General features: G+C 43.3%; 1 protein-coding gene and 3 pseudogenes across 1 annotated transcript; 3 read left to right on the top strand and 1 right to left on the bottom strand.

The window, feature by feature from the left end:
• The first annotated feature begins 18,430 nt into the window (after positions 1-18,430).
• Positions 18,431-26,558, top strand: LOC119925394 (annotated as a pseudogene).
• Positions 26,559-35,977: 9,419 nt separating this feature from the next.
• LOC119925393 (olfactory receptor 10A7-like) lies at positions 35,978-36,748 on the top strand. The gene has a single exon (XM_038743460.1). The coding sequence runs from the start codon at positions 35,978-35,980 to the stop codon at positions 36,746-36,748; it is 771 nt and encodes a 256-aa protein (XP_038599388.1).
• A 13,813-nt stretch (positions 36,749-50,561) lies between these two features.
• On the bottom strand, positions 50,562-68,430 carry LOC119925392 (annotated as a pseudogene).
• A 3,973-nt stretch (positions 68,431-72,403) lies between these two features.
• On the top strand, positions 72,404-135,594 carry LOC119925391 (annotated as a pseudogene).
• Positions 135,595-144,179: the final 8,585 nt, after the last annotated feature.

The following is a 144,179-nucleotide window of genomic DNA, read 5'->3' as shown; positions in this document are numbered from 1 at the left end:
TGTTTTGTTTTGTTCTCTGTTTCCCCCTTCTAGTCTGTGAGCCCACTGTTGGGTAGGGACCATCTTTATATGTTGCCAACTTGTACTTCCCAAGCGCTTAGTACAGTGCTCTGCACACAGTAAGCGCTCAATAAATATGATTGATTGAATGAATGAATGAATGAATAAAAGTTCAGCCGAACACATTTTACACTTTATCTCCAGTGTGTACAATTAAAAATTCAATGATTTCACAGTATCTTTTAAGGGTAAAATATACAAGCATCACCTTTCCATATTATCTCATTGCTTCCTTTGTTGTAAGCAATGGCCAATGGCCTTTCAAGGGTCACTCCAAAACTTCAAAGAGGCCTTATCATGCAGAACCTGAGTCCATCAAATCAACCAGGGCAAAGCAATCGTTCTTCAAGAGTGTCACCTATAGCTCAGGGATGAATTCATTCAGGAATTGGAACAACTGGGCAGAGAGAGAGAGAGTGAGAGAGAGACAGACAGACAGACAGACAGACAGACAGATATCGGGGACAGAAAGCCTGAGTTTATTCTGCGAGGTGACCTGAATTATTTGATTATTTTAGGCACAGCAAATTGAACCCCTATTTTTGGGAAGAATATGATTATTTAATGATGTTAGAGCTTCCCTAATGGGAGGAATATATTTATGTGTTACTTGCATGTGGCAAAAACCCAGGAGTTATTAAGTTATGGTTTGTTCGCATGTGGTGAGGCGGCTAGCTCCCACCCACTTGGGAGGAATCCACTTATGTTTTACCCACACGTGGTGAGGTGGCTAGCTCCCACCAATGTGTATTTCCCACTCAGAAGGAATCCACTTATGTGTTCCATACCAGTGGTGAAATGGCTAGCTCCCACCCACGAGCACTTCCCACTTGGGAGGAATCCACTTATGCATTAAAAACCTATGGGGAAGCGCCTGGCTTCCAGCCCCACGAGTATTCAGCGGGACAGGAAACTCACCCATCCCATGGCTCCTCACTTGGTACAGGCAGAGCAGGCATCTCACACTCTGGGCAGAAGAGATCTGCAGCTGGCTGTTGCAAGTCTCGATCCACTGCACAAAAGGTCAGAGGACACAGGGATTTATCACCTGCACTCCTAAGCCATTCCATCTTCTAACCTCAGTTTATCCAATCTCCACCCTTCCCCCTTCCTCCATAACTAATGTGATTTGCACGGGGGCAAGGGACGCCTTCTGTATTCTTAGTTTGGGCTGTCAGTCTAGCAGTTTTAGTTGCAGGTGTATCCCACCCTCGCTTCTGAGTTCTGCCTGCTGGCTCGGGCAGTGACAAGATAGCATTTGACCTTGTGATGGTGGGTACCCCGGGGTCACCTTGGGAAAAAGAGGCAGGTAAATTTTTCAATAAAGTGTTCACCATGTATTGTTAAATACAGCATGTATTGTTAAATACAGAAAGGACACTCAGCTAGGAAATGGCAGATCTGGCTTCTAATCCTGGATCTCTCACTTTCCCTTTTTCCCCTTTCACATTGTTAAAAGGAACATGCTACTTCTTTAGCTCTTTTGAATCTCACAGTGATGTTGGGAAGGTTGAGGCAATACTAGTAAGCTCCTCTAGACTGTAAACACATTGTGAGCAGGTGACATGCCTACCTAATCTCTTCTACTGTACTCTTCCAAGTGCTAAGTACAGTTTTCTGCACACAGTAAGCACTCAGTAAGTGTGATTGATTAACAGCAGTGTTTGGTGAATGACATCTTTGTGAAATGCCCTGTTCTTTATAAGCACTGTATGTGGAATTATAAAGCAAGGATAAAATGTGGTTCTTGCTTTCCAGGAGCTTTCTAACTATTAAAGCAGATAGATCCAGTATAAAAGTATGGGCAGCTTACAAAACTAGATAAGATGAGCAAGGTATTTAAAATATACAACGAACAGAAATGCAAGAAAGTATAACCAAATCTGAAGGTAGATGAATGAAGAGCATGTATCCTTCCTACACCATAAATCCATAAACTTGACACGGTCCTCAAATCATCTCATACCCCACCCACATAGTCACCTGTCACCAAATCCTGTCAGTACTCCCTTCACAGTATTACTAAAATCCTCCTTTTCCTCTCCACCCAAACTGCTACCGTGCTGATCCAAGCATTTATCCTATGCCGCCTGGACTACTGCATCTGCTTCCTTGCTCACGTCCCATCTTCCAGTCTTTCACCACTCCAATCCATATTTCACTTTGCTGCATGAATTATTTATTAGCAACCATGTTCAGTTCATGTCTCCCTACTTCTGAAGAACCTCCAGTGGCTGCCTATTCACCTCTGCATCAAACAGAAATTCCTCACCATTGGCTTTAAAACACTCAATCAGCCACCCTCATCCTACCTCACCTCAATAAGCTCCTATACCACCCAGCCTGCACACTCCACTCTTCTAATGCCAGTTGACTCACTGTGCCCCATTCTCATCTCTCTCGCTACTGACCCCTTTCCCGCATCCTCCACCTAGTCTGAAACTCCCTCCCCCTGCATACGTGCCAGACCATTACTCTCCCATCCTTCATAGCATCTCCTCCAAGAGGCCTTCCCTGATTAAGCCCTCTTTTCCCCAGGTAGCTCTCCCTTCTTTATCATCAGTTCACTTGGATCTGTGACCTTTGGATATTTTATATTCCCTTCCCCCTGCCCCAATCCCACAGCACAAGTTATTTATTCATTCATATTCATATTTCTTTATCGTCATACCATTTATTCAGGTCTGTTGTCCCTTCTAGACTGTAAGCTCTTTGTGGGCAGAAAATGTGTTTGTTAATTCTGTTATACTGTGCTCTCCCAAGTGCTTAATACAGTGCTCTTCACATGAGCTCAATTAATCGGAGTGATGGATTAAATGTACAGCAAAGTGTTTTACCAGTATGAGGTGAATCAGTGCCAACAGTTAAAATAAAATATACCTAGCATAGGTGTTCAGTATGTCGACATGTCTGCTGGGTGACCTTGGGCAAGTCTCTTAGCTTCTTGTTACTCAGGTTCCTTATGTGCAAAATGGTGATGAAATATCTGTTTTCTCCTTCCTTAGACTACAAGCCCCATAAGGGATAGGGACTGCATACCATCCACATATATTTACTGAGCATTTACTGTGTGCAGAGCACTGTACTAAGCGCTTGGGAAGTACAAGTCGGCAACATATAGAGTCGTTAAATGTCATCCCTGCCCACGAGGAGTTTTCAGTTTGCAGGGAGTGCATAGGTTGGTATATAGCAATCATTCAATCATATGTATTGAGTGCTTACCACTTGCAGAGAACTGTACTAATCACTTGGGACAGTACAACACAACAGGGTTAGCAGACACGTCACAATGATCAATATCATGTTGAATTCATTCAATAAAATGTCATTTTCCCCCTCAGGTATCAGTGGGTTTAACAAAAAGACCTATAAGTATCATAAGCAGTGTTTTCCTTAACTGCTTCCTAAGGGACTTCATCCTTAACATAAAATTAGAAGTGGAAAATGGACCAAAGGTAAAGAGCAAAAAGAACTAAAAAAAAACCCTGCATTTCAGTCAGAGTTTAAATATTGTAGAAATGGAGCCGGATGCTAAGTGCATTCTTTTTTTTCCCATTCCAAATAATAAATTGGACTTCATAAAAATGGATGGGCCATCTTTGACATTCCATTGACAGATCTGAAGCAATGCATTCTTTATGAAATACCACTGCATCACTAACAAAGTCATCCCAACAGCCAAGCTTGTGCCACTTAATTTGTTTCCATGGAGTGATATTATAATTCTGACACACTGAAAAATCACCCCACGGAGCCTCGTACCGCATTTGCTGCAGAGTGCATCTTTGATATAGCATTTGTTATTGCGGCTCTTGGGGTGTCTTCTGAAGAGTAATATTCTAAATGAAACTGGGTGTATTATCCCAGTAATGTAGAATGAACTTTTGCATCCAATTTTCAGTTTATGTCAAATCAGTTAGCCGGCTATTCACTGCATGTGTTCCATTAGAGAGGAAGGGCAGGTTATGACAGAAAACTCAGGAAAAAGCTTAATCCTCTACTTTTGGGGTTTGGGGGTTTGGAGATTATTTTCCAAGTTTTCTCGCCGACAGAATTATAGACCCGGTATTTTCATTGCATGTCATGGTTTTATTAGCACACAGCACAATCACTAGCTGTTATAGTGGATTACTAAGTCTTATAAAAATGTTATTAGAATTATTCCTGGGCTGAGCAACATAGCTTCCTCACATCCTGACTTGAAATTTAGCTTTCATCCACAGGGGATAAAGAGAGAATGTATATTGATGCACCGTGAATCACCGGTTAAATATGACGTCCGATTAGGTTGTAAGGATGGAATAACAATTTGTATTGAACACAAACATTTTTCATAATTATGTTGCCTGCAGGGGTTATCACCTGCCCTAATTTGATCTGATTAAGGTAGAATGCAACTGTCCTCATTTCACACAGAGTGGAGAGATGCCAGGTTTCACCCTGGAGAGGAAGAGGACCAGAATATATGCGAGGTTTTACTAATCAGGCAAAAACCCCTCACTCTCGGCTTCAAGGCTCTCCATCACCTCGCCCCCTCCTACCTCACCTCCCTTCTTTCCTTCTACAGCCCAGCCCGCACCCTCCGCTACTCTGCCGCTAACCTCCTCACTGTGCCTCATTCTTGCCTGTCCAGCCATCGACCCCCGGCCAACATCCTCCCCCTGGCCTGGAATGCCCTCCCTCCCCACATCCATGTCTACCTGTAGATATGTATACCTGTATATATGTATATATGTTTGTACATATTTGTTACTCTATTTATTTATTTATTTATTTATTTATTTATTTATTTTACTTGTACATATCCCTTTTATACTGTGAGCCCACTGTTGGGTAGGGACTGTCTCTATGTGTTGCCAATTTGTATTTCCCAAGCGCTTAGTACAGTGCTCTGCACATAGTAAGCGCTCAATAAATACGATTGATGATGATGATGATGATGATATCTATTCTATATATTTTATTTTGTTAGTATGTTTGGTTTTGTTCTCTGTCTCCCCCTTTTAGACTGTGAGCCCACTGTTGGGTAGGGACTGTCTCTATATGTTGCCAACTTGGACTTCCCAAGCGCTTAGTACAGTGCTCTGCACATAGTAAGCGCTCAATAAATACAATTGATGATGATGATGATGATGATGAGTAGATAGAGCATGGGTTTAGGAGTCAGAAGGTCATGGGTTCCAATCCCAGCTCTGCCACATCTCGGCTGTGTGACCTTAGGCAAGTCACTTCACTTCTGTGAAACTTAGTTACCTCATCTGTACAATGGGGATTGAAACTGTGAGCCCCTCAAAGGACAAGGGACTACGTCTAACCTGATTTGCTTGTTTCCACCCCAGTGCTTAGTATAGCACCTGAAACGTAGTAGCACTTAACAAATGTCATAATAATAATAATTATTATTATAACTGAGGGAAGAGCTCATGCAGGGGTTGGAATTTGAAGGGTTTAAAGAAGTGGTAGAATCTGGTTTGAGACTTAAAATGTTGCTTGATAGGCAAATAAAGTGGAAAGCGTTGGGACACTGAACAAGTTTTCTTGAGTGAAAAGAGTAACAGGAGGAAAGCAGTTGGCAGAGAGCTATAAAGTGGTTTAGGAAACCCGAAGGTGAATGGAAGGTGAATGCTTTACTAACACCCACAAATTTTCCAGGAAAGAAGCATGGTAGAGCCCAGGCGTGGGAGTCAGAAGGTCATGGGTTCTCATCCCAGCTCCCGCACTTATCTGCTGTGTGATCTTGGGCAAATCACTTCACTTCTGAGTACCTCAGTTACCTCATCTTTAAAATGTGGATTGAGACCGTGAGCCCCACGTGGGACAGGGACTACGTCCAAGCCCATTTACTGGGTCCACCCCAGGTCTTAGTATAGTGCCTGGTACATAGTAAGCACTTAATCAATACCATTATTATTATTATTACTATTACTCAAAAGACTTAATTTCATATTAATGGTGTGTCCCTGCAAACTTCCAGGAAATGGGGTGCCATCATTCAGTGTGTTGAAGAGAAGTGACTTGCTGTTTTGTATATCATCATCAATCGTATTTATTGAGCGCTTACTATGTGCAGAGCACTGTACTAAGCGCTTGGGAAGTACAAATTGGAAACATATAGAGACAGTCCCTACCCAACAGTGGGCTCACAGTCTAAAAGAGGGAGACAGAGAACAAAACCAAACATACTAACAAAATGAAATAAATAGAATAGATATGTACAAGTAAAATAAATAAATAAATAAATAAATAGAGTAATAAATACGTACAAATATATATACATCTATACAGGTGCTGTGGGGAAGGGAAGGAGGTAAGATGGGGGGATGGAGGGGGGATGAGGGGGAGAGGAAGGAAGGGGCTCAGTCTGGGAAGGCCTCCTGGAGGAGGTGAGCTCTCAGCAGGCCTTGAAGGGAGGAAGAGAGCTAGCTTGGTGGATGGGCAGAGGGAGGGCATTCCAGGCCCGGGGGATGACCTGGGCCAGGGGTCGATGGCAGGACAGGTGAGAACGAGGTACGGTGAGGAGATTAGCGGTGGAGGAGCGGAGGGTGTGGGCTGGGCTGTAGAAGGAGAGAAGGGCGGTGAGGTAGGAGGGGGCGAGGTGATGGAGAGCCTTGAAGCCCAGGGTGAGGAGTTTCTGCCTGATGCGCAGATTGATTGGTAGCCACTGGAGATTTCTGAGGAGGGGAGTAATATGCCCAGAGCGTTTCTGGACAAAGATAATCCGGGCAGCAGCATGAAGTATGGATTGAAGTGGAGAGAGACACGAGGATGGGAGATCAGAGAGAAGGCTGATGCAGTAGTCCAGACGGGATAGGATGAGAGCTTGAATGAGCAGGGTAGCGGTTGAGATGGAGAGGAAAGGGCGGATCTTGGCAATGTTGCGGAGCTGAGACCGGCAGGTTTTGGTGACGGCTTGGATGTGAGGGATGAATGAGAGAGCGGGGTCGAGGATGACACCAAGGTTGCGGGCTTGTGAGACGGGAAGGATGATAGTGCCGTCAACAGAGATGGGAAAGTCAGGGATAGGACAAGGTTTGGGGGGGGAAAACAAGGAGCTCAGTCTTCGACATGTTGAGCTTTAGGTGGCGGGCAGACATCCAGATGGAGATGTCCTGAAGGCAAGAGGAGATGCGAGCCTGGAGAGAAGGGGAGAGAGCAGGGGCAGAGATGTAGATCTGGGTGTCATCAGCGTAGAGATGATAGTTGAAGCCGTGGGAGCGAATGAGGTCACCAAGGGAGTGCGTGTAGATTGAGAACAGAAGGGGACCAAGCACTGAACCTTGGGGACCCCCACAGTAAGAGGATGGGAAGGGGAGAAGGAGCCTGCAAAAGAGACTAAGAAAGAACGACCGGAAAGATAAGAGGAGAACCAGGAGAGGACAGAGTCTGTGAAGCCAAGGTCAGATAGTGTGTTGAGGAGAAGGGGGTGGTCCACAGTGTCAAAGGCAGCTGAGAGGTCGAGGAGGATTAGGACAGAGTATGAGCCGTTGGATTTGGCAAGCAGGAGGTCATTGGTGACCTTTGAGAGGGCAGTTTCCATGGAACATAAGGGACGGAAGCCAGACCGGAGGGGGTCGAGGAGAGAGTTGGTGTTGAGGAATTCTAGGCAGCGCATGTAGACAACTCGTTCAAGGAGTTTGGAAAGGAATGGTAGGAGGGATATGGGGCGATAACTAGAAGGTGAGGTGGGGTCAAGAGAGGGTTTTTTTAGGATGGGAGAGACATGGGCATGTTTGAAGGCAGAGGGGAAGGAACCAGTGAGATTGAGAGGTTGAAGATGGAAGTTAAGGAGGGGAAAAGGGATGGCGCGAGAGATTTCATGAGATGAGAGGGAATGGGGTCAGAAGTACAGGTGGCCAGAGTAGCACTTGAGAGGAGGGAGGTGAGCTCCTCTGAGGATACTGCTGGGAAGGATGGGAGAGTAGCAGAGAGTGTTGAGAGCCGGGGGGTTGGAGAAGGGGGAGGAGACTTTGGGGAGGTCGGACCTGATGGATTTAATTTTGTTAATGAAGTAGGAGGCCAGATCATTGGGGATGAAGGAAGGAGGAGGGGGAGGAACCGGGGGCCTGAGAACGGAGTTGAATGTACGGAAGAGCTGGGGGGGGTGGTGATGGGCATGGGTGTCAATAAGGGAGGAGAAATAGTTTTGTCTGGCAGAAGAGAGGGCTGAGTTAAGGCAGGAAAGGATAAACTTGAAGTGAACGAGGTTGGCATGGTGTTTAGACTTTCGCCAGCAGCGTTCGGCAGCTCGAGCATAACAGCGAAGGAGGCGGACAGTGGTAGTGATCCAGGGCTGTGGGTTAGTGGTGCGAGAGCGGCGAAGAGAAAGGGGAGCGAGTGAGTCTTGCTGAGTAGAAAGGGTAGAGTTGAGAGCAGTAATCTGATCATCAAGACTGGGTAGAGAGGAGAGGGCGGCGAGGTGCGGTGTGAGGCGCTCTGAAAGATGGGTGGGGTCCAGAGAGCGGAGATCTCTGTGAGGGAGGAATACGGATTTACAGGGGAAAGGAGTGTGAGTGAGGAGGCAGGTGAGAAGATTATGATCAGAGAGAGGGATTTCAGAGTTTGTGAAGGTGGACACAGTGCAGCGGTAGGAGATGATGAGGTCGAGGGTATGACCAAGTTGGTGAGTGGGTGAGGTGGGGTGGAGGAAGAGGTTGGCAGCGTCAAGGAGAGATAGAAGGCAGGCGGCAGAGGAATCGTTAGGGATATCCATGTGGATATTGAAGTCTCCGAGGATCAGAGTGGGCATGGAGAAGGAGAGAAGGAAGGTGAGGAAGGGGTCAAAGTCGTTAAAGAAGTTGGAAGTGGGGCCGGGAGGGCAGTAGATGACGGCTACAAGAATCTGGAGGGGGTGGTAGAGGCGAATAATGTGGGCTTCAAAGGAAGGGAAGGAAAGGGAAGGGGGAGGAGGGATAGTGCGAAAGCGACATTGGGGGGCTAGAAGGAAACCAACACCTCCTCCTTTTCCGGTGAGTCTGGGGGAGTGGGAGAAGAAGAGGCCTGCACTGCAGAGAGCAGCAGAAGAGACCGTGTCGTCCGGAGACAGCCATGTTTCAGTTAGGGCGAGGAGGAGTAGAGAGCTGGAAAGGAAAAGGTCCAGGATGAAAGGGATCTTACTTAAAACGGAGCGGGGGTTCCAGAGGCCACACTTGGCAGCAGCTGTCGAGGGAGGGAAGGGAGGGCAAGGGTGCGAGGGGTGGGGAGGGTTTGGATTGGGATGAGTTTGCGGGGACTGGGCGGGGAGAGTGGGAAGGGAGGTGGCGATGGGAAAGGAGAACTGGGATGGGGTGGGGGCGGGGAGAAGGGGAGGGAGGGGGCCGGGAGGGAGGAGCGGAGGACTGGCGCTGGTACAGAGGAATCCTTGGTAGGGGGTGAGGGGGAGTGGTCTTGGTGGGGGAGAGGGAGGGAAAAAGCTGGGTGGGAGAGGGGAAGGGGAAGGTGAGGAATGGGAATGGCAGTTGGGAGCAAGGGAATTGAAAGTTCATGCTGAGTTCAGCAGGGTGAGTGACAGTACAGCGGGAGGTCAACAATTGATATGCAGAAGCAATAAAACAATAGCAATGATATAAGTAGGCGATGGCATCACAGGGTGTAGTTAAACAATCAATATGCTATGGCAATAATAAAATTGGCAGATAATGATGTCACAGAGAGCAGATACAAACTATTAAGTGCTGGAGTAGGGTAGGCCTGTTAAGGGGGGTCGGGGAGCAGAGATACCTGAGGAGAGGAGCGAGCAGTAAATTGTATGGGAGGGCTAAGGAGGTGCCAATGAGGATGTCGTTAATGTAACATGGTGTTAAAAAGGGCTTTTTACCGGGGGGAGAGTCAGTCAGGACCGGGCCGGGAAGGGGGGGGATGTGGGGCACTTTAAGGAGGGCCTCCTAAGTTGGGGTGGTGGAAGCAGGGGGGCGTCCGTGGGGACGCTGTGATGGCGGGCAGGCGGGACTCTCGGGAACGGAGTCCCGGGCGTCTGTGGCGGGCATCTCTGGCGCTCTGAGGAGAGGAGCCTTCCGGGAGCAGCGGGGGCCACGCGGTGTGATGGCGGGCGGGCGGGCGGGCCTCTCCGTAACGGAGTCCCGGGCGTCTATGGGGGCGCTCTGAGGAGAGGATCACTCCAAGAGCAGCAGGGCCGTGCGGTGTGATGGCGGGCGGGCCTCTCGGGAACGGAGTCCCGGGTGTCTATGGTGGCGCGCTCTGAGGAGAGGAACCTTCCGGGAACAGCAAGGCCACGCCGTGTGATGGCGGGCGGGCCTCTCGGGAACGGAGTCCCGGGCGTCTATGGCGGCGCTCTGAGGAGAGGTATATCTGACTGGACTCGGGATAGGAGGTCAATAGGGAACTAAGAATAAAGTTTTTTAAATGATCCAGTGACTGGCTGTTAAGGGCTCTTTCTGGGGCAAAGGAATGACGAGAAAGGAGTAGATGTGAGGAAGTATTCTTCCCAAATCTCTCTTATGGCCAGTAAAATGAATTATTTCTCATGCTAAGTGAACAGAATTTTTTCTGATACTTTTGGACCTCTTCCATTTCGGTGGCTCAGATAACACTACCCAGATCTTTTAGTTTACCTAAGTGCTGCCCACTGACCATAGGGACTAGTGGAAATTGGTCTAATACTTCAAATACCTGAAAACAGGCAAACTGCTCCTAGAAAACAGAACTGGTTGTCACATACCCCAAAGTTACCATGGAATGGAGCCTTAGGGTAGATTTGGGCTTTTGTTTTTCTTCCCTTTCATTTTACTAAATCTATTCAAAAATGAAATCCTACATTGAAAAAACAAAATGAAATATAGAAAACAGTAAACTTTTGTTAAGGAAAGAGTAAGATTCTAGGAAATTTAGGTGTTTTCTTGGTTCCCTGATTCCCTAACTATTCCTCTTCTACCACCCCTGTGTTACTTTTGACAGCATCTGTCCTTCTTGTCACTTCCAAAAGAAGAAAGGAAGAGTATGGAAGGATTTCCAAGTTTCTGAGAAGGAGAAGAGTAATATTTTTTTTCCATTTGGAACCCATTTCATAGAGATAAAATCATAGCTGTACTTTCCTAAGGATGGAACATGAGAGAGAAAAGGTGATAATTCAGTTCAATTCATTTCAATTGTATTTATTGAGTGCTTACTGTGGTTAAAGCCCTGTACTAAGCACTTGAGAGAGTACAACAACATACAAAGTCCCTGCCCACAATAAGCTCACGGTCTAGAGGGGGAGATAGATAATATTATACATAAGTATATGAATAAATAAATGTCAGATATATACATTTGTGCTGGAGAGATGGGAAGGAGGATTCATTCATCCATTCAATCGTATTTATTGAGCACTTACTGTGTGCGAGCACTATACTAAGCGCTTGGGAAGTACATGTCGGCAACATATAGAGATGGTCCTTTCTCAACAATGGGCTCACAATCTAGAAGGGGGAGACAGACAACAAAACAGAGCATGTAAGAAGCGGTGATGTAGAAAGAAGTGGGAGAAGCGCAAAGGAGAATTTAGTCAGGGGAAGGCTTCTTGGAGGAGATGTGCCTTCAGTAAGGGATAAGGAAGAGGGGGTAGATTTGTAACAGTGTGGTCAGGAAGGCTGGGAGAGAAAAGGGGCAATGAAACAGGGAATCAATATGGGGATTTCCCATGTTGCTAAGAAGCACTTTTTTGTGGTGAAAAACTTTAACTCTGTCATTGTTAGAGACATGAGCAATCAGCCTATGTGCATGTGCGTATGCGTTTGAATATAGGTGGGTTTATGTGTGTGATGTAGATGGGTGTGTGTGTCGGGGGTGGTGAGGTGAGGAGTTGAGGAGCTTTCTATGTGGCAGTTATACACGTAGTCATGTGTGCTTTGTTTACTACAAACAAGTGGTGATTATTAAATTAAATTAAATTAAATTATTCAATTAATGAGGGTGATAGGATGTAGTGTGGTGGGGAAAACGTGGGTTCAATAATGATTAACATTAGTAACAAGTGTTGATAAAATGAAACACGTTCTGATCATTCCTTTGCAGAATTTTTATTATTGGCTAACTTCACCACTTCCACAGTTCCCTGAACTTGCTTCTAGCCAAAGAGAATCTACACACCATACATTCCAAAAGCACCACCTTTATCAAGGACCAAATTACCCACGTTCATGCTGAGAATTGTTCGGAGGGAAGACTTGGACTCTGCAAGCGTTGCTACTGATTTTTTTTTTCCTGAACAGAGAAAAAACATTTCGGCCCCATCTGTACTTACACTGATGGCCATAAAAAACAAAAACAAAAACCCATGTGAATGAGGGAAGGTAATTAGTCACTTGTAACTGAATTCATTCTTTTGGATTTCTCCAATTTCCCTGAATTTCAGGTCTCCCTGTTTATAATTTTCCTTGTACTATACCTAATAGCCTTGATAGGAAAACCATATTAGTGTTGGTCTCCATGGTGGACTCCATCCTTCAAACCCCCATGTACTTTTCCTCAGGAGTCTGTCCCTTATGGATATTGGTTACACCACTGTTGTCATCCCTAAAATTCTCAACAATTTTCTGTCCAAAGATAAAAGTATTTCCTTCGGTGGCTGTGCAGCCCAGATGTAATTTGCCCTTTTTTCAGGCCCTCGGAGTTTTGGATTCTAACAATGATTGCTTATGGCAGACAGACCGCCATCTGTGACCTCTTCCACTTTTCACTCATTATGAACCAGAGACTGTGTCTGCAGCTGGCCCTAGCTTTCTGGCTATCAGGGATTCCCATGGCAACAGTACAGACTACAATCATGTTTACATTGCCCTTATGTGGGCCTAATGTAATTAACCATTTCTTCTGTGATAGCCCTCCTCTCTTAGACCTGGTGTTCACAGACACATTCGCAATTGAGGTATAAAGTGTTACTGCAACTGTGATCATCTTAATAGTCCACTTTGCAGTGATCGTTGTATCTTACAACCATATCCGTATCACCATCCTGAAGATGTCCTCAGCCAAAGGCTGTCACAAAGCCTTCTCCACCTGCTTATCCCACCTCATTGTGGTCTCGATGTTCTTTGGGGCTGCGGGTTTGACCTATTTCTGAGTCAATTCCTCCTTCTCTCCTGAGAGCAAGAAGCTGTTTTCTCTCTCCTACTCAGTCTTCACTCCCCTGATCTAGAGTCTGAGGAATCAAGAGGTGAAAGGTGCCCTGAAGAGAATTCTAGGTTAAAAAATATTTTCCCAGGATCTGGGAGGCTCTGATTTGGGAAAGTGACTTTTTTGTTGAGGTATCAAGAAATCAATGGCTCTGCTTAGGCACCGTTATTAGTTGCAATCCCATCTTTATTATTCGCTGAGGACTCACTGTGTACAGGGAATATTTTGGACTCTTGGAAAGACTTGTTCTCAGAATTGAAATGGCCAACAACAGCAGTTCAAACCTAGACGGTAAAGACTGGTAAGAGATGAGTCACTGAGACTTGGAAACCCATAAGGACAAAGTTTTGATCATTAAAGAATTAATATGTCTTAATGTTCTATGGATTTATTTTAAAAGTGTGGATAGGGGATCAGAAAAGTATGCTGCAAGAGTTCCTGCGAGTTGAAGGTTAGGTTGATTATTCATCCACCAGATAAGTTCTTATGCTCTTGATCTGCTCCTCTTACCCAAACCACTTTGCTCTTCTTTTTAGGAAGAGTTCCTCATTTACAATTAAACAGACACCGACATGTCTTAAATACCAATTATAGGGCCTGATTTGTAAAGCAAAATCATGAGTGATGTGCCATCTAATAATTGTCAACACTCAACATAACCAAAAGCCTGTACTTGTCTCATTCCCAAAGGAAGGAAAAATCTAACCCTTTAAATAGTAACACCTAGAAATCAGGTTTTTATTCAGTTCCTTTTACCAAAATTTTTAAAATGGTATTTTTTAAGTGCTTACTATGAGCTGGGCACCATACTAAGCACTGGAGTGCATACAGGCTAAACAAGTTGCACACAGTACCTGTTCTACATGGGGTTAACAGTCTTAATTGCCATTTCACTGATGAGGAAAATGAGGCACAGAGAAATGAAATGCCGAACACAGATCTGTCTGACTCTCAGGCTCCTGAGCCCTAGGTCACATTGTTTCTCAATCCAGTTTATTAGACCAGGTTGTTCCTATCATGTTTTGTGTGAGGTTATCAAATGGTAAATTGAAATGTGGCTGCTCGGTGGAGAGATCTCAGTGCCTTCAGGCAGGTTTCTTTCCTGGGCTATGCATGGATGATGGTCCGCACAGGTTTGTGTCCAATTGGCAGAGAGATCTCAGTATTCTTGGGCAGATCTCTGTCCCAAACTATGCTCAATGGTCCATTCCAATTTGTGGCCTCCTGGTGGAGAAATCTCAGTGTCCTCAGGCAGGTAAAAGCCCTGGGTGATGTTCAAATGGTCAGCATTAGTTTGTGTCCTTCCATTATAGAGAACTCATCATCATTTGGCTGTTCTCTGTCCTGGGAGATATTAGGTGATCCATGCAGTTTTGAGATTTCTCTAAGGAGGAGCTACTAAGGATTTACTAAGAAAATCCATTACAAGGTAGCCCTGAAGCCTGGTATTCTAGGCCGAAAAATGTTAGTTGATATTTAACATCCACTAAAATTAAAACTAATTACTAAAAAAGTGAAACATCCAGAAGCAACTTATGTATAATGGAACATAACACTGACAATTGGTCAGTTAGCAAAATATTAAAAAGTAGGCTTAAAGGGAAGGGCACCAAAGTGAGACTAGAGACCAAAGATTCAGAGAACTTATAAATTTAAGAAAGAAGCCACAAGCTATTTGTTCTAGAGACTGAAAACAGACTTGGCTGATTAACAAGCAAAAAATTGTTTGGAAAATGAGTGACATTTATAGCAAGTCAATCTTGGACTGCCTTGAACCTGACTGCCTTATATTTTTTCCAGCACTTAATACAGTACTTCACACACAGGAAGTGCTTAACCGATACCATAAAAAATCAGAAAATACCTTTATAACCAAATAATTTTAATAGGGGACAAAATATCTAGTGAATACTCAATAATTCAAGGTGAACTGGGTGTAGCAGGTTTTCAAATCAACTGCAACATGTCCAACCCCTTTAACTTTAATCCCATGTTACAACCTCAGAAATCTTATGTAGTAACTCCCCATTCTCCATTGCTGGGCTGCCTCTCTTCAGTGTCGAATTGTCAGTTATTTTGAACTACCTGTGCCACTATTTAATCTAAAGTACACTAATCTTTACTTTAATGAAACCTGAAAGTATTATGGGAGAAGCACGATCCATGTTTGAGTCTGTTCAATTTTGGTAGACACCAGTAATTGATGTTGGCATTAAGGATTACAACTAGTTAATGTAACCATAATCATAGTATTCCATATTTAGATATACTAACGTCTTCATCTCTCAGAATTCAACCTGATGGGAAGGATTTGTGAGATTCTCAAACAGAATGTTAGGAATTACTTTCACTGGCCTAGAGAGGAGTTTTCTTTGGTTCAGGTGAACAGAAAACACTAATTTCAGGGCTGGTGTGGAGCACTGTTTAACTTTTGTCTCTTGATAGAAATGATTTTCTCATGCCTAGAGAATCAACACTCTCTATTAGGAAAGCACACTGAAATTTTTGTGATGATAAATAGCTATGGAGCTTACTCCTGCAGGCACTGTAATCTGAGTATTACTGTTGATTTCTCTATCTGTTTTTTTTCTGTAAAATTTGAATACCATAAAACAATCAGTGGTTTCTGCTGTGCAAGTATTGTGTGCAGAACACTGTACTAAACATTTGGGGAAGTACAATTCAATAAAATTGAGAGACATGATCCCTTCCACAAGGCTTTTAAAATCTACAGAAAAGTCAGTCTGTCCTCAATTAACTGAAGAAGAATTCATTACTGAGCAAACAGCTAATATACAATATAATAATCAGAAATAAATCTTCCACCATCCCGAACAAATTCTCAGCAGGTTTTTATTTTTCACCCGGTCACCAAATTGAAGATAAAGATGAATATAACGTTTAACAAAATCCCACCAAAGATTCAGATTGATAATCTATATGGCATTTCTAATGTGAATGCAATGAAGAATTCCAAGAGTTATATACCTGGCTTAAATTCAGGCAAAAATGTAGATGAAGTTTTCCTTTCAGATAAGCAGAATCTAGAGGAAAGGCTTTTGAAAAATCAAAATCCCTAAAAGTTCAGTCAAACACAGTTTACACTCTATCCCCAGTGTGCACAGTTAAAAATTCAGTGATTTCAAAATACTTTTTAAGTGTAAAAAATACAAGCACCTCATGGGCATGACATCCTAAAAGAGCTGTCCATATTATTCCATTGCTTCCTTTGTTGTAAGCAATGGGCTGGGGATCATGTCTCAGAGGTCACCCCAATACTTCATAAGGCCTTATCAGCCAGAACATGAGCCTATCTAATCAACCAGGAAAGAACAATCCACCTTCAAGAGGCAGGTAAATTTCTCAATAAAGCGTTTATCACGTGTTAGTACATAGTGCATGTTAGTACATGTTTTGTTTTGTTGTCTGTCTCCCCCTTCTAGACTGTGAGCCCGTTGTTGGGTAGGCACCGTCTTTATATGTTGCTGACCTGTACTTCCGAAGCACTCTGCACACAGTAACCGATCAATAAATATGATTGAATGAATGAATGAATAGTGCAGAAGGAACAACCATCTAGGAAATGGCAGATTTGGCTTCTAATCCTAGATCTCTCATTTCCCCTTTTTCCTCTCTCCCATTTAAAAGAGGAACACACTTCTACTTAAGCTCTTTTGAATCTCACAGTGATGTTGGGAGGATGGGTGGGACAATATTAGTAAGCTCCTCTAGACTGTAAGCATCTTGTGTGTAGGTGACATGCCTACCAAATCTGTTATGTTGTACTCCCCCAAGTGCTTAGTGCAATACGACTGATTAATTAGCAGCAGTGCTTGGTGAATACTATCTTTGTGCAATGCACTGTTGTAAGCACTGTATGTGGAATAAAGAGACAAGGATAAAATGTGGCTCTTGCCTTCCAGGATCTTTCAAACTAGTGAGGAAGATAAGTACAGAATAAAAGCATGAACATCTTATAATGCTAGATAAGGTGAGCCAGGTGTTTAAAATAACATTTTAAACTAACTACTGTTCAAGAAGAATGCAACCAAATATGAAGGTAGTTGAGTGAACAGTGTGGAAAAGGGTACTGTAGGAAGAGCTCATGCAGGGGTTGGAATCTGAAGAGCTTGAAGAAGTGTCAGAAATCTGGTTTGGGGAAAAATGTTGCTCATGGGAAAATAAAATGGAAAACATTGGGACAGTGAAGTGGTTTTCTTGAGTTTAGTGGAGAGAATGACTTAGAAGGGAGGCAGTTGGCAGAGAGCTGTGAAGTCCACAGTCAAAAGATTTAATTTGATATTAATGGTAATGTCCCTGCAGGCTTCCAAGAAATGGAGTGCCACCATCCAATGTGTTAAAGATAAATGTCTTGCTGCTCTTAGATTGTAACATTGGATTAGGGACAGAGAGACAGTAGGGAACCAAGAATAAAGTTATTAAAATGATATAGTCACTGGGTGATATGGGCTCTCTCTGGGGCAAAGGAATGATGAGAAAGGGGTATATATGCATGAATATTTCTTCCAAATCTATTTGATGGTCCATAAATCTACTTTATGGTCTATTGTGTGGCCACAGGAAGGCTGGGGAAAGAGGAGGGGCCAGGGAACAGGGAACCAATTTGGGGATCTTCTGTGTTACTAAAACACACATTGTTTTGTTTTGTTTGTTTTTCTTGTGAAACTTTCACCCTGTCATTGTTAGGTACATGACTACCCATCCTGTGTGCATGTGTAAAAATGAGTTTGTGTGTGCTGTTGTGTGATGGGGATATAAAGATATTTCTTTGTGTGAGTCATGTATCGGGTTGCTTTGTTCCCTGCAGGGTAGCTGTGATTATTTAATCCTCTGGCATGCTTTGTCCTGTCCTATGAAGTTGATAGGATATTATGTGGTGGGAAAAATGAGGGTTCAATAAAGATAAAAATTATTAGCAAGTGATGAAAAAATGAAACACTTTCTTATCATTCCTTTGCAGAATTTGTAGTATTGGCTAACTTCACCACTTCTCCAATCTCCTGAACCTGCTCCTAACCAAAGAGAACTTATTCCACAGTCACCTGTTTGATCCAGTACTAAACAAGGTACCTAACCCCATGGTGACAAATGCTTGTAGGCAAGACCTGGACTCTGAAAACATTGCTACTGATTTTCTTTCCTGAAAGATAAGACGCACTTGGGGCCCATATATTTCTGTACTTACGCTTTAAAAAAAAAACGAACACGAATGAAGGAAGGCAATCAGTCAAATGTGACTGAATTCATTCTTTTGGGTTTCTCAAATCTTCATTTCAGGTCTACCTGTTTATGATTTTCCTTGTGATATACCTAATAGCCTTGATAGGAAACTTGCTCTTAGTGCTGGTTTCCTCAGTGGACTCTGCCCTTCAAACACCCATGTACTTTTTCCTCAGGAGTCTGTCCCTAATGGATATAGGCTACACTACTGTCATCATCCCCAAAATGATCATCAATTTCTTGTCCAAGAATCAAAGTATTTCCTTTGGTGGCTGTGCAGCCCAGATGTATTTCTACTTCTTTTCTGGACCCTCAGAATGTTGGATCCTGACAACGATGGCTTATGACAGACATGCAGCCATCTGTGACCCATTCTGCTATTCTCTCATTATGAACCAGAAGCCCTGTTTCCAGCTGGGCCTGGCTTTCTGGCTATCAGGGATTCCCGTGGCAACAGTAAAGACTACAATGCTGTTGCCGACTTGTACTTCCCAAGCGCTTAGTACAATGCTTTGCACACAGTAAGGGCTCAATAAATACGATTGAATAAATGAATGCATGATGTTTACATTGCCCTTCTGTGGGCCTAATCTAATTGACCATTTTTTCTGTGATAGCCCTCCTCTCTTAGAACTAGTGTGCACAGACACCTTCGCATTTGAGGTGTATGGTGTCACAGCGACCATTACTTTTCTGATGTTCCCCTTTGGAGTGATCATTGTATCTTATGTCTACATCCTCGTCACCATCCTGAAGATGTCCTCTGACAAGGGCCATCGCAAAGCCTTCTCCAACTGCTCATCCCACCTCATTGTGGTCTCGCTGTTCTTTGGGGCTGCGCGTTTGACCTATTTCCGAGTCAAATCCTCCTACACTCCTGAGAGCAAGAAGCTCCTTTCTAATAATAATAATAATAGTATTTGTTAAGCGCTTACTATGTGCAAAGCACTGTTCTAAGCTCTGGGGAGGTTACAAGATGATCAGGTTGTCCCACGGGGGGGGGGCTCACAGTCTTAGTCCCCATTTTACAGATGAGGTAACCGAGGCACAGAGAAGTGAAGTGACTTGCTCAAAGTCACACAGCTGACAGTTGGCGGAGCTGAGATCTGAACCTATGACCCGTGACTCCAAAGCCTGTGCTCTTTCCACTGAGCCATGCTGCTTCTTCTTTCTCTCTCCTATACAGTCTTCACTCCCATGCTAAATTCCCTGATTTACAGTCTGAAGAATGAAGAGGTGAAAGGTGCCCTGAAGAGAATTCTGGGTAAAAAAGATATTTTCCCAGGGTTTGGGAAGCTCTGATTTTTAAAGGTGACTTTTTTTGTTAAGGTATCTAAGAGTCACTGGCTTTGCTTATTCACCTAGCATATTACCATCTTCATTATTTGCTAAGGGCTTGAAACAATAATGATAATAATAATAATAATAATATTTTTAAGCACTTACCATGTAGGCATTGTTCTAAGCACAGGGGTGGTTCAAGGTAACCAGGTTGTCGCACGTGGGACTTAAGGTCTTAATACCCATTTTAAAGATGAGGGAACAGAGGCATAGAGAAGTTAAGTGACCTGCCCAACGTCACACAGCTGACAAGTGGCAGATCCGGGATTAGAACCCACAACCTCTGACTCAGAAGCCCGTGCTCTTTCCACTGAGCCATGCTGCTTTTCTAAGATCCCATGGAAGAGTAAATCTGTTCTCAGAGTTATGATGGCCAACACCTGCACAAACTCAGAAGGTAGAAGGCTAGCAAGAGATGAAAGGCTGAGACAAGGACACCTGCAAAATTGGGTATTTTCTCAATCAATTAATAGTATGTATTGAGGGCTAATGCACACAGAACATGAGACCAAAATTTTGGGCATTTAAAAATTAATGAAATGTCTCAATGTTCTATTAATTTATTTAAAAAATATGGACAAAGAATCAGAAAAGTATGCTTTAGGAGTTCCTGGGATCTGAAGATTGGGTTGATTATTCATCCATCAGACAAGTTGGAGAAGCAGCGTGGCTCAGTGGAAAGAGCACGGGCTTTAGAGTCAGAGGTCAGGGGTTCAAATCCCAGCTCTGCCAACAGTCAGCTGTGTGGCTTTGGGCAAGTCACTTAATGTCTCTGGGCCTCAGTTCCCTCATCTGTGAAATGGGGATGAAGACTGTGAGCCCCATGTGGGCAACCTGATCACCTTGTAACCTCCTCAGCGCTTAGAACAGTGCTTTGCACGTAGTAAGCGCTTAATAAATGCTATTATTATTATTATTATTATTATTATTATTATTATTATTATTATTAAGTTCCTCTGCTCTTGATCCACCCCTGCTACTGGCACCCCTACCATCATTTGCATTTTAACAGATGCTGTCATGTCCTAAAATCCAATGACCAGGCCTGATTTTTGAAGCAAAGCTGTAAGTGAAGTGATATCTAATAATTTTCAGCACTCAACAAAGCTCAAAGCAGGTACTCGTCTCGTTCCAAAAGAAAAAAAATGAATCCGTTTGAATAGAAACACCTAGAGATTAACTGTTTATTCAGTTCCTTTTATCAATCATTTTTAAATGGCATTTGTTAAGTGTTTATTATGAGCTAGGCTTCATACTAAGCACTGAGGCACACACAGGCTATTCAAATTGGACACAGTCCCTGTTCCACATGAGGCTAACAGTCTTAAACCCCATTTCACAGACATGGTAACTGAAGCACAGAGAAGGGAAAGTTACTTTCCCAAGGTCACACTGCAGACAATTGGCAGAGCTAGGATTAGAACCCAGATCCTTCTGACTTCCAGGCCCGAGGGCTATTAACTAGGTCACACTGCCTTTCAAATCACTTTATTAGATAAGGTTATGCTTATCATGTTTTGATTGAGGTTATCAAATGGTACATTGAAATGTGGCTGCTTGGCAGAGAGATCTCAGCATTCTTAGGCAGGTCTCTGTCCTGGGCAATGGTTATTGGTCCGTACCCATCTGTAGCCTCTCAGTGGAGAGAACTCAGCATCATTGGGCTGTTCTCTGTCCTGAAAGATATCAGATGATATGCGCCAGTTTGAGGCTGCTTGGAGGAGCGTTACTAAGGAGTCACTAAAAAAATCCATGAGTTAAAAGGTAGCTCCGAAGCCTGGTATTCCAAGCTGAAAAGATTTTAATTGATATTACCATCCACTCAAATTAAAACTAATTATTAAAAAAGTGAAACAACCAAAAGCCACTTATGTAAAAAGGAACCTAACCCTGACATATGGTCAGTTAATAAAATATTAAAAAGTAAGCCTAAAGGGGAAGTCACCAAAGAGAGAGAAGAGAAAGCATGAATATAAGAAAGAAGACACAAGTTAGTTGTTCAGGAGACTGAAACAGACTTTGCCGGGGACCAGGTACAAAATTGTTTGGAAAATGAGTGACATTGCCAGAAAATCAAGCTTAGACTTTGTCCATCCTGACTGTTTTGAATATTCCCAAGGACTTAGTACAGTACTTGGCAAACAGAAAGTGCTTACCAAATATTTTTTTAAAAAATCATCATCATCATCAATCGTATTTATTGAGTGCTTACTCTGTGCAGAGCACTGTACTAAGCGCTTGGGAAGGACAAATTGGCAACATATAGAGACAGTCCCTACCCAACAGTGGGCTCACAGTCTAAAGGGGGGGGGGGCAGAGAACAAAACCAAACATACTAACAAAATAAAATAAATGGAATAGATATGTACAAGTAAAATAAATAAATAAATAAATAGGATAATAAATATGTACAAACATATATACATATATGCAGGTGCTGTGGGGAAGGGAAGGAGGTAAGATGGGGGGATGGAGAGGGGGACGAGGGGGAGAGGAAGGAAGGGGCTCAGTCTGGGAAGGCCTCCTGGAGGAGGTGAGCTCTCAGTAGGGCCTTGAAGGGAGGAAGAGAGCTAGCTTGGTGGATGGGCAGAGGGAGGGCATTCCAGGCCCGGGGGATGACGTGGGCCGGGGGTCGATGGCGGGACAGGCGAGAACGAGGTACGGTGAGGAGATTAGCGGCAGAGGAGCAGAGGGTGCGGCCTGGGCTGTAGAAGGAGAGAAGGGAGGTGAGGTAGGAGGGGACGAGGTGATGGACAGCTTTGAAGCCCAGGGTGAGGAGTTTCTGCCTGATGCACAGATTGATTGGTAGCCACTGGAGATTTTTGAAGAGGGGAGTAATATGCCCAGAGCATTTCTGGACAAAGATAATTCAGGCAGCTGCATGAAGTATGGATTGAAGTGGAGAGAGACACGAGGATGGGAGATCAGAGAGAAGGCTGATGCAGTAGTATGGACGGGATAGGATGAGAGCTTGAATGAGCAGGGTAGCAGTATTGATGGAGAGGAAAGGGCGGATCTTGGCAATGTTGCAGAGCTGAGACCGGCAGGTTTTGGTGACGGCTTGGATGTGAGGGGTGAATGAGAGAGCGGAGTCGAGGATGACACCAAGGTTGCGGGCTTGTGAGACAGGAAGGATGGTAGTGCCGTCAACAGAGATGGGAAAGTCAGGGAGAGGGCAAGGTTTGGGAGGGAAGACAAGGAGTTCACTCTTCGACATGTTGAGCTTTAGGTGGCGGGCAGACATCCTAATGGAGATGTCCTGAAGGCAGGAGGAGATGCGAGCCTGGAGAGAGGGGGAGAGAGCGGGGCAGAGATGTAGATCTGGGTGTCATCAGCATAGAGATGATATTTGAAGCCGTGGGAGCAAATGAGGTCACCAAGGGAGTGCGTGTAGATTGAGAACAGAAGGGGACCAAGCACTGAACCCTGGGGAACCCCCACAGTAAGAGGATGGGAGGGGGAGAAGGAGCCTGCAAAAGAGACTGAGAAAGAATGACTGGAGAGATAAGAGGAGAACCAGGAGAGAATGGAGTCTGTGAAGCCAAGGTCAGATAGCATGTTGAGGAGAAGGGGTGGTCCACAGTGTCAAAGGCAGCTGAGAGGTCGATGAGGATTAGGACAGAATCAGAAAGTATCCTTGTAATTGAATAATCTTAATAGGGGACAAAATATCTAGTGAATGACCAATTATTCAAGGTGGATTCAGTGTAGCAGGTTTTCAAATTATCAACTGCAACATGCACCTTCCCGTCAACTTAGGCCCTTGTTGCAACCTGAGAAATCTGAAGCAGTACCTCCCCATACTCAATTGCTGAGTTGCCTAAACTCAGTTTGGTATTGTCAATTATTTTTAACTACCTGTGCTACTGCTCAATCTAGAGCAGACTAATTTTCACTTCTTTGATTAAACCTGAGAGTATTTGGGAAAAGCACCATCCACATTTGAATCTGTTCCATTTTGGTTGACACCATTGATTGATGTTGCCATTAAGGATTACGACTAATCAGTGTAATCATTCATTCAATCAATCATATTGAGTAATTACTGTGTGCAGAGCACTGTACTAAGCACTTGGAAACTACAGTTCAGCAGTAGATACAATCCCTGCCCACATCAGGCTTACAGTCTAGCAAGGGGGAGACAGACATCAAAACAAGTAAACAGGCATCAATATAAATTAATAGAATTATAGATATGTATATATATATATATATATATATATATACACATCAAAACAAGTCATGATCAGTATACTATGTTTAAAGATACAGGCATCGTCATTTTTCAGAATTCAACACTAAAAGAGAATAAAGAAGGAATTACCTTCACTGGCCTAGAGGGGAGAATTTTCTTTGATTCAGGTGAACAGAAAACAACGATTTCAGGGCTGGATGTGAGGTATTGTTTAACTATTATTCCTTAATAGGAATAATTAATTATGATTAATAATAGTACTTGTTAAGCACTTACTATGTGCCAAGTACTGTTTTAAGCACTGGGGTACAAACAAGGTGGGACACAGTCCCTGTGCCATATTGTACTCACACTTTTAGTCCCCACTTTTTACAGATGAGATAACTGAGGCTAAGGGAAATTAAGTAACTTGCCCATAAGTAACCTGCCCAAGGTCACACAGCTGACACATGATGGAGTCAGATTAGAATTCATTATCTTCTGACTCCCAGACATGTTACTCTACCCATTACTCCATGCTGCTTCTCATGCTTGCTTGCTGTTTTTACTTGAGAACCAAAACTGTTCATTATAAAAGCACACTGAAACCTTTGTGATTATAAATGTTTAGCTACAGAACTCACTCCTGCAAACATTGTAATTCGAGTACTAATGTTGATTTCTGTATTTTTCCTGTAAAAATTTGAATACCAAAATCAATCAATGGTTTTTCTTGAACAGCTCCTATGTGCAGAGCACTGTACTAAACATTTGGGAAAGTACAATTCAATAGAATTGGTAGATAATCCCTGCCCACAAGGATCTTGCAAGCTGCACGAAAGTCAGTCTGTCTTTAATCAATTAAAGTTAAATACTGAATGATCAGCTAATATTGAATATAATAATCAGAAATAGATCTTCCACCATCCCAATCTAATTTTCAGCATTTTTTTCCCACCGAGTCACCAAATATTTGAAAAGAAGAAATTAAGAACATCATAAGAACCCCCACCAAGGATTCAGTTTTGTAATCTATATGTTATTTCTAATGTGGATACAATGAAGAATTCCAACATTTATCTACCTAGCTTAAATTCAGGCAAAATTTAGATGACATTTTCCCTTTAGATAAGCAGATTTTGGAGACAAGGCTTTTGAAAAATCAAACCCCCTATAAACTCAGACAAACACATTTAACACCTTATCCCCAATGTGCACAATTAAAAATTTAATGATTTTGCAATATCCTCAAAGTGTAAAATATAAGAATTATCTCATTGGCATGACATCCTATTGAAGCTTTCCATATTTCTATAAAGAAAGATAAACAAAAGAATAATGAGCTATCCCATTGCTTCCTATGTTGTAAGCAATGGCCTGGGGACCACTTCTCAGGGGTCACCCCAAAACTTCAAAAAGAACTTATCACCCAGAACCGGAGCATTTCAAATCAACCAGGAATATAAAAACATCATAAGAACCCCCACCAAGGATTTAGTTTTATAATTTACAGGGTATGTCTAACAGGAATACAATGAGAAATTCTAAGAGTTGCCTACCTGTCAAATTCAGGCAGCAAGTTAGATGATGTTTTCCTTTTAGGTGAGCAGACTTTGAAGGCAAGTCTTTTGAAAAATCCAAATCCCAAAAAGTTCAGGCAAGCACATTTCACGCATAACTCCCAATGTGCACAATTAAAAATTCAATGATTTTACATTTTTAAATTGTAAAAAATTAAAGTATCCCATGGGCATGATGTACCCTAATGAAGCTTTGCATATTTCTATTAAGAAAGGTAAGCAAAAGAATAATTAGTTATCCCATTGCTCCTTTCATTATAAGCAATGACCTGGGGACCACCTCTCAGGGGTCACCCCAAAATTTCAAAGAGGTCTTATCATCCAGAGCCTGAGTCTTTCAAATCAACCAGGAAAGAACAATCCTCCTTCAAAAGTCAGGCAAATTTCTCAATAAAGCATTCGCTATTTATTATTAAATAGTGTAGTAAGGACAGCTGGCTAGGTAACAGCAGATTTGACTTCTAATCTTGGATATCTCACTTCCCATTTTTTCCCTTTCCTGTTTATGAAAGGAGCATAACTACTTCTTTAGCTCTTTTATCTCACAGGCATGCTGGAAGGATGGATGAGACAATATTAGTACACTCCTCTAGACTTTAAGCACTTTGTGGGCAGGGGAAAGCCTGCAAAATCTATTATGCTGTGCTCTTCCACGTGCTCAGTAGAGTTCTCTGCACACAGTAAGCACTCAGTAAATACAAATGATTGATTAGCAGCAGTGTTTGGTGAACACCATCTTGCACAATGCACTGTTGTATTCACTCATTCATTTAGATCATTCAATCATAGTTATTGAGTTCTTTCTATGTGCAGAGCACTGTACTAAACACTTGGAAAGTACAATTCAGAAATACAAGAAAATACAGTTGTATGTACGGTATGTGGAATTATCTAGGAAAGATAAAATGTGGTTCTTGTTTTCCAGGGGCTTTCAAACTAGTGAGGAATGTGTAGGTCCAGTAGAGAAGCATGAACCTCTTACAACACTAGATAAGAGGAGCCAGGTGTTTAAAATAACCATAAACAACCTACAGATATGCATGAGATTATAACCAAATCTGAAGGTAATTGAATGGAAAATGTAGGAAGGTCTATTGTGGGAAGAGCCCATGTAGTTGTTGGATTTGAAGAGCTTGAAGAAGTGGCAGAAGTCCGGTTTGGGAAAAAAAATGTTACTTGATGGGCAAGGAAAGTGGGGTGGAACAGTGAACAGGTTTTCTTCAGTTGGGTGGAGGGAATAACTTAGGATGACATCATTTGGCAGAGAGCCGTGAAGTTCACACTCAAAAGACTTCATCTGATATTAGTGGTCATAAGTGACTCTGCAAATTTCCAAGGAATGGAGTGCCACCATCCAATATGTTGAGGAGAAGTGACTTGCTGTTCGGTGTAATATATAAAAACAGCTAAACTTTTCAAAGAAACAGAAATGGTTGTCAAACAATACACAGTTTTGGAATGGAGTCTCAAGATAGACTTGGGCTTTTGTTTTCTTCTTCCCTTTCCTTTTACTCAAGCTATTCAAAAATGAAACCTGAAATTGAAATAACAAAACAAAATATCAGAGACAATGATATATCTTTGTTAGGGAAAGAGTAAAACTCTAGGAAGTTAAAATGGTTTTCTTGGTTCCCTGCTTTTCGTTCATTCAGTCATATTTATTGAGTGCTTACTGTATGCATAGCACTCTATTAAGTGCTTGGAAAGTACAATTCGGCAACAGATAGAGACAATCCCTACCCAACAACGGGCTCACAGTCTAGAAGGGGGAGACAGACAACAAAGCAAAACAAGTAGACAGACATCACTAGCATCAAAATGGTCAGTTAGAGATGGGAAGTTCGGCCTCTACTTTGGATTTTTCAAACACAAAGGACCAGTGCAAACACTAAGTCTGGCTCCTTTCCTTAATGGTCTGGAGAGAAATGAGAGGGGACAGAGAATGAAATGACAATGGAATACTGAATGGGAGGAAAGTTTCATTCCGATCAGTCTCGGCCAGCGCTGAAGCATGAGAGACATGGTCCTGGTCGGCTTAATCTTCCTCCTGATGGGAGGTGAACTCTCTAAGTTGCTCATCTTCTGAAAAGGTTTGGCTGTGTAGGGAGTAAGAGTCGTCGTCAGCCTGGCTGCCTCTTCGACTAATGACCCTATAGATGCCAGAGTCCAGGATGCTGAAACTTTTGTGCAATGGAATGGAGCTCCTTCTGCTGCTGCAGGCAGAACTTAGAGGTTCCAGCTTGGAAATTGTTTCATCCAGTTGAGCGATGAGATCGCCTTGGGTGGAGGTGTTGAGTTGGGATTTCAAGTGCTTCAGCTTGTCAACGGGTAAAGTTTTCCATACTCTGCTGGGAAGAATAAAGTTCTGGAAGAGCCAGAAGACTTGAGCGGCCAGGTCCCAGAAGCCTCTCCTGAGCAGGTGTTCCAAGCACCGCTCCACAGGCAGCAACGACAATTGTGACATTTTCCCAGTTGTGTGCAGGCAGAAGCACTTATTTCTGTGGATGGCAACGTCTTGAATATCTTCAACTTCACTCCACAGCAGAACGTGGACACTCTGAGGCACGAAGATGTAAATACCCATATTGGACCAGGTCATCACACAATGCTCACTCAATTACTAACCAAAACCTACTATAGTGTCCCCAGATTAAACAGCATCTACCCAAACCCAGAAGGAAGGAGTGAAGCTCTGCACTGAGCGGTAGAACTCTCAGGTTTGGGTTCAACTACTTTTCTCTTCCCAGGATCAAGCCAAGGTTAATGGTGGATGTTGAAAGAAAGAGCCTCTTTCTTTGGGCGAATGTGGAGGGGCTGGCACACAGGTGATCTCACCTCTCCTTCACAGCATTCTGGCAAGCACTACCGGGTCAGGAGAACAACTGAGATCCAGACAGGTAATTGCATGTCTTATTCAAGGTTACACTGCAAGTGAAAAGCATGTTTGGGCCTCTGACAGTAGGTGGGGAAAGGAGGCCTCAGTCCTTAATGGGGTACTGGAACAATTCCTCCTCTCCCACCCCTGTAATTCTTTTGATAGCATCTATCTTTCAAGTCACTTGAAAAAAGAAGAAAGGAAGAGTACAGAAGGATTTCCAGGTTTCTGAGAAGGAGAAGACCAATACTTTTCTTTTTGGAATCTGTTTCACAGGGCTAAAATCATAGCTCTATTTTCCTAAGGATGGAACTTGAAAGACAAAAGGTGACAAGGAAGAGGGGGTGGATTTGTTACTATATGGTCACAGGAAGGTTGGAGGAAGAGGAGGAGCAGAGAAACAGGAAATCAATTTGGGGATCTTCCATGTTGCTAAGTTGCTAAGAAGCATATTGTGTGTTTATGTGTGTGTGTGTGTGTGTGTGTGTGTGTGTTTGTGAGAGAGAGAGATAGAGATAGATTGATAAAGAGAGAGGGAGAGAGAGAGAGAGAGAGAGAGAGAGAGAGAGAGAGAGAGAGAGAGAACCCGTAACCCTGCCATTGTTAGGCACATGAGCACCAGGCATAGTGCATGTTTGTAAGTGTGTTTGTATACAGGTAGATTGCTGTGTGTGATGTAGGGGTGTGTGTGTGTGTGTGTGTGTGTGTGTGTGAGAGAGAGAGAGAGAAAGAGAGAGGGAGATGGGAAGTTGAGAAGATTTCTGTGTGGGAGTCATGCATTGGGGTGTTTTGTTCCTCGCAGACAAGTTGTGATTAATTATTTAATTAAACTAAATTCCATTGTTTCAAAAATGAAGGTGATAGGATGTAGTACGGTGGGGAAAAACTGTGGATTTAATAATGATAAACAGTAGTAGTAAGTGTTGATAAAATGAAACACTTTCGACTTATTCCTTTGCAGAATTTGTATTATTGGCTACCATCACTTCCCCAGTGTCCTGAACTTGCTTCTACCCAAAGAGAACCTAGGTATCATATATTCCACAATCACTACCTTGATCAGTCAAGGACCATACAAACTACCCAAGTTCATCCTGAGAAATGTCTGTAGGGAAGACCTGAACTCTGAAAGCGTTGGTACTGATTTTTTTTTTCCTGAATAGAGAAAACACATTTTGGGCCCAGTTATTTCTGTACTTATATTTCCAGTAAAAGTACCATGCGAATGAAGGAAGGCAATCAGTCACATGTGACTGAATTCATTCTTTTGGGTTTTTCTAGCCTCCCTGAATTTCAGGTCTTTCTGTTTATGATTTTCCTTGTGATATACCCAATAGCCATTATCGGAAACTCCTCTTAGTGTTGGTCTCCACTGTGGACCCTGCCCTTTAAACTCCTATGTACTTTTTCCTCAGGAGTCTGTCCACTGTGAATATTGGTTGCACCACTGTCATCGTCCCCAAAATGCTCACCAATTTCCTAAGAATGAAACTATTTCCTTTGGTGACTGTGCAGCCCAGTTGTATTTCTCCTTCTTTTTTTGGCCCTCAGCTTGTTGGATCCTGATAACGATGGCATATGACAGACAGGCTGCTATCTGTGACCCGCTCTGCTATTCACTCACTATGAACCGTAGGAGCTGTCTGCATTTGGCCCTGGCTTCCTGGCTATCAGGGATTCCCGTGGCAACAGTACAGACTGCAATGATGTTTACAGTGCCCTTCTGTGGACCTAATGTAATTAACCATTTCTTCTGTGATAGCCCTCCTCTCTGATACCTGGTGTGCATGGGCACCTTTGCAATTGAGGTATACAGTGTAACTGGGACAGCGATCATCCTGATACTCCCATTTGGAGTGATCATTGATTCCTACATCCGCATTCTCATCACCATCTCGTCACCCTCCCCTGAGGGCCGGCTCAAAGCGTTCTCCACCTGTTCATCCAACCTCATTGTTGTCTCAGGGCTGTGGGTTCAACTTCATTCCGAGTCAAATCTACCTACTCTCCTGAGAGCAAGAAGTTGCTTTCTCTTTCCTATTCAGTCTTCACACCCATGCTAAATCACTTGATCTTCAAGCTGAGGAATCAAGAGGTGAAAGGTGCCCTGAAGAAACTTATGTTTAAAAGTCTTAAATCCCAAAGAAGTGAAGTGTCTTTCCCCAGGTCTTACTGCAGACTGTTGGCAGAGCTGGGATTAGAACCCAGATACTCTGACTCCCAGTCAGATACTTTGACTCCCAGACCCCTGGACTATCCAATAAGTCAGATTACTTCTCACTTCAGTTTCTTGGACCAGGTTGTTCTTTTCATGTTTTGAGTGGGATTATCAAATGGTAGAGTGAAATGTGGCTGCTCAGCAGAGATATCTCAATGTCCTCAGACAGATCTCTTTCCTGGGCAATGGATGATGGCCCACAGAGTTTTGTGGTCACTGGGCAGAAAGATCTCAGTATTCTTGGACAGATCTCTGTCCCAAACAATGGTCAATGGTCTACTCCAATTTGTGGCCTCCTGGAGGAGAAATCTCAGTGTCCTTGGGAAGATATCAGTCCCGGGTGATGTTCAATGGTCTGCATTAGTATGTGGCCTCCCAGTAGAGGGAACCCATCATCTTTGGGCTGGTCTCTGTCCTGGGAGATGATAGGTGAACCACACAGGTTTGAGATTTCTCTAATGAAGAGTTACTAAGGATTTACTAAGAAAATCCATGAGTTACAAGGTAGCCCTGAAGTCTGGTATTACAGGCTGAAAAGATTTTAATTGATCTTTAGCATCCACTCAAATTAAAACTAATTACTGAAGAAATAATGGAACCTAACATTGACAATTGGTCAGTTAGCAAAATACTTAAAAGTAGGCCTAAAGGGAAGGGCACCAAAGTGAGACTAGAGACCAAAGATTCAGAGAGATTGCGAATTTGAGAAAGAAGCAACAAGCTATTTGTTCTGGAGACTAAAAACAGACTTTAGTGGTGACCAGGTAAATAATTGTGTGGAAAATGAGTGACATTGCCAGGACATTAAGCGTAGATTTTGTCCAACCTGACTGTCTTGTTTTCCCCAGCACTTAGTACAGAACCTGTCAAACAAGAAGTGCTTAACAAATACTATAAAAAAAATCAGAAAGTAACTTCATAACCTAATAATCTTAATAGAGGACACAATATCAAGTGAATGCTCAATTTTTCGAGGTGGATCGGGTGTTGCGGGTTTTTAAATTATCATCAGCTCCAACATGTACATTCCCTTCAACTTTAATCTCATGAAGCAACCTCAGAAATCTAAAGCAATAACTCCCCATTCCCTATTTCTGAGAGGCATCCCCTCAGTTTTGATTGTCAATTACTTTGGATTACCTATGCCACTACTCAATTTCGAGTAGATTATTTTTCACTTCTTTGATTAAACCTCAAAGTATTATGGGAGAAGCGCCTTCCATGTTTGAGTTTGTTCAGTTTTGACTGACACAACTGATTGATGTTAACATTAAAAATTAAAACTAGTCAGTGTAATTGAGATCACAACAATCCATTTTTAGATATACAAACATCTTCATTTCTCAAAATTCAATCTGATGGTTGGGATTCATGAGACTCTAAATGAGAATAAAGAAGGAATTATTTCCCTTGTCTAGAGGGGAGAATTTTCTTTGGTTCAGATGAACAAAAACCACTGATTTCAGGGCTGGGCGTGGGGCATTGTTTAACTTTTTTCCACTGATAGGTATAATTTATTAAAAATAATAATTATTGTTATAATGGTACTTGTTAAGTGCTTACTATGTGCCAAGCACTGTTCTAAGCATTGGGATAGATACAAGGTTGGACACGGTCCCCGTCCCATATTAGGCTCACACTCTTCTAGACTGTGAGCCCACTGTTGGGTAGGGACCATCTCTATATGTTGCCAACTTGTACTTCCCAAGCGCTTAGTACACTGCTCTGCACAAAGTAAGCACTTTAATAAATACGATTGAATGAATGAATGAATTCCCATTTTTTACAGATGTGGTGGAGTCAGAATTAGAACCCACGACCTTCTGACTCCTAGGACAATGATCCACTACACCATACTGCTTCTCATGCATGCTTGCTGTTTTGCCTTGAGAAGAAACACTGTATATTAGGAAAGCACACTGAAACCTTTGTGATGATAAATGTTTAGATACGGAGCTCACTCCTGCAGGTGTTGTAATCTGATTACTGTTGATTTCTGTTACTGTTGATTTCTATATCTGCTTTTCTTTGAAAAACTGAAAACCAAAATCAATCAGTGGTTTTAGTTGAACAGGTACTGTGTGCAGAGCATTGTACTAAGCACTAAAGAAGATACCATTCAATAGAATTGGAAGGCAATTCCTGCCTAGAAGGATTGTACAATCTAAAGGAAATTCTATCCTTAATCAACTGAAGAAATATTCAGTACTGAAGAAATATTAAATATGATCAGAAATAAATCTTGCTTAGTGCATAACAGATTCTGAGCAGTTTTTTTCTTACCTATTCTCCAAACCTGTGAAGATGAGACGAATATGTCATAAAAAAAATCCCAGCAAAGATTCAGTTTCATAATCTATATGATATTTCTAATGTGAATACCATGAAGAATTCCAGGTTATCTACCTAGCTTAAATTCAGACAAAATTTAGAAGACATCTTCTGTTTAGATAAACAGAATTTGGAGGCAAGGCTTTTGAAATATCAAAATCCCTACAAACTCCAGAAAACACATTTTACACCTTATCCCCAATGTGCACAATTAAAAATTCAGTGATTTCACAATATCTATAAGTGTAAAAAAATACAAGCATCTCATGGGCATGACGTATCCTTCTGAAAGTTTCCATATTTCTATAAAGATAAACAAAAGAATAATGAGCTATCCCTCTGCTTCCTTTGTTTTAAGCACCGGCCTGGGGACCACCTCTCAGGGGTCACCCCAAAACTTCAAAGAGGCCTTATCATCCAGAACATCAGCCTTTCAAATCAACCAGGGCAGAGCAATCCTCCTTCAAGAGGCAGGTTAATTTCTCAATAAAGCATTCACCACATTATCAAATAGTGTAGAAAGGACACCCGGCTAGAAAATGGCAGATTTGATGATGATGATGATGGCATTAGGTAAGTGCTTACTATGTGCAAAGCACTGTTCTAAGCTCTGGGGAGGATACAAAGTGATCAAGTTGTCCCACGTGGAGCTCACAGTCTTAATCCCCATTTCACAGATGAGGGAACTGAGGCACAGAGAAGTTGTGACCTGCCCAAGGTCACATAGCTGACAAGTGGCAGAGCCAGGATTAAAACCCATGACCTCTGACTCCCAAGCCTGTGCTCTTTCCACTGAGCCATGGTGCTGTTGGCTTCTAATCCTGGATCTCTCCCTTCCTCTTAAATACTTCTCCTTCTCCCTTGTCCTTATAAACCACTCATAAAAGGAACATACTACTTTTTTACTTCTTTTGACTCTCACAGGGATGTTTGGAGGATGGAATAAACCATACTAGTAAAGTCCTCTAGACTGTAAGCACTTTGTGAGCAGGGGAAATACCTGCCAAATCTGTTATATTGTACACTCCCAAGTGCTTAGTACAGTTCTCTGCACACAGTAAGAACTCACTAAATACAATTGCTTGATTAGTAGCAGTGTTTGATGAATGTCATCTTTGTCACTGCACTGTTATAGGCACTGAATGTAGCATTATAAAGGAAAGAGAAAATGTGATTCTTGCTTTCTAGGAGCTTTCAAATTAGTGAAGGAGATAGGTCCAGTAGAAAGGCATGAACCTCTTATAACACTAGATAAGATGAGCCAGCTGTTTAAAGTAACCATATCAACTAAAAGAAATGAAAAAGAGTACAACCAAATCTGAAAGTAGTTGAGTGAGACAGTGTGGGAAGGGGTATTGTGGGAAGGGGTATTGAGGGAAGAGTTCATGTAGTGGCTAGATTTGTTGAGTTGAATAAGTGACAGATATCTGGTTTGGGGAAAAATGTTACTTGGTGGGCAAGTAATGTGCAAAGGGTTGGAACAGTGAACAGGTTTTCATGAGTTGGTTGGAGGATTATGTCAGTTGTCAGAGAGCCATGAAATCCACACTCAAAAGATTTAATTTGATACTAGTGGTGATAAGTGACCCTGCAGATTTCCAAGGAATGGAGTGTCACCATCCAATGTGTTCAACAGAAGTGACTTGCTATTGGTTTTAATATATAAAAATGGCTAAATTTCTCCTAGAAACCAAAATGGTTGTCACACACTGCACAGCTTTGGAGTGGAATCTCAAGATAGATTAAGGATTTTGTTGTCTTCTTTCCTTTCATTTTCCTAAAGCTATTAAAAAAGAAATCCTATACTGATAAACAAAATATGAGACAACAATAAACCTTTGTTAGGGAAACAGTAAGACTTTAGGAAGTTCAGATGGTTTTCTTGGTTCCCTGCCTTTCGAACTATTCCCTTTCTCCCTGCCCCATGATCAATTTGATAGCATCTGTCCTTCTTGTCATTTTCAAAAGGAGGAAGGACAAGTATGGAAGGATTTTCACGTTTCTGAGAAGGGGTAGACCAATATTTTTCTTTTCGGGACCCTTTTCACAGAGCTAAAATCATAGCTCTACTTTCCTAAGGATAGGACTTGAGATAGAAAAGGTGATAAGGATGAGGGAGTGGAGTTTGCCACAGTGTAGTGCCAGGAAGGGTGGGGGAAGATGAGGGGCAGAGAAACAGCAAATCTATTTGGGGATCTTCCATGCTGCTAAGAAGCACACTTATTTGTGTGTCTCTGTGTGTATGAAAATCCTTAACCCTGTCATAGTTAAGCACATGAGCACCCAGCTAATGTGCATGTGAGTAACTGTGTACATGTATAGGTGGGTTTCTGTGTGTGATGTAGGTGTGTGTGTGTTTGTGTGTTTGTGTGTGTGTGCGTGCGTGTGTGTTATGGGGAGTTGAGGAGATTTTTATGTGAGAGTCGTGCATTGGGGTGCTTTGTTCCCTGCAGAGAAGCTGTGATTATTTAATTACTCAATTAAATTAAATTTTATTATTTCATTAATGAAGATGATAGGATATCGTGTGTTAGGAAAAAGGTGGGTTCAATAATGAGAAACATTAGTAGCAAGTGAAGGTAAAGTGAAACACTATTTCATTATTCCTTTGCAGAATTTGTATTAATGGCTATCTTCACCACTTCTCCAGTTTCCTGAACTTGCTTCTACCCAAAAAGAACCAAGACACCATATACTCTACCGTCACCTCCTTGATCCAAGGCTAAACAAGCTACCCAAGTTCATGCTGACAATTGTTTGTAGGGAAGACCTGGAGTCTGAAAACGTTGCTACTGATTGTTTTTTCCTGAACAGAGAAGACAAATTTTGGGCCCATATATTTCTGTACTTACATCGTCCTTAAAAAACCATGTGAATAAAAGAAGGCAATCAGTCAGATGTGATTGAGTTCATTTTTTCGGGTTTCTCCAGTCTCCATGAATTTCAGGTCATCCTGTTTATGATTTTCCTTGTGATATACCTAATAGCCATGATCAGAAACTCCCTTAGTGTTCGTCTCCACTGTGGACCCTGTCCATCAAACCCCCATGAAATTTTTCCTCAAGAGTCTGTCCCTTATAGATATTGGCTATACTACCGTCATCATCTCCAAAATTCTCACCTATTTCTTGTTCAAGAATCAAAGCATTTCCTTTCGTGGCTGTGCAGCCCAGATGAATTTCTTCTTCTTTTTTGGGCCTTCAGAGTGTTGGATCCTGACAACGATGGCTTATGACAGACAGGCCACAGTCTGTGATCCGTTCCACTATTCACTCATTACAAACCGGAGGTTCTGTCTGCAGCTGGCCCTGGTTTCCTGGCTAGCCAGGTTTCCCGTGGCAACAGTGCAGACATTGCCCTTCTGTGGACCTAATGTAATTAACCATTTCTTCTGTGATATCCCTCCTCTCTTAGAGCTGGTGTGTACAGACATCTTTGCATTTGAGGTGTATGATGTAATAGCAACTGTTATCGTCCTGATGCTCCCCTTTGGAGTGACCACTGCCTCTTACATCCGCATCCTCATCAACATCCTGAAGATGTCCTCCACTGAGGGCCATTGCAAAGCCTTCTCCACTTGCTCATCCCACGTCATTGTGGTCTTGCTGTTCTTTGGGGCTGCAAGTTTGACCAATTTCAGAGACAAATTTTCCTACTCTCCCAAGACCAATAAGCAGCTTTCTCTCTTCTATTCAGTCTTCACTCCCATGCCAAATCCCCTGATCCATAGTCTGAGGAATCAGGAGGTGAAAGGTGCCCTGAAGAGAGTTCTAGGTAAAAAGATAGTTTCCCAGGATCTCAGAGGCTCTGATTTGTGAATTTGACTTTTTTATTGAAGTATAAAGTCAATGCTTAGTCAACTTTACCTGGCACATTCCCATCTTAATTATTTGCTGAGGGCTCACTGTGTGCACAGGATATCCTGGGCTCTTGGAAAGACCATGTTAGAGTGTCAAAGGCACTCTTTGGCACTATATATATATGCATGTACAAACATATATGTATACACACACGAAGGGACTAATTTTTGAAAAAGTGCCCTAAATGGTGACATCTAATAATTGTGTGCACCCAACATAGCTCAAATTACTATCGTTCGAAAGAAAAAAAATCAAGCTCCTTGAATAGTAACACCTAGAGCTCTACTATTTATCCAGTTCCTTTCATCAGACACTTTTCTTTTTCATTGGTATTTGTCAAGCACTTACTATGAGCTGGGCACTGTACTAAGCAGTGGGGAGATACAAGCTAATCAAGTTGGACCTAATCCATTTTCTACATGGAGCTCAGAGTCTTAATCCCCACTTTACAGATGAGGTAACTGAGACATAAAGAAGTGAAGTGACTTTCTCAAGGCCCCACAGCAGACAAGTGGTGGACCTGCAATTAGAACCCAGGTCCTTCTGACTCCTAATAATAATAATAATAATAATAATAATAATAATAATAATGGTATTTATTAAGCGCTTACTATGTGCAAAACACTGTTCTAAGCGCTGGGGAGATTACAAGGTGATCAGGTTGTCCCACAGGGGGCTAACAGTCTTTCCTCATTTTACAGATGAGGGAACTGTGGCCCAGAGAAGTTAAGTGACTTGCCCAAAGTCACACCACTGACAAGTGGCGGAGCTGGGATTTGATGCCATTGCCAATGCCATTGCCATTCCCAATGCCATTGTCTATCCATTTAGCACGCTGCTTCTCAGGTTTGTTGGTCCAGGTGATATCTTCTTTTGGGTGGGGTTATTATTTGATATATTGAAATAGAATTGAAGATAAACTTGACCCTTTAAAAAGTGTTCCATGAAAAAGAGAATGAAATTCAAGAGGGATTAACAGAAAGTAACACATATAAGGACAGAGCCTGGACAGCTAATCAAGTCTCACATGATTTCTTATGTGCTGTGGTCACCTCCTGTTTTTTCAGGGTGCGTATCAGTGGGTTGAACATAGGAGTAGAGGGAGAGAAGTTTGCCACGTGACATCTCCTGAGTGGCTTGATTTGGCCAGAGAATACATGAGGAGAGCAGATACAAAGAACAAGGTGATGACAATGAGGAGGGAAGCGCAGATAGATCAGGCTTTGTGCTTTCCTGCCTAAGGACAGTTTATGGAAAGGGAGATGATTTTGACAGAGGACATGAGTATCAACAGGGAAGGAACCATCACAATCAGCATAGTCACATTATATGTCAGAAGCTTATTGGGGAAGGTTTCTAGAGGAGCAGTGTGACAGAGACAAGAACATGGGCTCAGAGTCAGACGTTGTTTATTTCTAATCCTGGCTCTGCCCCAGTGCTTGCTACCTTTTATTTACGCCAGTGCTTGACACATAGTAAGCACTTAACAATTACCATTATTATTATTATTATTATCATTATTATTAAGCCCGGCTCTGCCACTTTGCTGCGTGACCTTGGGCAAGTCACTTCACTTCTCTGGGCCTCAGTTAAATCATCTGTAAAATGGCGATTGAGATTGTGAGCCCCACGTGGGACAGGGACTGTGTACAACCCCATATGCTTGCATCCACCCCAGCGCTTCATACAGTACCTGGCACATAGTAAGCATTTCCCGAATATCAATGCCAGCTACAGAACGAGATGCAAGTCACAGAAAACATGGTCAATTTTATTCAAATCACAATGGGTTGTGTGAAGACTCAATAAATTTGCCCTATCTAGATTGGAAGGTAACTTCCAAGTAACAGCTACTAGCTGGACACACAGTTTGTAGCTCATGATAAGTGGGTTACTCGAGGGGTTACATATGGCCACAAAACAAGAGCAGCTCTATGACCAAGAGGATAGAGTTTAGACTTGGGAGTCTGAAGGACCTGGGTTCTAATCCCAGCTCTGCTATTTGTGTGCTGTGTGACCTTGAGCAGGTCACTTCATTTGTCTGTTGTCTGTTTCCTCATCTGTAAAATGGGGATTAAGGCTGCGAGCCCTGTATTGGACTTGGATTGTGTTTAACCTGATTTTGTGTCTAAACTTATTCACTTGTAACTACCACTAAGCTGAGTAGAGTGCTTGGCACATAGTAGCTGCTTAAAAAACACCATAAAAAATCATACACCATCATTCCCAGGACGACACATTCTGTAACACCAAGAAAAGTAAGCGTTAATAGCAGAGTAGCTCAAACAGGGAAAGAAATCATTCTGTCCTCTGTCTAGAGGTTCAGCAGAACTCTGGGAAGAGTAACTGTTGATAACAGATATCCAGGAAGGACAGCTTCCCATGGAAAAAGGAGTTGGGTATGGGGAGGGAATGTTTGATTGGCTTTAGTTATTATACCTGTAAAGGCATTTCCCATTGTAATAATAATGTAAATGACCAGGAAAGACCCGAAGAGAAGCCCCTGAATTTTCTACATGTTGGAAAATTCCATGATAATTAATCCCATCACTTTGGAATGATATTTTCCATCAAGATATCTTAGAGTATTTTATCTGTAAAAACAAACACTCCATAATTTTTACTCAGGATGAGAATAATTGAATGGAGGGTCAGTGAAAACAGAAATATTCTCAATACTTTATTATTACCCCTTAGTGTGTTTCATACACTTCTAATTGTGAGTGGAGATATCTGTTGTCATTAAATTTATTAATAAATGTCATGTAACTTACGTATTCTGTAAAACATCTTGGTTCATTGGAACTTTTTCCATATCCCTGGACCACTCATTCACCCCAACTTCCCCAGGATTTATTCAAGTCATTCTGGAATATTTGATATTTATACACAAAATCTATATCAGTATTTACCCGCATGTACCCAGGAACATGGACAGGGAACGTGTCTGCTAATTCTGTTTTGTTGTTTTCCCCCAAGCACTTATCACAGTGCTCTGCACACAGTAGTGCTCAATAAATACCATTGATTGGTGTTAATGTGACTCAGTAGATACCAAGTCTAGGATTAGTGTCTGAATCATATAAATGTCTAGCTTTAGAGAAGGAGCGTGGACCAGTGGAGAGAGCCCAGGCTTGGGAGTCAGAGGTCATGAGTTCTAATCCCGGATCCACCACTTGTCTGCTGTGTGACATTTGAGAAAGTAACTTAATTTCTCTGTGCCTCCGTTACCTCATCTGAAAAATGGGGGTAAAGACTGGGAGCCCCACGTGGGACAACCTGATTCTTTGTATCTACCCCAGCACTTAGAACAGTGCTTGTCACGTAGTAAGCACTTAACAAATACCAACATTATTATTATTATCTCTCCCTCTTGCCTATATTCATTCATTCAGTCATATTTATTGAGCACTTAAAGTGTTCAGAGCACTGTACTAAGCAGTTGGAAAGCACAATACAGCAATAAAGAGAGATGATCCCTGACCATTACTGGCTCACAGTCTAGGTGGAGGGAGACGGACATCAGCAGACTGTAAGCTTGTTATGGGCAGGGAATGTGCCTATCAACTCTGTAGTATTGCATTTGACTATTTGTTTATTACAGTGTTCTGCACATAGTCAGTGTTCAATAATTACCATTGATGATAATGATAACGACAACGATAATTTGGTCTGCCTCAAGTGCTGGCTTATGCTTTGCCATATAGTAAATGATTCCCATAGTTATCCTCAGAGGTTGCCTGATATAATTCCATGAAAACTTCCCCACTGAAGCCATACATAAAGCAGTGCAATTGTTGTGTTGAAGGGGATGATGATGATGAACTTAAAGGACAGTATTCACTGGGAAGCAGCATGGTAAAGTGGATAGAGAATGGGCCTGAGAGTCAGAAGGTCATGGGTTCTAATCCCGGCTCTCCCACTTGTCTATTGTGTGACCTTGGGCAAATCAGTTCACTTCTTTGGGCTGCAGGTATCTCATCTGTAATGTAGGGATTAAGCCCAAGAGCCCCATGTGGGATCGGGACTGTGTCTAACCTGATTTCCTTGTATTCACCCTAACACATAGTACAGTGGCTGGCACATAGCAAGCACTTAACAAATACCACAATTATTATTATTATATTGTCCAAATCACTTAGACTGTAAGCTCTTTATGGGCAGTGAGCATGTCTACAAACGCTGTAATATTGTACTCTCTCAAGTGCTTAGTCCAGTGCTCTGCACACAGTATACATTCATTATATACACTGTATGATTTGTAGGTTAACATTAGACTTGGGCATATGTTTCTACTATTGGTCTAGACTCATGGCTCTTCAAAAGTGAATTTCAGAATGTGGAGGTTTCCTTACCTCTATCACTATATGCTTCGGATTATACCTTCTGCCTTAAGCCAATTCTCTAAGGATAACTAAATTACCATTTTCCCCAGAAGTACCCTTTTTCTGGGACAACCCAGTGTAAGGATGTGTGATTTCCTTTTTTTTCCCAACCACCATGGAGACACAGATCACTTACCTTGCTTGTTGTCATCCTCCTACCTGGATCTGAGTCTTGGTTACTTAGCAAATACTATGAAAAACACTAAGCTCTGAGTGAAGTGGTAGCATTTTCTGGGCAGATATTTCAGACATAGAGATTTCAATAGTCACCAAAACAATTCCCATTATCTCCTTCTCTCTGGCTCTGATTCCCTTTCTTACTTTTTTCTCCCCATTCCCTAACTTTGGATCACTGGCCTGGTACTGCAACTCCTATGGCAGATATACACTACTGTTACAAGACTCTAGAAGCATTAGTTCTACCTGAGAGTTTCAACTCCTGCAACTAGTCACTTGGTTCCTAAAGTATTTGTGTGTGTATATTGAAGTCCCTTCTTCAGAAGGCATAAATCTTTTAATTTTTAAAATGATCTGATTCCTATTTGTTTCTTGCTTTAAGAGTGCTTCCCAGTAATCTACTTCATTTCTTCCAATGCTGAAAGTCCAGTGAAATAAAGTGGGTCTCTAATGGCAATCGTAGTATTTGCATCTTTGAGATCGCCAAGATGCATTTGGACTCCAAAGAGGTTCACTGGCCTTTAAATAGAAAAGTACTTTTCTTTTCTGCTCTGTGGGGACTGCTATTCTCCCTTGGTATTTGTTTAATGAACTCCCTCAAAAAGACAGTCTAGAATACACATTCAAAACCTTCATTCTTTGGAGACTTTCTCTCCATGGACTGTGCTGTATCATTTCCAAAGTCTCCCCTCTTCCAGGAACTCTGAGGGATGATTTCTCTTAGGTTAGGTATGCTTATCCAGAGTTACTCTATGAGTTCTTCCACCCATCAAGCATACCTGGAATAGCCTTCCACTACTCAAGATATGCTTATGATGCAGAGACAGTCTTTACAGGACACAGGCTAAGAAATACTAAAGCCAAAGGGAGACAGAGGTGATAAAGAGCCATCCCATTTATGCACCTTCTGGCCACTGGAGATCAATCAATCAATCATACTTATTGAGCGCTTACTGTGTGCAGAGCACTGTAGTAAGCACTTGGGAAGTCCAAGTTGGCAACATATAGAGGCAGTCCCTACCCAACAGTAGGCTCATAGACTAGAAGAAATAAATAGAATAACAATGCAGGTCCAGCCTCTGAGTGGGGCTCAAATCCGTGACCTTTGGGCCTTCGGGGTGGGCGGCCAAGTGCACTAATGGACAGAGCCACCGGGGTGGCGGGGATGAAGCTCACCATCATGGTAAACACTGGGTTTAGTCAGGGCCACTGCCCCAAACTGCCACCTTGTCCAAGCATGAAGCCAGACCTGGACAGATATCAGAAACCACTTCCATTTTCCCTCTTGTGATCCCAAGTTCAAGACTCCTATACCCTCCCTTCATCCCAGCTCCCCTCTGAAGACACCAAAGGGCTTTCTTTTAAAATGTAAGGCAGGAAAGGGATGTTGGGAATACTCTCCCCATAGCTTCCTTCCTTCCTCAACCCAATCAACACAGTCTCCCACTCTTTTGACTCTGGCTCATCCCATCCCAGAGTTCACTCCTTACTGTCCCTCAGCGGCTTCAGCCTTGAACAGTTCCAACCACAGTGCAAAGACAACCTCAGAACGTAGTGGGAATTTCCCTGCCCTGACAGCCTCAAGTTGGAAATGTGGGCTGCAGTATAGTGGAAACAAGCAGAGAGGTCAAGGGAGAGATCTGGAGAGTTTTATGTACATTTTTAATGATATTTGTGATGTGCTTACTATGAGCCAGGCGTTGAATTAAGTGCTGGAGTGGATACATACCACTCAGGTTGGACACAGTCCATGTCCCATATAGGGTTCATTTTACAGATGAGGTAACTGAGGATCAGAGAAGTTAAGTGACTTGCCCAAGGTCACACAGCAGTCAAGTAGTGAAGCTAAGATTAGAACCCAGGTTCTTCAGACTCTCAGGCTCCCTCCGTTAGGGCACACTGCTTATATCAAATAGTTTGTAGAGAAATGGGTGACCATTAGAGATTTTGAGGAGTCCAGTAGTGCTTTCTGAATGACATTCTGGTAAGGTGGTCTGATCCCTCCCAAGATGCAGAATAGACTGGAAAGGAGAGAAGCTGAAGCAAGGAGACCATTTAAGAGACTGATGAAGCACTCCAGCCAGGAGGCGACCAGGGTTAGAGAATGACCATAAAATCAGAGATGAAGAAGTGGATCCAGGACATATTGTGAATTAAAAACTACCAGGATTTTGAGACAGGCTGAACTTGGGAGGTGAAAGAGTTGAGTCAAAAATTGATAGTGATATTTATTAAGTATTTCATGCTAAAATACTTCACCATACCAAATGTTGAGTTGCATATAAAATCAACAGTTCCACATACAAGTCCCATCCCACATCGGTTTTGACTCTAAGTGGGGAAGAACAAACATATAGAAGGGAAGAATAAGTTATAAACAATGGGAGCATTAAAAAATGAAAATTGACACAATAAAAGCTTTACATAACAGTGTTTGGAATAGGCAGTGCTTGGATGTTTTACTGCTTCAGGCCAAAATCCTGGGTTATGAATGGTTTGGCTTCTCCAATATTCTGGATATTCTAAAGGCAGTTTCTGGACAGGCTCTGCTCCTCCTATCAATCAACTGTACTTACTGAGCCCCTACCATTTGCAGATCACTGTACTAAGGGCTTAAGAGTGTACAATACAGCAGACTTGGTAGATGCATTCCTGTCCCAGAATGTGCTCACAATCCAGGGGGGAGACAGATTTATATTTATTAATATGAGGAAATAAATTACAGATATTTACATAACCATCTTGGTGTACCTCAGTCTCATCTATCTAACTGCCAACCTCTCACCCACATAATAATGATGGCATTTATTATGTTCTTATTATGTGCAAAGCACTGTTCTAAGCGCTGGGGAGGTTACAAGGTTATCAGGTTGTCCCACGGAGGGCTCACAGTCTTAATCCCCATTTTACAGATGAGGTAACTGAGGCCCCCTCCTACCTCACCTCCCTTCTCTCCTTCTACAGCCCAGTCTGCGCCCTCCACTCCTCTGCCACTAATCTCCTCACTGTGCCTCATTCTCGCCTGTCCCGCCATCGACCCCCAGCCCAAGTCATCCCCCTGGCCTGGAATGCACTCCAGAAATGCACATTTTTATTTTTGGTGCCATTTTGTGGGTCCATTCTGCTGAAGGAAAGGCACTGAGCCTTCTCCACCTTGTGGCTCCACATGATAGCTACCATTATATTTTATGGGACGGTTTCCAGCATGTATCTGAGGTGGCCTTCGAAGCAGTCTCTAGAGGAGTCAAAAATCACTGCTGTCTTTTATTCCTTTGTGAGTCCGATGTTGAACCCCTTGATCTCAGTCTGAGGAACAAGGATGTAATGGATTCCCTGAAGAAAGTAATCAGGAGAAAACTGCTTAATTAGATGGCAGGCTCCATATCCACCATTTTCTAATAATCCAGGAATGAAAGAGCAAAACAAAAAAACTTGTTTACCCTTTCCAGCCTGACCTTTCTCTTGTCTCATTTTCTCTTAAAAATAACAGGGAATGGTCCTTTTTTGACATCTCAATGTCCCTCTTCTGAATGCTGTGTTCCTGAGGATAGGGGAAAGGAAATGATGTTATCCATAGATCATAAATAATCTTACCCATAGACTATATCAAATTCTTTCATCCAGTTTTAAATGTCATTCTAATTCATGTAAATCATATTATTGAGCTAGGTGTATTTTCATTGATTCAGGCCAGCAAAAGTTCTCTAACAGTCCAATAGGTTTCCTGAGCAAGCCCCAACTTCAGCAAACATCTTTTAAAAGGGGCCAGAGACATTATCTGCTGCAGTGAAGATGCATTTTATATAACTGTTGAAGGAAAACGGGCCAAGCAAGAGATCCCTGTCATGAGTGTGACCCCTGACACACTTCTTTAGACTATCTTTTGGTAAAATAGCATGACCCCCTGGACCTACATCTTGAGAATAACTCAATTTAACATTAACTCAACTCCTAATCTACTTCCTAAACTAACTCTCTTTTCAAACATGATCCCCTTCCTTCTGCTTATTGCATCCTGCCAAGGTGGAGGGATCGCCAGCTTAGTGAATAGAGAAGAAAGGAAAACTGGAGAAGAAAGTAAAATTCACTGTCATCCCAAATTGCCAAAACAGAGCAAATTATTTGGTTAATAATACAGTCGGGCATACCCGGAAGAAGCTCGATATCACAGTCAACACGAATAGTATAAGAGGAGGGGAAAACGAGACCCATGTCACTGCCTGTCAACCTATGAATCAAGCAAAAACTCCTTACTCTCGGCTTCAAGGCTCTCCATCACCTTGCCCCCTCCTACCTCATCTCCCTTCTCTCCTTCTACAGCCCAGCCTGCACCCTCCACTCCTCTGCCGCTAACCTCCTCACTGTGCCTTGTTCTCACCTGTCCCTCTGTTGACCTCCGGCCCACGTCCTTCCCCTGGCATAGAATGCCCTCCCTCCACACATCTGCCAAGCTAGATCACTTCCTCCCTTCAAAGCCCTGTTGAGAGCTCACCTCCTCCAGGAGACCTTACCAGACTGAGCCCCCTTTTTCCTCTCCTCCTTCCCATCCTGCCCACCCTATCTTCTTGCCCTCCCCCAGCACTTGTATATATTTGTACAGATTTATTACTCCATTTTACTTGTACATATTTACTATTCTATTTATTGTGTTAATGATGTGCATATAGCTTTAATTCTATTTGAGAAGTAGCATGACAGTGAATAGAGCATGGGCTTTGGAGTCAGAGGTCATGGGCTCAAATCCCGGCTCTGCCACTTGTCAGCTGTGTGACTTAGGCAAGTCACATAACTTCTCTGTGCCTTAGTTACCTCATCTGTTAAATGGGGATTAATACTGTGAGCCCCATGGTGGACAACCTGATCACCTTGTAACCTCCCCAGCGCTTAGAACAATGCTTTGCACATAGTAAGCGCTTAATAAATGCCATTATTATTATTATTACTATTTGTTCTGACGATTTTGACACCTCTCTACATGTTTTGTTGTTTGTCTCCCCCTATTAGACTGTGAGCCCCTTGTTGGGTAGGGACTGTCTCTATATGTTGCCGACTTGTACTTCCCAAGCACTTAGTACAGTGCTCTGCACACAGTAAGCACTCAATAAATACAATTTAATGAATGAATGCTCGCTGTCATCCGAAGGAGAGGCAGGGACAGCATGAGTCCAGGGGACTTCTTAAACCAGGGACACCCATGCCAGTTTGTCTCGTTATGGACTGGAGCACCAAATTAGACTGATCATCTCGTGGTAGAAGAACTCTACACCTGGATTGGGAGGGGATAATTGTTTGTTGCTATATAGCTGAGTCTTGGATTTCCTGTTGATTGCATGCTGTATATTAAAATATTTAGTTTCTAACTGTTAGAGTGATCATTCCCTTAGTGACCCCAACACATGAACCTTGTAATATAATCCTAGGTACCAAATTGGCCACTGGAAACCTGACAATAATATTGGTTGATTTTATGGTGCTCCCATTGAACTAGGCCTGTGAATTTTTGGTGTGGCATTTGACATAGTGAAAACCTTTGTTTGCAGAATCCACTCACTAACACAAACAATTTTCAGACCTAGACAGTCTGGCCATTTAAGAGGAAGACCTCTCTAGAAGAATAATGCTATGGAATAATACTAATTGTAGTATATGTTAAATGCTTACTACGTGCCAAGCATTGTGCTAATCACTGAGATAGATACAACACAGTCAGATCAGACACAGTGCCTGTCCCACATGGGGATCACAGTCTAGGTAGGAAGGAGAACAGCTATTTCATCCCCAATTTGCAGATAATGAAACTGAGGCACAGAAAACTTAAGTAACTTGCCCAAGTTCAAATGGCAAGCAAATGGAAGGGGCTGGGATTACAATTTAGGTCAGCTGGCTTGCAGGCCCATTCTCTTTCCAGGAAATATTAGTGACCAGATATTTCTAGAGCACCCCTAGAAAACACGAAACTGTATCGGTTGCATGAGAACGGTGACTGGATGGGTAGAGGACCAAGACTGCAGGCTGCACAGGGTTGGCTTCAAGGAAGTGGAGATAGAAAGAGAGTCAATCAGTCAGTCAGTTTTATTCATTGAGCACTTACCGTATGAAGAGCACTGTACTAAGCACTTGTTAGAGTACAATAGAACAATATAAGAGACACATTCCCTGCCCACAGTGAGCTTACAGTCTAAAAGGGATCTTACAGAGGGAGTTGGGGAATGGAGAGAGGGAAAAAGGGAGAGGTCAAGGAGGAAAGGCCAAGGAAAGAGGAATGAAAAGAGGGAGGGACAGACTCTCCTGCTCAACCACCATTACTGCCCTCTGCTGCCCTCTGCTGTGGGCCATCATCTGCCCACCCTGGCCACCACAGCCAAAGCCGCAACTTTACAACAACCAAATATCCATCTGGCTAGACATATTTCCTTACAAGAATGATATAGACCACAATAATAGATGGGTAGTCATTCTAAGGGAAAGTTGCCATAGAGTATTTCTTTTGAAGTGATTGGTTTTTATTGTTTAATGTCAGGGTCTTCAATAAGTAAATTGTACTTAGACCTTCTGGCAGTAATCCACTTAACTTCAGTATTATTCCCATCTGCTGCATGCTCATTTTTTTTTTTGCCATCCTTAGTATCCGTTCTGCTGAGGAGCAACAAGAAGCCTTCCCTAGCTGTGGCTTCCATCTGACCCTGGGTTATCAAGTTTCCTGGGATCCTTTTCTGAATCTCTGTTAGAACTGTTCAACCTTTTTGGGTCCAATAGGGCAGGGATTGCGGATCCCACTTTGGCATTTTCAATCTTATACACACTCATAGGTGAACACCATCCATAGTGTCTTCAAATACAATTGATAGATCTTCTTCAAATACAAAGGGCATTTATATAGAGTTGGAGTAAAAGAGTCTGATTAAGGGAAACATTTTTGAAGTTTTCTGTGACTTTCTGTGTCTCAAATATGATTAACTGATCATCCTGAATCTCTCAGATGGAAGACATCATGGGCTCAGTGAAAGAGCAGGGGACTTGGACATCTCTGAGATCTTGAGCTAGTCACAACCACTCCGGATCTCAGTTCCAACATCTGTAAAATGGGGATAAGATGCTTGGTTTCCTAACCTTTTAGACCGTGAGCCGTCCATAGGAAAGGGACTATGTTCATTCTGGTGATCTTCTGTGGTGTATAAAGGCACGAACTCCGGCTAGGGTAAGCACGAAATCGTTTATTGGGTTAAGCAGCAAGACTTTTATATCTTTCAGTCACATTCTGTATTTTTCCATGTTTCTGTGTTTATAGCTAACACAGCATTTCTGTAACCTTCAAGGCCAGTAACAAGTAACACCCGTCTATGCTAGGCCGTAGGTCCGATAACAAGTAGCTCTTGCCTGTACAAGTCTATGATAACAGAGACCAGCCTTTTGGCCACAGGTCTCCTCTTAGTTCCTTGTTTACTTGGCCCTGCTGTTCCCCACATCTCTCCCTCCTTTGTTTATGACTATACCATTAATGAGCAACACAAGGGAAATATAAAGGTAAGACTGTTATGTAGTGCATCTGAAGAAGAGAAACAATTCCCATACCATACATTGATCAGGTTAATACAGTAAGTGTGGTTGCAGTGGCTTATGGCAGCCGCTTGTGCCATCGCAAAGATGTAGGGATGTGAACTGCAAATCATAACTGTGTAGTGTTAGCAGTATGATTAGACAAGGTAAGATCCCATAAGGTACGATTAATAAACGCGAAGCCTAAACACCAAATTCTCATAAGCAATGGGGAGGAGGTGTTGTTGATGGGCATATAAAACTGTAAAAGAGGGCCCAGCCAACCCACCGCCATGCCAGGATACACTGTGATTATGGATGCTGAACCCAACAGAGTGGTTGCTCGCCAGGTTCCACAGAACCCCATGAGGGCCCCAGTCCAAAATAGATCCTTTGGTGTCGTTGACGCTAACAGGATCAGGACCGAGCCCGCATCATGGCTGCCAGTTTATCCGTGTGTTGTTTGCGAGTGGGTCCTCCATACAACAGGGCAAGTTGGGGGTATATATCCCCACTTCTGTCAGGTTGTGGAGAGACGATGCTCCAGACACACCCGGGATGCTTATTAAAGTGTAATTCTTTGTTCCACGTTTGTCCCTCACTATCAGGTGTTGCTGAGGTGATACCGGAATACAGCTGATGTCGCTGTCATTATTAGTTGTCAGACAAAGGGGTGGAAGGTCAGTTACAAACTCAGTATTGTTGAGAGCAAAAAATCTAGTATTGTTAGGCCCTCCGTCTATCGCCGGGGGCATCCATACCCCACCTATCCATTCAGTGTCATTATTCCCGATAGGTGGTGTAGGATCCCACCAGGTTATAGGTTTGAAGACGGGTGGATCAAGAATATGTGCCCAGTAAAGACCATTCCCCGTGACAGGCAGGCAAAGACTTTCCATCAGGCTCCAGATCATAAACATTCTGACCATGTTGAGCCCCATATCAGGGGGCATCGCCTGAGTCTTCGCCATCATGGTGGCCCTCCGCAGATTGTGGTATCCTTGTCTTGAAGGGCTTGACACAACGCGCTGGCAGCCAGTAGGGGCCGGAGGGCAGAGAAACACAGGCATACCCACGGCCCCAGGTGATTAGAGGTACAGGTCCTTGCCAGTGTTCCGACCCAAGAGGTCTATAGCACACATGGGGCCATTCGGGCCACATAGTTTCCCGTCCAAAGTGGCGCTGCCCTGGCGTAAGGTACAAGTCAGACAAGGTTAAAATATTTAAAACGTATGTAGCCTTGTATAACCGTTCCTGGGGAGTCATTCCCATGGGATTCCCCCTCTTTTGTTTAAACAACAAAGCTTTAAGCGTGTGGTGCATCCGTTACACAATGGCTTGCCTGGTAGGGGAATAAGGGATACCAGTGATATGGTGCACCCCCCAATCTTGGAGAAAGAGTTGTACCCTACGAGAGACATAGGCGGGACCATTATCAGTTCTAACAGTAACTGGGACCCCCATGACAGCGGAAGAGTGCAACCAATGTCGAACCACTTCACGAGCCTTTTCACCTGCATGGGTGGTGGCCATAACAAGATGCGAGAAGGAATCAAAAGTAACATGAACATAGCGCAGAACCAAATTCGGCCACATGAGTGACATCGGATTGTCAATTGATACAATAACAACCGCTGAGCCACCTCCGAATCAATCTGATGCTGTATGGCAGTTTAGAGCCTATCCAGAAAAGTAACATAAGGCTCCTGAGCACCCTGACGGATGGCAGCAAAAGAGGTCTCCTGCCGACCTGCATCAGGGACTTGTTTTAACGCTTTCATGGGTAAGGAGGCAGCCTGGGTAAAGGCCACCCGATTTAATTGAAGCTGTGCTTGGGGTTTGGCAAACTGCCCTTGCCCTACTAACTCATCCACCCCAAAATTAATATTGTTAGCAATATTATCCATAACTTGCAGGGTAACAGCTTCCCGATACTCAGAGTCCCACACAGAGTACTGTGCCATGCTAAGTAACAAACGCAGCAAGGTTCGCCAATCATGGGGTGTCATCACATACGATTCAGATACAGCCACCACGAGATTCATTGTGTAGAACGACTGTAACCCATAATTGCGAACACTTTTCCATAACTCCTTAATCAACTCATAAGGGAGAGTCATACTGAGCCAGCTGCCCAGTACGACACACCACCGGCATCGCTTGCAGTAGCTGCACGTCCCCTCGGCGCAATGCCTCCTGCCAGCAGCCCGAAAGGGCTCCGGCATAGGCAGGCTGTGCTGCAGCAGGCACACCATATACATATGGCGGCACAGCAGACAAAGGGGGAGCAAGGCGGGGAGGGTGAGCGATCGACGAACGGGATACCTCCTGCAGGCGCTGGGTCTGCAAAAGGTCCTTTGTTGTGGGTGCAGCAGCAGCCGTCATTGTAAGAGGGGCCAAAGGCGGGTATAAATCAGATCCCTCCTTCGGGTCTGCAGTCCCAGAGTCAGAAGGATCGCCAGAGTCATTATGATCCTGGTCCCGATACAAGTCCTCGGGATCCGGAACAGCAGCGTACAACGGCTCCAATTCTTCTGTTGGTGATAAAACTTCAAAGGACAGGGGGTCCTCCTGATCACTCCCTACCCCCAAGTCGCGCGCCACCAGCGCCCCCTGCAACACCCTTTCAGCGGGATGCAGCACCCGCAGTGCTGTAAAAACAGTTCTCCATGTAATCAATACCCCTTTGGGTAGGGGCTGGGACAAGCTTTCATGAGTCTGTAGCTCCTGGCCCACCTTTTGCCATAAGGTAAGATCATAATAACCACCTTCAGGGAACCATGTATAATGATCCCGAATCCATACTAATAACTGGACCAACTGCACAGATGGCACCTTGAACCCCTGCTCCTTCAAAATACGCTGTAATATTTAGAGCTGTAATTTTTGCTCTCTCGTGGCTGATTGCCCCATGCTGTCAATACTTCTGTGGCTGCTCACCTGTCTGTCCTGCGAACGGTGATGTCCTAACGTCTCCGGCTGGAGCTTTTATGAACTCACATCCTCCGTCCAGCCGCGGGTACACCACCAGATTGTAAGTTCAGATTTCGAGTCCCGATTCGGGCGCCATTTGTGGTGTATGATGGCACGGACTCCAGCTAGGGTAAGCACGAAATCGTTTATTGGGTTAAGCAGCAAGACTTTTATATCTTTCAGTCACATTTTGTATTTTTCCATGTTCCAGTGTTTATACCTAACACAGCAATTCTGTAACCTTCAAAGCCAGTAACAAGCAAAACTCATCTATGCAAGGCCGTAGGGCTGATAACAAGTAACTCTTGCCTATACAAGGCTGTGATAACAGAGACCAGCCTTTTGGCCACGGCTCTCCTCTCGGTTCCTTGTTTACTTGGCCCTGCTGTTCCCCACAATCTTCTACCTACCCCAGCACTAAACGTGATGCTTTGACACACACTAAATGCTTGAAAAAAATATTATTATGTCTCTTTCTTTCTGTTTCTCTTTCTCATTCATACACACACACACAAATTCACATTAACATATGCTGAAAGTTTTAACAAGTGTTTACTCCTCCATGCAAGCAGTAACAAGGCTTAACACAAGTCAAACATAATGAAATTCTGTAATTAGTTGCAGCAGCTTAGCTGTTTAAATTAACCAGAGGAGACTTAATTTATCCTGGGAAACTGGGAAATGAAGAGAAGCACGGAGCTAATATGAACACCTTTCTTCGAAAAATAAATTATGAATCATAATCATTAATATTGCATCTCCAGAGCTGAACCAAACAGTATTACTATAATTGCTTCCTCTTGGTGAAGTCTAGAAAGGCCTTAAGGATTTGAGTCCCCAAAGTACAGATGCCACTATAAACTGTCTCTACCAACGCCTTTCCTTGAGACAGCTCTGAGATATTTTCTTCTTTCACAGGTAGGTCTAGCAATCCTACACATTTGTACATCTAGATCCATTTTTCCATTTTCTTTTTCGGTGCTAATTTGGAATAAGGCAGAAATGGTAGAATTGGAGACCTGATAAAACTGTCAATTGGGTGTGGATAGAAACATGTTTTCATCTACTTAATCAGATTCCCAAGGAAGAGATTGAAGTTATGTTAAAGCAAATCTATTTATTTTAGCTATTTGTTATGCTCTTTACAAGGAAACATGAATTGCATTCAGAGGAATCGTCTGCTCATAGCAATCCCAAAGAAATTCTATTAAATGAAATGCTTTCAGGTGGGGAAAAAATAAATATCACTATTAGTAAGTATTTCTACATAATCCTGCATCTCTGGCAATAGATGGCCAACAATTTCCAAAACATGAGTATGCTTCAGAACATGAGTACCAATTCTGTTATATTGTATTCTCCCAAGTGCTTAGTCCAATGCTCTATGCACAATGGTCATACTCTGCCATTGAGTTTCTGCAGGATCTTGAGTCACTTAATATCAGCTACTTGTCCCAATTATTCCACTATCATATGCCTCCAACCTTCAAAATTGAGCTGACCACAGAATTATCAACCTAACTGGGCTGCCTGTCCTGGCTGTGTCTCTGACTCTGCACTGAGAGAGCAGTGGAGATGTGGAGAAAGGCAACATTAATTTTCAGAAACACTTGTAGGGAACCAAGATTACATATGAGCACCAAGTGCTCTGTACAGTGCTCTGTACACAGTAAGTCCTCTATAAATGCCACTGATTGATTGTGGATGCTTGGAGTTTGTTTTGAACATTTCCCAGAAGCACTTGATGTGGGAAGAAATCCAGACCACCAATTAGAACTTTAGATGTACCATGAAGAAAACATGGATTTTTTATATTTCCCCTGGTAATTCTCCTTAGATATTCCACACATCATAATTTGTAAACCAGCATCTTTCTACTCCACACAGTTTGGGGAATGTATTCTCCCTTTTCATATTTTGGTCTGTGAACTTATTCCTCAATGGAATTAGGTCATTCTTTCTCCTCCTGAACAGGGATGAGAATAGGGCTCACTATGCCTGTTTGGAATCAATTCATCTGTATGTGGCATTGCTGTAAACCTTATGGATCTGTTTCAAAAATTTATATTGTACAGCGGTGAAGGACAGCTTTGAGGTTGAACTGCTATTGCATATATTTAATCCTTTGTGATTCCATTGTCCCTTAGATTTCCCAATTCACTGGCAAATACAATCCACTACAGCTTTTGAGATAATCATCATCTTGCTATTCTACCAGGTTTTATTTTATTTTAGTTGATTGAGATTCCTGGAAATAGCAGTTGCTCTCCTGAGTCATCTTTGAATTGAGGTCGTGCCACGTTACCTCCAAGAGGCCCTCCCCAACTAACCCAATCAATCACTCAATCATTTGCATTTATTGAGCACTTCCCCCAATATTCCATCACCGGGCTCCAATTATATAAAAGCCCTGCCACATTTTAAAACCATATCACCCACCCCCTTTTCAAACTCTGAGCACTCAAATGCTACTTAAATTCCTAAAATGAAACTGAAGGACTTACTGCTGACTCCTCAGAATTTTGGAACATCCTTGTTCCTGTGAACCTGTCTCCATATGAGAGCCTGGCTTTCAATTCCATGGTCTGGGAATCTGGTTCATTCTGTATTCTCTCACCTTCAGACCATCCTAGACTCATGGAGCTCTCTCCATCCCTTCCCAGAGATACTAGTACAATTCCAGTCTCCTCAAGCCCTTTTGGTTCCTTTTATTCATCCTGTCCTCGGCCCCACAGCACTTATGGACATGTCCCTAATTTATTTATTTATACCAATGTCTGTCTCCCCCTTTAAGCTGCAAGCTCACTGTGGGCAGGGAATGTGTATGTTATATTGTTAAATTGTACTCTCCCAAGTGCTTAGTACAGTGATCTGCACATAGGTAAATGCTCAATAAATATGATTGATTCCCCCTCTTATTTGTTGCTTGTTTTTTCTGATATCAGTGGAGAAGTAACACAGCCTAGTGAATAGTGCACATGCCTGGGAGACAGAGGACGTGGGTTTTAATCCCGGTTCAGCCGCTTCTCTGCTGTTTGACCTTGGACAAGTCACTTCACTTCTCTTTGCCTCCATTAATTTAACTGTAAAATGGGGATTAAGACTGAGCCCCATGTGGGACATGCACTATGACCAACCTGATCAACTTGTTTATACCCAAGCGCTTAGTACAGTGCTTGGCACATAGTAACTGTGCAACAAAAATCATTTGAAAAGTATCAAAGTGGACACTAGGCTTTCTCTCCCTTTTTGGGATGGGAATTGTACCGTTGCTCAATTGTACTTTCCAAGCACTTAGTATAGTGCTCTGCACATAGTAAGCACCAAATAAATATGATTGAATGAAACAGAAGCACCCCTTTTCACTCATGAGTCATAGCTTTGCCCATTCAGATTTCACCCTAGGGACTTTTCATAATGAGCATTGTTAATTTCTGCTCTTTCTTCTTTAAGGGAAAATTTCAGGGATCAGTTCAGAAACAGATATAAATGCTTCTGTACTGTTCTAACTGGGAAGCCATTGTGACAATGCCTTCTTTAACAAGGATGTTCTGAAATTCTGATGAGTTGGCAATAAGTCCTTCTTTTTCAGATTACCTAATTTAGAAATTTAAGTAGCATTTGAGTGAATGGAGTTTGAAGAGAGGGTGGGTGGTATAGGTCTAAAATGTGGCAGTGCTTTTGTGTAATTGGAATCTAGAACAAAAAAAGATTGCCTGGCTGCAGTTAACAATATTTTTCATTTTTTCCCTTTTTGTCACATTTATCAGCCTGGAATGTGAATCAAGATTTAGAATATCAGCAATTCCAGAATAACACCTAGAATCTCCTTTTAACATTTCAATTCACAAAGGATGCCCCCTACCTACTAGGCTAAGTGTTCAGTTTAGAGACAAGAAGTATACATGAATTCTGCAAAAGCACATGATGATTTCATATAAAATTATCTTTAAAAATTAGTGAAGACATTTCTTATGACATATGATGATAATCGTCAAGGATAGGTATAATATATAGTTACAAGAAGGAAATCTTAGCTATATTGACAGCCTAGTTGCATCCTCTGAAAAATTCAAAGGATTCTTGAGTGTTTCCCCTTCCCTGTCTTTTTCTGTCTCTGATTTTTTTGTGATATTTGTTAAGCACTTACTATGCACAAGGCACTTTACTAAGCACTGGAGTAGATGCAAGATAATCAGGTTGGATACAGTCCCTGTCTTACATGGGGCTCAAAGTCTAACTCCCCATTTTAAAAATGAGGTAACTGAGGCACAGAGAAGTTAAGCAACCTGCCAAGGTCATACAGCAGACAAGTGGCTGAGCCAGGATTAGAACCCAGTTCCTTCTGACTCCAAATGCTTAATCCACTAGGTAATACTCCTTCTACTGATTGTCCTTTTTCTTTCCCCAATATTATATGGTATTTCTTCAATCTCTCTTTTGTTTCTCCCTTTTTAAATTCTCATATCTTGATTACTTTGCTGTCCTATTTCTTTCATCATCTTTCATCTTCCACATTTTTCTTCCATTTATCTCCACTTCCTCCATTTCTCTTTTAGCCCTGACATCCTCTCTGGCATTCAGAAGACAGCAACATCTGCTCCTCATACTCCCATGCCCGGTTACACACACACACACACACACACACACACACACACACACACACACACACACACACACACACACACACACACACACACACACAGCATTCCCATACTCACAATCCCTCCAACTTCCCTTGTGATGGGTCTTTTGAAGGCAGAGGCGAGGGCATTCTTGCATTTTGGATTGAGCATCTGAAGCAAAATTAGCAACATGGGGCATGGCTAACATACTATGACCAGGCTAACAGGATTCTTCAAAACATCCCAGTTCCCCATCCTCCCTTGGCCTGACCTGCTGGAGGAACCAGCCTGGCCAGTTGCACTGCTATCCTTCTCATGCCTCCTATCTTGGAATTTCCATGGCTCACTGCTGCCTCCTTCATCAAAGTCTATCTCTCCAGAAGCCCCAGATTCTTATCCTGACCTCCTCCTTACCTGTTGTTTCAGACTTTAAAAATTACCCCCATCCTCTGGTCAGAACATAACCTTGTAGTAAATATAGAAAACCTGGAACTAGAAGGTGAGGGTCTTAAGTCAAGGCACGATCCATAAAGTAGAAACACTGGGTTAGGCAACTGATAGACTGCAGACTCACTTAGAAAATGATCATCCAATTGCTTGTTCACATGCTCCTACAGGAGCTCCCAAAATGTTTTTTTTTTTTTAACAAGGCTGGATTTTTACTAGGTAGTTTTGTAATTGAGTTCTTCAAAGCGCTTAGGAGTTATCAAGAAAATATTCATTGAGTCAATCAGTCAATCAATCAATCAATCAATCAATCGTATTTATTGAGCGCTTACTGTGTGCAGAGCACTGTACTAAGCGCTTGGGAAGTACAAGTTGGCAACATATAGAGACAGTCCCTACTCAACAGGGGACTCACCATCTAGAAGGGGGAGACAGAGAACAAAACCAAACATATTAACAAAATAAAATGAATAGAATAGATATGTACAAGTAAAATAAATAAATAGAGTAATAAATATGTACAAACATATATACATATATACAGGTGTTGTGGGGAAGGGAAGGAGGTAAGATGGGGGAATGGAGAGGGGTACGAGGGGGAGAGGAAGGAGGGGGCTCAGTCTGGGAAGGCCTGCTGGAGGAGGTGAGCTCTCAGTAGGGCCTTGAAGGGAGGAAGAGAGCTAGCTTGGCGGATGTTGGGAGGGAGGGCATTCCAGGCCAGGGGGATGACGTGGGCCGGGGATCGACGGCGGGACAGGCGAGAAAGAGGCACATGAGGAGATTAGCGGCAGAGGAGTGGAGGGTGCGGGCTGGGCTGTAGAAGGAGAGAAGGGAGGTGAGGTAGGAGAGGGCGAGGTGATGGAGAGCCTTGAAGCCAAGGGTGAGGAGTTTCTGCCTGATGCATAGGTTGATTGGTAGCCACTGGAGATTTTTGAGGAGGGGAGTAAAATGCCCAGAGCATTTCTGGACAAAGACAATCCGGGCAGCAGCGTGAAGTATGGATTGAAGTGGGGAGAGACACGAGGATGGGAGACTGGAGAGGAGGCTAATACAGTAGTTCAGACGGGATAGCATGTGAGCTTGAACGAACAGGGTATCAGTTTGGATGGAGAGGAAAGGGCAGATCTTGGCAATGTTGCAGAGCTGAGACCAGCAGATTTTGGTGATGGCTTGGATGTGAGGGGTGAATGAGAGAGCGGAATCGAGGATGACACCAAGGTTTCGGGCCAATCGTCAATCGTATTTATTGAACAATTACTGTGTGTCCCAAGCGCTTGAGAGTATTATACAACAATAAACAGGTATATTCCCTCCACACAGTGAGCTTACAGCAACTCCCTGCAATAGTTTACAAATAAAGAGCACAAGAATATGAGAACTGTCACACTGCTTCAGGTCAATGATCGGTCAAGCCTGATATTCTGTCTCCAAAAGTAGCAACGAAGCTCATAATAATAATAATGGAATTTATTAAGCACTTACTATGTGTAAAGCACTGTTCTAAATGCTGAGGGGATACACGGTGATCAGGTTGTCTCACGGGGGGCCCACAGTTTTCATCCCCATTTTACAGATGAGGTAACTGAGGCACAGAGAAGTTGTGACTTGCCCAAAATCACACAGCTGACAATTGATGGAGCCGGGATTTCCGGGATTTGCACCCACAACCTCTGACTCCAAAGATCATGCTCTTTCCACTTAGTCACGTTCATTTGGAGGAAATGTAATAAGATCGTACTTGCTCAGTGTTAGCTCTATCTTCTAGAGTTATATCGAAAAGTAGCATAGCCTAGTGAGTAGAGCACTGGCGTGAGAGTCATGAGGTCATGGGTTCTAATCCTGACTCAGTCACTTCTCTACTGTGTGACCATGGGCAAGTCACTTCACTTTTCTGGGCCTCAGTTACCTCATCTGTAAAATGGGGATTGAGACTGTGAGCCCCACGTGGGACAGGGACTGTGTCCAACCCGATTTGCTTATATCCATCCCAGCGCTTAGTACAGTGCCTGGAACATAGTTAAGTGCTTATCAAACACCATAATTGATTATTAGTATTATTATTCTATAGCCCTAAGAACCCAGGCCCTTCCATCTATATATGGATTTAACCTTTCTTGAATCTTCTATAATGCTTATCTTTTTCTCTAATAATCAATAATGAACCTACCATCTGTGACAGTATCCAATGGACAACATCGTGTTATGATTCTTTTCTTTTCCTGTTCTTTTACTTTCTTTGCTTGTGCTTGGTAGTATGTGATTGAATCCAGCCAGGTGCTACTATCACTACACATAATCACGATAGAATTTTTTCAAGGAGAGAAGCTGGGGCTTGAGTTTTAAGACCTTTAGATCTAAAGAAGTGAGAAGCAAGATGATTTAATGGATAGCTTGGCGAGGTTCTAATCCCAGCTCAGGCACTTGTCTGCTGTACGACCTTGGGCAGGTCACTTAAGTTTACTGCATCTCAGTTACCTCATCTGTAAAATGGAGATAAAGACTGTGAGCCCCATATGGGACTTCAGCTGTGACCAACCTGATTAAATTGTATCAACTCCAGCACTTAATACAATGCCTAGCACAAAGTAAGGATTTGACAAATGCCTTACAAGCAAAACAGAACAAAAAAGTGTCCTTTATTTCAAGAAAATACAAAGCTTCAAGTTGTGTAATTTCTTGTGGGAGAGAATGTTAGCCCTCTACCCTGGTCCTGAATTTTCTCTCCTCAACCCACCTATCCAATAAGAGAGTCTTAGGGTCTGTCTGGCTTCTCCTTATCTTGTATTCTGGTACACTATCTCTAATGAGAAATAGGAGCCCCATTAAAGCATCCCAAGGTATTTCAAGGTATTGGTAGGGGGATCATGAAAGGAATTCAAAACCATTTTTTTCATCTTCATTTTTAATTTATTTCTATTTACTTCAGTGAACGTCGACCCAAGCACTTATATCCTGCCTTGACTACTGCATCAACCTCCTGGCTGACCTCCCTGCTCCAGTCTTCTGAGGGAAGGAGTAAAGTGTTTTCCACCTGTGGATCCCACATGATGGGTGTCACTTTATTTTATGGGTCACTCTTCTGCAAAAATGTGAGACCTGTGAAGGATCATTCTATGGAGCAGTCCAAGAATATCTGTTTTCTATAAATTTGTGTGTCCAATGTTGAATCCTTTGAGCTACTGTCTGAGGAACAAAGATGTAAAAGCTGTCTTGAGGAAATAGATAAGTGAAAGGGCAATACTTCCATTTTACAATAAATTATAACCTTTAAACCCTGGTTCCTCTCTTTGGTCCCCAGGAGTACATGCAGCATCTCGCATAGGAATTTCACCCAAAGAAAAGAAATTGAGTTTCATGGATGACCTCCCTATAGGACACTAGGAGAGGAATATCTCCATCACACCCAGGAGCCACTAAACAATTCCCTCACTTTTCTCCCAGAAATCGGTAAGGGAGACAATTTTCCCAGTGCTTATGCTCCACATAGTCCTTCATTTGAACTTTAAATGCAGGGGGACCTGAAATACAAGTGCCCCAGAGGAATCTGGGAAGCAGTGTGGCCTAGTGTAAAGAGCACAGGTCTGGGAGTCAGAGGACCTGGTTTTTAATACCGACTCTGACACTTTGCTGTGTGACCTTAGTCTAGTCACTTTATTTCTCTGTATCTCAGTTGCCTTATCTTTAACATGGGGAATAAGACTGTTAGCCCCATGTGTGACGTGGACTGTGTTCAACCTGATCAGCTTATATCTACCCCAGCAGTTTGTTCAGTGCCTGCCACATACAAAGTGGTTAACAAGCACCATCAAAACAAATAAATGGCTGGTTTATTCAAGAATCATGAAAACGTAGCTTTCAATGATAATAATGATAACAATCATGGCATTTTTAAAGCACTTATTATGTTCCATACATTGTACTGAGCAGTGGGATAAATGCATCAGCACTGTCAGACTAACCATAAGTTTGGCTGAAAGCAAGTGACTTCATCTCCAAAGGAAGGGCAAGGTGGAAGCTGATCCATTATATTTTGAATTTGGGCCCTAGGAAATGCCATACTGGGCCACACCAATGGCCCCCCAGCCTTCCATTCTGCCTCTGTCCATGACCCATCACCCAAAAGTGTTTGGTAGACAGGGTGGCTGCCCTTCTTTTTTATTTTAATGGTTTTTGTTCAGCACTTACTTCGTGCCAGACTGTTCTAAGCCCTGGGGTAGATAGATTCAAGATAATCAGGTCAGACACAGTCCATGTTCCCCATTGGGCGTACAATCTTAAACCCCATTTTACAGATGTGGTAACTGAGGCACAGAGAAGTTAAGTGACTTGCCTAAGGGTCACACAGCAGGCATGTGGTGGAGCTGGGATGATAACCCAGGTCCTTCTGACTCCCAGGTCCGTGTTCTATGCAGTAGGCCATACTGCTTCTTGACATCCATCTTCGTGGTTAGGAATGTTCTTTGAATATCCTTAATTTTCCTTTTAATAACCTATCCTGTTTCTCTTCCCTGTGAATTTGCTAACAGCAGAGAGACTCCAAATAGCTAAGTGGGTTGACTTAGAAGTTTCACTATGAACTCTCCTAGGTAATGCATTTAGGAAAACAAATCCAAGCTTTAGAACAAAATCCTTAATAGTGAAATTTCTAGGGCAAACAATTTCAAAATCTATCCTCACTGGTTCTGTTTTAGATTTCTTTATTCATATTTGTTATCTTTTACTGGACTCCTCCAGTTGCTCCGATTTTAAAATGTTAGGGGTCTGGTCAAAACCAAATACTGTGGGCGGATCATACCCAAGTTGTGACAGTCAATACACCTACTAATACATCCCTGGAACAGACTGACTTGCCCAGTAATAGTACTGCATTACTGATCCAGAGTCAAATATGGTCATTTATGACAGTGAGTATTTTCATGTGATTCCTGTGCCTAGTCAAGGACATTTTACTTACATGCAATACTTTTACAACAGGAAAGAGGCCATTAGTACATGTCCTGTTTCTATGGGGCAGTGCTGAAAGCAGAAGACTAAGAAACACTAGAAGGTATCCATAATTGTGTGTTTGGATTAAATTAAAGCCCAATAGTGCAGATCTACTGCATATTTCATAAAATAAAAGTCATATCAATTAATCATCAATGACATTTATTGAGCATTACCTGTGTGCAGAGCACTGCATGATGTGCTTGGAAGAGTGCAATAAAACAGATTTGGTAGATGCTATCCCCACCACAATGATGTGATTCAACATAAGAGCACCCAATTCTATCATGAAATTTAAAAAGAAGTTTGTGTACAGTGGGAAGAACACAGGTTATCACACTAATTGTCACTCCAATCCCTCATTTCAAGATAGTTCGATTCTACAAATTAATATTTCTCAACAGAGGTGTTTCAAGGAGTAACACTTTGTTATTTTTTTCCCCTGGGTAAATTGAAGAAATCCTTCAGGGAGTTGGCCAATGAATTATAAACAAAGTATAAATCCTCCATTATGAAACATACCTCTGACCTTCGATGTCCCTGAGAAAACATCTTCCTTGCCCAGGTAGGTTTGCTAATTGCAAATATAGATTAATATTTCCATTTCTCTTCTCTAGTGTTGCTTTAGGGTGAGTTGCAGTGATAGAAAAAGAAGGAATGAGAGTAATGGAAGATGATATGACAAAGGGATGAGTATGTGAAGTTTTCATCTAGGCATTGTTCCTCCAACCTCTGTTGAAAACATGTGGCTGAAGAATAACTGTGGTGTGGTTGTAATCATGTCATATTAACAGAGACCATTATTATGATCATCTTCATGTTATCCTGAATAATTACGAATAAGAATGTAAAGATTCTATCCAATAACATCCACTCAACAAGTGCCTGCTCAAAAAGTTAGAAAGGATAGGCTCAAAACCCTACTCATATGTATTTCTAAAGCTTACCCATATGTATTTCTAAAGCTATAGATTTTTGCAAGACTTGAGAACTCCAGCAGGACTTTCATTTTTTTTGTCTTGAGATACTTGGAAACAATGCATTTCTTGCCAAATGTAGTATTTACTATAGGTGATTAAAAGATAAAAAATCTTGTTCTTATTCTTAATAAGTGGTTAGATGTCTGATTTCATAACCAGATAGCCGGGTTTTCAGCTGCTCTGGTATCGGTCTGATGTGGATATGCTACATGGGACCTGAGCCCTATATGGGACAACGACTGTGTCTGACCTGATTATCTTGTAGCTACTCCAGTTTCCAGTGTAATATGTGGCCCACATTAAGAACTCCAGGAACCATGAATTTATGACATGTCCTCAATATGAAATTGTCTTCTCTTCATGTCCATGAATATGTTTGGTCCACAAAAATTGAATCAGAATTGTATATATACCTATCTGATCATGGTATTGCTCTACCTCATTATATTAACTTAATTTTTTAAAACCTAATTAACCACAAAAAGCAGTTCTCCATCTCTAGGAGTTACTGTTTAAAAATATTCCAGAAAAAACACAGAATATATATTTTTTTACTCAAGGGAATGATGGAATTTAAATATACACACATTATCATTCAGTCCCCTAAATTGTGAGCCCCACCAGAGCAGGTCTAACCTGATAATCTTGTGTCCACCCTAGCACTTAACGTGACATGTGCATGACATGTAGTAAGTGTTTCATAAATTCAATTGTCATCATTATCACCTCCATAGCCTTTAATAGATTTTGTTGTTTCCTTGACATTTTATTAGCAATCTAATAGTCTTGTGAGACAAAGAGAAGAGAAGCAGTTAAGAGAGAAGTCTCATGAATGTGAGGACAAGAGAAGAAGCATCTGGATGGAACCCTTTGTGAGAAGGAAGAGAGAAGGGAGCTCAAAAAAGATATGAGGAAGGACAGGAGGCAGAGGGAGAACAGAAGTCATATAAATGGAGGCCACAAGCAGGAAAGAAGATAGTAAAGATTAGAAAGAGGGACAAGAACGTGGAAACAGATAATGTTCTTCTGTGTGTGAGAAAACATAGCACACTCCACAGATTACAGTCTTGGCCTGTCAGTTTTGGTCCTTCAGTCTCCACGGTTCTTTCCTCAAAAGGTCAGTGGAAGAAAAGTAAATCAAGGGGATTGTTGTAGTCTTTAGGTAACTCTAGGTCAATATCTTTGCACAGCAAATTGAATAGTCATCCTTTTGCATCTTGCTAGAACTCCTCTCAGCTTCCAGGTAAAGACATCATGAATGGTAAAAGCAAAATTCTTTGAGAAATTCCACTGCCTCACAGAAGCTGGGACTTTCAGAAATGGCATGCTTCATCCATTCTTTTTCTCCTCCACCCACTTAGGAATGAATTTGCTTCCCAGAAAATGAAGAGGCAGCTAGGAAGGCAACAGCTATAAAAGCCTGACTGCTCAGTACTGAATCTGACAGATCAGCCTTTGAGAGTCGCTTCTCTTCTTGAACTCTGGGTTGGTGAGGAAGGAGGGAGGTGAATAGAAGTCATGCTAAAATTCAGAATGGTGATAATCTTAGGTTTACCTATGATCAAGCCTTTTGGGAAAGGGATTCCTCTCATCTGAAATGCTAGTAGCTGTTAGGAACCTTTTCCTATACCCCTTAACCTTGAGCCCCATGTGGCCCAGGGACTGGGTTTGACCTGATTAACCTGTATCTACCCCAGTGTTTAGGACAGTGCTTGGCTATGTAAAGTGGTCTACACACAGAAAGAACTCACTAAATTTGATTTATGTGACACATAGTAAGTGTCAAACAAGTGCTTCGGGAAAAGAGAGTGTGGGAGTCAGAGGACCCGTTCTAATTCTGGCTCTTTCGTTTTCTTGCTGTGTGACCTCGTGTAAGCCACTTAATTTAGCCATGCCTATGTTTCTTCGTTTGTAAAATGAAGCATCAATGTATGTTCTTTTTTCCCTTAAACTGTTAATGTCACGTGGAACAAGGACTGTATCAGACCTGAGTATTTTGTATTTACCCGGAGGCTTAATATAGTGCTTTGCACATAGTCAGCTCCTAAGAAATATCACTACTGTTGTTATTATTATAAAATAGTCACCAGAACTGGAGAAAAAATATATCTCTAGTCTGGAAGCTCATTGTGTCCAGAGAATGTGTCTACTAACTCTTGAACTGTACTCTCCCAAATGCTTAGTACAGTACTCTTTACACATTAATAGCTCAATAAATGCTTGTCTTGTCTTATGCCTTTGAGTCATCTCAGAGCCATACCAGTAGCAATACCATGGACACATTTCTCACGGAACACCCCACCTCCATCTGCAATCGTTCTGGTAAATTATCCATAAATTTTTCTTGGTAAAAATATGGAAGTGGTTTACTATTTCTCCCTTCCATGCAGTAGTAATAATAATAATAATAATAATGGCATTTGTTAAGCACTTACTATTTGCAGAGCACTGTTCTAAGCGCTGAGGGGGATACAAGGTGTTCAGTTTGTCCCCCGTGGGGCTCATGGTCTTAATCCCCATTTCACAGATGAGGTAACTGAGGCTCAGAGAAGTTAACTGACTTGCCCAAGGTCACACAGCCGATATGTGCCCGAGTCGGGAATCGAACCCATGATCTCTGACTCCAAAGCCTGTGCTCTTTCCACTGAGCAACGCTCCTTCTCTAGTAAACTTGAGTCTCCACCCTTGAAGCTCTCCCATGCTGCTGCTGCCCAGCACAGGTGAGTTTTGACTTGTATGGGATTCCCTTTCACTCTCTAGCCACTACCCAAGCTAGGAATGGAATGGGTATGCCTCTGCTTGACTCCCCCTCCCATAGTAGAGACTGGTAGAGTACTGGAAACTCTCCAGGCATGAGCCTGAGAGAGGCAATAAATGCTACTGATTAATTAATTGATCTCCCCCTCCATTCAAGTCAAACTTCATTTTACTTTTCTCAATTTATAGGTTCTTTTAATGGAATTTTTAAAAGTGCTTACTATGTATCTAACACTGTTCTAAGCCCTGGGGTAGATACAGGCTAATCAGGTCAGACACAGTCCCTGTGGAAAGAGAACAGATATTAAATCCCCATTTTACAGTTGAGATAAGTGAGGCACAGAGAAGTGAGGTGACTTTCCAAGGTCATGCAGCAGACAAGTGGTGGAGCTGAGATTAGAACCCAAGTCCTCTGACTCCCAAGACCATGCTCTTTCAATTAGGTAATGTTACTTCTTTTCAACCTTAAATGATAGTTTGAGGGTCTAATAATCACTTCGTCTTTCTTTTGGGACTATGCTTTCCTTCCAGGTCATATAACAAATGGCTGAAATTGGAATATCTTATTGATAAATTAATTGCCTGACCATCAATATGAACCCAATCATCATCTTCAAGCCCATAACTGATAAAGGTGTTTGGCAATATATAAATTTTTTATTGGAAATTGTATGGAATAACTGACTTCAACTGCCTTTAAAAAATATTCTATGTACACAAAAGGGACTACAGTCCTGCCCCACTTTTAATAATTCCTTTGGGAACAGATTTTCAGACGTAGTTATGCATTGTGCAATTAACACATTTAATGATTTGCAAACTTTGACTATAAAATATTCCCCAAGTGACTATATTTACAGGGGAACACTAGTGAGTTGTCAAAGATGGTGTTACAGTCTGCAGCATTTGGAAAGGAGCCTTGGGAAATGATTTGGGTGTTGATAGGAATAAACATGAAAATAAGATCGGGTTCTAAAAAAAGAAAAAAAAATGTCACTAAGATACCTGATATGCAGAAAATAAGCCAGGGAACCTAATAGAAAGCAGCCTAACCACTTCTTATCAATTGACTTCCTTTGTTTTAGGAATATTTTTTTGTAGCAAACTCTTGAAAGAACTTGCGGCAGAGACTTGCCTACGTTTAAGTTGGTAATATAGTGAACAATAAAAAGAGAGGAGGGATGGTTAGAGAGGAGAGGGAGTAGAGGATATCTGAGAGGATGGAGCAGTTTCGGTGGGACAAATATTTGGTGGTATAAAGATGATTTTTGTGGCCTAATGATTCTCTTTTGGGGACTTAGGAAGATGCATTAACTATCAGGCTGATTACTGCATCAGCCTCTTCTCTGATCTCCCATCCTCTAGTCTCTTCCCACTTCATTCTATACTTCACTCTGCTACCCAGATTATCGTTATACAGAAACGCTTTGGGCATCTCACTCCCTACTCAAAAATCTCTAGTGGTTGTCTGTCAACCTACGAATCAAGCAAAAACACCTCACTCTCAGCTTCATGGCTCTCCATCACCTTGCCCCCTACTACCTCACCTCCATTCTCTCCTTCTACAGCCCAGCCCACACCCTCTGCTCCTCTGCCACTAACCTCCTCACTGTCCCTCATTCTCGCCTGTCCTGCCATCGACCCCCGGCCCACGTCCTTCCCCTTGCCTGGAATGCCCTCCCTCCACACACCCACCAAGCTAGCTCTCTTCCTCCCTTCAAAGCTCTACTGAGAGCTCACCTCCACCAGGAAGCATTCCCAGAATGAGCCCCTTTTTTCCTCTCCTCCCCATCCCCCGTCTGCCCTACCTCCTTCCCCTCCCCACAGCACTTGTATATATTTGTACAGATTTACTACTCTATTTTACTTGTACATATTTACTATTCTATTCATTTTGTTAATGATGTGCATATAGCTATAATTATATTTGTTCTGATGATGTTAATACCTGTCCACATGTTTTCTTTGTTGTCTGTCTCCCCCTTCTAGACTGTGAGGCCGTTGTTGGGTAGGGACCATCTCTATATGTTGCCGACTTGTACTTCCCAAGTGCTTAATACAGTGCTCTGCACATAGTAAGTGCTCAATAAATACGATTGATTGATTGATAGAGATGATGAAGATGTAGGAGACCAGAACAACGAGAAGGGAGAAAATCCAATTGAAAGTAGAATCCCCCAAAATGAAATATTCTATGACATGTGTGTCAGAACAGGACAACGCCAGGATGGGTAGACTATCACAGTAGAAATGGTGATGTTATCGCTGCAGAAGGGCAATAGAAACGTGAAGACTACCATGAATAGGGCGACAGCCAAGCTGTAGATATAGGGAATGGCAACTAAAAGAGTCCAAACTTTCTCTGACATGAGGAGCTTGTAGAGCAGAGGATTGCAGATGGCCACATAGCGGTCATAGGCCATCGCAGACAGGAGGGAAAGTTTGATAATGATAAAAGTAATGAAACAGCAGAGTTGCATGGCACAGAGGTAGAAGGAAATGGATTTACTCTCCTCCAGCAAATTGACCAGCACTTGGGGGCCCACAGTTGTGGAATAGCCAACATCAACCAAAGCCAAGTGGCCAAGGAAAAAGTACATAGGAGTTTGAAGTCGAGAATCAGTCCTAGTCAGGAAGATGAGGCCCAGGATCCCCACGACTGTGATACAATAGATAAGCAGAAACAAGACATAGAGAGGGATCTGCAACTCTGGAAGGTTTGCGAGCCCAATGAGAATGAACTCACTCAGTTGGGAATGATTTCCCTCAGTCATGATTCCCAGGCTGGGTATCTGTAGCTAGAGAAAAGAGAGCAGTCTAAATATTATCCTTCACGTTTTAGCTCACATTCATTCAGGAAGGAGAGGTAAAAGGCATTTCTTTAGAGCACCTTCAATTTAGATATATTTTTTCACCTTAAAGAAAAGTTATTCTAGTCTCCAGACTGTGAACTCATTGTGGACAGGGAATGTATCTGTTTGTTGTTGGATTGAACTCTCCCAAGTCCTTAGTACAGTGCTTTGCACTCAGTAAGTACTCAATAAATACGATTGAATTATTGAGTAGTCCTTCTTGGATCTTAGACAGTTTGAGGTTCCGCACCTTTTTATTTCACCTAGTTCTTTAGCAGGTTATGGTTAACATAAAACAAGTATAGAAAAAATTAATGAAGAGCTATCCCCACTCTGGTATATGATGCAGAAAAAATTAGGGGGCTGTGGTCAACCAGTATCAGTGGTAGCATTCATTGAGCACCCATTTGGTGTGGTTCACTGTATTAAGTGCTTGGGAAGTACATACTATCAAAGTGACATGTTTCCTGCCCACAAAAAAGCTTACATCCTACTGGGAGAAGCAAACATAAAAATGTAAAAATAAACACGGAATATTTTTTATAATTTTGCATGCCATTTAAATTTATTAATGAGAGCATTTCCTTTCTACTTTGATTAAGGCAGTTACTTTATATGCCTAATAGGTGGTCCTCAGAATAAACAGAAATTTCTTCGTGAAAAATGTCAACTCATCAGATAATCAAAACTGTAAGTCTTGACCTTGGTATCGAATAAATGCAGAGTTCATAACAGAATGAACATGCTTTTGTGAGTTCTTAGGTAAGAATTCCCCAATAAGCATAGATTCATCTCCCTTCTCATGTCTGACAATGACTCTCCCCCGCTTCAAAGCCTTATTGAAGGCACATCTTCTCCAAGAGGCCTTCCCTGACTAAGCCCTCCTTTCCTCTTCTCCCACTCCCTTCTGCATTACCCTTATTCCCTTTATTCATCCCCCTTCATAGCACCACAGCACTTATGTACATATCTGTAATTCTGTAATTGAGAAGCAGTGTGGTTCAGTGGAAGAGCACAGGCTTGGGAGCCAGAGGTTGTGGGTTCTAATCTCGGGTTTGCCACTTATCAGCTGTGTGACTTCGAGCAAGTCAGTTAACTTCTCTGTGCCTTAGTTACCTCGTCTGTAAAATAGGGATTAAGACTGTAAGGCCCACGTGGGATAACCTGATTACCTTGTACCTACCCCAGTGTTTAGAACAGTGCTTGGCACATTCATTCAACCGTATTTACTGAGCTCTTACTGTGTGCAGAGCACTGTACTATGCACTTAACAAAGGGCATCACTATTATTATTAATTCCCTTATATTAATGTCCATCTCCCCCCTAGACTCTAAGCTCACTGAGGGTAGGGGGATGTGATGGTTTATCATTAGGTTGTACTATCCTAAGTGCTTAGTGCAATGCTCTGCACACCATAAGCATCTATAAATATGGTGGACTGACTGACTAACTCAAGTCTCAAGAGAAATTAGATCCTTAGATGAGTGAATATAAAGCACATGCAAAGGGCAGTCCATTTAGCTAACATTAGTGCTAAAATGTGGGGTGAGCAAAGATGTTTGGTGTAGGCATCATGCTGGTCAGCCTCTCTGGCAATCAATTTCCTCACTGGGGTACAGACGAGAGTTTCCCTTTAGAGATCCTTTGAGGGATGGAGGGGAGTGAAGTTAGTGACCACATGCCTCATGAAAGAAATAGGTAGCATCAAGAAAGGGGGCAACAGTGGCTGCCCCAAAAATCTTGCTAGGAATAGTTGAGCCCCAAGAACAGGGTTCCTTTTTATTGTCATGCCCTAGTGGAAAGAAAATGGGCCTGGAAGTCAGAGGATGTGGGTTCTATACCTGGCTCCACCACTTGTCTGCGAATGGTCTTGGGCAAGTCACTTAACTTATCTATACCTCAGTTACCTCATTTGTAAAATGAGGATTTAGACTGTGAGCCCCATGTATGACAGGGACTGTGTCCAACCTGATTATCTTGTATCTACCCCAGTGATTAGAACAGTTATTGAACATTGAAAGCACTTAACACATATGGCAATTATTATTATATTATTATTATTATTGTTATTATTATCTACTAACCATAGCCCTCATGCTGACCTCTGTCCACCTTTTCTCAACCCATACATAACTTAGGCTTTTGGACAAGGAAAATGCCTATCAACTCTGATTAATACTGAACTCTCCCAAGCACTTAGTACAGTGCTCTGCACACAGCAGTCACTCAAGAAAAATACTTTTTATTTTTCTTAAGCAATTATGCTCTAGCACTGTGCTAAGCATTGGGGTTGGTACAGTACAGTCAGATCATACACAATCTCTTTTCCATATGGGGCTCACAGTTTATGAAAGGAGGAGGGAAAATAGGCATTTTATTCCCATTTTATAGATGAGGAAACTGAGACACAGAGAAGGTAAGTGAAGTTATGTCCATTGTCACACATCCAGTAAGTGGTGGAGCTGGGATTAGAGCCCGGGTTTCCTGATTCCCAGCCCTGTGCTCTTGCCATTAAGCCATGCTACCTCCCTGCCCTAGAGCTGACACTGATCTTAGATATCTTGATTTGCCTTTGCATCATTTCAGTCCCAAATAAAATCAAGGATTTCCAAATGACTTTAGGAGCACCTCAAAACAATCCCCAATGAGATTCATAGATAAAATAAAATCCACAAGCAGAAAAGCAATTCCATAGGCCACAAGGATTAGGTCTTCTAACTTTGTTGTGCTCTTTCAAGTGATTAGAACAGTGCTCTGCTCAAAAGGAAGATAAGATTACCCTATCAGGACTGAAGTAAGGGGTGAAAATATGAGGGTCTAATGACAGTATTAGAGGAAAAGACTGGGAGAGACAACATATATTAAGTTCAATTAGAACAAGAAGACAATATGAAGTATTAATAATAATGGTATTTGTTAAGCACTTACCATGTGCTGAGCACTGTTCTAAGCACTGGGGTAGATACAAGGTAATTCATTACCCCCTACCTCCCAAACCCCTGGTTTCAACACAAGGATTGAGAAGCAGTGTTTTCTAATGGAAAAAGCACAGGCCTGGGAATCAGAGGACATGCTTTCTAATCTTGGCTCTGCTACATGTCTGCTTTATGCCTTGGGGAATTCACTTAACTTCTTTGCACCTCAGTAATCTCATATGTAAAATGGAGATTAAGAGTGCAACCCCCATCTGGGACCAACCTGATTACCTGGTATCAACCCTTGCACTTGACACACAGTCAACATTTAACAAATACTAAATTTAAGGATTCTAAGGTTGATTAAGTGATTAATCAAGTTGTACAGTAACAATAATAAAAATACAATAAAATATGGTATTCGTTTAGTACTATGTACCAATAATTACACTGTGTTGAGGTATATACAAGTTAATCAGGTTGGACACAGTCCCTTTTCCGAATGGGTCTCACAGTCTATGTAGGAGGGAGAACAGGTATTGAATTCCAATTTCACAGGCACAGAGAAGTTAAGTGACTTGCCCAAGTTCACACAGCAGGCAATTGGTAGAGCTGGGATTAGAATTCAGGTCTCTGACTCCCAGGGCCCTATTCTTTCTTTCTCCTTCTCTAATATGTAATATAAATGCAATACAAAATATACATATAATGTACATTCACCCTGGGGGAAAATGCAGATATTTCTTAAAATATTAACATTTAATATTTTATGATAAACACTTGACCATGGTATCAATAAACACTTGGGGGAATACTACTCTACTCCAATACAATTGTTAATTATTTGATGGTAGAACTGTCAAATAGTACATAGTAAGTGCTTAATAAATATCATTAAAAAACAAGTATTGCCCTGATCAGAGGACACTTTACTAAAACACCTGTTTTCTTTCTCAAGCAGCTGATGCGAACAGAATATATGGCAGAGAGAAACTATATGACTGAGTTTGTTCTCTCAGGAATCTCAAACCATTCAGAATGGCAGATTCCTCTCTTCCTGGTGTTCCTAGTAATCTATCTTATTACAGCAATAGGGAATCTTGGGATAATCACGATTGCCCATATAGATTCTCAATTCAAAGTTCCGATGCATTTTTTCTTCCAGCATTTGTCTTTTATCAATCTAGGTAATTCCACCGCCATTGCCCCCAAAATGTTGGTGAACTTCTTTCTTAGCAGAGAATAAAACCATTACTTATTATAGTTCATGGAAAAAATAAATGTAGCCCCAAAGATAACTCTGAGTGGAAATTCTGGTTTCTTCACATCTAACATTTTAGAATCAGATTGATTTGAAGACTGTGAGCATCAAATGTTGTGTTTGGCTCAGGGACTGGATCCTGAAAGGCTGTGGGGCATAAAACTGTTCAAACATGGGGAAAATAAATAGTAAAGTGAGACCAAGTATGACTTCAGGATCCTGAGAGGTAGGTTAGCAGGGAAGGGGCCACCTGCTGGTCCTGAATGTGGAACAAGCAAACCATGTCTCCTAGTTCCACTCCACTATGGGGAAAAAGGGGAAGGAAATAGATGGATGAGGGAGGAGGGGGTTTCACCAAAGCACTGAACCTGAAAAGATCAAGGACAGAAATAAGTGGGGAAAGTTAAGGTGATAGTCTCTTGGTGGAGGCGGTACTAGGCCCACATTTTGGGGGCTACACATGAACTGAAAGGCCCCATAAATAATTATTCAGCTCAGGAGTGGGGAAGTAGCAATTCTTTTTCCTCTACTCTCCTACATGAGGCTATTCCAACCACTCCTAGCTCTGAAAAAGGGCCAAAGGAGAGGAAAATTGGCAGTGTGTACTCAAAGTTTCTCCCTGACTACCTGTAAAAGCTTCCTTTAATATGGTTATATGTGGCTCTATGGATTTTCAGATTGATAATATGTGCCCTTATTAATATAAAACTTGCCTATTGCAAGATTTGAAAATAGGATTTATTTTAAGGGTGAACAAATGTCTGGAGTATATGATTGAACTATGGGCCGAGGATGAGATTTTTATTGATGGTTGTGATCATTCCCATGATTCCTCTCTTCTATTTTTATTGTAGTAGTAGTTGTAGTAATAATAGAATTTATTAAGCAGTTAGTGTGATTGTGCTTGCATATTAATGTTAATGTGTTACTATTCAGATTCGATGAGGTTATGAAACTTCACATTCCAGCAATATTTGTATTTTGGGAGTATATTGAGGAAGTGTCTGGCCAAGACTATATCCACTTGGGCTAAGTGAAGTAGAGTTTTAAATTGATATTATCATCATTATCATTATCACAAGCAGAAGTATAAGGATATCTTCAGCATTTACTGGCACTGAACAAAGTGTTTGGGAAAATACAGTAGGCCTTAAAGACATTTCCTGACCTTGAGAAGCTTACAAAACATGGCAGATGAGCAGACTCATATTGTCAAATTTACATTCAGCCGAAGAGTAAAGAACATTGATGTAAACTTAGAAAACAAGGGACATTAAATAACTAGATGGATAGATAATAATAGTCATGTTAATTCATTAGAAGTGAGGTGACATGCCCAGTTAGTTGGTGAATTCGTTGGTAAACTCTCCTTAAGAAGGTGAATTTTTGAGAGGGAGATACATGGTTTAGTCGGTTGGCAGGAGGAGAAGTATGATGACGAATGGAAGGTTTGAACAGCAGATGTGAGAGAGGAGTGAGCTAGGGACAGTTAGAGAATCACATAATAATAGTCATCATCATCATCATCATCATCATCATCATCATCATCAATCGTATTTATTATTGAGTGCTTACTATGTGCAGAGCACTGTACTAAGCGCTTGGGAAGTACAAATTGGCAACATATAGAGACAGTCCCTACCCAACAGTGGGCTCACAGTCTAAAAGGGGGAGACAGAGATCGAAACCAAACATACTAACAAAATAAAATAAATAGAATAGATATGTACAAGTAAAATAAATAAATAAATAAATGAATAGATTAATAAATATGTACAAACATATATGCATATATACAGGTGCTGTGGGGAAGGGAAGGAGGTAAGAAGGGGGGATGGAGAGGGCGACGAGGGGGAGAGGAAGGAAGGGGCTCATCTGGGAAGGCCTCCTGGAGGAGGTGAGCTCTCAGTAGGGCCTTGAAGGGAAGAGGAGAGCTAGCTTGGCAGATGGGCAGAGGGAGGGCATTCCAGGCCCGGGGGATGACGTGGGCCGGGGGTCGATGGTGGGACAGGCGAGAACGAGGAACGGTGAGGAGATTAGTGGCGAAGGAGCGGAGGGTGCGGGGTGGGCTGTAGAAGGAGAGAAGGGAGGTGAGGTAGGAGGGGGTGAGTTGATGGAAAGCCTTGAAGCCGAGGGTGAGGAGTTTCTGCCTGATGCGCAGATTGATTGGTAGCCACTGGAGATTTTTGAGGAGGGGAGTAATATGCCCAGAGCGTTTCTGGACAAAGATAATCCGGGCAGCAGCATGAAGTATGGATTGAAGTGGAGAGAGACACGAGGATGGGAGATCAGAGAGAAGGCTGATGCAGTAGTCCAGACGGCATAGGATGAGAGCTTGAATGAGCAGGGTAGCGGTTGGGATGGAGAGGAAAGGGCGGATCTTGGCAATGTTGCGGAGCTGAGACTGGCAGGTTTTGGTGACGGCTTCGATGTGAGGGGTGAATGAGAGAGCAGAGTCGAGGATGACACCAAGGTTGCGGGCTTGTGAGACGGGAAGGATGGTAGTGCCGTCAACAGAGATGGGAAAGTCAGGGAGAGGGCAAGGTTTGGGAGGGAAGACAAGGAGTTCAGTCTTCGACATGTTGAGCTTTAGGTGGCGGGCAGGCATCCAGATGGAGATGTCCTGAAGGCAGGAGGAGATGCGAGCCTGGAGAGAGGGGGAGAGAGCAGGGGCAGAGATGTAGATCTGGGTGTCATCAGCGTAGAGATGATAGTTGAAGCCGTCAGAGCGAAGCAGGTCACCAAGGGAGTGCGTGTAGATCGAGAACAGAAGGGGACCAAGCACTGAACCTTGGGGAACCCCCACAGTAAGAGGATGGGAGGGGTAGGAGGAGCCTGCAAAAGAGACTGAGAATGAACGACTGGAGAGGTAAGAGGAGAACCAGGAGAGGATGGAGTCTGTGAAGCCAAGGTCAGATAGCGTGTTGAGGAGAAGGGGGTGGTTCACAGTGTCGGTGGCAGCTGAGAGGTCGAGGAGGATTAGGACAGAGTAGGAGCCGTTGCATTTGGCAAGCCGGAGGTCATTGGTGACCTTTGAGAGGGCAGTTTCCGTGGAATGTAGGGGACGGAAGCCAGACTGGAGTGGGTCGACGAGAGAGTTGTTGTTGAGGAATTCTAGGCAGTGCGTGTAGACAACTCGTTCAAGGAGTTCAATAATAATAATAATAATAATAATAATAATAATAATAATAATAATACTTGTTAAGCACTTAATATGTGCCAAGCACTGTTATAAGCATTCGGGTAGATACAAGGTAATCAGGTTGTCCCATGTGGAGCTCACAGTCTTAATACCCATTTTACAGATGAGGTAATGGAGGCACACAGCAGGCAAGTGGCAGAGCTGGGATTTTAACCCACATCCTCTGAATCAAAAGCTCATGCTCTTTCCGCTAAGCCATGATGCTTAGTGAATGAAGGATGTGTGAAAAGGCAAATATCTCTCCAGTATCTAAGGAGACCTTCCTAACCATCATCCTCCAGAGCCCCAGGGGTAAGGGAGTCCAGTACCGCACAGTTTGAGCTTTTCCTTGCCTACTGCTACTGCTTTTGTGATTCTTCCAAGCGTAGTATTCCCATCAACTACTTCCCATCTGTTGTGAGAAGGTCCAGGAAGAATAGTTCTCACTGATAATCACTAAATAATGAGATGGGGTGACTTTAATGTACAGCAAGAGATCAGACAATTTTCTATTGATTTTGAAATATTCAATCAATCAATCATATTTATTGAGCACTTTCCACGTGCAGAATACCATACTAAGTGTTCGGGAAAGTACAATATGAATTACTAAGTGCTTGAGAACCCTGATTGGCTCCCTTTGTGGTTTCCCCCATCGAAGCCCCACAGCACTTATTTCCATATCTGACATTTATTTGTCTGTATTGGAGTCAGTTTGACCTCTCTAGATTATAAGCTCATTGTGGGTAGCAAATGTGTCTGTTTATTGTTATACTTAGAGTACCTTACCACTGGAACTCTGGAGGCTGAGGGTTGGAAGGTCTCCTTAGATACTGGAGAAATATTTGCCTTTTCACACATCCTTCATTTCTACAAGAGAAGACTTAGGAGGGAATGTGTCTGTTACGTTCTAGTGTTTCAACTCTAACCACTACTTGGTACAGTGCCCCCCACACAGTAAGTGCTCAGTAAATACAATTAGTTGACTGACGGATTGGTGTCCAGTAAGATGAGAGGGAGAGAAGAAGCCTCTAATAATAATTATACTATTTGTTAAGTTCTTACTATATACCAAGCATTGTATGAAGCACTGGGGTAGATACAATTTAAGCATAATGTACAAGGTTCCGAAGCAACTGAGTCACAGGGAAGTTAAATAATAGCAATAATAATGGCATTTGTTAAGCACTTATTATGTGCCAAGCACTGTTCTAAGCACTAGAGTAGATACACGGTAATCAGGTTGTCCCACGTGAGGCTCACAATCTTAATCCCCATTTCACAGATGAGGTAACTGAGGCACAGAGAAGTGAAGTGACTTGCCCAAAGTTACACAGCTGACAAGTGGCAGAGCTGCGTTTAGAAGACATGACCTCTGAATCCCAAGCCCATGCTCTTTCCACTAAGCCACGCTGTTTCTCATTGACCTGCCCAAGGACACACAGTAGACAAGTTGTGGAGCTGGGATTAGAATCAAGTTCCTTCTCACTCCCAGACCTATTCTCTAATAATTAGGCCCATATGGTTCATTGTTATCTCTGACCCCTAAATGGGAACAATTCTACTGAATTGATAGAGAAGTAGCATGTCTCCACCACTTGTCTGCTGTTTGATCTTGGGCAAGTCACTTCACTTCTCTGAGCCTCAGTTGCCTCATCTATAAAATGGGGATTGAGACTGTGATCCCCATGTGGGACAGGGACTGTGTCCAACCCAATTTCTTTGTATCTACCCCAGCACTTAAAACGGTGCTTGGCACAAAGTAAGCATTTAACACATACCACAATTATTATTGTTATTTTGCCAGTTTCTTATTGATAATTTTGATTTGATCCTTGAGGTTCTCCTCAGTACTCTTGGTGCCCAAAGTCAGATCCTCCCAAGATATTCCTAATTTCCTGGCCATGTCTTCATCTACAGTGCAAAATAGACTATCATTCCATTATCCAATGAATTTGTCCCTTATAGCTAGAATCTCTCACTTTAGTGAATTTGCCCTGAAACATCAGGCTCCCCAAACTATCTCCAGTGAACTTTACTCATGGAAAAACAGGTTTCCAATCACTTTCCACTTATCTTATCCATCATGCAACATTAAGTAACTATTCAGGGAGCCCATATTGACATCATTATGCTTTCAATTCCAGTTGAGATTTTGGGTAAGTACCTATCAATAAGAATAAAAAGATCTTCATATAGAGACATACACTCAAATACTCTAAAATGTTAACCATTCTTTTCTCCAAATGGAATTCCAAATGAGAAATTTGATCAGTCATTTAGATATTACATATCTCACTTTCCACAAAATCTACAGTTGCCCAGCCTACCTGTAGAAAAGAGGAACCAAAAATCACAGGGCAAGGAAGTGCTATGGGTGGTTGGTGTCTTTATCACTTATATGTATGTACATATATGTGCATATGTACATCACTTATAAACACTTAGTTCAGTGCTCTGCATACAGTAAGTCCTCAATAAATATGACTGAATGAATGTATACTTGTGTATACATCACTTAACTAGCACCGAGGGATCAATACACATAAATGCCTCAGGGGACACATTCTGCTCCTCTAATGCCACCATGCTCACTGTACCTCCATTTTATTAATACTTCCCCCCTTTCAAAACCTTACTGAATGTGTATTATGTCCAAAAGACCTCCCTGACTAAGCCCTCCTTTCCTCTTCTCCCACTCCCTTCCGCATTTCCCTGAGTTGTGTCCCTTGATTCATACTCCCTCCCAGTTCCACAGCACTTTTGCACACATCTGTAATTTATTTATTCACGTTAATGTTTGTCTCCTCCTCTAGACGTTCAGCTTTTTTTGAGAAAGGAATTTGTCTGTTTACTGTTACATTGTACTCTCCCAAGAGCCTAGAACAGTGCTCTGCAAATATTAAGCACTCAATAAGTACAATTGAATGAATAAATGAATAGGAGAGCAGCCAGGTGCAGGAGGAGGGAGCAATTTGATGGAGGGGTTTAAACCTGATGGTGAGGAGTTTCTCTTTGATGTGGAGGGTGATGGGCAACCACTGGTAGTTCTTGAGTGGGGAAACACAGGCTGGGCATTTCTGTAGAACAATGATCTGGGCTGCAGGCTGAAGACCAGCCTGGAGTGGGGGGAAAATGGAGACAGGGAGGTCAGTGAAGGTGCCCACCCTCTGGCTCTCCCAATAATCTTGCAGAGATCTTTTTAGGACAAAAATTAGGTGGTCGATGTGAAAGTGGTTTGCAAAGATGAAGGCACTCTACAACTTCCCTATAGCATCTGATTGCCTTCACTGGGCCACAGCTATCAAAAGGATCTTTTTTCCCTCATCAGTTTGGAACCGACTCTTGACCTGCCTTACTCCACTTTGTTTTCAATTTCTCTTTTTCTTTAATCTATCTTATTTCCCTAAATCATGCTTCAGCCACACCCTTCCCCAGTTGTCCATTTCAACCACAACCTGTCCTCAGTTAAAATTGGAGCCACACTAAATTGTATTCGGTTGTTGGGGTGCAGGAACACTATGCCTACCACACACTATCACTAGCTACCTCTTCCACCTCTCAGAGGCAAGGTTGAGCACCCTTTTACAACAACAGACTATGTCTGTCCTCACACATACAGATATTTATTAAATATTGCAATAAAAAACCATTATGCTGTGTTGCTGCAATTTGATTTTTTTTGTTTGACACATGCCAAGCACTGTACTAGACCCTGGGGTAGATAGAAGATCATCAGGGCCTATATGAGGCTAACAGTCTAAAGAGGATGGAGAACAGAGATGGAATCACCATTTTGCAGATGAGAGAACGAAGGCCCAGAAAAATGAAGTGATTTGCCCAAGATCATACAGCAGAGAAGTGGAAGACCCAGAATTGGAACTCAGGTCTCTGGTTCCCAGGCTCGGACTCTTTCCATTAGTCTAGGAGCCGCTCAAATGGAATTCTTGAAGGGTCACATTTCACCATGTTGACGGATGCCCTACCCTCAGACATAAAAATGGAGGTGGGCAGGGTGGGTGACTTCATTTTGCCATTGATGCTGATTCCTCTTTCGACTGCCTAGAGACGAAGTTCCTACGTTCCCAGAGGGATTTAGGGAAAAATCCAGGATTAAACGGGACCTGTGGTCTCTCAAACCAGTGGATTACTTTCAATCGACAGTGCAAATAAGACTCAAGTCAATCAATCAATCAATCATTCCTATTTACTGGGTGCTTACTGTGTGCAGAGCACTGTACTGAATGGTTGGGAAAGCATGATATAACAATGTAACAGAGTTTGTAAACACATTTCCAGCCCACAAGGAGCTTGCAGTCTAGATTGGGAGATATTAATATATCAATATAAATAATATCAACATTAATTAATATTCTTATTGTTATTAATATTATTATAATATTGTTATATTAGATATTAATATAAATAAATAAGTGACAGATGTGGACATAAGTGCTGTGGGGCTGATAGAGGGGTGAATAAAAGGAGCAAATCAGGGAGACAAAGAAGGGACTGGGGGAAGAACAAATGAAGGCTTAGCCAGGGAAAGACCTAAAGGCCTCTTGGAGGAGATGTGACTTCAGTAAGTCTTTGAAGGCGGGGAAAGTGATCGTATATTTGGTATGAAGAGGTAACACATTCCAGAGCAGAGACAGGACTTGGGAGGGAAGTCATCAGTGAGATAGAAGTGATCGAGATGCAGTGATTAGGTTGACATTAGCAGAGCAGAGTATGCTGGCTGAGTTGCAGGAAGAGAACAGCCAGGTGAGGTAGGAGGGAGGGAGTTGTCAGAGGGCGTTAAAGCTGAAGGTGAGAAGTTTATCTTTGATATGGGTGGCATGGGAGATGGGGGATTAGAAACCACTGGAGGGGTTTCAGGAGTGGGGCAATGCAGACTGAACCTTTTTGTAGAGAAATGATATGGGTAGTAGAGTGAGGTATGAACTGTAGTGGGGGACATAGGAGACAGAGAGGTAAAATTAATAATAATGCTAGTAACAATAAAAATAATAATAATAATAATAATATAATAATAATGGTATTTTTTAAGCGCTTACTATGGCCAAGACGTGTTCTAAGCACTGGAGCACTTTTCTAAGGTAATGAGGTGGTTGATGCAGTAATCAAGGTGGAATAGGTAAGTATTTGAATCAGCCTGGGAGCAGTTTGGATGGAGATGAAAAGGCTGATATTATTTATATGATGAAAGTTGAACTGTTAGGATTTGATGACAGGTTAAATGAGAATTCAATTAAGAATTAAATGTGGGTTGAATGAAAGAGATGAAGCAAGGATAATGCCAGGTTCACGGGCTTGAAAGCTTTGGAGGATGGTGGTGATGTCTACAGTGATGGGAAAATCAGTAGGAAGACAGGGTCTGGGTGGGAAGATAAAGAGCTCTGTTTTGGACATGTTAAGTTTGAAGTGACAGCAGTACGTCTAAGGAGAGACGTCTTGAAGGCAAGCAGAAATGAGAGAAGGCAGAGAGGGAGATAAATCAGGGCTGGAGAGGGAGGTTTGGAAATCATCTGCCTAGAGATGGGAGATGAAGTTGTGAGAGTGAATGAATTCTTCAAGGGAATGGGTGTAGAAGGAGAAAGAAGGGAATCAAGAACTGATCCTTGAGGGACGCCCTCAGTTAGGTGATGAGAGGAAGTGGAGGAGCCCACAAAGAGACTGAGAATGAGTGGTTAGAAGTATGGGAGGAGCACCAAAAGAGGACAGTGTCTGTGAAGCGAAAGTAAGATAACGTTTCCAGGAGAAGGAGGCAGTGCACAGTGCCAAAGCATCTGAGATGTTGAGGAGGATAAGGATGGAGTAAATGCTCTTGGATTTCCCAAGAAGAAGATCATTTGTGACCTTAGAGAGTATGGTTTCTCTGGAACGTAGAAAGCAAAGGCCAGATTGGAGGGGTCCAGCAGAGAATTAGGGGAGACAGTCCTCAAGGAGTTTAGAGAGGCATGCCGAGAGGGAGATGGAGTGGTAACTGGAGGAAACCATGGGGTCAAAGGAGTGTTTTTTTTTTAGAATAGGTATGGCATAGCATGTGGGGTCTTCCCAACATAGACTCTAAGCTCGTTGCAGGCAGGGGTCTTTTTTACTGACTCTTTTGTCATTCGTTCATTCATTCAATTTTCTTTCTGAAGTTCTTACAGTGTGCAGACCACTGTATTAACCGATGGGGAAATACAATAGGACAATAAACTGACACAATCCCCACTACAATGAGTTTACAGTTTAGAGTGGATGGACACATACATTAATATAAACAAATAAATTGCAGATGTGTACATAGGTGCTGTGAATTGAGAAGGGATAATAAAATGGAGCAAGTTAGGGTGATGCAGAAGGGAGTGGGAATAGAGAAAAGGGGGGCTTAATCAGAGAAGGCCTCTTAGAGGAGGTGTGCCCTTAATAATGACTTCAAGGCAGGAGAGTAATTGTCTGTCAGATTTGAGGAAAGAGGTTGTTACAGGCCAGAGGCAGGACATCGGTGAGGAGTCAGTAATGAGATAGACAAGATTGAGGCACAGTTAGAGCGTTAGCATTAGAGGAATGAAGTGTGCAGATTTGGTTGTAATAGGAAAGTAGTGAGATGTGGGAGGAGGAGGCAAGGTGATTGAGTACTTTAAACCCAATAGTGAGGAGTTTTTGTTAAATGCAGAGGTAGATGAGCAACCAGTGGAGTTTCTTGAAGAGTGGGGAAACATGTCCTGATCGTTTTTACAGAAAAATAATCCAGGCAGCAGAGTGAAGCAGGGACTGGAATGTGGAGAGACAGGAGGCTGAGAGGTCAAAAAGGAAGATGATACAGTAATCCAGGCAGGATAGGATAATTGCATAAACATGCTGGCAGTTTGGATGGAGAGGAAATGGTATATTTTAGCGATGGTGTGAAAGTGGGACTGACAGGATTTTGTGATGGATTGAATATGTGGTTGGATGAGAGAGAGGAGCCAAGAAGAACGCCAAGGTGATGGGCATGTGAGACAGAAAGGATGATGGTGCCACATATTGTGATGGGAAAGTGAGGAGCAGGGTAGGTTTTGAGTAGGAAGATAAGGAGCTCTATTTTGGACATGATAAGCTTGAGGTGACAGGAGGACATCCAAGTAGAGATGCCTTGAACGAAGGAGGAAATGTGAGACTGCAGAGAGGAAGAGAGATCCCTCCCAAGCATTCAGTACAGTGATCTGCACACAATAGATGGTAAGCTCCATGTGGACAGTAATCACATTTCCAAAGTCTCTTTCGTACTGTACATTCCAAAGTGTTTAGTACAGTTCTCTGCACGGTGAGCATGTGATAAATGTAACTGATTGATTGATTGAATGGTAGTAGTAATAGGCTTCATCCCTTTCCATTTTCTGAGAAGAATTTGGAGACGCTTCTCTTGAGCACAACTGCGTTCCATTCATAAAGGAGAGGTTCACATACCTCTTTGGTGCCTGTTCAAAATTATATAAAAAGCAGCATAGTCTGGTTGAACCTGAGAACTGATAAAAGTATTTCTTCCAAAATATCAATGACTCGCTCCTGTCTTTTTCTGGGGTGTGGTCCTAGGCATAAACTTTTGGACTCTTTTGGATTCCTAGGACTTTATCTTGTGGGTCAGAAAGCAAGATCTGGTTAGTTTTTTAATTCTTTTAAATGGGATAAGATTACCTTCCTATTTCTAAAAATAGAAAAGTTTCGTTATTTGTATGTAATTTTAAGCACTTACTTAGTTCCTATATATATAATATATATATATATATATATATATATATATATAAGCTTAGTGCTTATATTATATTATTATATATTGCATATATATAATATATAGGCACTAAGTAAGTGCTTAAAATTACATACAAATAACGAAACTTTTCTATTTTTAGAAATAGGAAGGTAATCTTATCCCATTTACATATATATATATATATATATATATATATATATATCGTTTTATGTATATAAATATATTCCTTAGCCATATGTTCACCGACTGAAACTCTGGGGGACAGAGCAGTGAGGGAGATATCTGGCAGCTATATTCAATAGTTTTAAATTATGAATAGGCTTTAAAATGGTTTTGAAGATAAAATCCATCTGCCTCTAGCTATCTCACAGGAATGCTTAGGTTGGGTGTGATAATAATGATGATATTCTTCAGAGGAAGAGAATCAAAATAATCTGATGATATACAAGGAAAATTGTCCACTTAAGAATTCTGGAAAATTATCCTAGCCTTAGAGAGAGAGTCAACTAGCCCTTACTCTTTTTGCATCCTTGTTGTGTTTCTGTGTCTCTCCAGAATACCATTCAATTTCAAAGCCTTACTGAGGTTACCTATCCTCCAAGAGGCCTTCCCTAATTAATCCCTCTCTCTTCCGTGTCACCTATGCAATTATATCTGTACATTTTGAATGCTTCATATTCAACCCATCCTCTGCTCCACAAAACTTTTGTCCATATTCTTCATTTATTTACTTATATTAATGCCTATCTCCCCCTCTAGGTTGTAAGCTTCATATGGGCAGGGAAAATATCTACCAGCTCTGTACTGGACTGTGCCAAGCACTGCTTTGCACCCTGTAAGCATGCAATAAGTACCATTGATTGATTAATTGATTTCTAATAGTAGTAATAGACAAGAAGCAGCATAACCTGGTGGACAGCACACATGGCCTGAAGTCCAGACACCTGATTTCTAATCCCCACACTGACCCTTTCCACTGTGTGACCTCAGATCCAGAATTTAACATCTCTGAACCTCAGCTTCCTCAACTGTAAAGTGGGAATTCAACAGCTGATGATGACCTTGTTGTGGGCAGGGAATATCCGTTCATTGTTATATCGTACTCTCCCAAGTGTTTTGTACAATACTCTGCATACTGTAATTACTCAATTAATACGACTGAAGTAAATGAATGAATGGTCAGTGGGTGAGTGGGCTGGGGATCAGAGAGGAGTTTGAATAGGAGAGGATCGTGTGGATCACAGATGTGACTGTGCAGCCCCATTTGATCTGCCTCCACCTAGCAAAGGGGTTGTTTTGTGATTTGCTGGTGGACAGCATCCTCGAATTGACATCTGCCAGTCAGAAGACACGATGTTATGCACAGAAGGGAGCTCATTTGTCGTGTCTGGTGGTTATGAAGTGCCCGAGACACACAACGCTGCACCCTGGCTCCTCGGGTTTGAATCTGTTTGTGTCTCCATTCTTCCGGGGGAAAGAAAGGAGGAGCATGGGAAAGTGGGAAGGACAGAACACAGCACCGCTGAGGGAAGGACAGGTCACCAATGATCTCCTTCTTGCAAAATCCACCGGCCTCTACTCCATCTTAATCCTGCTTGACCTCTCAGTTGCCTTTAACGTGGTCGACCACCCCCTTCTCCTGGAAATATTATCCAACTTCTGCTTCACCGACATTGTCTTCTCCTGGTTCTCCTCCTCTCAGGCTGCTCACTCTGTCTCTTTTACAGGCTCCTCCTCCGTCTCTCACCCCCTAACTGTGAGGGACCCTCAAGGTTCAGTTCTGGGTCCCCTTTCATTCTCTACCTATACTCACTCTCTTGGAGAACCCATTTGTTCACCTGGCTTCAACTGCCACCTCTATGCGAATGAATCTCAAATCTCCCTCTCCAGTCCTGATCTCTCTCCCTCTCTGCAGTCTGGTGTATCTACCTGTTTTCAAGACATCTCCACTGGGGTGTCCTCCTGACACCTCAAACTTACCAGGTCAAACACAAAACTTCTTATTATCCCACCCGAACCAAACCCTGTTCTCTCCCTGACTTTCCTTTTACTATAGATGGCACTACATCCTTCCTTTTTCACTCTCAGAGACAGGGAGCAGACTTCTTTCTCTCATTCAACCCACATACTCAGTCCATCATTAAATCCTGTCAGTCCGACCTTCATGACATAGCTAAAATGTGCCCGTTCCTCTCCATCCAAACTGCTACCATGTAAATACAATCACTCATTCTATGCCACCTTGTTTACATCAGTTTCTTTGCTGACCTCCCTGACTACTGTGTTTCCCCACACCGGTCCATATTTCACTCTGTTGCTTGCAATATTTTTCCACAAAAACGTTCAGGCCATGATTTCCCACTCAATCAATCAATCAAACAATCATATTTATTGAGCACTTACTGTGTGCAGAGCACTGTACTAAGCGCTTGGGAAGTACAAGTTGGCAACATATAGAGACAGTCCCTACCCAAAAGTGGGCTCACAGTCTAGAAGGGGGAGACAGAGAACAAAACCAAACATATTAACAATATAAAATAAATATAATAGATGCGTACAAGTAAAATAAATAAATAAATAGATAAATAAAGAGTAATAAATATGTACAGACATATATACATATGTACAGGTGCTGTGGGGAAGGGAAGGAGGTAAGACGGGGGGATGGAGAGGGGGATGAGGGGTAGAGGAAGGAGGGGGCTCAGTCTGGGAAGGCCTCCTCGATGAGGGGAGCTCTCAGTAGGGCCTTGAAGGGAGGAAGAGATCTAGCTTGGCAGAAGGGCAGAGGGAGGGCATTCCAGGCCAGGGGGATGACGTGGGCTGGGGGTCGATGGCGGGACAGGCAAGAACGAGGCACGATGAGGAGAATAGCTGCAGAGGAGTGGAGGGTGCGGGCTGGGCTGTAGAAGGAGAGAAGGGAGGTGAGGTACGAGGGGGCGAGGTGATGGAGAGCCTTGAAGCCAAGGGTGAGGAGTTTCTGCCTGATGTGCAGATTGATTGGTAGCCACTGGAGATTTTTGAGGAAGGGAGTAACATGCCCAGAGCGTTTCTGGACAAAGACAATCCGGGCAGCAGCATGAAGTGTGGATTGAAGTGGGGAGAGACACGAGGATGGGAGATCACTCCTTTAGAAACTGAAGGGTCCAGATGGAAAAGGGGAAATTACCAATGCGGACTCCAACCAGGCCACACTAGCCAATGGGTTACTGGGCCCAAACAACTTTTGATGATGATAGTCATCATAATAATAACAAGTATGGTATCCATTAAGCACTTTATGTACACCAAGCAGTTTTCCAAGCACTGGGGTAGATGTAAAATCATCAGGCTGAACATGGGCCCTGTCCCACAGGGTGTTCACAGTCTTAAATCCCATTTTACAGACGAGGGAGCTAAGGCCTAGAGTACATTGCTCTGCAATCAATCCATCAATCAATCAATCGTATTTATTGAGCACTTACTGTGTGCAGAGTACTGTACTAAGCACTTGGGAAGTACAAGTTGGCAACATATAGTGACAGTCCCTACCCAACAGTGGGCTCACAGTATAGAAGGGGGAGACAGAGAACAAAACCAAACATATTAACAAAATAAAATGAATAGAATAGATATGTACAAGTAAAATAAATAAATAAATAAATAAATAAATAAATAAATAGAGTAATAAATATGTACAAACATATATACATATGTACAGGTGCTGTGGGGAAGGGAAGGAGGTAAGACGGGGGATGGAGAGGGGGATGAGGGGTAGAGAAAGGAGGGGGCTCAGTCTGGGAAGACCTCCTGGACAAGGGGAGCTCTCAGTAGGGCCTTGAAAGGAGGAAGAGAGCTAGCTTGGCGGATGGGCAGAGGGAGGGCATTCCAGGCCCGGGGGATGACGTGGGCCGGGGGTCGATGGTGGGACAGGCAAGAATGAGGCACGGTGATGAGATTAGCAGCAGAGGAGTGGAGGGTGTGGGCTGGGCTGTAGAAGGAGAGAAGGGAGGTGAGGTAGGAGGGGGTGAGGTGATGGAGAGCCTTGAAGCCGAGGGTGAGGAGTTTCTGCCTGATGCGCAGATTGATTGGTAGCCACTGGAGATTTTTGAGGAGGGGAGTAACATGCCCAGAGCGTTTCTGGACAAAGACAATCCGGGCAGCAGCATGAAGTATGGATTGAAGTGGAGAGAGACACGAGGATGGGAGGTCAGAGAGAAGGCTGATGCAGTAGTCCAGACGGGATAGGATGAGAGCTTGAATGAGCAGGGTAGTGGTTTGGATGGAGAGGAAAGGGTGGATCTTGGCAATGTTGCCGAGCTGAGACCGGCACGTTTCGGGGATGGCTTCGATGTGAGGGGTGAATGAGAGAGCGGAGTCGAGGATGACACCAAGGTTGCAGGCTTGTGAGACGGGAAGGATGGTAGTGCCATCAACAGTGATGGGAAAGTCAGGGAGAGAGCAGGGTTTGGGAAGGAAGACAAGGAGTTCAGTCTTGGACATGTTGAGTTTTAGGTGGCGGTCAGACATCCAGATGGTGATGTTCTGAAGGCAGGAGGAGATGCGAGCCTGGAGGGAGGGGGAGAGAGCAGGGGCAGAGATGTAGATTTGGGTGTCATCAGTGTAGAGATGATAGTTGAAGCCCTGGGAGTGAATGAGGTCACCAAGGGAGTGAGTGTAGATCGAGAACAGAAGGGGACCAAGAACTGAATCTTAGGGAACCCCTACAGTAAGGGGATGGGAGGGGGAGGAGGAGCCTGCAAAAGAGACTGAGAATGAACAACCGGAGAGATAAGAGGAAAACCAGGAGAGGACGGAGTCTGTGAAGCCAAGGTTGGATAGCGTGTTGAGGAGAAGCGAACGGTCCACAGTGTTGAAGGCAGCTGAGAGGTCGAGGAGCATTAGGATAGAGTATGAGCCGTTGGATTTGGCAAACAGGAGGTCACTGGTGACCTGTGAGAGGGCAGTTTCCGTGGAATGTAGTGGATGGAAGCCAGACTGGAAGGGGTCGAGGAGAGAGTTGGTGTTGAAGGAGAGAGTTACTGCACACAGTAAGCACTCAATAAATATGATTGACTGAACGAATTAAATCAAGTGACACAGTGGAGGAGCTGGAATTAGAGGCCTGGCCATCTGATTCCCAGGCCCAAGCTCTTTAGCCACATTTCAGGGCCCAAGGTCAGGTGATGTCCCATCCATTAATGTCACACTCCGCCCCTCCTCCAACAATGGTGCCCATGACAATGGAGTACCCTCCCTCTGCCCTCCTGGGCCCTGTCCATCTGAGAGAGTCAAAGAGTCTACTAGGCTGGAGTCAGAACGAATTTGGTTGATCCAAACCTGCAAATATTGATTTTTCTGAGTTTAGCACAGGGTCCAGAATTTGCCCCGGCCACGGTGAAAAGTGTCTATGTGTTTTGGGGCAGAGAGTGTCGTCATGGTTCGGGGAGACCTGGTTGAAGTCTAGAAATGGGGGCTGCAATACTGGGGCAAGGTCCCCGGGCTGGAGATCAGGGGAGGGTCCTGCTCTGGGCCTCTTTCAGGACAGTTTTGCAAAGGCCACTGCAAGAGTACCCAGACATCAATGGAGCATTTTCTGTGGGGAGAGCACAGTACTGAGCACTAGGAAAGCACCCCTGGCTGAGAATCAGGCTCAGTCCTTGACCCTCAGGGTCTGCCAGTCTAACAGTGTCAATGGGGGGAGAGGCCTGGGGCAGATCCATCCGGAGCAATGAAATGATAAAGCAAGACAGAGTTTCAGCCCTGGTGGAGACCTGTGCAGCATGGGCAGACACAAAAGTGATATAGAGCGAGGGGCCACCGCCCATCCCCACTGATGGCAGGCTTTCACCAAGGTTGCTTTCTTTCTAGGCAAGGAAGATGGTGAGTCCAGTGGGGATACAAGGCCTGGAGCCACCCTGAGATGAGAGCTGAGAGGGAGGGAAGGAAGGAGGGAGAGACCAAATGAGTGAGGATGGCCACCCCATCTTCCCCTTTAACAAAGCAGCGAGGTATTTACCGAGCACCTGTGTGTTGAGCACTTCGCTGTTCCCCCACCAACTCTGCAACAGTTATCCTGGGGAGAGTCAACTTGAGCAAGGGTTAGGTGCAGGAGAGAGAACTATATGGGGAGAGTCAGATGGGGGGCGGTTCAGGCCGAGGAGAGTCAGATGAGGGCAGGGTCAGATGAGACTTGGGGAGAGTCTCATGGGGGAGAGTCAGGTAGGGAGAGTACCGGGGGAGGGTCAGACAGGGGAGAGCCATACATGGGACAGTCAAATGGGGGAGAGTCAGACAAGGAGAGAAAGTCAGGCTGGAGAAGGTCAGACAGGGGAAGTCAGCCAGCAGGAAGAGTCAGTCCAAGGGAGAGTTAGATGAGATGAGATCAGATGGGGGAGAGTGACATACGGAGAGTGAGATGGGGGACTCCATTAGGGGGAGAGTCAGAAGGGAAAGGTCAAACAGGGGGAGCTCAGCCAAAGGGGAGAGTCATTCGAGAGGAGAGACAGCAGAGGAGAGTCGGATGGGGGAGGGAGAGTCAGTCGAGTAGAGGTACGGACAGTGTGAGAGTCAGAGGAGTCGAGACATGGAGAATCCAGGGGGTGAGGGGAGTTAGTCCCAGTCCCCTCCATGTCCCATTCTTGTCCCTTGTGCACCACACTCTCTGGGCCTCGCCCCTCCAGGCCCTGCCCTTTACATGCCTCAACCCCTTTCCTCCTGAGTGACATCACAGGGCAGGGTGGGGGAAGGAGGCTTCATTTTAACAGTTCAAGATAATAATAATAATAATAATAATAATAATAATAATAATAATAACAATGGCATTGGTTAAGCACTTATCGTGTGCCAAGCACTGTTCTAAGCTCTGGGTCATCAGGTTCTCCAACATGGGGCTCACATTCTTCTTCCTGATTTTACAGATGAGATAACTGAAGCATAGAGAAGTAAAGTGACTTGCACAATGTGACACAGCTGACAAGTGGCAGAGGCGGGATTAGAGCTCATGACCTCTGACTCCCAAGCCCGTGCTCTTTCCATGCTGTACGGGCTCTTAAGGAGCCCACCCTTTCCCTGGCAGTATGGGTGGGTGGAGCAAGTCAAGAGTGGCCTGGCCCAGTGGCTCCAGTAGAACTTTCTGCCTCAGTTCCAGGTGGGAGGGGTCGTAGGAAGCACACACAGAGCGATCTGCTCCCTGCAGCCGTGGACACAAAATACTCCCTGCAGCCATGATCCCTAAAAGCTCTCTGCAGCCACGAGCCCCTGAGCCCCCAAACACCTCTGGGTGGGGCAGCTCACTGCCCATTTATCTGTGCAGGGGAGGATTGGGTCAGGTCCTGGGCTCCTGGCCAGAACCTGGAAACCAGCAGCAAGCAGACTACTCAGAACCTGAACATTCTGATCCCACTTCCTGCCTTCCCCAGGGGAGCTGAGTCCACCAAGACCCCCAGATCCAGGCTCTATTTACTGCTAGACCCTGCTCGATGCTTCTCATTGGTGAGAAACATTAAAGTCCATTCCTGGAAATGACAAGTTTCACAAAATATTTTCTCATAGAGCCCTCATCCCCTGAAAGCACCCATCATGAAGGAATAATTGAATCAATGCTGTGAAGAAAACTTTGTATTGTACACATTCTAAAAATATAGATTTTAAATTTCAGAAAAAAATAGCCAGTGAAAATACTTTTCCAATCATAATAATGATGGTGATTATTCATTCATTAATCGTATGTATTGAGCACTTACTGTGTGCAAAGCACTGTACCAAGCGCTTGGAAAGTACAATTCAGCAACAAATAGAGACAATCCCTATCGAACAATAGGCTCACAGTGTAGAAGCCGGGAGAAAGACAACAAAACAGAACAAAACAGATACAAGTAAACAGGTTCAATTAAACAGGCCTCAGTAGCACCAATATAAATCAATAGAATTATAGATGTATACACATCATTACTAAAACTAATAGAATAATAAATATGTGCATATATACAGAAGTGCTGTGGGTCAGGCAGGGGGGTAAAGCAGAGGGAGGGAGTCAGGGTGATGGGGAAGGGAGGAGAAGCAGAGGGAAGTGGGGCTTAGTCTGGGAAGGCCTACTGAAGGAGGAAGTGAGCTGTCAGTAGGGCTTTGAAGGGGGAAGTGTGCTAGTTTGGCAGCTGTGACGAGGGAGGGCATTCCAGGCCAGAGGTAGGATGTGTGCCAGGGATCAACAGTGGGGCAGGCAAGATTGAGGCACAGTGAGAAGCTTAAAAGCAGCAGAGGAGGGGAGTGTGCCAGCTGGCTGTAGAAGGAGAGAAGGGAGGTGAGGTGGGAGGGGACAAGGGGATGGAGAGCTTTGAAAACAATACTGAGGAGTTTTTGCTTGAAAAGAACGTTGATAGGCAACCACTGGGGATTTTTGAGGAACTGTGTGACATGCCCAGAGCATTTCTGTAGAAAGGTAATCTGGGCAGCAGAGTGAAGTATAGACTGAAATGGGGAGAGACAGGAGGGTTGCAAGATCTAGTTGCTAAGCACTTATTAAATGCTAAGCACTGTACTAGTCTCTGGATAGAAGATCATCAGGTCCCACATGAAGCCCACAGTCTACACAGGAAGGAGAACAGGGTTTGAATCCCCATTTTGCAGATGAGGGAAATGGGGCCCAGAGAAGTGAAGTGACTTGTCCAAGATCAAACAGTAGAGAAGTGGTGGAACCAGGATAAGAACCGAGGCCCTGTGACTCCCAGGCCAAGGGTTTATCCACTAGGCCACATTGCTTTCATCAGAAGCCGATCTAATGGAATCCTTGAGGGGTCAACTTTCACCACGTTGACCGATGCCCTACCCTCAGACTTCATTTGGGTGACTTCATTTTGCCGCTGTGAAGATTCCTCTTTCATCTTCCCAAAGACGGAAGCTCCCATGCTCCCTGAGGTATTTAGAGACAAACCCAAAATCAAATGGAATCTGTGGCCCCTCAAACCAGCTGATTCCTTACCAATGATAATGGGAAAAGGACTCAACTTGATCAATCAATAAATCTTATTTATTGAGTGCTTATTGTGTACAGGGCACTGTATTGAGCACTTAGGTGAATACATTATAACAATGTTACAGTGTTAGTAGTCACATTCCCTGCATAACATGAGCTTATAATCTAGAGGGGGAGACAGACATTAATTTAAATAAATGAATTATAGAGCTGGACATAAGTGGTGTGGGGCTGAGCGAGGGGTGAATAAATGGAACAAATCAGGGTAATGCAGAAGGGAGTGGAGCAGAGATAATGAAAGCTTAGTCAGGGAAGTCCTCTTGGAGGAGCTGTGCCTTCACTAAGCCTTTGAAGGTGGGGAGGACATTTCAATCTAGTGGCAGGGCGTGGGTGAGAGACTGGCAGCAAGATAGATGAGATTGCGGTGGAGTGAGAAGGTTGGCATTAAAGAAGAGGAGTTTGTAAGGGAAGCAGCATGGCCTAATGGCACAAGTGTGGGCTTGGGAGTCAGAAGACATGGGTTCTAAGCCCAGTCCCTCCACTTGCCTGCAGTGTAGCCGTGGACAAGGCAACTAACTTCTCTGTCCCTCAGTTACCTCATTTGTATAATGGGGATTAAGCCTGCCAGCCCCACTTGGGACACTACTTGGTACATAGTAAGTGCTTAACAAATACCGTTATTATCATCATTATTATTATTTGTTGGCTGGGCCATAGGAGAAAAAAAGCAGGATGAGTTAGGAGCAGGTGAGCTGACAGAGGCCCAGGTGCATAGACAGTGCAGAAGGGAGAGTGAGCTGGGGAAAAGAGGGCTTAATCAGGGAAAGGAAGAAGTGGGGTGGGAAGGGCCTAGGAGAACTACTCGGAACCTGAGCTTCCTTATCTTTAAAGTGGGAATTCAATAGCTGATCTCCCTCCTGCATGGACAGTGGGTGAGTAGTTGAGCCTGAGGATCAGAAAGGTGCTTGCATAACATGTGTTTATTTGGCAAGAGGAAGTGGCTGTGTGGCCCTATTTCATCTGCCTTCACCTACTGAGGGGTTGGTTGATAATCCACTAATGAGCTGTTTCCTGGGATTGACACCTACCAGTCAGAAGAGTTAATCCTACTCAGAGATATGGAGGTCACGTCTGGTGGCTAGGAAGTGCCTGAGACACATAATGCTGCATTCTAGATCCCCAGGGGTGAGTCTGTCTGTGTTCCCACCCCTCTGGAAGACAAAGAGGAAGGACAGGCGAATGATGGGGGACGGGGAACACAATGCCACTGAGGGAGAGGCAGGAGCAGTGTCCATGAATAATCCACCTTCTCTCTTTCCTGCCCCCACCTCCTTGCTCTAGGCCCATAATTTAACCTCTGGGACAATGGATGAGGCACCTAGATAGAGTGGTGGCTTATTTGGACATCTCGAAGACTTAGCCTAATGAAGAGGTCTTAGCTCAAAATGCACGAATCGTTTGTGGAAATGTGAGCCCCACTGTACCTACCCCAGTGCTCAGCACAGTGCTTGGCACAGTCTAAGCACTAAGCAGATCTCATAGATATTATTTTCATTATTAAGACAACAATGACTCAGTGCTTCGGTTCAGTCTGTTTTCTAATCAAACGGTCATGTTTACTGAGTGCTTACTGTGCAGAAGCCTATACTAAGCGCTCGTGAAAGTCCAGTATAATGCACTTGGTAGATATGTTCCCTGCCCACAAGGAGCTTGCAGTCTAGAGGGGAAAGCATTAATATAAATAAATAAATAAATGATGGCTATGGACATAAATGAGTGGGGGTGAGGAAGGGGTGAATAAAGGATGCACAGGTGAAAGAGAAGGGAGTAGGAGAAGAGGAATTGAGGGCTTTAAGCTGAGAAGGTGTCTCTGAGTAGATGTACATTGGTATGGTTTGGCACGTAGGGAGACTAATTGTCTGTTGGATGAAAAGGGGAAGGGCATTTTAGGCCAGAGGTAGGATGTGAGCAAGCAGTTGGGGGCAAAACAAGTGTGATTCAGGTGCGGTGAACAAGTTGGCATTGGAGGAGGGACATTTTAATGGCTGGGCTGGAGTAAGAATGTACCACATGGGCTGGAGGGATGGATTGAACTACTAGGGGTGAGTTGGATGTGAGAAGGGGGTGGGAGTTCAAGGTAGAATGTACCACTGAGGGCAAGGAATGAGTTCCAAGTGGAAGGTATTTCTACGGGGAGGGGGTGGATGTTTCAGGGAGAGTGGACCACAATGGCGGGAGTGTAGCTACAGGGGAGTGAACCACTGGTGGTGGTGGCAGGAGATGGAGCTCTAGCCAGGGTGGACGCCTAGGGGCTGGGGGAGAGAGATTTCCAGGGGACACAAACCACTTGTGTGGGAGGTGGGAGGAGCGTGGGGGTAGTGGTGGGGGAATGGAGTTCCAGAGAGCGTGAATCACTATTGTAGAGTGGGATGGATTTAGAGGCGAAAGAAGAACCTCTAGGAGAAGTATAGAGTGAATCTCCTAAAGAAATGAACCACATGGAGGGGTGGGGAAATGTACATGGAGAGTGAACGCTAGAGGGAGGAGAATGAGGTTCTAGATGGAGGGTACCACTAGGTGAGGAGGATGGAGTTCCAGAAGGAATGAACTACTTGGTGCGGTGGGGGAGGGAATTTCTGGGGGAGTGAACCACCTAGGGGTGAGGGTGAATGGAGACTCACGGGGAGCAGAACTTCTCCTTCACCTCTCTGCCTCTTGGATCTCCCCCCTCCAGCTCAGACTTCACTCTGCTGCCCTGATCATTTTTTTCTAAAAAAAGTTCAATCCACGTTTCCCCAGTCCTCCGGACCCTCTGGTGGTTGCATGTCCCCTTCTGCAATGGACAGAAACCTGTCACGATCCTTTTTAAAGTCATCTGTGAACTCGGTGCCTCGTAACTCAGCTCACTGTTCTCCTACTACACCCAGCCCACACACTTCTCTCCACTAATGTCAATCTACTCACTCTTCCTCCATCTCGTCTATCTCACCACCGACCCCTCACCCACTTCCTGCCTCTGGCCTGGAACTCCCTCCAGCTCCACACGCACAAACCACCCCTCTCTCCACCTTCAAAGCCTTATTAAGGTCAAATCTCCCCCAAAAGACCTTCCATGATTAAGCCCTCCTTTCCCCGGCTCCCTCTACCATCTGCATCTTCTATGCACCTGGATCTGTGACCTTTGGACATTTGATATTCATCCCACCCCCAACCCCACTACACTTATGTACATAGCCTTAAATTTTTTATTACAAAGGACTTATTTGATCATGTTAATGTCTGTCTACTTCTCTAGCCTAGCCCGTTGTTGGGTAGGAACCGTCTCTATATGTTGTGGGCTTGTACTTCCCAAGCGCTTAGTACAGTTTTCTGCACACAGTAAGTGCTCAATAACTATGATTGAATGAATGAATGAATGAATTACACGAGTGTCTGCTACTTCAGTTGTAGCGTGCTCTCCCAAGTGCTTTATACAGTGCTCTGCACATAGTAAGCACTCAATACATAGCATTGATTGATTGCCTGATAGTAGAAATCGTAGTAGTAGTAAGTGGTAGTAGTAGCAATAGCCTTAGGAATAGTAAAAGTGGCAGTAGCAGTAATATCAATAATGAGAAGGGTTCTGTTCTCAATCTACAACAACTTCCATGGGAACATACTTGCTCACATGGCTTCAACTACCACCTCTATGTATTTGGTTCTTAAATTTACATCTCCAGCCCTGATCTATCTCCCCCTCTGCAGTGTTGCCTTCAAAACACTCCCACTTGGATGTCATTCCATCGCCTCAAATTTAACATGCCTAAAACAGAATTCCTTATCTTCGCATCCAAACCCTGTCCTGCCCTTGACTTTTGCATTGTTGTAGACAGCACCATTGTCCTTCCAGTTTCAAAAGCTTATAACCTTGTTATTATCCTCGACTCCCCTGTCTCATTCAACTCACGTATCCAATCCATCAATAAACACTGTTGGTTAGACCTTCACAACATTGCTAAAATTTGCCCTTTTCTCTCCTTCCAAACTGCCACCATGTTAATCCATGCATTTATTCATTCATTTATTGTCGTATTTATTGAGCAGTTACTGTGTGCAGAGGACTGTAATCAGCGCTTGGAAAGTACAAGTCGGCAACATATAGAGACTGTATAGAAGGGTAGGCAGACAACAAAACGAAACATGTAGACAGGTGTCAAAACCGTTAGAATAAATAGAATTGTAACTATATGCTCATCATTAATAAAATAGAGTAGCAAATATGTACAAGCAAAATAAATAGAGTAATATATATGTACAAATACATACAAGTACTGTGGAGAGGGGAAGGAGGTAGGGCGGGGGGCAATGTGGAGGAGAAGAGGAAAAAGGGGGCTCAGTCTGGGAAGGTCTCCTGGAGGAGGTGAGCTCTCAGTAGGGCTTTGAAGGGAGGAAGAGAACTAGTTTGGCAGATGTGTGGAGGGACGTAATTCCAGGTCAGGGGAAGGAAGTGGGCTAGGGGTCGACGGCGGGACAGGTGAGCCTATTCCACCTTGATTATGGTAACAGTCTCCTTGCTGACCTCCTAGTCTCCTATCTCTTCCCACTCCAGTCCATATTTCATTCTGCTCTCTGCATCATCTTTCTACAGAAGCATTCAGGCCATGTTTCCCAACTCCTCAAGACCCTCCAGTGGAGCACGGGCTGGGGAGCCAGAGGTCATGGGTTCTAATCCCGCCTCCAGCACTTGTCAGCTGTGTGACCATGAGCAAGTCACTTAAATTATCTGGGCCTCAGTTCTCTCTTCTGTAAAATGAGGATGAAGACTGTGAGTCCTACGTGGGACAACCTGATTACCTTTTATCCACCCCAGCGCTTAGAACAGTGCTTGGCACATAGTAAGCACTTAACAAATACCAACATCATCATCACTATTATATTATTATCATCCACCTCCACATCAAACTTAAAGTCCTAGCCATTGGCTTCTAAGCACACAATTACCTTACCCCTTCCTACCTCACATCAGTGCTCTCCTACTACAACCCAGCCCCATCACTGCACTTCTCTAATACTAAGCTTCTGACCCTACCTTGATCGTGTCTATCTTGTTGCCAACCTCTTGCCAATGTCCTGCAATGACTCTTCCCACCTTCAATGCCTTATTGAAGGCAAAACTCCTCCAAGAGGGCTTCCCCAGCTAAGGTCATCCTTTCCTCTTCTCCCACTGCCTTCCGCATCATCTTGACCTGGACCCTTCATTCACTCCCCTTCCCCCAGACCCACAGCATTTATGTCCATATCTGTAATTTCTTTTATTTATGCTAATGCCTCTCTACCCATCTAGAAGGCAAACTCGTTCTGGGCAGGAAATGTGCCAGTTATATTGTTCTATTATGCACTCCCAAGCACTTAGTTACAGTGTTCTACACTTAGTAAGTGCACAATAAATACCAGTGATTGAATAGTAGTAATGAGAGTAATACTAATAAGAGTAGTTGTAATGAGAGTAGTATTAATAGGAGCAGTAGTGGTGTAAATAATACTAGTAACAGTAGCAGTAATAATAGTAGTAGCAATAGTAGTAATACCAATAATAGTAGCAGTAATAGCCATAGTAGGAGAGGTAGCAGCTGGAGGTGTGGTAGAGGAAATAGTAATAATTACTTGGCATAGTGGACATTACAGAGAAGTGGGAGTCAGGAGTCTGGGATTCTAATCCAGGCTCTATCACTTACCCACTCAGTGACCTTGAATATGCTGCTTACCTTCTTTGTACCTCAGCTTCCACATCTGTCAAGAGGGATTTCAAATCCTGTTCTTCCTCCTCCTTAGCCTTTGAGCTCGTTTCTATCTTCCTCAGTGCTTAGTGCCTTGCTTGGCAGACCCTAAGCACTTACCACGTCCCAAAGATATTATTGTGATGACCTTGTTAATGGTGGCTTGGTGCTCTGTTCTGGTCTGGTTCCTGAGCAAAGGGGGCAGACGAGAAGTGGGGAGGGGAGGAAGGGTCCAGGTAGGAAAAGGGAAATTATCCATGATGCCTCCAGGCAAGAGACACCTGTTGCCCCTCCCCAGGCCACATTAGCTGCAGGCTGCTGGGACCGAATCACTTTATTATCAATATAAGAAATGATGATGATGATGATGATGATGATAATAATAATAATAATAATAATAATAATAATAATAATAATAAAATGGTATTTATTAAGCACTTTCTATGCATCAAGAGCTGGGGTAGATGCATGATCATCAGGTCAGACACAGTCCCTAACCTACATGGAGTTCACAGTCTTTTTCCCCATTTTATAGATGAGGGAACTGAGGCTTAGATAAGTGAGGTGACTTGCCCAAGGTCACAAAGTCCACCAGTGGTGGATCCAGGATCAGAGTCCAGGTCGTCTGATTATCAGACCTGGGCTTTTTGGCCACAATTCAGGTCAGGTGATGCCCCGCCCACTTATGACAAACTCCATCCTCTTAAGAATATCTTCCTCCTGCCCCGCCCCCACCTCACCAAGCCCCTTCTTCAACAATGGTGCCCATGACAACAGAACCTGCTCCCTCCGACCCGCCCATTCCCTGCCCCCTCCCCCGCCCCACCCCACTGGGCCCTGTCCTTCTGAGCGAGCCAAATGAGCAGCCCATTTGCTTAATCCAAACCTGTGTATATTGAGTTTTCCCATCTAGCACAGAGTCCAGAACTCTTCCCGGCCCCAAGGAGAAGCGTTGATTTGTTTGAGGGCGGGTTGATCTCCGTGACTGTGGGAGACCTGTCAGAAGGCTGGAAATGGGGGCCTCAAGGCCGGGGTGGGGTCCACGGGCTAGCAGGTTGGGGAAGGTCTCGTTCCGGGCCGTTCTGGGGCATGTTATCCAAAGGCCAGTGCTTCCTGTGCAGGAGCGGCAGGGAGGGGAGGGCATTGGTGGAAGTGCTTCCTCTGGGCAGAGCATGGCACTGAGCACTGGGATAGTGCTTCTGGCTAGGAATCAGGCCCAGCCCCTGCCCTTCAGCGTCTCCCAGTTTAACGGTGTCAGGAGATGAAGGGACCTGGGCCAGACCCTCGGGAGTGATGAAACGATAAAGCACAACACAGTGTCAAACCCCCGTAGGGGCCAATGCGGTGGGAAGAAAGAGAAAAGTGCAGGAGCGTGAGGCGCCACAGCCTGTCTCCACTAATGGCAGGTTTTCCTACGGTTTGATTTCTTTCCAGAGCCAGCACGGATCGAGACTGGCAGATCCACAGCCAGCAGAGATTCTGCTTATGCCAGTGGGGAAGGTGGTGAGTCTGAGGAGGAGACAAGGCCTGGAGCTGCACCGGAAATGTAACTGGAAGGGACGGAGGGAGGAAAAGACCAAGTTATGGACTGGGCCCATCCCCTTCAAGTAATACAAAAGTACTTACTGCATGTTGAGCCCAGAACTCAGCGCTTCCTGGGCCTCGTCAAGCACCCTCAGCTCTCAGGGATCCTCGAGAGAGTCGACCTCAGGGGAGGGTGAAGCCCAGGGGAAAATGACAAGGGGAGGGGAGAATGTGGGTGGAGACAGTTGAGGAAGGGTTAAACAAAGGCAGTATCTGACAAGGGAAAGTTAGACAGGAGAGAGTGTCGGGGGAGAGTCACACAGGCGAGAGTCAATTGGGGATAGCTCTAGAAGGGAGAGTCACATAGAGGAGATTCAGGCTAAGAGAAGGGTAAGAGTTGGGTAGGTCAGACAAGGGGAAGGTCAGAGAAGGGTGAATCAGATGGGGGAGAGTGATGGGGGAGAGTCAGAAGGGTGAGTCATTGGGAGGTCAGCCATAGGGGAGCCATGAACTGTAAATTCTCCCTGCATCCATGAACCCCAAATGCTCCCTGCAGTTGCAAACCCTCATGACTCCCTGCACCAGGGAACCTGAAATGCTCCTTGCAGCTATTAAGCCTAACTGCTCTCTCTCCCTCCCTCCAGGCTCAAAGCTCCTCCTGCCTTCAGGACATCTCCATCTGGATGTCTGCCCGCCGTTTAAAACTCAATATGTCCAAGACTGAACTCCTTATCTTCCCTCCCAAACCCTGCCCTCTCCCTGACTTTCCCATCACTGTTGATTGCACTACCATCCTTCCCATCTCACAAGCCCGCAACTTTGGTGTCATTGTCGACTCCGCTCTCTCGTTCACCCCTCACATCCAATTTGTCACCAAAACCTGCTGGTCTCACCTCCGCAACATCTCCAAGATCTGTCCTTTCCTCTGCATCCAAACCGTTACTCTGCTCGTTCAACCTCTCATCCTATCCCGTCAGGATTACTGCATCAGCCTCCTCTCTGATCACCCAACCTCCTGTCTCTCCCCACTTCAATCTATACTTCACGCCACTGCCCGGGTCGTCTTTGTGCAGAAATGATCTGGGCATGTTACTCCCCTCCTCAAAAATCTTCAGTGGCTACCAATCAACCTATGCATCAGGCAAAAACTCCTCACTCTTGGCTTCAAGGCTCTCCATCACCTCACCCCCTCCTACCTCACCTCTTTTCTTTCCTTCTACAGCCGAGCCTGCACCCTCCACTCCTCTGCTGCTAACCTCCTCACTGTGCTTCGTTCTTGCCTGTACCGCCATCGAACCCCGGCCCACGTCCTCCCCCTGGCCTGGAATGCCCTCCCTGTGCACATCTGCCAAGCTAGCTCTCTTCCTATTTTCAAAGCCCTACTGAGAGCTCACCTCCACCAGGAGGCCTTCCCAGACTGAGCCCCCTCCTTCCTCTTCCCCCTCCCCCTCCCCATCCCCCCCGCTTTACCTCCTTCCCCTCCCCACAGCACCTGTATATATGTATATATGTTTGTACATATTTATTACTCTATTTATTTAACTTGTACATATTTATTCCATTTATTTTATTTTGTTAATATGTTTTGTTTTGTTGTCTGTCTCCCCCTTCTAGACCGTGAGCCCGCTGTTGAATAGGGACCTTCTCTACATGTTGCCAACTTGTACTTCCCAAGTGCTTAGTACAGTCCTCTGTACACAGTAAGTGCTCAATAAATGCGACTGAATGAATGAATGAATGAATGAATGAATGAAATGCTCCCGCAGCAATGAGCCCCTGAACCTGAAATGCAGCATCTGTATGTGGCAGCCCATTGCCTGCTCATCTGTCCCGAGCAGGCTCTGGTCAGGTCCCAAACTCCTGAGTAGCTCACCAGACCCTGGACACCAGCTTGCCATTCAGGACCTGGACACTCTGAGCCCATTTGCTGCCTTCCCTGGAGGGAGCCCAGTCCCCCAATTTTCAAATCACAGGACCGTGCTCCATTTCCACTAGGCCATGCTCTAAACTTCTCATTGGTGAGAAACATAAAAGCCCATCCCTGCAAATGACAGGTTTCATAAAACATTTTCTAATGGAGCCCTCACTTCCTCAATACAACCCATCATGAGTGAATGAATGAATCAATGCTGTGAAAAAAATGGTATTGTACACATTCCAAAAATTTATAGATTTTAAATTTCTCAAAGAAATAGCAAATGGAATTACTTTTCTAATTACAATAATGGTGGTGATTATTGTAGTAGTTGCTAAGCACTTATTATGTGCCAAACACTGTACTAGGCTCTGGGGGATAGAATATCATCAGGTTCCACATTAGGCTCTCAGTCTACACAGGAGGGAGAACAGGGATTGAATCCCCATTCTGTGCAGAGAAATGAAGTGACTTGCCCAAGATCACACAGCAGAGAATTGGTGGAGACAGAATTAGAGCCCATTTCCTGTGGCTCCCAGGCCTGGGGTCGATCCACTAGGCAGCATTGCTTCCATCAGAAGCGAATCTAATGGAATCCTTCAAAGGGTCAAATTTCAACATGTTGACCAGTGATCTACCCTCAGAAACATAGACCATGGGGGGCAGTGTGGATAATAATGACAATAATGCAAATGATATTTTCTAAGCACTTACTATATGCCAGGCACTTTACTAAGTGCTGGGGCGGATACAAGCAAATCGGGTTGGACACAGTCCCTGTTTCACAAGGGCCTCACAGTCTTAATCCCCATTTTACAGGTGAGGTAATTGAGGCCCATAGAAGTGATGGTCTCTTGTCAATTTTGTCACTGATTATGATTCCTCTTTCATTTCCCCAGAGATGGAGACTTCCGTGGTCCCAGAGGGATTTAGGGACAGAACTGAAGTCCAGTGGGATCTATTGCCCCTCAAACCAGCTGATTCTTTTCATATGACAATGTGTGTGATAGCTCAATTAATCAATCAATAATTACATTTTATGTATGGAGTGCTTACTGTGTGCAGAGCACTGTACTGATCACTTAGCTGGGTACAATACAACAGCGTAACAGAGTTGACAGACACATTCCCCGCCCAAAATGAGTTTATAGTCTAGAGGGGAAGACAGACGTTAATATTAATTGATCTCCTTCTCGCCAAATCCAACAGCCTCTGCTCCATCCTAATCCTAATCCTCCTCTACCTTGGCTTCACTAACACTGTCCTCTCCTGGTTCTCCTCATCTATTTGGCTGTTCATTCTCAGTTTCCTTTTCAGGCTCCTCCTTTCCCTACAAAGGTTCAGTTCTGGGTCCCCTTCTATTCTCCATCTACACCCACTCCCTTGGAGAACTCATTTGCTCCCATGGCTTCAGCAATCACCTCTATGCAGATGATTCCCAAAACTACATCTCCCAATCCCTTTTCCTCTCTGCAGTCTCGCATTTCCTCCGGCCTTCAGGCTATCTCTACTTGGATGTCCTCCCATCAACTCACCTCAGGCTTAACATGTGCAAAACAGAGTTCCTTATCTTCCCACTGAAACTCTGTCCTCACTCCAACATTCCCTTCACTGTAGATGGCACCACCATCCTTCTTGTCTTCAAGGCCTCGAATCTTAGTGTTATCCTGGACTCTTCACTCTCATTCAATCCACTTATTCAACCCATCACTAAATCCTGTCGGTGCCACCTTCCAAACATCGCTAAAATCTGTCCTTTCTTCTCCATCCAAACTGCTACCAGGCTAATCTAATCACTCATCCTGTTTCACCTTGATTATGACATCAGCTTCCTTGCTGACCTTCCAGCCTCCTGCCTTTCCCCACTCCAGTCCATACTTAATTCTGCTGCCCGAATGATTTTTCTTACAAAAACCTTCAGGACAAGCAGCATGGCCTAGTTGCAAGACCAAGAGTTTTCAGGTCCGAGGTCATGGGTTCTAATCCCAGCTCTGCCACCTATCTGCTCTGGGACCTTGGGCAATCACATCACTTCTCTGTGCCTCATTTCCCACATCTGTAAAATGGGGTGTACATCTCTCAGTCCCATGTGGGACAGGGACTGTATCCAACCTGATTACCTTGTTTCTACCCCGGTGTTCAGAAAAGTGCTTGGCACATAGGAAGCATTTAACAAATACCATCGCTCTTATTATTAGCCTCCACCACTCAGAACCATCCAGTGGTTGCTCAACCTTCTCCACAGCAAAGGAAAACTGCTCACTCTTGGCTTTAAAGCATTCAGTGATCTTGTCCCCTCCTACTTCACCACGCTACTCTCCTACTACAATCCAGGCCACACACTTCACTCCTCTAATGCCAACATTCTCACTGTGCCTCGATCTCATCTATCTCACCGCAGACCCCGTGCCCATGTCCTACCCTGGCCATGGAATGCTTTCCCTCCTCAAATCCAACAGACAATTCCTCTCCCTCCCTTCAAAGCCTTATTGAAGGAACAAATAGGGTTGCACGAGAGGTGAGTGAAGGGAACAAATCAAGGTGACACAGAAGGGAGTGGGAGAAGAGTTAAGAGAAGAGAAGACCTCTTGGAGGAGATGTGACTTCCAGGAGGTTTTGAATGGAGGGAGAGTGATCGTCTCTCAGCTATGAATAGGAGGGGCGTTTCCAGGGGAAAAGGCAGACATGAGTGAGAGAATGGTGGTTAGAAGAATAGAGATATTTGTTAAGCACTTACTTCGTGCCAGGCACGGCACCAAGTGCTGGGGTAGAGACACGGTAGGATATTCGGGTTGCACACAGTCCCTGACTCACTGTCTTAATCCCCATTTAACAGATAAGGTAACTGGGGCACAGAGAAATGAAGTGACTTGCCCATGGTAACACAGCAGACAAGTGGCAGAGACGGGATTAGAAACCAGGTCCTCTGACTTCCGGGCCTGTTCATTGGTTATGTCAAAAGAACACTGAAGGTAGGTGTAACATTACAGATGACATTCTTCAGAGTAAGAAAGTAATTCTGATCTCATGATGATATCCAAGCAAGATTTTACACTTCAGAAATTCAGAAAATGATCCGAGTCTTTGAGTGAGAAACAACTTGTCGTGGATCTTTGTGCCTCCTTAATGTGCTTCTGTGTCTCTACAGAATTAGCCTTCACTTTCAAAACCTTACTGAGGGCACATCTCCTCCAAGAGGCCTTTTCCAATCAAGTCCTCTATTCTCCTACTCCTTCTCCCTTCTGTGTCACCTATACACTCATATTTGTACCCTCCTGGAATGAGTCATCTACACGTGCTGCCTTGAATTCCTCAACACCAACTCTCTTTTCGACCCCCTCCAATCTGGCTACCGTCCCCTACATTCCATGGAAACTGCCCTCTCAAAGGTCACCAATGACCTCCTGCTTGCCAAATCCAACAGCTCCTACTCTATCCTAGTCCTCCTCGACCTCTCAGCTGCCACCGACACTGTGAACCACCCCCTTCTCCTCAACACGCTATCCAACCTTGGCTTCACAGACTCTGTCCTCTCCTGCTTCTCCTCTTATCTCACCGACCATTCATTCTCAATCTTCTTTGTGGGCTACTCCTCCCCCTCCCATCTCCTTACTGTAGGGGTTCCTCAAGGATCACTTCTTGGTCCCTTTCTGTTGTCTATCTACACTCACTCCCTTGGTGAACTCATTCGCTCGCATGACTTCAACTATCATCTCTACGCTGATGACACCCAAATCTACATCTCTTCCTCTGCTCTCTCCCCCTCCCTCCAGGCTCGTATCTCCTCCAGCCTTCAGGCCATCTCCATCTGGATGTCTGCCCACCATCTAAAACTCAACATGTCCAAGACTGAATTCCTTATCTTCCATCCCAAACCCAGCCCTCTTCTTGACTTTCCCATCACTGTTGATGGCACTACCATCCTTCCCGTCTCACAAGCCTGCAACCTTGGTGTCATCCTCGACTCCGCTTTCTCATTCACCCCTCCCTTCCAATCTGTCACCAAAACCTGCCGGTTTCACCTGAGCAACATCGCTAAGATCCGCCCTTTGCTCTCCATCCAAAACGCTACCCTGCTCGTTCAATCTCTCATCCTATCCCGACTGGATTACTGCATCAGCCTCCTCTCCTATCGCCCATCCTACTGTCTCTTCCCACTTCAATCCATACTTCATGCCGCTGCCCGGATTGTCATTGTGCAGAAACGCTCTGGGTATGTTACTCCCCTCCTCTAAAATATCCAGTGGCTACCAGTCAACCTACGCATCAGGCAAAAACTCCTCACCCTCAGCTTCAAGGCTCTCCATCACCTTGCTCCCTCCTACCTCACCTCCGTTCTCTCCTTCTACACCCCAGCCCACAATCTCTGCTCCTCTGAGCTAATCTCCTCATTGTACCTCGTTCTCACGTGTCCCACCTTCGACCCCCAGCCCACGTTATCCCCCTGGCCTGGAATGCCCTCCCTCCGCACATCCGCCAAGCTAGCTCTCTTCCTCCTTTCAAAGCCCTACTGAGAGCTCACCTCCTCCAGGAGGCCTTCCCCTCCTTCCTCTCCCCCTCCTCCTCTCCCCATCCCCACTGCCTTACCTCCTTCCCCTCCCCACAGCACCTGTATATATGTATATATGTTTGTATGTATTTATTACTCTATTTATTTATTTTATTTGTACATATTTATTCTATTTATTTTATTTTGTTAATATGTTTTGTTTTGTTGTCTGTCTCCCCTTTCTAGACTGTGAGCCCGCTGTTGGGGAGGGACCGTATCTATATGTTGCCAACTTGTACTTCCCAAGCGCTTAGTACAGTGCTCTGCACACAGTAAGAGCTCAATAAATACAATTGAATGAATGAATTAATTAATTAATGAATTCAGGGGGAGCAGCGCGGGGCCGGGTACTTTCCGAAAGGGAGAAGCCCCGCCCCTCCCGATCCCCCCTCCCACCGACCACCCCCCGGGCACCCAAACTCAATCATTCCCGACCCCACCCCCCCATCTCAATCAGTCAATCAAATGATCGTATGGATTGAACATTCACTATATGCAGAACACTGTAATAAGCAATTGGGAGAGTACAACACAACAGAATTAGCAGACATGTTGCTTTGCTCTAATGAGGTTTCAGGCCTTCCCCTTTCCCATTACCCTGTCCTCCACTCTGCCCCCTCTCTCCCTCCCCTTTGAAGCCCCCTGCCCATTCTCCTACACTCAATGCTTAAATTTTTCAAATAAATGTGAGTTAGTGGGCTTCGATGATGCCACTGTTGCTATCGAGGCTCATCTCGACTACGTCAGAACTAACAGCTTGGAAGAACCACACGGTATCGATTTTTCCGGGTCAATCTGAGACAACAAAGCAATTTCCCCCCGTAATACAATCAGAAGTTTTATTTAACCCTGCTTCTTACACTTTTTTTTCAGTAATTAAATGACAGAAGAGCAGAGGAAATATTTGTTTGGTGTTACAACAGCTTTCCCTACCAGCTCAAATAAGTGCTCTTAAAGTATGTGCCTGTCATTTGGGGTTCAGCAAAATCAAGAAATCATGTGCTGAGTTCTCTTTAGGCTACTACAAGAGATGGAAAGAACTATTCAGTTAAGACTTCATCCTTTCTTTCTTGGATAATCAAAAAAGGGTAGCAGTGTTGCCTAGTAGAAATATCAGAGTACTAGGAGTAAGAAGACTTGGGCAGCAACGCACATAGTAAGTACTTAATGAGTACTATTATAATTACTATTATTAAGAATAATAATCCCCATTTGACAATCAATTAATCAATCAAATGTACTCATTGAGCGCTTACTGTGTGCAGAGCACTGTACTAAGCGCTTGGGAAGTACAAGCTGGCAATATATAGAAACAGTCCCTACCCAGCAGCGGGCTCACTGTCTAGAAGGGGGAGACAGAGAACAAAACCAAACATATTAACAAAATAAAATAAATAGAATAGATATGTACAAGTAAAATAAATAAATAGAGTAATAAATATGTTCAAACATATATACATATATAAAGGTGCTGTGGGGAAGGTAAGGAGGTAAGATGGGGGGATGGACGGGGGGATGGGGGAGTGGAAGGAGGGGGCTCAGTCTGGGAAGGCCTCCTGGAGGAGGTGAGCTCTCAGTAAGGCCTTGAAGGGAGGAAGAGAGCTAGCTTGGCAGATGGGCAGAGGGAGGTCATTACAGGCCAGGGGGATGATGTGGGCCGGGGTCGACGGCAGGACAGGTGAGAACAAGGCATGGTGAGGAGATTAGCGGCAGAGGAGTGGAGGGTGTGGGCTGGGCTTTAGAAGGAGAGAAGGGAGGTGAGGTAGGAGGGGGCGAGGTGATGGAGAGCCTTGAAGCCGAGGGTGAGGAGTTTCTGCCTGATACACAGATAGCCACTGGATATTTTTGAGGACGGGAGTAACATGCCCAGAGCGTTTTTGGACAAAGACAATCCGGGCAGTGGCATGAAGTATGGATTGAAGTGGGGAGAGACACGAGGATGGGAGATCAGAGAGAAGGCTGATGCAGTAGTCCAGACTGGATAGGATGAGAGCTTGAACGAGCAGGGTAGCGGTTTGGATGGAGAGGAAAGGGTGGATCTTGGCAATGTTGCGGAGCTGAGACCGGCAGGTTTTGGTGACGGCTTGGATGTGAGATGTGAATGAGAGAGCGGAGTCGAGGATGACACCAAGGTTGCAGGCTTGTGAGACGGGAAGGATGGTAGTGCCGTCAACAGTGATGGGAAAGTCAGGGAGAGGGCAGGGTTTGGGAGGGAAGACAAGGAGTTCAGTCTTGGACATGTTGAGTTTTAGGTGGCAGGCAGACATCCAGATGGAGATGTCCTGAAGGCAGGAGGAGATGCGAGCCTGGAGGGAGGGAGAGAGAGCAGGGGCAGAGATGTAGATTTGGGTGTCATCAGCGTAGAGACGATAGTTGAAGCCGTGGGAGTGAATGAGGTCACCAAGGGAGTGAGTGTAGATCGAGACAAGTTAAGGAAACTGAGGCACAAAAAAGTAAGTGACTTGTCCGAGGTCTTACAGTAATCAATTCATAGGCCTAGGGTTGGAACACAAATCCTCTGATTTCCATGGCCTTGATCTTTCTATTTTGCCAGGCTGCTTCTCATATGCCTGTGAGTATAGCTCTCCTTCGTTTTTGAAGATAATGTCACTGAGGGTGAAATTCCATCTGCAAGAGAAGACTATCACAGTATACTATAGAAGGAATAATTTCAACAACTAGTTCTTGAATAAGCAGTGAAAGTTAGGACTCAGGTAGACGTTTGTCATATGTCTCTGTATTAGTAGCAACACTCCAGGAATAAATTGAGGCCATTCAGAACTACAAGGCAAGCATTTAGATGACAGAGAATGGATTTTTATCAAATTTGGGGCTTTCATAATAAATAAGTAAATTCCACAGTGAACAATTTACAAATGAAATACATAAAATTGAATGTCCTTAGGTCATGTGTTGGGATGCAGCGTGGTTTAGTGGAAAGAGCACGAGCTTGGGATCCAGAAGGCTTGGGTTCTAATCCCTGCTCCACCATATGGCTGCTGCGTGACCTTGGGCAAGCCGCTTAACTTCTCTGGCCCTCAATTACCTCATCTGTAAAATGGGGATTAAGATGGTGAACCCCCAGGTGAGACAATTTGATGAATTAACAAGCTCTTCAGTATCCAGGGATGTAGAAACAAGATAATCAAGTCAGACACTGACCCTGTCCAATGTGGGGCATATAGTCTTATTTGGAGGAAGAACAGTGATCGAAACCCCATTCTATGGATGAGGAACCCGAGGTTTTACAGATGAGGAACCCGAGGTCCTGAGAAGTCATTTTGTTATGGTATATTCTAAGTATATGCCAGGCACTTTATTAAGCAGGAACTTTATTAAGAGAAGCAACATGGCCTAATGGATAAAGCACAGGCCTGGGACTGAGAAGGACCTGGATTCTACTCTGAACTCTACAACTTGTCTGCTGTGTGACATTGGGCAAGTCACTTAACTTCTCTCTCTGCCTCAGTTCCCCCATATGTAAAATGGGGATTGAGACTATGAACCCCATGTGGGACAGGAACTGTTTCCAACGTAATTTGATTGTATTCACCCCAGGACTTAGTACAAAAGTCACAAGGTTTTGTTTTGTTTTTATTAAGCCCTGGGTCAGATGCAAACATCACATAAGACACAGTCCCTCTGAAAGGTGGGGATCATTGACTTAATCCCCATTGCGCCATTGAGGTAACTGAGGCACAGAGAAGTCAAATAAGTTTCCCAAGGTCATGCAGCAGAAAAATGACAGAGCCGGGATTAGATCCCAGGTCCTCTGACCCCCAGGCCTATGTGCCATCACTATACTATACACTGGGGTAGATCTTTATTCAACCAATACTTTCATGCCAGGTTTCCCCACTCCTCAAGAAAGTCCAGTGGTGCCCATCCACCTCTTCATCAAAGAGAAAGCCCATTGGATTTAAAGCCCTGCATCGTTTTGCCCCTTCCTACCTCACCACGTTGCTCTCCTACTACAGCCCATCTCCCACACTCTGCTCTACTAATGCCAACATGCTCACTGTACCTCCATTTTATCTGTACTTTCCCCCCTTTCAAAGCCTTATTGAAAGTTAACATGTTCAAGAGGCCTTTCCTGACTAAGCCCTCCTTTCCTCTTCTCCCTTGTCCTCCTGTGTCACCCTCAGTTGTGGCCCTTGATTCATCCTCCCTCTCAGCTCCACAGCACTGATGTACATATCTGTAATTTATTTATTTATATTGACGTCTGTCTACTCCTCTAGACTTTAAGCTTGTTGTGTGCAGGGATTGTGTCTGCTTACGGTTACACTGAGCTCTTGCAAGAGCTTGGTACAGTGTTCGGCACATAGTAAGCACTCAATAAGTACAATTGAATAAATAAATGAATAGGAGAGCAGAGAGGTACAGCTGGAGGGAGCAATTCAAAACCCTTCTGAGAGCTCACCTCCTCGAGGAGGCCTTCCCAGGTTGAGCCCCCTTTTCCCTCTTCTCCTCCACATTGCCCCCCCTCTGCCCTATCTCCTTCCCCTCCCCCCAGCACTTGTATATATTTTTACAGATTTATTGCTCTATTGGTTTTACTTGTGCATATTTACTATGCTATTTTTTCTGTTAGTGATGTGCATGTAGCTAGACTGAGCCCCCTCCTTCCTCTCCCCCTCCTCCCCCTCCCCATCCCCCTGCTTTACCTCCTTCCCCTCCCCACAGCACTTGTGTATATGTATATATGTTTGTACGTGTTTATTACTCTATTTATTTATTTATTTTACTTGACATATTTATTCTATTTATTTTCTTTTGTTAATTTGTTTTGTTTTGTTGTCTTTCTCCCTGTTCTGACTGTGAGTCCGCTGTTGGGTAGGGACCGTCTCTATATGTTGCCAACTTGTACTTCCCAAGCGCTTAGTACAGTGCTCTGCAATCAATCAATCAATCATATTTATTGAGCGCTTACTATGTGCAGAGCACTGTACTAAGCGCTTGGGAAGTACAAATTGGCAACACATAGAGACAGTCCCTACCCAACAGTGGGCTCACAGTCTAAAAGGGGGAGACAGAGAACAGAACCAAACATACCAACAAAATAAAATAAATAGGATAGAAATGTACAAGTAAAATAAACTGCACACAGTAAGCGCTCAATAAATACGATTGAATGAATGAATGAATGGATATTTGTTCTGACGACTTTGTGACCTGTCTACATGTTTTGTTTTGTTGTCTTTCTCCCCCTTCTAGACTGTGAGCCCACTGTTGGGTAGGGATCATCTCTATATGTTACCAACTTGTACTTCCCAAGCGCTTAGTACAGTGCTCTGCACACAGTAAGTGCTCAATAAATACGATTGAATGAATGAATGAATGAATATTTGTTCTGACGATTTTCTCACCTGTCTACATGTTTTGTTTTGTTGTCTGTCTCCCCCTTCTAGACTGTGAGCCCATTGTTGGGTAGGTAGCAACTGTCTCTATATGTTGCCAACTTGTACTTCCCAAGCGCTTAGTACAGTGCTCTGCACGCAGTAAGTACTCAATAAATACGATTGAATAAATGAATTAGTAATGTATTTATTTATATTAGTACCTATCTCCCCCTCTAGACTGTAAGTTTTCGGTGTGCAGGGAAAGTGTCTACCAACTCTATATAGGACTGAGCCAAGCACTGCTCTGCACCCAGTAAGCATGCAATAAGTACCATTAATTGATTGATTAATTGATTTCTAGTAGTAGTAATAGAAGTGAAGCAGCATGACCTAGTGGACAGTGCACACAGCTTGAAGACCAGACATCTGGATTCTAATCCTCACACTGACCCTTGCCTGCTGTGTGATCTCAGATACAGAATTTAACATCTCTGAACCTCAGGTTCCTCATCTGTAAAGTGGGAATTCAATAGTTGATGACCTTTTGTGGGCAGGGAATGTGTCCATTTATTGTTATAGTGTACACTCCCAAACACTTCGTACAATATTCAACATACTGAATGTGCTCAATCAGTATGATTGAAGTGAATGAATGAATGGTCAGTGGGTGACTGGGCTGGGGATCAGAGAGGTGTTTTGAAAAAGAAAGGATTGTTTACAAAGCAGATGTAGCTGAGAAGCCCCATTTCATCTATGCCCACTGAGCAAAGGGGTTGGTTTAAAATCCACTAATGGGCCACGTCCTCAGATTGACATCTGCCAGTCAGAAGAGAGTCAGTCAAATGATGCTATGCAAGGAAGGGAGCTCGTGTCTCGTGTCTGCTGGCTAGGAAGTGCCCAAGACACATAAAGCTACACCCTGGCTCCTTGAGGGTGAGTCTATCTGTGTCCTCAACCCTCCTGGAGACAGAGAAGAGGGGCCGTGGAAGGTGAGAGGGGTGGGACACGGCACCGCTGAGGGAAGGACAGATCAGCAATGATCTCCTTCCTGCCATTCCCGCTGGGCTGTACTCCATCCTCATCCTGCTTAACCTCTCAGCTGTCTTCAAGACCATCGACCACCCCCTTCTCCTGGAAATTTCCAACCCCTGCTTCCCTGACACTGTCCACTCCTGGATCTCCTCCTGTCTCTCTGGCCACTCACTATAAGTGCCTTTCATGGGTTTCTCCTCTTCCTCTCACCCCCTAACTGTGAGGGGCCCTCCCCTTTTATTCTTTACCTATACCCACTTCCTTGGAGAACTCATTTGCTCACATGGCTTCAACTGCCACTTCTGCGAATAATTCTCAAATAGCCCTCTCCAGCCCTGATCTCTCTACCTGTCTGCAGTCAGGTTTCTCCTGACTCTTGTTTTTAAGACACCTCCATGGGGCTGTCCTCCCATCACCTTAAACTTACCATATCAAAAACAGAACTTCTTTTCTCTCCAAGCAAATCAAATCCTGTCCAGGCCCTCTGATTCCTAGGCCCAGACTCTTTGGCCACATTTCAGGGCCCTCGTTCAGGTGATGTCCTATCCATTCATGACAAGCTCTGACCTTACCTCAGCTCATCCTTAACATTGGTGCCCGTGGCAACAAAGCCCCCTAACTCTGTCCCCTGCCCCACTGGGCACTGCCCGTCTGGGAGAGCCAAAGAGGCAGCTGTGCAGCTATTAGGCTCGAGTCAGAACTAATTTGGTTGATCCAAACCTATACATATTGATGTTTCTGAGTTTAGCACAGAATCCAGAACCCACCCCGGCCACGGTGAGAAGCATCTGTGTGTTTGGGAGCAGGGGGTGTCTCCAAGGTTCAGGGGGAGCTGGCAGAAGCCTGGAAATGAGGGATTTCAGGATCCAGTCCCTGAGTCAAACACAACATTTGATGCTCACAGTCTTCAAATCAATCTGATTCTAAAATATTAGATGTGAAGAAACCAGAATTTCCACTCAGAGTTATCTCTGGGGCTATATTTATTTTTTCCATGAGCTATAATAGGAAAAGGTTTTATTCTCTGCTAAGAAGTTTACCAACATTTTAGGGGCAATGGTGGTGGAATTACCTAGATTGAAAAAAGCCAAATGCCGAAGGAAAAAATACATCGGAGCTTCTAGTCGGGACTCTATGTTGGTAATCGTGATTATCCCAAGATTTCCTACCGCTGTAATAAGATAGATGATTAGAAACACCAGGAAGAGAGGAATCTGCCATTCCAGACAGTTTGAGATTCCAGAAAGAACAAACTAGTCACATAGGTCAGGTTTATCTCTGCCATATATTCTGTCTGCATCAGCTGCTTGAGAAATAAAACAGAGGTGTCTTTGTACGCAAGTGTCTTCTGAGCACGGTGATAGTTGTTTTTTTAATGATATTTATTATGTGCTTACTATGTACTATTTGACAGTTCTACCATCAAATAATTAAGAATTGCATTGGAGTAAAGAAGTACCTCCCCAAGTGTTTACTGATCAAGTCCTTATCATAAAATATTAAATGTTAATGTTGTATGAAATATCTGCATTTTCCCCTAGGGTGAATATTCCAGTGTTCATCTATATTAACATGTACATTATATGTATATTTTGTATTGTGTGTATATTGCATATTAGAGAAGCAATGTGGCCTTGTAGAAAGAGTAGGGGCCTGGGAGTCAGAGGACCAGAGTTCAAATCCCAGCTCTACCAATTGCCTGCTGTGTGAACTTGGGAAGTCACTTCACTTCTCTGAGCCTGTTTCGACTGCGAAATGGAAATTCAATACCTGTTCTCCCTGCGACATAGACTGTGAGCCCCATGCGGGAAAAGGATTGTGTCCAACCTGATTAAATTGTGTCTACCTCAACACTTAGTATAGTTGTTGTTACATAGTAAGTACTATACAAATACCATATTTATTCATTGTATTTTTATTATTGTTACTGTACAACTTGATTAATCACTAAATCAACCTTAAAATCCTTAAATATAGTATTTCTTAAATGCTGACTGCATGACAAGCACAAGGGTAGATACCAGGTAATCAGGTTGGACACAGTCCCTGTCCTACATCAGTCTCACAGTCTTAATCTCCATTTTACATGAGAAAACTGAGGTGCGAAGAAGTTAAGTGAATTGCCCAAGGCACACAGCAGACATGTAGCAGAACCAAGATTAGAAGACATGTCCTCTGATTCCCAGGCCTGTGCTTTTCCCATTAGAAAACACTGCTTCTCAATCCTTGTGTTGAAACCAGGGGTTTGGGAGATTGCGGGTGACAGAGCCCTCCCAACTTAAATCCATATGCACATCCTTCCGTAAATGGTGCAACCCATTCTCCACCTGTCTTGGGGCAGAATCAGTTTCATCAGGTCAGGAAAAATTCATTGAGGTCACATCGACAGCTTGCATTGTTATGCTCTGAACTTGTCTTTGATTTGCATCTCCTTCAGAGGAATGTGGAGTTAAAGCCCATGCAGAAATCTAAGCCATAAATCCTTTCTTGTGTGCATATTTCTGCAAAACTGGAGAGCTGATGTTCTAAATATAAATAATCAGTTACCTAGGTTTAAGGAAAGTGAATAACTGTTAAGATAAATTTAAAGAGTGTGTGGACAAAAATTCACCCAATGCTTGGAATGACCTAAAAAATTAGCTGTTGCCATCTGAACTTTCAATTACCTGAACTAGACTTGATTAAAATTAGATCACAGAAGAAATATCATCCTGTTCATAAAGTTCTATCTAAACAATTATTATGAGATTTTTCATGATGATATTTTTAAACACTTTCTGTGTGCCAAGCATTGTTCTAAGTTCTGGGGTAGATACAACTTAATCAGGTTGGACCCAGACCCTGTCCCCCATGGGACTTCAATTTATGTAGGAGGAAAGACAGATATTTAATCCCCATTTTACAAATGAGGTCACTGGGACACAGATAAGTCAAGTGACCTGTCCAAGGTCACCCAACAGACAAGTGGCAGAAGCAGGAATAGAACCCAGGTCCTATGACCCCCAGGCCTGTGCTCTTCACACTAGGCCATGCTACTCCTCTGTTATTTATCAGTCTTTAACATCAACAGGATTTAGCTTTTTCAGAATTAGTAAATTTGTTTCAAAGTTACTTTTCCCAAGGAGTTTCCACAGAACCTCAGGTTCCAAGGAGGTTCAATATTCAGCACTAACCCGCTTTAAGGCACTGTGAGGCAGGGTGGTCTAGGGAAAGGAGCACAGGGCTAGAAGCCAAAAAAACTTGGGTTCTAGTCCCAGTTCTGCCACCTGCCTGTTGTGTGATCTTGGTTGGTCAAGTCCTTTAACATGTTTGGGACTCAGTTTCCTACTTTGCAAAACGGCATTAAGATGTCTGTTCTCCCTCCTTCTTATACTGGGAGCCATGTGTGGGCTTGGTTCATAGAAAGCTCTTAATAAGTACCAGCATTATTATGGCACTCGTTCTGGGGAGCATATGGCTATACTATTTTTTTAAATTCTTGAGCACTTAGCACATAGGACATACAGTAAGCACTCAAAAGAGGACGGGCCTGGGATTCAGGGGACCTGGGTTCTAATCCTGGCTCTGCCACCTGTCGGCTGTATGACCTTAGGCAAGTCACTTAACTTCTCTGTTCCTCAGTTATCTCACCTATAAAATGGGGATTATGGCTTTGAGCCCTATGGGGAACAGGAACTGTATCCAATACCATTCAAAAATATACCAACTGATTGATTGAGGTGATGCACAGGAATCATAGACAAATGGAAAAACAAAGGGGAAAAGGGGGAAGTTGGAAGAGTGCAAAACACTGTACTAAACACTTGGGAGAGTACAATATAACAACAGACACATTCCTGCCCACAACGAGCTCACAGTCTAAAGGGGGAGACAGACATTAATATAAATAAATAGATAGATAATTAAATAAATACATAAATAAAAAAAGCCCCATGTGCGACATGGGCTGTATCCAACCTGATTAACTTGTATCCATCCCAGCTGCTTAGAACAGTGTTCGACACACAGTAAGTGCTTAATAAATGCCATTAAAAAACATTTGGTTCTGACACATTGTTGTGGCTTAAAACACAGGTTTCAGGGACCAACTGATTAGTAAGTCGGACTCCCAGATGCACCTAAATCACCTGGATGTCTCCCAGTCAGTTCTTAGATCACTGACTTTCAGCACCATGGAGTAGCACAATTAGCACTGGCCGAGGAGTCACAGGACCTGTGTTCTAATCCCAGCTCCTTCACTTGCCTGCTGCGTGACCTGGGGCAAGTCAATTCACTTTTTAGTGCCTCAGTTTGGGGCATAGATCACACAGCAGACAAGTGGCAGAGCTGGAATTAAAAGACCTTCCGACTCCCAAGCTGGTGTTCTATCCATATTCTCTATAGGGGCAAAGATACAAATTACTCAAAACTTTGCAAGAATTATCTTGGTTAATCTTGAATAAAGTGTCTCCCTAAATGAAGAACCAAAATGGAAACTTGGACAACATTCTGGTTATCACAGGTTTCTGCTGAATTAAGTGAGTTGGTTTAGTGTGGAAAATAAGCCTAGTGGTCCACCCTACCACTGGAAGAAAAGCTGCTTTTCTTCACTCAGGTGGTTCTCGTTGAAATGTTCTAGGGGTTTTTGTTTGCCCCTGTTTCCCATGGGATATACAGAAGGCTAAGGATTTCAGGATGCAAAGAATCCCTTAAATGAGTGTCATCTCCAGAGGGAGGATGGAAATTGTTTCCTAATTAGACAGCACTACCCTGTAATAACCCACCAATAAAGATTCATAATCACTTAAAAGTTGAGGACCAGAGAATCGTATTTTTTGTGCTTTTTGTAAGAAATTCAAAGATAAAGGCCAAGTTGGAGAAAGGAGGGGGATTCAAGGGCAGTGTGAAATAGACAATTGAGACAAATTCTGTTCTGGTGAGAAGAAAGTGGTTTCTTAGTCTGAATAGCTATTAACAGCAAACAAATGCAGTCAACAAATGCTCAATTTTTGAATTTACATGTAAGTTTAATATTTAAAGCAAATGTCTTTATGTCTTTGTTTTTATATGTTCAATGGTAATTGATAATAAATGATGATGATACAGAGAAATTAATGATTCTGGGCCACCAAACTGAATAATTTGGATCAATAAATACTCCTTTTCCTCAATAACAAGTCTGGTATTTTGGTTCCTTCATTAGTAACAATAATTGTGCCAAGCACTGTATTAAGTGCTAGGGTAATTTCAAGATAATGAGGTCTCACATCGTGCTCACGGTCTAAGTAGGAGTGGGAACAGGTACTGAATCCTCAATTTATGGATGAGGAAACTACCCTACAGAGAAATCAAATGACTTGTCCAAAGTCTCACAGCCAGAAATGGTGGAGTCAGGATAGGAACACAGATCCTCTAACTCCTAGGTCCACGCTCTTTCCACTAGGCCATGCTTGTCCCTTCTTCATTATACTAGAAATTGATTCAGCTTTCCATTTCTCAAGGATGGTCACAGCCTATAATGACTAATTTTTTGGGTGTCACATTCCCTTTGTGAAACACATAAGAAAAGTTAATGGCCTTCTGCAATGGATCAGTTTGAAATTAGGTTTCATTTTCAGAAGAAATACCTAGTATTTCCTATCTTTATGGGACAAAACAAACCTTCAGCCTCAAAGAAAGATTAAGCTCTATACAGAAAGAGGGGTCTTGTGGGGACATTCTACCCCAGCAGGCTGATTCAAAGCAAAGAAACTGGAAACCTATTAAAGTTAATGGAGATTAGTCAAGTGCAATGTTATGCAGTTGTTACAGCTGTGACTATTCTGCAGGGATTTGACAAGTAATAAAGTCCAAAATGAGAGTACCTGGTTGTAACTATTGAGGAATCCTGCAGTGTCATTCATTCATTCATTCAATCATTCAATTGTATTTATTGAGCACTTACTGTGTGCATAACACTGTACTAACTGCTTGGAAAGTACAATTCATGATTTTTCTAACTAGGTATATATACATCTTTAGATGTAGAGAAGCAGCGTGGCTTAGTGGAAAGAGTACTGGCTTGGGAGTCCGAGGTCGTGGGTTAGAATGCCGGCTCTGCCACTTGTCAGCTGTGTGACTTTGGGTAAGTCTTTGAGCCTCAGTTACCTCAACTGTAAAATGGGTATTAAGACTGTGAGCCTCACGTGCGACAACCTTATGACCTGTATCTACCCCAGTGTTTAGAACAGTGCTTGGCACATAGTAAGCGCTTAAAAAATATGAACACTATTTAGTATTCTTATTATCTTTAGGTCAGTGTACCCCTGGTGGAAAGCCATGTAAATTCATTTCTGGGGATTACATAGACCAAAAGCTTTGGAAATACGTATACTAATATATAGCACTACGTTATATCTCATGACACCAATAACACGCACTGGCTTAGGAACCTGTATTTACAAAGCCTCCATTACAGAAAGCCCTGCTTTTATAGCGTTGTTAGCGTTGTCTTGCTACCAAAACAATTGTATGACTTAAATACAAAGAAGATGTAAATGTGCTTCCTTCACCAAAACTCTTAGGGATTGTGTGAAGTCCTTGGAAGCCTCTATGTCATTTGCAGGACTGGTTTCTTCCACCCCATTCATAGGTCCCCATTAACCTGGGTGCTGCTTCCGATTCATACTGGACACTTTTGAAATCTTAATCCCACTGCAACCATGCCATTGCCACCATTTCCTCTGATATTGTCCCCTCACCACTACTCGTCTTATTTTTGTTGGCCTAGTACAATCAGTTAATCAGTGATACTTAAGGAACCCTTGCTTCTTGCAGAGCATTTTACAAAGCTCTTGGGAAAGTTCACTCAATAAACTCGTTGTTGTGTCCATTTATTGGTATATTGTATTCTCCCAAGCACTTGGTATAGTGTTCTGCACACAGTAAACGTTCAATAAATACAATTGAATAAATGGACTAAGCCTTCCTTTCCTCTTTTCCACTTTCTTCTATGTCACCCTGACTTGTACCTTTTGTTCATTCCCCCTCACAGCTCCACAGAATTTATCTGCATACCTATAATTTATTCATTTACATTAATATTAATGTCTGTCTCCCCTCCTAGACTGTAAACACAATGTGGGCAGAGAATGTCTGTTTATTGTATTATTGTACACTCCCAAGCACTTAGTAAAGTGCTCTGTACACAGAAAGTGCTCAATGAATAGGATTGACTGACTGACTGCTAAACATGTTCCCTGTCCTAAACCAAGGAGTTTAGAGTCTTTAGGAGGAGCTTACAGTCGGCCACTCTCATCATCCAGGCTACCACCCCTTTGACAAATGCCTTCGTGTCCCTTAAGGACTTTGAAATTCACTCTCCCCCAGTCCCACAGCACTTAGGTACATATCCTTCAGTAATGCATTTTATTGCCTGTCTCCCCCTCTAGTTCAAGAAGCAGCATGGCTCAGTGGAAAGAGCACGGGTTTTGGAGTCAGAGGTCATGGATTCAATTCCCAGAGGTCATGGATTCAAATCCTGGCACCACCAATTGTCAGCTGTGTGACTTTGGGCAAGTCACTTAACTTCTCTGTGCCTCAGTTCCCTCATCTGTGAAATGGGGATTGAGACTGTGAGCCCCACGTGGGACAACCTGATCACCTTGTATCCCCCCAGCGCTTAGAACAGTGCTTTGCATATAGTAAGCACTTAACAAATACCATCATTATTATTATTATAAGCTCCTTGAGGGGAGGGATCATCCATACATACTCTTTTGTATTATACTCCTCCAATCACTTAGTACAGTGTTCTGTATGCACTAAATAAATACCTGCAGAAACACGTGTTTTGTAATTCTGTTGTATTGTTCTCTCCCAAGCATTAGTACAGTGCTCTGCAAATAGTAAATGCTCCATAAATTTGATCGATTGATTTACTGATTGATTGAAGTAAGACCTGCTGGTAAGAGTCCAATGTAAAGATGTAGCTCTTATGACCCATCTTTCTAAGCCTGTGGTCACTGCCCTAGTAAAACTACATCTAATAGAAACAGTGTAATATAATAAGACATGAGAAAATGTTTTATTGATAATAATGATAATTGTGGTGGTTGTGAAGCATTTACTATGTGGTAAACACTGTTCTAAGTGCTGGGTTAGAATCGATGCATTCACATCAGATAAAATCTTTGTCCCACATGAGGCTCGCAGTCTAAGTGGGAGAGAGAACAGGTATTAAATCCCCATTTTACAGATGAGGTAACTGAGACATAGAGATGTTAAGGGACTTGTCCAAGGTCACAAAGAAAGCAAATGGCAGGGCCAGAATTAGAACCCAGCTCTCTTCCCTTCCAGGTCTATGAGCTTTCCGCTAGGTCATTCTCCCTCTCTACCTTCATTTACCATTCAGAAATGCACTGTACTTCTGTTTCATTTGTATTTGTTTCCAGAGATAATTGGGATCCTCATTGGGTTATATTCCCCTGAGGCATTTATTTGCATTGATCCCTTGGCACTAGTTAAGTATACATTCATGCTTATGTATACACAAGTATACCTTCATTCAACCACATTTATTGAGCACATACTGTTTTCAGAACACTGTACTAAGAGCTTATAAGTGATGTACATATGTTAGAGAAGCAGTGTGGCTCAATCAAAAAAGCACGGGCTTGGAAGTCAGAAGTCATGGGTTCAAATTCTGGCTTCACCAATTGTCAGCTGTGTGAGCTTGGGCAAGTCACTTAGCTTCTCTGTGCCTCAATTACCTCATCTGTAAAATGGGGATTGACTGTGAACCCCACGTGGGACAACCTGATTCATTCATTCATTCATTCAATCATATTTATTGAGTGCTTACTGTGTGCCAAACACTGTACCAAGCGCTTGGGAAGTACAGTTGGCAACATAACCTGATCACTTTGTACCCTCCCCAGTGCTTAGAACAGTACTTTGCACATAATAAGTGCTTAACATATGCCATCACCATTATTATTATTATAAGTGATGTAGACACAAACCACCCATAGTTTTTCCTTGCCCTGTGATTTTTCTATCCTCTTTTCTACAGGTCTGCTGTAGATTAGGCATTTGTAGATTTTGTGGAAAGTGAGATATATAATATCTAAATGACTGACCAAATTTCTCATTTGGAATTCCATTTGGAGAAAAGGAAGATTAGCATTTTAGAGTATTTGAGTGTATGTCTCTATATGAAGAGTTTTTTATTCTTATTGATAGCTACTTACCCAAAATCTCAACTGGAATTGAAAGCATGATGTTGTCAATCTGGGCTCCCTGAATTGTTACTTTATTTTGCATGATGGATAGGATAAGTGGAAAGTGATTGGAAGCCTGTTTTTCCATGAGTAAAGTTCACTGGAGATAGTTTGGGGAGCATGATGCTTTCGGGCAAATTCACCAACGGGAGAGATTCTAGATATAAGGGACAAATTCATTGGATAATGGATTGATCTTCTATTTTGCACTGTCGATGAAGATGTGCAAGAAAGTCTTGCACAGAAAGTCACACAGAAAGTCTTGTGAGGATCTGACTCTGGGCACCAAGAGTACTGAGGAGAACTTCATGGATCAAATCAAAATTATCAAGAAGAAGCTGGCAAAATAACAACAATAATTGTGGTATGTGCTAAATGCTTACTTTCTGCCAAGCACTGTTTTAAGCACTGGGATAGATACAAAGTAATTGGGTTGGACACAGTTCCTGTTCCACATGGGGCTCACAGTCTCAATCCCCATTTTATAGATGAGGTAACTGAGGCTCAGAGAAGTGAAATGACTTGTGCAAGGGTGTCATAAGGACCATGGTTCTAATCCCAGCTACGTCACTTGTCTACTGTGTGACCTTGGGCAAGTCAACGAGAAGCAGCATGGCTTAATGGAAAGACCATGGGCTTGGGAGTCAGAGGTCATAGGTTCTAAATCCGGATCTGCAACGTGTCAGCTGTGTGACTTTGGGCAAGTCATTTAACTTCTCTATGCCTCAGTTACCTCATCTGTAAAATGGGGATTAAGAATGTGAGCCCCACGTGGGACAACCTCATTACTTTATATATACCCCAATGCTTAGAACAGTGCTTGGCACATAGTAATTGCTTAACAAATGCCATTATTATTATTATTTAACTTCCCGGTGACTCAATTACCTCATCTGTAAAATGGGGATTAAGACTGTCAACTTCATGTGGGACATGGACTTGTCCAACCTAATTAGAATGTTTCTACCCTAGTGCTTAGTACAGGGCCTGGCACATAGTAAGTTGTTAACAAATATCATTAAAAAAAAACCTAAAAAAAAATCAGCTCTTTACCATTTTGTCTGGTCCTCTGGGCAGCTGGTTTCTTGCTGTTCGGCCATCATTCCGATATATCATTTTTCTACATTATTTTCCTCCAGGTAATCAATGCTGAAATGGTGAGGGACAATCACACTGCAGTGACAGGCTTCGTACCTGTGGGATTGACTAAGAACCCATCACTTTGGGCTGTCCTGTTGGTGCTATTCCTACTGATTTATGTCTTTACTCTCATGGGAAACCTGGGGATGGTGTTATTAATCTGGATTGATATCCACCTCCACACTCCCATGTACTTTTTTCTCAGCAATTTGTTCTTCTTAAACATTTGCTATTCCACTGTGACCCTGCCCAAAATGCTAACAAATCTTTTAGAAGAGAAGACGGTCATTTCTTTTGCTGGATGTGCAGCCCAGATGTATTTCTTTATAGCTCTGGGAACTACTGAATGCTTCGAGGCCATCTGTAATCCATTAATGTATCTAATTACAATGTCCCCAAAAGCGTGTGTCTCCTTGATCATTGGTTCCTACGTAGGTGGCTTTTTTCATTCAGCCCTACATACAGATTTCAACTTTTTCATTTACCTTCTGTGGCTCTAATGAAATCAATCATTTCTTCTGGCGAAAGTCTAAACACCATGCCAACCTCGTTCACTGCAAGTTTATCCTTTCCTGCCTTAACTCAGCCCTCTCTTCTGCCAGACAAAACTATTTCTCCTCCCTTATTGACACCCATGCCCATCACCCCCGCCAGCTCTTCCATACATTCAACTCCCTTCTCAGGCCCCCGGTTCCTCCCCCTCCTCCTTCCCTCACCCCCAACGATCTGGCCTCCTACTTCATTAACAAAATTAAATCCATCAGGTCCGACCTCCCCAAAGTCTCTTCCCCCTTTCTCCAACCCCCCAGCTCTCAACACTCTCTGCTACTCTCCCATCCTTCCCAGCGGTATCCTCAGAGGAACTCTCCTCCCTCCTCTCAAGTGCTACTCCGGCCACCTGTGCTTCTGACCCCATTCCCTCTCATCTTATGAAATCTCTCGCTCCATCCCTTCTCCCCTCCTTAACTTCCATCTTCAACCGCTCACTCTCCACTGGTTCCTTCCCCTCTGCCTTCAAACATGCCCATGTCTCTCCCATCCTAAAAAAACCCTCTCTTGACCCCACCTCACCTTCTAGTTATCGTCCCATATCCCTCCTACCATTCCTTTCCAAACTCCTTGAACGAGTTGTCTACACGCGCTGCCTAGAATTCCTCAACAACAACTCTCTCCTCGACCCCCTCCAGTCTGGCTTCCGTCCCCTTCATTCCACGGAAACTGCCCTCTCAAAGGTCACCAATGACCTCCTGCTTGCCAAATCCAACGGCTCATACTCTGTCCTAATCCTCCTCGACCTCTCAGCTGCCTTTGACACTGTGGACCACCCCCTTCTCCTCAACACGTTATCTGACCTTGGCTTCACAGACTCCGTCCTCTCCTGGTTCTCCTCTTATCTCTCCGGTCGTTCTTTCTCAGTCTCTTTTGCAGGCTCCTCCTCCCCCTCCCATCCTCTTACTGTGGGGGTTCCCCAAGGTTCAGTGCTTGGTCCCCTTCTGTTCTCGATCTACACGCACTCCCTTGGTGACCTCATTCACTCCCACGGATTCAACTATCATCTCTACGCTGATGACACCCAGATCTTCATCTCTGCCCCTGCCCTCTCCCCCTCCCTACAGGTTCGCATCTCCTCCTGCCTTCAGGACATCTCCATCTGGATGTCTGCCCGCCACCTAAAGCTCAACATGTCGAAGACTGAGCTCTTTGTCTTCCCTCCCAAACCTTGTCCTCTCCCTGACTTCCCCATCTCTGTTGACGGCACTGCCATCCTTCCCGTCTCACAAGCCCGCAACCTTGGTGTCATCCTCGACTCCGCTCTCTCATTCACCCCTCACATCCAAGCCGTCACCAAAACCTGCCGGTTTCAGCTCCGCAACATTGCTAAGATCCGCCCTTTCCTCTCCATCCAAACCGCTACCCTACTAATTCAAGCTCTCATCCTATCCCGTCTGGACTACTGCACTAGCCTTCTCTCTGGTCTCCCATCCTCGTGTCTCTCTCCACTTCAATCCATACTTCATGCTGCTGCCCGGATTACCTTTGTCCAGAAACGCTCTGGACATATTACTCCCCTCCTCAAAAACCTCCAATGGCTACCGATCAATCTGCGCATCAGACAGAAACTCCTCACCCTGGGCTTCAAGGCTCTCCATCACCTCGTCCCCTCCTACCTTACCTCCCTTCTCTCCTTCTACTGCCCAGCACGCACCCTCCGCTCCTCCACTGCTAATCTCCTCACTGTACCTCGCTCTCGCCTGTCCCGCCGTCGACCCCTGGCCCACGTCGTCCCCCGGGCCTGGAATGCCCTCCCTCTGCCCATCCGCCAAGCTAGCTCTCTTCCTCCTTTCAAGGCCCTGCTGAGAGCTCACCTCCTCCAGGAGGCCTTCCCAGACTGAGCCCCTTCTTTCCTCTCCCCCTCGTCCCCCTCTCCATCCCCCCGTCTTACCTCCTTCCCTTCCCCACAGCACCTGTATATATGTATATATGGTTGTACATATTTATTACTCTATTTATTTATTTATTTATTTATTTTACTTGTACATTTCTATCCTACTTATTTTATTTTGTTGGTATGTTTGGTTCTGTTCTCTGTCTCCCCCTTTTAGACTGTGAGCCCACTGTTGGGTAGGGACTGTCTCTATGTGATGCCAATTTGTACTTCCCAAGCGCTTAGTACAGTGCTCTGCACATAGTAAGTGCTCAATAAATACGATTGATTGATTGATTGATTGATTGATTGATTCTTCTGCGACATCACCCCTCTGTTGTCACTGGCTTGTTCAGATACATCCCTTACCAAACTTCTACTTTTCAACTCTATACTTTTCATTGAGATCATCACAGTGATGGCCGTCCTGACCCCCAACACTATATTGAATCGAGAAAACAGACCTGAACTATTGCCAATAATAATTCAAGGCATTACTGGTAGGGTAATTACACACCATAATTAGTTGGATTGCCCCTGGTGCAACTAAAAAATCTCTAATAATGCCAGCTGTTGCACAGAGACTTCTCTTGAGGCACATACAGAGCAAAACAGGTCGTTATTGATCACTTCAGCAAAGAGCTATGGGCAGACAATAAAACTGAGAAAAAGCAATATTATGTATCCTCCTACCCTGGAAAATCTTTCACAACGGCAAAGACTTTGAATGACCACATGAAACCTAATATGGTCACTACATCTTGCTCACCCACGTAGTACTTAATCCAATGATGCACAGCTAGACAAAGAGTTAGAGAACAGAAAACAAAATGTTGCATAGTTGGGTGGAGAGTGACAGAATTTAGAGGCAGTGGATCATATATCTTAGAAAACTGAAGATCTCTACAACTGTTGGGGTACCCAGTCTTCCATATAACTCTAAGACCTGGACCTACTACAATAGACTCATTCAGTGTCTTAGGGAGTTTCATCAGCCCAACATATGAGCCACTCACAACAGCAAATGGCAGGACTAGATGACCAACAGTGAGGTCCTGTATTGAAATGAGCTCACACACATTGTAAGTCAACTTAGTGTGAGGAGAGCTAACAATATCAAAAGACCAGAGCAGCTGCTAAATGGAAAATGTAAGTGGGGCACCCATGAGTGGGGTAAGCAGAACAAGAGTTTCACAAGCAAGGAAGCAGTCATGAATGCAATGGTACATCTATATCTTAACACTTAAGAAGTTTATCCCTATTTGCTGCACCTATATGCCTATTATCATATTCATATTTTTATTTGTTTCTATGTGTGTATTCAATTATGTATTCTGCTATCTCACCCTGATATTGTTGAAGTACTTCCTGTTACATCCTCCTATCACAGAACTAGTAAATAAATTGTCTGCCTCTTTCGAGTGTAAAGCTCCTTGAGGGCAGAGACAGTGTATCTTGCTTTAGTTGTATTTCCACAGGTGCTTAATATGGCTTTACACTCAGTGGGTGCTCAATCCATATCGCTGATTGAGTAATTAAGCCACATGTTCTATCCATAATTTCTATTATTTACATGTTTTATACATTTGTTATTAATAATAATAATAATGGCATTTGTAAAGAGCTTGCTATGTGCATAGCACTGTTCTAAGCGCTGGGGGGGAATAAAAGGTGATCAAGTTGTCCCACGTGGGGCTCACAGTCTTAATCCCCATTTTCCACATGAGGTAACTGAGGCTTCGACAAGTGAAGTGACTTGCTCAAGGTCACACAGCAGACATGTGGAGGAGCCAGGATTCAAACCTATGATCTCTGACTCAAAAGCCCGTGCTCTTTCCACTGAGCCACGCTGCTTCTCTTGGGTCGCTGCTTCCACTGAGAAACGCTGGGTTATTCCAACCCAGCTCCGCCACTTGTCTGCTATGTGACCATGGGCAAGTCATTTCACTTCTTTGGGCCTCAGTTTCCTCATTTGTAAAATGGGGATTGAGACTGTGAGCCCCATGTCAGGGACTGTGTCCAACTCCATTCTGCTTGTATCCACCCCAGTGTTTCGTACAGTTCCTGGAACATGGTAAGTGCTTAATAAATACCAGAATTATTATTATTATCAGACTCCTCACTGATGTTCCAGCCTGCATTATCTCTCTTCCCGGTGCATACTTTTCTTCACTGCCTTGTTCATTTTTTTAAAACATTGTTTGGGCCCATAGTAAGCGCTTAACAAATACTACTACTACTACTACTACTACTACTACTACTACTACTACTACTACTACTACTACTACTACTACTATTATCATTATCACACTATAATAGACTAGGTAGACACCTTTCTTGCCTAGAAGGAGCTTATATAGTGTAAAGATATATACATAAATGCCATGGGGAGATGTGATTGCTTCACTGTTTATGTGGAGAGAGTGGATCTGATGAAAGGTGGAGAGATTAGAAATTAATCACATCAGACCTCTTGAGGAGATATGATTTCAGAAGGGCTTCCAGGATAGGGAGAGCAGTGGTCTGTTGGATGTGAGGGGAGGGAATTACAAACATGAGGAAGGGCCTGAGCAGGAGAAGCAAGAGGGAGGTGCAGTGAGGAGGTTGCTTGAGAAAAATGTAGAGTTAGAGTTCCAATGCAGTGAGATAAGAGAGTGAATGAGAAAGATAGAGTTGAGTGAGTGGAAGTTTCTTCTAGGTACAAAGAGAAATGAGCAACTTTTGTGAGGTTTTTGAGAAGAGGGGAGATATATAATAATAATAATAATAATGGTATTTGTTAAGTGCTAACTATGTGCCAAGCACTGTTCTAAACACTGGAGTAGATACAAAGTAATCAGGTTGTCCCACGTGGGGCTCATAGTCTTTAGTCTCCATTTTACAGGATGAGGTAACTGGGACACAGAGAAGTTGTGACTTGCCCAAAGTCACACAGCAGACAAGTGGGGGAGCAAGATTAGAACCCATGACCTCTGGCTCCCAGACCTGTGCTCTTTCCACTAAGGCATGATGCTTCACTCCTAAGTATACTCTCCTTAGCACTTAGTACAATTCGCAGCACAAAACAGGTGCTCAATGAATATGATTAACTGATTGATAGATATTTTTCCTCCGATATTCATTTTAGTGTCTGTTTCTCTTCTACATCATAAACTCCTTGAGGGCATGGATCATATTTGCTACTCTATTATACTCTTCCAAATGCATAGAGCAGTGCTATGCATGCAGTAGGTGCTCAATAAATACTATTGATTTATTGATTGCTTGCCTCTTTTTGTGTCTTTCTATTAAAAATATAAATTAATGAAGAAATACTTTGCAAAACAATGCAAAAAATAACTTGACTACACAAAGTAAGCCTAAACCTATATGCCAAACACATGAGTCACAGTGGCCTAGGATGGATTAAAACTAGTTTTGGAGCTACATACTACTAGTATTGCCTCAGAGTCTGTCTTAAAAACTACCATGCTAACTCAGAGATTTCACAATGCATTCTCTATTCCAGATCATTTATGAAATCATAGTAATGATAGTAATAATAATGATAATGCTAACAAACTTTGGTATTTGTTAATTGCTTACTATTTACTAAGCAGTGCTAGGGTATATATCACTTAATCAGGTTGGACACAGTCCCTGTCCCACATAGGGCTTATAGTCTAAGTAGAAGAGATATACCATATTTATCAGATGAAATTGATAAATTGAACATGTCCTAACAATAATCCCTAGTAACCCTTTGTTTGGGAAAATGATAATTGAGAGCATCATGGTATAGTGGATAAAGTGTGGGCAAATGGCAAATGTGTGACGTCGGGCATATCACTTAAATCCTCTAAATCTCAGTTTCCTCATCTGTGAAATGGGGATTGAGACTGTGAGCAGCACGTGGGACAGAGACTGCATCCACCCCGATTTGCTTGTATCCACCCCAGCAGTTAGTACAGTGCCTGGCATATAGTAAGCACTTAACAAATACCAGAATTATCATTGTTATTATGAATATTTATCCCCCTATTCTTTTTTCCCATCTTTAGCAAGTTTCCCATTCATGACAGGATGTCATCTCCAATCCTAGAATCACAATACGTAATAAGATACATGGTCTTCTTCAAGCATGCAGGATATTATATTGCCATGATAATCAGGGCCTAAAATGGCACCTTGAAGTGAATCTTCCAGAGCAAATAAATCCATCCACTCAAAATATCTAAATGTTATAGGGATAAATCAAATCCAAATGCATTTTGAGGTGAGTTTTCTTGAGGTAATGTGGGTCTGGATGGACACATACAGACGAGTAGCCCTCAATCAATATAAATACTGAAGATTCCTTCCACACTGGACCAGTAATGTATAGAGTTAGTTCCCAGGACTATCTAGCCCAAAATATATCACATTATTTGTCCAGATTATTCAAGCAATTCTCCTTACTCAATTTAACTTTGCATAGACTGACAATGATAATAATAACTTATTATTAAGCACTTACCATGTGCCAAGCACCGTACTAAGCACTAAGATAAGATATAAGAAAATTAGATTGAGCACTTGGGGCTCACAGTCTAAGTATCCAGGATATTTGTCTTATTTTGCCCTGGGACATTTAAGTTACTGAGAGCAATCAATTCCCTGGTTCTCAAAGAGGAAAGTCCTTGAACATTGATTATTTAAGGATTACAAAGTAGGGTGCTGTCTAATTAGGAGACATCATTCTTCTGCTCCCAGGAAGCTGGCATTCCCTTTGTGATTCCAGTGTACCCTGGGAACAGGGGGCAAGACTGAGGTCCCTAGAGAGAAGCAGAAACAAATAAGATGCTCCAGCAGCTTCAAGCAAGAACCAACTGAGTGAGGAAAAACAACGTCTCCTCCTCAGGTCAGTCAGATTGCCAGGTTTCGTTCTGCATTTTTTTTAATGTTCAGAACCAAACCAAATGTTTACTTGATGAGATAAGTTATTTAACTCACTCTAAGGAAAATATTTAGGGGTTGCTTCATTCAGGACAAAATGTTGCCATCACTATTGAATTACTCTTCCATTGATTAAGAGAGGTAATTCATGTTTTTCAGAATTACAAATAAGTGGTGGGCAGGTAGGTTTTCTGTCTTTATGAGCTGACTTGCAGCTGCTGCTGCTATGGCTGCTGCTGCTGCTGCCATCTTGTCTTCTGCTCCAGTACTTCCTGCTGCAGGAATTTCCTTAAAGGTGAACACAACTAAATTCTCCTTTAAAATAAACATTTAACATATATGACAACAAATAATTTCATCATAGCTATTTACATGCTTGGTACTAATATTTTACATTAATTATTAATTATTAATGCTTGAGTAGCAGCGTGGCTCAGAGGAAAGAGTGTGGACTTGGGAGTCAGAGGGCACAGATTCTAATCCCAGCTCCACCACCAGTCTGCTGTGTGGCCTTGGACATGTCACGTCACTTCTCTGGGCCTCAGTTACCTCATCTGGAAAATGGGGATAAAGACTGTGAGCCCCACGTGGGACAACCCGATTACCTTGTATCTAATCCAGTGCTTAGAACAGTACTCGGCACATAGTAAGTGCTTAACAAATACCATTATTATTAATACTTCATATTGCCTTCTTGTTCTAATTGACCTTAATATATGTTGTCTCTCCCAGTCTTTTCCTCTAATATTGTCATTAGACCCTCATATTTTCACCCCTTACTTCAGTCCTGATAGTATAACCTTATCTTACTTTTGTGCAGAGCACTGTTCTAATGGCTTGAAAGAGCACAAAAGAGTTAGAAGACCCAATCCCTGTGGCCTATGGAGTTGCTTTTCTGCTTGTGGATTTTATTTTATCTATGAATCTCACTGGGTTTTTATTGAGATGCTCCTAAAGTCACTTGGAAACTCTTGATTTTATTTGGGACTGAAATGATGCAAAGACAAATCAAGATATCTAAGATCAGGGTCAGCTCTAGGGCAGGGAAGTAGCATGGCTTAATGACAAGAGCACAGGGCTGGGAATCAGGAAACCTGGGTTCTAATCCCAGCTCCACCACTTACTGGATGTGTGACAATGGCCTTAACTTCACTTACCTTCTCTGTATCTCAGTTTCCTCATCTATAAAATGGGAATAGAATGCCTATTTTCCCTCCTCCTTTCATAGACTGTGAGCCCCATATGGAAAAGAGATTGTTTATGATATGACTGTACTGTACCTACCCCAATGTTTAACACAGTGCTAGAACATAACTGTTTAAGAAAACTAATAAGTATTTTTCTTGAGTGAGTGCTGTGTGCACAACATTGTACTAAGTGCTTGGGAGAGTTCAGTATAACGGAGTTGATAGGCATGTTCCTTACCCAGAAGCCCAAGATACGTACTGATTGAGGAAAGGTGAACATAGGCCAGCATGAAGGCTATGTTTGGTAGATAATAATAATAATTGTGGTATGTGTTCAGTGCTTACAGTGTTCCAAGAATTGGTCTAAGCACTGGGGTAGATACAAGATACTCAGGTTGGACACGGTCCCTGTCCTACATTCTAAATCCTCATTTTACAGATGAAGTAACTGAGGCATAGAGAAGTTAAGTGACTTGCCCAAGGTCATACGCAGGAAAGTGGTGGATCCAGGTATAGAACCCACATCCTCTGACTTCCAGGCCCATTCTCTTTCCTCTAGGGCATGACAATGAAAAGGAACCCTGTTCTTGGGGCTCAACAATCTCTGGCAAGCTTTTCTGGGCAGCCACTGTTGCTCCCTTTCTTGATGCCACCTATTTCTTTAAAAAGGTATGTGGTCACTAACTTCACTCCCCTCCATCCCCCCAAGGATCTCTAAAGGGCAACTCTTGTCTGTATCCCAATGAGGAAAGTGATTGCCAAAGAGGCTGGCCAGCACTACGTCTATACCAAACTTCTGTGCTCTCCCCACATCAGCGCTTAGAACAGTGCTTTGCACATAGTAAGCACTTAACAAATACCAACATTATTATTGTATTAACACTATTGTTAGCTAAATGGACTGGCCTACGCATGTGCTTTATATACACTCATCTAAGGATCTAATTCTCTTGAGACTTGAGTTTGTCAGTCAGTCAACCGTACTGATAAATGCTTACACTGTGCAGAGCACTGTACTAAGCACTTAGGATAGTACAACGTAATGATAAACCATCACATCCCCTACTCACAGTGAGCTTAGAGTCTAGAGGGGGAGACGGACATTAATATAAGGGAATTAATAATAATAATAATGATGGCATTTAAGTGCTTAGTGCAGTGTTCTTCACACAGTAAGAGCTCAATAAATACAATTGAATGAATGTGCCAAGCACTATTCTAAGCAGTGGGGTAGATACAAGGTAATCAGGTTATCCCATGTGGGTCTCACAGTCTGAATCCCCATTTTACAGATGAGGTAACTGAGGCACAGAGAAGTTAAGTGAATTGCCCGAAGTCACACAGCTGATAGGTGGCAAACCTGGGATTAGAACCCACAATCTCTGACTCCTAAACCCGTGGTCTTTCCACTGAGCCACGGCTGTTTCTCAACTACAGAATTACAGATATGTACATAAGTGTTGTGGGGCTAGGAAGGGGGATGAATAAAGGGAATAAGGGTGATGCAGAAGGGACTGGGAGAAGAGGAAAGAAGGGTTTAGTCAGGGAAGGACCCTTGGAGGATATATGCCTTCAATAATAATAATAATGTTGGTATTTGTTAAGCACTTACTATGTGCCAAGCACTGTTCTAAGCGCTGGTGTAAATACGAGGTAATCAGGTTGTCCCTCGCGGGGCTCAGTCTTAATCCCCATTTTGCAGATGAGGTAACTGAGGCATAGAGAAGTTAAGTGACTTGCCCAAATTCACACAACGGGCAAGTGACAGAACTGGGATTAGAACCCACGACCTCTGACTCTCAAGCCCGGGCTCTTTCCACAGAGCCACGCTGCTTCTCTGAGGCTTTGAAGCAGGGGAGAGTCACTGTTGGACATGAAAAGGGAGTTGAATCTCTGCTTCTTGGTGAATTCTCTTCTAAGAACTCACACAAGCATGTTCATTCTGTTATGAACTTCGCATTTATTCAATACCAAGGTCGTTACTTAGAGTCTTGATTATCTGACGTGTTGAAGTTTTTCACCAAGAAAGATTCTGTTTATTTTGAGGACCACCTATTAGGTATATGAAGTAACTTCCCTAATCAAAGTAGAAAGGAAATGCTCTCTTTTGAATAAATTTAAACTGCAGACAAAATTATAAAAAATATTCTGTGCTTATTTTTATATTTTTATGTTCGCTTCCCCCGGTAGGATGTAAGCTTTTTGTGGGCAGGGAACAAGTCACTTTGATAGTCTGTACTTCCCAAGCACTTAGTACACTGAACGACACCAAGTGGGTGCTCAATGAATGCTACGACTGATACTTGTTGACCACAGGTCCCTTATCTTTTCTGTATCATATGCCAGAGTGGGGATAGCTCTTCATTAATTTTTTCTATACTTGTTTTATGTTTACAGTAACCTGCTAAAAAACTGGGAAAATAAAAAGGTGCGGAGCCTCAAACTGTTCAAGATCCAAGAAGGACTGTTCAATCTTTCAATCATATTTATTGAGTTCCTACTGTGTGCAAAGCACTCTACTAAGCAGTTGGGAGAGTTCAATACAAAAACAAATGGACACATTCCCTGTCCACAGTGAGCTCACAGTCAATCCCCATTTTTACAGGTGAGGTAAATCATGAGGTAACAGAGAAGCTAAGTGACTTGTCCAAAGTCACACAGCAGACAAGTAGTGGAGGCAGGATTAGAACCCATGACCTCTGACTCTTAAGCCCATGCTCTTTCCACTGAGACACACTGCTTCTCTGTATCAATAAATGGTACTACTGCTTCTACTACTACTACTACAAATAGATGCTTTTGAGGTTGACTGTCTACAAATATATTGGGAGGAGGAAGTTTACTTTAAACTAAATGTTATTCCGTTATTCCATTATGTTATGCTAAATGTTATCCCGTTGGCCTGAGAGAATCACACACCTCCTTACCCTTGCTTCGTTAATAAAATACCACCTCTTGGGTTAATGTCTGGGAAATCTGGAGGATCTCATGGGGCAAGGTAATAATAATAATAATAATAATAATAATAATAATAATAATAATAATAATTGCAGTTTTGAAGTGCTTACTATGTGCAAAGCTGCAATGCAGTTCATTCCGCTGGGGCTCACAGAGAGCATACAGATGCGGGCCATCCTTTTTGTGCTTTTTCTATTGATCTATGCACTCAGTGTCATGGGGAATCTAGGACCGATTGGATTAATTGGGCTCAGACCTCGACTTCACAGTCCTATGTACTTTTTCCTAAGCCATTTAGCCCTTGTTGACTTCTGTTATACCTCCTCCATCACTCTCAACATGCTGGTGGATTTGCTTGTAGAGTTGAAAAGCATTTCCTTCCTGGCCTGTGCTATTCAGCTATCTTGTTTCATCACTTTTATAGGTGTAGAATTTTTTCTCCTGGCATGGATGCCATATGACCATTATGTGGCAATATGCCAAACTCTTCTTTATATCACTGTGATGTCTTGGAAACTGTGTACCCAACTGGAGGCTGGTACTTACCTATACTGATTTTTGGTTGGATTTTTTCACATATTTCTGATATTTCATTTCTCCTACTGTGACTCCAACATCATTAATCATTTCTTTTGTGATGAGGTCTCCTTTTTGGCATTGTCTTGCTCTGACACCCACATCAAAGAGAGGCTGATTTTTGCATTTGCTGGTTTTAATATGCTCAGCTCACTTCTGATTGTCCTCATCACTTACATTTTTGTTCTCCTGGCCATCTTAAGGATCCACGCTTCTGAAAGGAGACATAAAACCTTTTCCACCTGCATCTCCCACTTCACATCTTTTACCATATTCTATGGGACCATCATCTTCATGTATTTACAGCTCAAATCAAATCATTCACTGGAGACTGATAAAACTGCTTCCATGTTCTACACCACTGTGATCCATGCTTATCCCTTGACCTATAGCTTGAGAAATCAGGAGGTGAAAGGTGCCTTAAAGAAGAAAATAGGAATAATAAGTTGTATGACACCACAAGCGCAATTCATTAAATAAGAAGTGTGGCCTAATGGAAAGAGCCTGTGCCTGAAAGTCAGCAGACCCAGGTTCTAATGCCAGCTCCACCCACTATCTGGTCTTTGGCCTTGGGCAAGTCACTTAACTTCTCGAAGCCTCAGTCACCTTATCCATAAATGGGGATTAAATCCTCCTCCTTCCTGTGTCAGACTTGGAGCCCCATGTGGGACAGAAGCTGTGTCCAAACCAGTAACCTTGTATCCAGCTTAGTGCTTAGTGCAGTGCCTGCAACATAGTGAGAACTTAGCAAAGTCTCATAAACAATAAAGACTAAGGTGACCATTTGTCCCATGGTAGATGGGATGGTCACAGAGTTTTGACTCCTATTCTCCCGAGCCCAAAGGGATAGTATGGACTACTTGATACCTGTCTCTCAGCTCAAACTCAGGAGAGGGGGCATGAAAACAACATCAGTGTAGACAGCAACAATAGCAGATAAGTAAAGAAGAGGCAGCCAATATTACTCACCCACTTCGTCTCCTCCTTCCTACCTTTCCTCTTTCCTTTCATTGTCATGGCATTGCCTTACTCTTCCTTTCCTGTTCCTGCCATAGCTGCCCCAACCAATCAATTGGACTTATTCAATCAATCGTATTTATTGAGCGCTTACTGTGTGCAGCTCACTGTACTAAATGCTTGGGAAGTACAAGTTGGCAACATATAGAGACAGTCCCTACCCAACAGTGGGCTCACAGTCTAGAAGAGTGGGTTCACAGTCTAGACCTATTGGGTACTTACTATGTGCAGAGCATTGTGCTAGGCACTTGGGAGAGTGCAATATAACAATATAATGGACAATTTATATGTGCCCCAAGCACATCTATCATGACCACATCTACCAGCTGTTTTCTAGAAGTTTCTGGAACTGCCTTTTCTGTGTGTAAATCAGCCATGCCTGGGACCTAGAGGGAGCAAGCAGCCCCAGCAACTATCGCCGTGACCAATGGGGCAATGGAAATGGAAGACAGCTGATGACAGTAATGGAAGAAGGTTGATGTCAACTATTGAAGAGTGTTTAGATGAGAGTTGGTGACTGTCTATAGTTATGTGTGCCTTTATAGGCAACTTTGTGTATGTATGTGACTGTGCCAGTAACCACTTCACTGTCCTTCTCTGTCCCTCTCTGCTGATTTTTCAATTTCTTTTTCTTCTAGTTCTTTCTCAATGACTGTTTCCAAGTGTTTTTTATCTATTCCTGTCTCATTTTAGTTCTTCCTGCCTAACTTTTATGTATTCCAGTGACTGTCTCCTCATCTAGACTGTAAGATGCTTGAGAGCAAGAATCATGTCTACTAATTCTATTCTATTCTTCCTTGTGCTGAGAACAGTACTTTGCATGTAATAGGCACTCAATAAATACTTGGATTGATTAATAATAATGATGGTGTTTGTTAAGCACTTACTATGTGCAAAGCACTGTTCTAAGCGCTGGGGGATACAGGGTGATCAGATTGTCCCACGTGGGGCTCACAATCTTAATCCCCATTTTACAGATGAGGTAATTTAGGCACAGAGAAGTTAAGTGACTTGCCCAAAGTCACACAGCCGATAAGTGGCATAGCTGGGATTAGAACACATGACCTTTGACTCCCAAGCCCGGGCCTTTTCCACTGAGCCACGCTGCTTCTCAGATTAATAGATTTACTCTGTTCCTTTATCCACCTCTATTTCTCTGGCTTCCTCAATCTCTCTATTTATTGGTTGATTGATTGATTGATTCTCTCTTCTGTTCTGATTCTTTCTGTCTTTATAACAATAATGACAATAATAAAAATAATGGTATTTGTTAAGTGTTCACTATGTGCTAGACACTATACTAAGCACTGGGGTGGATACAAACAAATCGTGTTGGACACGTCCCTGTCCCACATGGGGTATTTATGTCTTGTAGTTTCTTGACCTCTCCCTGAGAAGCCCTATTCCCTACCCAGCTTTGAACTCCATAAATATTCACATTAAGACCTGTAAAAGATCAATACTGCTTCCAATTTCTGTTTCAAATTACGAGTGCTATAGGTTTTGTAGCAAACTGATTGTAAACTCCCATCTTATTTTGAAAGCTATAAGGCAGTGACCCCCCCATTTCGTTTAGATGCCATACACCATATAATTCACTCATTCATTCTTTCAATCATATTATATTTATTGAGCACTTACTATGTGCAGAGCACTGTACTAAGCACTTGGGAAGTACAAGTCGGCAATATATAGAGATGGTCCCTGCCATTTTAATTCCTAGCAGGGAAGCAACTAAATTCAACCATATATATTGAGCACTTACCGTGTGCAGAGCCCTGTCTTCTGGAAGGAGTACTATGTGTGAATGAGGCTTTGATAAAAGTGTTTTCTAGGAAACAAAATAGGTGTGTTGCAGCAATTACTGATTAAATGTTCTCCTGATAGTTAATGCACCTTCCTAAGTCCCAAAACAGAATCATTAGGCCACAAAATCGTCTTTATCCCACCAAATCTTTGTCCTACCCAAACTGCTCTATCCTCTAGGATAACCTCTACCCCCTCTCCTTTCTAATCCTTTCTTTCTATTGTTCACTATATTACCAGGTTAAGCATAGGCAAGTCTCTGCTGCAAGTTCTTTGACAAGTTTGCTACTAAAAATTATCCCTAAAACAAAGGAATTCAATTGATAAGGAGAGGTAAGGGTGCTTTTTTTAGGTTCTCTGGCTTATTGTCTGCATATCAGGTATCCTAGTGACATTTGTTTTCCTTATTGTAAGACACTGATCATATTTTAATGTTTTTTCCTATCAACACTCAAATCATTTCCCAAGGCTTATTTGCAGATGCAACAGACTGTAACACCATCTTTGACAACTCACCAGTGTTCCCCTGTAAAAACAGTCACTTAGGGAATATTTTAAAGTCAAAGTTGGCAAATCAATGTGTGTTAATTGCACAACACATAACTATGAAAATCCATTCCCACGGGAATTATTAAAAGTGGCTCAGGATTGTAATCCCTTTTGTGTACATAGAAAATTATTTTTTAAAGACAGTTGAAATAAGTTATTCCATATAGTTTCTAATGAAAAATCAGTATATTGCCAAACACTTTTATCAGTTATGGACTTGAAGATGATGACTGGATTCATACTGATGGTCAGGCAATTAATTTATCAATAAACTATTCCAATTTCAGCCATTTGTTATATGACCTGTAAGGACAACATGGTCCCAAAAGAAAGACAAAGTGATGATTAAGCCATCAAACTATCATTCAAGGTTGAATAGAAGTAGCATTACCTAATTGAAAGAACATGGTCTTAGGAGTCAGAGGACTTGGGTTCTAATCCCGGCTCCACCACTTGTCTTTTAGACTGTGAGCCCACCTTTTAGACTGTGAGCCCAATGTTGGGTAGGGACTGTCTCTATATGTTGCCAATTTGTACTTCCCAAGCGCTTAGTACAGTGCTCTGCACATAGTAAGCGCTCAATAAATACGATTGATTGATTGATTGATTGATTGTCTGCTGCATGACCTTGGGAAAGTCCCCTCACTTTTCTGTGTCTCAGTTATCTCCACTGTAAAATGGGGATTTAATATCTGTTCTCCTTCCATAGGAACTGTGTCTGACATGATTACCCTGTATCTAACCCAGGGCTGGACACATAGTAAGCACTTTTTAAAATGCCATAAAAAGAATCTATACATTGAGAAAAGTCAAATAAAGTTTTACTTGAATGGAGGGGGAGATAAAGTAATCAATCAATAGCATTTATTGCCTTTCTCAGGCTCATGCCTGGAGAGTTACCAGTACTGTACCAGTCTCGACTATGGGAGGGAGAGTCAAGCAGTGGCATACCCATTCCATTTCTAGCTTGGGTAGTAGCTAGAGAGTGCAAGACAATCCCCTATGAGTCAAAAATCACCTTTGCTGGGCAGCAGCAGCATGGGAGAGAATCAAGGGTGGAGAATCAGATTTACTGCATGGAAGGAAGCAATAGTAAACCACTTCCATATTTTTACCAAGAAAACTCTACGGATAATCTACCAGAAGAATTGCAGATGGAGGTGGGGTGTTCTGTGAGAAATACTCATTCATTCATTCATTTAATTGCATTTATTGAGCTCTTACTGTGTGCAGAGCACTGTACTAAGCACTTGGGAAGTACAAGTTGGCAACATTTACAGACGGTCCCTACCCAACAGTGGGCTCACAGTCTAGAAGGGGGAGACAGAGAACAAAACAAAACATATTAACAAAATAAAATAAATAGAATAAATATGTACAAATAAAATAAATAGAGTAATAAATGCATACAAACATATATACATATGTACAGGTGCTGTGGGGAGGGGAAGGAGGTAAGGCGGGGGAGATGCAAAGGGGGAGGTGGGGGAGAGGAAGGAGGGGAAGGCCTCCTGGAGGAGGTGAGCTCTCAGTAGGGCTTTGAAGGGAGGAAGAGAGCTAGCTTGGCAGATGTGCAGAAGGGGGGCATTCCAGGCCAGGGGGATGACATGGGCTGGGGGCCGATGGCAGGACAGGCAAGAACGAGACACAGTGAGGAGATTAGCGGCCGAGTGGAGATTGTGGGCTGGGCTGTAGAAGGAGAGAAGGGAGGTGAGATAGGAGGGGGCGAGGTGATGGAGAGCCTTGAGGACGAGGGTGAGGATTCATTCAATCATATTTATTGAGTGCTTACTGCGTGCAGAGCACTGTACTATGCGCTTGGGAAGTACATGTTGGCAACATATAGAGACGGTCCCTACCCAACAGCGGTCTCACAATCTAGAAGGGGGAGACAGAGAACAAAGCAAAACATATTAACAAAATAAAATAAATAGAATAAATATGTACAAGTAAAATAAATAAATAGAGTAATAAATACGAACAAACATGCATATATGTATATACAGGTGCTGTGGGGAGGGGAAGGAGGTAAGGTGGGGAGGATGGAAAGGGGGAGGTGGGGGAGAGAAAGGAGGGGAAGGCCTCCTGGAGGAAGTGAGCTCTCAGTAGGGCTTTGAAGGGAGGAAGAGAGGTAGCTTGGCGGATGTACAGAGGGAGGGCATTCCAGGCCAGGAGAATGACTTGGGGCGGAGGTCGATGACGGGACAGGTGAGAACGAGGCACAGTGAGGAGGTTAGTGGCAGGGGTGCAGAGGGTGTGGGATGGGCTGTAGAAGGAAAGAAGGGAGGTGAGGTTGGGGGGGAGAGGTGATGGAGAGCCTTGAAGCCGAGGGTGAGGAGTTTTTGCCTGATGCATAGGTTGATTGGTAACCACTGGAGATTTTTGAGGAGGGGAGTAACATGCCCAGAGCATTTCTGCACAAAGACGATCCGGGCAGCGGCGTGAAGTATGGATTGAAGTGGGGAGAGATTGGAGGCTGGGAGATCGGAGAGGAGGCTGATGCAGTAATCCAGTCGGGATAGGATGAGAGATTGAACGAGCAGGGTAGTGGTTTGGATGGAGAGGAAAGGGCGGATCTTGGCGACATTGCGGAGGTGAGACCAGCAGGTTTTGGTGATGGATTGGATGTGAGGGATGAACGAGAGAATGGGGTCAAGGATGATACCAGTTTGCGGGCTTGTGAGATGGGAAGGAATGGTAGTGCCATCAACAGTGATAGGAAAGTTAGGGAGAGGGCAGGGTTTGGGAGGGAAGATAAGGAGTTCAGTCTTGGACATGTTGAGTTTTAGATGGCGGGCAGACATCCAGATGGAGATGTCCTGAAGGCAGGAGGAGATACGAGCCTGTAGAGAGGGAGAGAGAGCAGGGGCAGAGATGTAGATTTGGGTGTCATCAGCATAGAGATGATAGTTGAAGCCTTGGGAGCAAATAAGTTCACCAAGGGAGTGAGTGTAGATAGAGAACAGAAAGGGACCAAGAACCGACCCTTGAGGAACCCCTACGTTAAGGGGTTCCTCAAGGATCTTACATCTCTAGCAGGGGAGACAAACAGTAAAGTAATTTACAGATAGGAAGAAAGAGAGAAGAGAGATTTGTCATGAGTTACTACTCGAGAAATAAGGAATGTAAAATATATGAAGGGAGAGGGAGTTCCAGGCAGATAGGAGAGGGTGTGAGCAATACTACTACTACTACTACTACTACTACCACTACTACTAATAATAATCATTATAATCATAATAATCATAATAATCATAATAATAATGGTATTTTAAAGTGCTTATTATGTGCCAAGCACTGTTCTAAGCATGGGAGTAGATACAAGGTAACCAGGTTGTCCCACATGGGGTTTGCAATCTTAATCCCCATTTTACAGATGACGTAACTGAGACACTGAGAAGTTAAATGACTTGCCCCAGATCATCCAGCAAACAAGTGGCAGAGCCGGGATAAGAAACCATGACCTCTGACTCCCAAGCCTAGGCTCTTTCCACTATGCCACACTACTCTCAAGAGGTCAAGAATGAGGCACAGTGAATAGATTGGGTTGCGGGGAATGAAGGGTGCGTGGGTGGGTTATAGTAGGAGAAGTGAGTTAATAAATTAGAAGGAGGGAGTTGACAATGCATTGAGTACTTACTCTCAAGTCATAAGGCTCTGTCACTTGTCTACTGTATGGGCAAGTCACTTAGTCACTTAACTTCTCTGGCCTTAGTTACCTCATCTGTAAAATGGGGATGAAAACTGTGAGCCCCATATGGGACAGGGACTGGGTCTTACCTGATTGGTTCGTAGTTTATATCCATCTAGGTGCTTAATACAGTGCCTGTTACATAGTAAATTATCGTCAAATATCAAGAAAAAATGAAGTATTTTATCCCCTTTTTATTGATGATGAAACTGAGGTGAAGAGGAATTAAGTGAATTGATCAAGGTGACATAGCAGGGTGTAAGTGGGAAAGAGAAGCAGAAGAGAGAGAGGGAAATTGGTTGGGGACATTTAGAGATATCAGGAGATGCTGTATTGGAAAAAGACTCCATAACAGTTTTCTAACTTTGATCAGGGACCAATCACTAAATTCCATAAAACAAGCCTGATAATAATAGTCATTGATAATTATGTTATTTTTTAAACACTTACTCTGTTCCAGGCACTGTAACAAGTGCTGGGGTGGATACAAGAATATGTAGTTGGACACAGTCCCTGTCTCATATGGGGTTCAGAGTCTCAAATCACCATTTTACAGATGAGGTAAATGAGGCACAAAAAAGCAAAGTGACTTGCCCAAAGTCACATAGCATACAAGTGGCAGAGCCGGAATTAGAACCCACGACTTTTTGACTCCCAGGCCCGTGCTCCATCCATTAGGTCACGCTGCTTTTGTTTTGGCAGGTGCATCTGTCAAACCTAAAGACAAATTAAATTGAATCCAGCCTCACATTTTCAGAAGCAATACGCAGTTCATCTTGACTGAGACACTGACATCCATAATGAAAATCAATAAAGTGCCTGCAGTTCTCATTTCAGTAACACAAAAAGGCACAGTTTTAAAAATTTGGAAACCCATTTTCAATACTCCCAGCCAAAGGGAACTATAAATGGGCGTCACTTTGGTCAAGGGAGCATCTGGTTGTGATCCCTGTGAACAGCTGCTCAATTATTCCTCTCACTGGTCACTTTTTCACACACACACACCCCCAAATAAAAAAAGCAGAAGGCATAAACACACACAAACACACACACACACGCATGCAAACACACACACACACATGCAAACACACACACACACACACATGCACGCACGTGTGCATGAGCCATGTCAATCAGATACGGGGTGGCCATCTCACTTGAGGAAAAAAAAAATCCTCCCTGAAGGCAAGTTTTAGTAGTCATAAAGTTCCTAGTTTACTGCAAGCACTGAGCAAGGGGCAGCTGGTATGTTCTGACTGAGGGAAGGTCTTTGAGATCTTTCCAGGCACAATGTCAACAGTACTCCCCTCGTTTTCTGAGTATGGGGACAGCTGTTACCTCATGGGTTGCAAAGACAAATAATAGGAGAATTTCACTGGGCTTTATCATGTCTTTAATAATAATAATGTTGGTATTTGTTAAGAGCTTACTATGTGCAAAGCACTGTTCTAAGCGCTGGGGGGAACACAAGGAGATGAGGTTGTCCCATGTGGGGCTCACAGTCTTAATCCCCATTTTACAGATGAGGGAACTGAGACACAGAGAAGTGAAATGATTTGCCCAAGGTCACACAACAGATATGTGGGGAAGGCAGGAGTCGAACCCATGACCTCTAACTCCCAACCCCGCACTCTTTCCACTGAGCCACGCTGCTTCCGAGGGGGGAAAAGAAAGAAGGGGGGAAAAGAAAAATGGGGGGAAAGAAAGAAGGGGGGAAGAAAGAAGGGGGGAGAAAGAAGGGGGGAAGAAAGAAGGGGAAAAGAAAGAAGGGGGAAAAGAAGGGGGGAAAAGAAAGAAGGGGGGAAAAGAAAGAAGGGGGGAAGGGGGGGCCTCCCAATGCGGCCGGGTCCGGCGCCATACTCACTGCTTTCCAATCAGTAACATTGTTATGAAGGAGAACACTAAGATTTTAATTAAGATAAATAGCATGAACTCTGGAAACTCCACTAGTTTTTGTCATGTGGTGTGGAAGCCTGCCATATACACAGTATTTGTTAAGTCC

Source organism: Tachyglossus aculeatus, chromosome 3, assembly GCF_015852505.1.
Source record: "Tachyglossus aculeatus isolate mTacAcu1 chromosome 3, mTacAcu1.pri, whole genome shotgun sequence".
Classification (NCBI taxonomy): domain Eukaryota; kingdom Metazoa; phylum Chordata; class Mammalia; order Monotremata; family Tachyglossidae; genus Tachyglossus; species Tachyglossus aculeatus.
The sequence above is the reverse complement of the archived record's forward strand: the minus strand, read 5'-3'. Positions and strand labels throughout refer to the sequence as shown.

Bases quoted from the DNA above. Each gene is read 5' to 3' on its own strand.
- LOC119925393 (XM_038743460.1), top strand. From the start codon at position 35,978: ATGAAATTTTTCCTCAAGAGTCTGTCCCTTATAGATATTGGCTATACT.